This window comes from Ipomoea nil, unplaced genomic scaffold (assembly GCF_001879475.1).
Source record: "Ipomoea nil cultivar Tokyo-kokei standard unplaced genomic scaffold, Asagao_1.1 scaffold1043, whole genome shotgun sequence".
Lineage (NCBI taxonomy): Eukaryota > Viridiplantae > Streptophyta > Magnoliopsida > Solanales > Convolvulaceae > Ipomoea > Ipomoea nil.
Window position 1 is genome coordinate 3,932,657 of NW_017617471.1, and position 117,947 is coordinate 4,050,603.

The following is a 117,947-nucleotide window of genomic DNA, read 5'->3' on the forward strand; positions in this document are numbered from 1 at the left end:
GTTGCCTTAGCTTCCTCCTCAAAGAAAGCAACCAAAGGTACCGAAGGAATTACAACTTTTTAAAGTTCAATAGTCTAATTGACTTTTTGTGTATAATTTAGAAACATATTTGATATTTTTTAGTGTGGCCACCTTAAAACTCTTGAGATAGTGTTTTACCATCTTTTAAAGTCTTATCCTGTACGAATAAGTAAGTTTAAGTGTCTTAAATTCTTTTCCAAAAAAAAAAAGTGTTTTAAATTCTAATTAACCTTGTCTGAATAAACTTATAGTCACCAGAAAAAGAAAAAAAAAAAAAAAAGAGGTAAACATGGACATTCACTTAGAGCATTGCGTAAACGAGGTATTTTTTTTTTTTTTTTTTTTAATAAAAAAATTGCTAAACATGCATATTTCATATTCAGAAATCTCATATTTTATCAACTGGTGACGTAACTCGTAAGGCTAATATTGTTTAATGTTGATGGCATAAGTTGGATATTATATAAAATATGGTGTGGCGAGTACTGCACAGTATATGGATGTGATCTTTTGTAACGTTCAGAGACTCACGTTGTCTATATAACGTGGAAAACGATCATTATTGCTCTTTTAATTTTTTTTTTTAATTTTTTATTTGAAGACAGAATTTTACTATTCGTGAAAGAATCTTTACTGGTGCTCGGACATCACGGGATCCTCAGAATAGCTGCCCAACTACAGACTACGTACTACGACACTGCTACGTGCTTTGTCATTTTTCCTTTGTCATCCGAACATAAAGAAAATTTGTTTATTATATAAATGATCCCGGATACGCATAAATGCACCACAAAGTGTTTAAAAATGCACCATTAAGTGTAGTACATTGTATTTTATGATGCATTTGTGCATTTCCGAACACTATGTGATGCATTTATGCATACTAATAGTGCACTCCGAACCGACTGTACGAGAAATCCTGTCCGCATTTAAATCAGTATATATATATATATATATATATATATATATATATATATATATATATATATATATGAGAACACTTGCTTAGGTGAGAACGTGAGAACAAATCTTGTGCATCAATCTAATTAATTTTAATGATCTAGATTAAGTGTGTGCGAACGCAAATTAAATTTTTGCCAACACGATTAAGTGTGTGCAAATGCGATTAATCTAGGTGTCATTGTGAGATCGAATCTTATGCATTAATCTAATAAATTTAATGGTCTAGATTGATCTAGATTAAATGTATGCGAATGCGATTGAATATGTGCGAACGTGATTGATCTAAATCATTAAATAATATTAGATGGATGCACACGATTTGTTCTCATGTTATCACCTAATCAAGTGTTTTCATTGGAACCTCCTCTCTCTCTCTCTCTCTCTCTCTCTATATATATATATATATATACACCATTTTTTTATATTAATAATGAGATGTGTAATTTATAATGTATTTTGTATTCTAACTATTTTATCAAATTAATTATATTTTATATTTTGTTATGAATATTTTTATAAAGTTTTAATATATATATATTTTACTCATATCTAATACTCCGTAATATTTATGGCTATGTTTAAGTGTTTCATTTTTTTTTTCAAAATTTAGAAAAACAGTAAAATTTTCAATTTCATGAAATGAAGAAATTATAATTCTGCAATATTATAATTCCCTCCAAGCAAATAATTAATTTTATGTATTAAAGAATTTGGTAGAAAAAAAAAATTGCAATAATTCTTTTTTGTCAATAGTTTACGCTCGATAATGATTGAATGATAATAGAAGCATGCATATTTTCTCTGGGAAATGAAATTCATAAATCACTAATAATGACCCCATCGCCTTCCCACCCGCCCGCCATCTACACTCATGATTCATGTTCTTCTTCTGTGCATAAATTGGTGCCGCCATTGAGAGCTAGCACTAGCTAGCAGTGGTGTGCGTATCGAGCGAGCGAGCGAGCGAGCGAATCAATGGCGGAAGGGAACACAGAGCCGTTGTTGAAGCAGAGTGAGCAAAACGGAGGCCACCTGGAGGACGAGTACTTCTGCTACGACGAGAGTTGCGCCGGTTGCAGAGTGGAGCTGCTCAAACGCGCCGACGCCGGCGTTCCGATCAAGCACGTCTTCTTCATTTCCATGGTCACCCTGTGCGCCGGTTCGTAAGCCCTCCCTAACTCCCTTTCTTTCTTTCTTCTTTGTATTCAATTTAAATGAAATTTCAGTGAAATTGAAATGCAATACTCCCTGAATTTACGTCCAAACCCTATATGGTATTAACTCTTCTTCAGATACGAAATCCTAGAGCAGATGGTGTGTTAGGATAGGAACCTCTGATCAGCATGTAGCTATTTGAACCTCAATAAACCTCATTCATAAGTGTGATGAACATATACATCATCAAGTGCAGAAAACATTATATTATGTTTGTGCATCAACATTTCCTTAAGCACTGGACCTTATGATCATAACAGTTAGCTACACCCCCCCCCCCCCCCCCCCCACCCCCCCAACACACACATATAGATTTGTAATCAGGTATGAACTAGTCTTAACCTGTGAATCTGCGAACTATGGAAAGAACGGCTCCCAGGTGCAATCGTCCGATGCGGTGCAATTATGTAGTAGTTGTGGTGCAATCCTTCAGTAGTTCGCGGTTTAAGGCCAGTTCGCACTTGATTATGGACCTATATATATATATATAGCAAAAAGGACATTACAAATTACTGTAATGTTTACTTTTGCCGAATTCAAGAAATTATGTAACTTAATGTGTCTGCTCTCATGTAATTGCATCCTAATATACTTTTATCTTTGGTGTTATTTTGCAGCACTACCAATATCATCTCTCTTTCCTTTCCTATATTTTATGGTAAGAGCTAGATCTCTCTACTGGATAGTTTTATTGTATTCAGTACATGATGTGTTCCACTTCTTTCATGTTTTACTTTTTCTGTTAACTTTCCAAGTAGTTATGCCAGTGTTTCCATTTTGATTTTGACAGATTAGGGACTTTCACATTGCTGAAAGGGAGGAAGATATTAGTTATTATGCTGGATATGTAGGTTAGTATGTTTTGTCGATACTTCTAGCTTGCCGAACGACTTTGTAGGATCTTCAGCTTCTTAATTCTTAAGCATAGCTTTTAATATTTACTAAAGGGTCATCATTCATGTTGGGGAGAGCTTTGACATCTGTTCTTTGGGGAATCATTGCTGATCGATATGGCAGAAAGCCTGTGGTCATCATTGGCACAGTAACAGTGTTAGTAAAGCTTGTCCTTTTTGGATGAAACTAAGATATTCCACAAATATTGCTTTCTTTAATTGGAGTTCATTTTTTTTATTTGCCTTCAAATTGAACATGATTTACAGGGTTATATTCAATGCCGTTTTTGGCCTTAGTGTAAACTATTGGATGGCTATTATTACAAGATTTCTTCTAGGAGCTTTGTGTGGAATAATTGGTACAATGAGGGTATGTTTGTTCATGTTTAATATCTCTCTCTTAGAAAATTTTGTGGTATAATTAGTACAATTAACACATTTGTGTATATTATGGCCAACTTGATTACTGAAGTTCTTGTTAATAATTCTTGTATGAATTCAAACTTTCTAGGCATATGCTTCTGAAATTTGCCGTAGAGAATATCATGCTTTGGGCATATCTGCAGTAAGCTGCTCGTGTTTCGTTCTTTTCTTCTCTTTGTTTTGCTTCTTCTGTCTCTGTCCCAGAATATATTTTGATACAAAGATCTGGCCAATATTTTCTAGGTTAGCACAGCATGGGGAATAGGCTTGGTGATTGGTCCGGCTGTTGGAGGTTATTTTGCCCAGGTGCACTATCATTTCCCTTTTATTACTCTTGGGTTCTGCAATACTGATATGCTTTTTTAAACATATAATTCTAGCCTGCAGAAAAGTATCCCACCATATTTTCTGCAGAGTCCTTTTTTGGGAAGTAAGCAATGTTTCTCTGTTCTTTTATACATTTTCTTATTGATTTATCTGTTTTTTTTTTCACCTTAGCATTTTATCTTCCTCAATGAAAATCTGCAGATTCCCATACTTCCTGCCGTGTCTTATTATATCCATGTTTGCATTGGTTGCAACCGTCATGTCCTTTTGGCTTCCGGTATGATTGAAGCTTAGGCAAATAAGAATGAGTTGATTATTACACTATGTGATTGATTGAAGCTTAAATACAATCATTTACCAACTATATATGTAATATATTGGATTTAAACTAGGATAGTTTCATGATGTAAAAGGTTTTCTGATATTGCAGGAAACAATGCACACTCATAAGAAAGAACACAAAGAAGAACATGATGTTTCTCAGAATTCAAAGCAACCTGAACACGAGGTTCCGACTTCTCAGAAAAGCCTTCTGAAGAATTGGCCCTTAATCTCTTCTATTCTTGTCTATTGTGTTTTCCAACTTCATGATATAGCCTATTTGGAGGTAATTTATTCCTTGTTTCCCACAAAATTATGATAGTTCAACAAAAGTATCTATGCTAGCCTTTTCTAACTTGAGATATTGTTCAGATTTTTTCTCTATGGGCTGTCAGTCCAAGGAAGCTTGGGGGGTTGAGCTACACAACTGCAGATGTTGGTCAAGTTCTAGCCATTACAGGTACACAGGCATCATATCTCTACATATATATTGTTAAGAGTCTCACATTGAAAAAATAAGAGAGAATATATGGGTTTATAAGGTCATGGTTAGATTAGTTAATTTGTTGGATTCAATCTTTTAGTGTGGTTTGACTCATGTGCCAATCTTTTAGGCATTGGACTTCTACTCTTTCAGCTTTTCGCTTACCCCTTGGTGGAAAAGGTTCTTGGTCCTGTCATGATATCCCGCATTGGAGCAGTATGGCCTTACCTGGGTTTCAGTATCCTGCTCATTTTCGTATTGCATACCATCAAGTTCCATACTGGTTTCTTATCTTGTTTTCTGGTTTAAAATCCAGGCTCTTAGCATACCATTGCTGTCAACTTATCCATACATAGCTCTGCTATCTGGTCTCTGCCTCTCCGTGGTGCTTAATTGCGCCTCCATGTTAAAGAATGTGCTCTCTGTAAGTTTCATTTCCCAAAATTCCACCCCAAATATCACACTTTTGCGAGTCTTTATCTGAATATTTTCATCCTTGTCGTCAGGTATCTATCACTACAGGACTATTAATCCTTCAGAACAGGGCAGTTGTAAGTATCATACTTGAACAAAGAGTTTTTTCCACTTTTGATCCCACGACTATGGAACCATTTTCACATTTAGTCCTTGACTATTAATTTTTTTCACATTTGATTCCACAACTTTTAAATCCTTGTCACATTTGGTTCCTCTTACCAAATTTCTGGTCACGGGTGATTTATCTTAAAATGTCAAAATTGTGATATTTCATTACTTTTTTCTTTAACTTCTCAGTGAGGAGATTAAAAAATGACAATTTTGTCATTCAAAATAAGTCATTTGCCTGAAATTTAGTCGGAGGGACCAAATGTGGCAATGATTTAAAAGTCATGGGATGATTGGGATCAAATGTGGAAAGATTTATAGTCAGAGATCAAATGTGAAAATGATATTATAATCATGAGATCAAAAGTGAAAAAAACTCCTTAAAGAAGTTCTTTCAAGGGCTTCGTTGTATCGGTATAGAATGCTTACACCATGTGACTATGTTTTCAGAGCCAGGAGCAGAGAGGAGCTGCCAATGGCATTTCCATGTCTGCAATGTCTCTTTTTAAGACAATTGGCCCAGCAGCCGGGGGTTCATTGTGAGTTGTCTTTTTTTACGTGCCTCTCTGTCGTAGTTCAAAATGTTCTAAACTACCAAACAATTCTCCTAATTCTTAAGAGGTTCTATATGTTTGCAGATTATCATGGTCACAACTGCGTCAAGATGCAAAGTTTATGCCAGGTAAACTACCACTCAAGATACATATGCTAGTCCAACCATAAACTATAAGATATTAGCAACACGGATTAAAATTTGTAAATAAAATTAGTTATATGCATCAAAGATGGGGTAGTTAAACACTTAAACACTCGAATAAGAGAGCTACGGGCACGATTGTGGCCTTGGAGCAGAAGTCAATAAGAGTTATAACATATAGTCTTGAGATTGATGATAACTGTCTGTCTTTTAGTGATCTTGACTTGGAGTTTGGATCTGCGTAGTCTTAGGACTAGTGAATGACCTGAGATGATTCAACCCGTAAAGGGCCAATGACTAGGAGAGACCAAATGACGACTTACTTGAGCCTAAATAACTAAATGTACCAAAACTTATCGGATCAAACCTAAAACCGGTAAGGCGGTAACCAGTTGAAATGGGATTTTTCCTTATTGTAAATGATCAAGGTGATGTTATATATGATGCAGGCGATCAGCTGGTTTTCTTCGTCCTAAATGTGTTTGAGTTGCTGGGTCTGATTATGACATTCAAGCCCTTTCTCCAACTCCCCGAGGATGACATTTTAAAGTCAAAACAAGATGGGGCTGCTGAAGAGAACTGCATGCAACACAGAATTGCATTGCCTGAATTGCCATAGCCATGAAATACCAACTTCTTGTGGACTGCTTTAATATCCTGTATGACAAATTTAATTTTTTAGTACGAGAATCATGTTTTACCCACTAAATCATCCTTTTGAGTAAAATGTAGGTTACCATCTTGAACTTCCAAAAAAAAGTTGGTTTAAATAAAGAAAGTTTCCATGGTTGGAGCATATTGGTAAGGAAAGATGATACTCAAACTCCCTATTTTTCCGCATGATAAATTTGATGCACGTTTAGCCGTTCTAATTAATCTTGTGCCTAAAAATTCATTCATACCTAACTTTTTAATGCAAGGAGTACAATAAAGTATTTACCGATATAGGATTTTTCCCTTGATTTTTATAATTGTGTACCCAAAGAATACTATAAAAGTCAATACTTCATTTAGTTCTTGAGAAGTTTGACTTGCCCAAAGCCCCAAATGGACAAACTAATTTTATGAAAAAGAAAGAAGTGTTAAATAGTTCATTAAATTTGTGAAATTTACATAATTAGATTAATAAATACAAAAATTGTGCAATTAATTTACTTTGTCGATAATCATCTGAAACTTTTAACAACGGATGATTTAGTTATGGCATTTGGCATATAAAGTGTTTTTTGTTTTTGTTTTGGAATGACACTATCATGTCACACCATATAAAAAGTCTAATTTTAATTTTTAAAAAGATTAAAAAATGCATCCAAATTTAAAGAGTCGATCGTGACAACTTTCTTCCTTCTTTATAGACAAAGGAGGAAGCAGCCATCCTCCCCCTCCTTCGTCAATCTCAATGGAGGAGCCTCTCCCTATTTGGATGAGAAGACATCCATTGTCCCCTCTCTCGTTCATGTCATCGAAAAAAGAATTGATTGTGGATGCTTCATCTTCAAACATGGACAAAAATGCTATGTTTTCTTTTCTAATTGAATCTTATATAACTTAAAATCATTTCATAGCCAAGCAGCATACCAATCATCAATTATTATAAGACTTATATGTTTATCCACAATAGTCTATTTTAATTTGTACATTTTCCTTTGAAAAATTATAATATATCAGTACACTCTCTAACACTGTTGAACGTGTGTGCACACTCGTAAGTATATAGGATGACAAGAAAAATTCGCAATCATTATCCCTGTGTGTATTAATAAACTGACTAAACTCTAAACTTGCGTAATAGTTTAATGTTGACTTTTTAAAATGAGGCTTTGCAATAATAATAATGAATTTTTAAAATGAGATGATGGATTGTGATTTACCATTAATTTAGAAGATTTATACAATAAATTAGTAACAATATACGGAAAATATCAATTATTTTATTAAAAAAATATTTTCTTTTTCCTCTTTATAACAACAGCAAGGTAAATGATATTTTAATTTTAATTTTTTTTTTGGTGACGAAAAGAACTTGCAATAGTTACTCAAAAGTGTGCATTAGGTAAATCTCATTATTTTATAATAGTATGCAAATAATGTAAACCGCACTAGAAAGATTATATGTGACAGACTCTAGTACGAGAATCATAGTCCACCTACTCCACCATTGATACAATTTGTTATGTATTACTATTTATGTATATAACACTACAACCTTATACTATACCGAATTTGTTTTGGTAGGCATCGGGTTTGTTGCGGGTCCTGACAGCGTAGAAGAATATGAGAGCAGAGTTATAGAAAACAAATGGCCAACCCTAGGAGGACGTTATTTCCCGCATCCGGCACCCACCACCAACTGCCGGTTTCCACCGGCGGCGGCGACCAATCTCCGGCGACGGTAGTGAGCTCGCTGAAGTCATTCCTGAAGAAGCCCCATGCTTTCCCGTTCCTACTATCTTTCTTCCTTCTCCTGACATGGGTCACCTTCAGATTCCAACGCCCCTCGGAGCATTTTCCGAGCATGGGATTAGGATCCGGGATTATGAATATGGGACGCCGCCATTGGTCTTCCAACGAAGACAATTCCGCTAACCTTGTTCGATTCCCTGCTTCTTCTCCACTTGTTGCCAAGGATAAGCGCGGATGGCTGCTTAACCCCATTTCGCTTGCCCTCGATTCTTCTATTTCAGGTCTCTTCCTTCCCCGATTGCATATCCAGAAATTCAGGTTTTAATTTGTTTTGCGCCATTTTTCCCTGTGCCCTTATTATAGCTTTTCTCTGTCACTTCAATTGGGAATGAGCACTTTAGTTATTTGAATTCAACTGCCCGCGCCCGGGCCCTGGCAGCTCTGATTTAGAGTTACACCCAATGGGAAGGACACCAAGCGAATCACCGTAATTTACTCATCCACTATCCTGTCAAGTCAGGAGGTGTGAGGATGAGAAAATTTTGCCAAATTATTTGAATTCAAGTTTTCTGGGAATTCTGAAGTTGGTGCATGATTCATTCAACCAAGGAAAAATGTTGTGTATGCAGGTGGAACAATGAGCTGTGCATCCATTCATGTGGGTGAGATTAAACCTGGTGGTGTTAGGGGGAACCATAGGCATCATACATGCAATGAGACATTTGTGATTTGGGGAGCTCATACACTTTTCCGGGTATGCCAACTCTCTCTGTATAAATATAATGTTGGGAACCAGTAATTTCCTATAATGTTTTGGACTTTTGGCTGTGAAAACCAATCTCATGGTTTTTTATTTTTTAGTTTTTGGGTTGGGTGGGGTTGGTCCTAAGTAAAGAATTTGGCCTTCCTGCTTTCTCAAGTCCTTTTTGCACATAGTAACTGATTGTTGGGCTCCTTACAAATGCTGATATTAGGTTTCTTCTTTTCTCTGTTAGTACTACAATGCATCATGCATTCATGCCAATTATGTACTGTGATTTACTGGAGTTTATAAATTCTCCATGTACAGCTAGAAAATAATGCAATTCAAAAAGGCTATGCCGAGGTGAAGCTTGGTGCAGATGAGGTTGCTGTTGCAGTTAGCCCCAGCGGAACAGCTCATGCTCTAGTTAACATAGATACTTCCCAAAGTACATTCTTCATGGGGTGCCAAGATAGTGTTGTTAACTATACTGACTCTAAAACTGATTTTAATGTATGGAAAGATCTTTAGGTTCTATGTATGCTAAATTTACTTTGCACAGAATAATTCAAGGGTTTCAGACTCTGGAGGATTAGGTTTTGGGATGACAAAGAGAATCTATGTACATGAAGCATGCTTCCTGCTCTATAGTTTGTGTTCACTTTGCACATTGGTACATTGTGCTTATGATCTGAGGTGTTTTACTGTAAGTAATCAATGCTCTATGTGCAGCAGAAATAAATAAAAGTATGCCCAATTAAAAGTTAAAACTGATAACATTCACAAATTTCCAGTCTGTCATGATTCAGATAGTTTAATTGCAAGTATCATTCCAGATAAAATGTTCATGCATGATAGATAGCCAATTGACTACCAGCAAGGTTATTTATTTGTAGGGCATAAAGTGCATAAAACTACCCTTATTCTCTGGATGATTCTGCTGGGACATCTATCTTCAGGGTCTCTACAATTGCTCAAGTCCAATTAGCCAGGTGGCCAATTCAATTGACGTCCTCCAATGAGATGAAGGTGAATATGAAAAACAGTTTGGCCTGCCAAAGTGCAATATTCAGATCAAAAGATGAAGTTGAAATTCTATGTTAAAAGATATGGCAGGCAAGGAGAAAAATACTTACCTCCATCTTTTCCATCGTTGATCACAAGCCTGAACCCATTTTCATCGAGACCTTCTTGTTTGGCTACAAGCTTTGCAGTGTAAAGAAGGCGACCAAGAATCTCGCAATGTCTCTCCTCAGCCTTCGAAATAAAATACTGATATAGTTAGGAAAAATATAAAGACAAGCAATGAAAACAGTAAACACGTAATCATGAAGTTTGTTTTATTCCCATGGAGGCAAAATGAATCACTTCTTCTGCCTTATCGTGTTCCAGGTATCAAAGGGACTACAGTTCTTTTGCACACAATTAATTTGTTTGGGCGCAAAATATCATCATTATGTGCTTCTAATATACTCCCTCCGTTCTATTTTATATGTATGATTCATTTAACGAGGCTTGACTGAAATTATTTACTATTCAAAGTTGGACAAAGGGAATAACAGACCCTCAAATGTTCAGACCATAATCAGAGCATATGTCATCTAATAACCATAGTTGCACCTTACATGGATTGCAAACAGTGTTCTAGCTTCTTTCTTCTAGTGAAAAAGAACTTTACAAAAGCTTCGTATTTAGGATAAAAACTCACGCCTATCTAGATAAGGAGGGTCCACCAGAAACTACACGCTGGAAGGGAATTTTCTTTTCCTAGGATTGGGTAACCACAACTCTCAAGTCTCAACATGTTCAAGTTCATATTAGGAGAAAATTATAGGAAATACCTTGGAGAGCCCAGTTAAACCATCCTTCACCTTTGGAATAAGAAGAATGTGTGTAGGAGCTTTGGGATCTATATCCCTGAAAGCCAAAACCTGTCCAAAGTGAAGCAGAAGTCAAACATAGCGAAGTAGGAAATGACAAAGGACACTGTCCACTGCATCATAAACAATAATCCAGATGTTTTAATCAAAATAAACAAAAAATTCATAATAATGAACACAAAAATTTCACAAGGGCATGAGTGTGGAAAAGACTTCCACTAACATGTGATAGGAAAATATTCAATAGGTTGAGGACCCTTCAACAAAACCTTATATTCCTTAAATTGGTGTAGAAACCAAGACCGGAGACACAAATCACAACAATAACAATCTATTCCCACCAGAAGATGAGTTTACAAAAATCTCCCAGAAAACAAGAACCCCATATCTTCCTTTCATTTTTATTATAGCTTCAAACAGGAAAACAAGTTCCATTTAGCCTTTCCAAATGCATCCTAGAACTATAAAGCCGGAGTAGAATACAATCCCATTTGCTGAAGCAATACATACTAAACCCTAAACTTCAATAGTAAATGCAACCTATTCTCATAAATTTGTGTGCTCAGAAATTTGTTCACTCAACATAAACAGCTGTATGTATGCTCAGAAATTTGTATCAACCAAATCAATTATACACGTAACCTTCAAATCATTTTCCAGAATTTGGCTCAAAGACATAATTTACACTGGAGAAATTAGAACAAACCCTAAAAACAAATACTCCCTAAAGAATGAAGAGGAAGAGGGACGAATATCACCTGATCATCCTCGTAAACAATGTTGGCCGGAATTTCCTTGTTTATAATCTTGTCAAATCTGCAGATCAAAAGAACAAGTGAAACGAAAATTAAAGGGGAAAAAAAGATCGAAAATGGAGTTGAAAATGGAAAGATACAGAGAAAGAGTAAGAGCGTGCGTACATGGTGGGAGAATCGGAGGGAACGGCGTTTCCAGAAGCCATGGGAGTGTGAGGAGAGAGATGACTGGTCAGTCGTTGAAGTCGGCTGCTGCTACTACTACTACCCTCGAATACCATTTCACGCTACAACTAGTCCTTCATCTTTCTTTATTTACACTTTGCTACACCACTTATATTCTAGGGAAAATATTGGTATAATATCCACCTTGCAATTTTAAAGTTTGAATTGCACCTGTAACTTAGGATCATTGTGAGATCTTGACCAATCAAAGCAGATAAAAGAAAGTAAATAATTAATAGTTGATTAAGTTAGTTGATAGTTGATTGGATTAGTTAGTTTGACAAATATTCACTAGTAGTTGTAAATAACTATTTGATAAATTAGTTATTTACTTTTATTATATTTAAAATGATCTATAAAGGTATAAACATATTTTGTTAATTTATTAATTTTTAAATTATTTTTACAATATTTATTTATTTTATTATTGTTATTATTATTAATAGTGAAGTCAAAATGAAAGAAAAACATTATTATTGTTGTTACGAAAAAAAAAAAGAAAAAAAAAAGTAACACAGATGAACAACAACAAGAGATATATAAATGTTAGGGATGGAAAGGGTAAAATAGTCATTTCATAATTAAGGTCAATCAGCTAACAAAAAATTCTACTCTCCTTAATTTTTCAGATTTTAGCTTTTTTTTTTTTGGGGGGGGGGGGGGGGAAAGAAAGGGGGGTTACCTAGCTACCCTAGTTACTAGTAGTAATAGCAGCTAAAGAATAACTGTCATTTCTCAGAAAATCTCTGATTGCCACCGGTGGAGTGTGGTAGTCAATCCACTCGTAATGCCCTCTTGGTGCCTCCTTTGCAATCCAGTCTGCGGCTTTGTTCTCTTCACGAGGAATATGGTCAACAACAACCGTCCACTATTTTCCGATCCACTCTTTGCACCATTTTACTAATGTTCCACACTGACCCAAGAGATCAGGACTTCCATTGAGCCAGGCAACCGCTTGTTGCGAGTCTGTTGATAATCGCAGCTTTTTCTTCCCTTGGATCCATGCCCACTTGAGACTCAAGTAGATCGCCCAAAGCTCGGCTTTCGTTGCCGTAATTGTTTTCGTCATGCTACTGAAACCCCCGAGCCAGTTCCCTTTATAGTCTCGCATCACGGACCACATCCAGTAAGATGATTGTTCGGTTGGAAGGAAGCATCTGTAGTCAATGTAAAAGGTCATTTTACCAAACACTTGGGGGCGTTTGGTTCACAAAATATTAGATTACCTTAGGGAATGTTAGATTGCTGTGAATGTTAAATTCCTGTGTTTGGTTTAGAACAAAGATATATAAATAAGACAACGGTAATAAGATAAATTGATTAAAAAATACAAAGCCCAACATTAGTAATAAGACAAGGGAATGTGAGATTACCTAAGAAATTGGAGGGTATCTTACATTCCCTTCCAATAGCTAAAAACTTAATGCGGTGGTTATCTGACATTCCTTGAAAAAGTTACATAACCTGAACCAAACATGAGAATCTTATATTACCAAGTAAATATAACTTTGGTTATATAACATGAACCAAACGCCCCCTAAAGTAGTCTAGTATTAAGCCAAACTTAGTCAAACCAGCAAAATTTGGCTTATCAGTTATGTTACCAAACATGGCTAACCTTTTTGTGCATAGAGCGTACGAATATGGGTGAAAACTTGGGGACTAATGCGACAATTTATCACTTTCACCGACTCTTAAAATGTACTCTAAAAGCTTAGGATTAAATTTCTAGCGTACTAGGATACCTAATGAATAATAATAATAATAAATAAAAAAAACAAAAAAACACACACACACAATAATACTATATGAAAAGATTATCATATTTTAAAAATAAAAAAATTATGCAAATTTAATCGCTTGCATAGTTTACAATATGATATTGTGACATTTTATTTATTTTTGTGAAAAATATTTGACAATATAAACGTCCAACTCTAATAATGAAGCCAACTTACGTAGGTTGGCCAAATGTGTGAGGTAAGCTAACAATTGAACAAGGATAAGAGGTTAGTCAAGGTCACAACTCACAGGGTCAACCAAGGGTACTGTATGAAATTAGGGTGGGCCCAAGGCACATGGGATCAACCCGAGCATGAGCTCATAATCCCAATTTAGTTAAGGCTTAATTTTTTTTTTTTCCTAAGGAAGAGGAGGATATCCGGTAGTCAGTATTTGACTCTCACAGCATTCGTTTGGCCAAGTAAGCCGAGCTCATCTTCTCGCAGGGTTCTTTGGATTTTTCTCGGATGGCTCTCAAACAATGTGATGGTGTCGTCTTGATCATATGCTCGCCTACTCAGTATGTCAGCTACTTTATTTTGTTCCCGGGGAACATATTTTAGATGGATTTCCCACTGCCGATTTCTTATTTCCTTGCACCAGGATACTAGGTTGCTTGCAGGGCCCTTGTATTCTTCAGTGCTATTGATCAGGGAAACTACTCTCGTGTAGTCTGACTCTACGATCACCTTCCGGTACCCCAGCTCCCATGCCTTGTTTACGCCAATGTATATCCCTCATAGTTCAGCTTCCACCGCCCCACAAGTTCCTACCTTCTTGGAGAAAGCATCTACAAAATCAGTTTCTGCATTTCTTAGAAGATCGCCGCACACAGCATTATTATAGTGTTAAGACATCCTAAAAACTTGGAGAAAATGAAGTACTACGTGAGGGTTGTTAGCCGTTATTATTATTGTGAACTATATATAAATAGCAAATATTATGTAATATTGACACATTGAATCCTATAAATAACTTGAATACTTTTTTTTTTTGTTTGTTTGAAACAAACAAAATTCATTAACTTAGTAAATCAAAGCCTAAAGCTTCGTATACGACAAGGAAGATGAATCACTCCGTACAATCTATCTTAGGTGGCTCATTTACTACATCCACATTCAACTTTAGCAAATAGCAATGGCTTCATCCTACTACCAACCACCTTGGACCAAATCTTGTACAACACATTGCATAATGCACAAACCATTTTTAATTTGCTCAGCAATATTACTTTCCTTTTTGTCTATTTTATTCTCTAATTCAATAACTTCATTAATTATTTGGTGTTAATTCACAACAATATTGTCACCGTCATTATATAGTATCAGTACACCAAATATCACAAACTCATTAATATAAAAACTAACCTTTTGCCAAGCCTTTTCTTGCAAAAAATATATCATTTTAATAATAATATTTACTTTTCTAAAACAAACCTTAACTTAATATAAAAACATATATTATTATATGCATGATTTTTTTTTTTTAATTTTAGAAAAGGTATGCGAGATATGCCTCACAAAACAAGACCAAATTCATACCTTATGTTTTTGTTCTTAAAAGTGAGCATTTTGTATTTTGAAAACCCCATAAAACACTTCATAATTGGTTCCTTAATTTAAATTATGTTTCATATTCTATTTCCTGTTTTCTGTGCTACATAAATGAAAATTATCATATAAAATATGATAGATTCCTACCCAATATATTGTATTATCACAACTGATTGGTGGATACACATATTATGCCATAATCTATAGGAAGAATTAACTTAATATCTGGGGCTTGGAATATGTTCCATACATTTATCATGTGTTAACATATTGTAGCATCATTCCAAAAGGAAGAGAATCATATGATTACATCAAAATGTTTTCTTATGCATTAAGAAGAACACAGAACTGCCAAAGCTATGTGAGCATAATTTCAAGTTTTTAAACTATAAAATTGTACATACAAGAAAGAAACTCGAGGGTTGGAGGGGGGGCACTGGTTCTCCTAAACAAGGTTTGTCCAGCCAGTTTACAAAGGTGCAGCAAGAAACACCACTCTCTACAACAAGTTTTGGAGACATAACAGACTATGGATCGACAAGTTTTAGAGACATAACAGACTGTATGCATCATTTTCTTCGCGGGTGAGATGTCAGAAGGGGGCTGAGCTTGTTCTGCGCAGCTGATACTTTGGTTCGGGAGGTGGGACGGTGGGCATCGCCTTCTCTATCTCCTGCACATTACGCCATGTTAATCAACACGTTTGTGGATGTAATAATGACTGAAGAAGCATGGATTAGTCATGACGGTTGTTAATGTAGCAGCTAAGGAATGCAAATAAACCAACATGATATTCTCCCGAGTTTGTATTTACTTTGAAACTCTGTATGGAACAGAGCTTTAAAATTTAGATCTGTTCGTTTGTGCTTCAAGGCTCCAATTTCTGATGCCGAAACAAAGAATAATGTCTCAAGGTAGTAAAGCAACATTGCATTCGGGACTCATGTTTCTTATTTTCTCCTTTAGTTTTGACAAATTGGTTAATGTTTAACTGGGTGTAAAACTACTTAAGTTACAACCCGAAAAGGAGTGACCATTATTACTTCAGAACTTTTCCCATCTAGAACGGGGCTCACCCTAAGATTGGCAATTCCAGGATACATACAACTATTAGAAGACTATAAATGTTCTTTAAATCAAAACACAATATTCTTGCAAGAGTAAGAAATTCACACCATAAAAAGAGTCTTCAAAATGAAAGCGGGGACTTTTAGATAAAAATTGTGAGAATCGGAAAGGAGATATAAGGTAAACAAATAAAAGAAATATGAGCTAATTAGGAAAGACAACGAACACCATAGTGGATAATCTAGTTTCCCCATATCTGTAACAGATATAGACTGTGAATTAGGGATACAGGGGTACATTGACAGATCAAATGCGTTGGCTTAATGATGTATTGATGAATCCAAGTAATCAAGTATACACATCTCGTTAGAGTTGATACTATGCAGGTAGAGGTGTTTTACGATCAGGAGTAGGCGAGTAGCAACACAAAACAAAACGTTAAGTCATGCACCAAAAACACTAAAACAATGCACATATTCATTATACTGAAACCATTTTATTCTAAGAAAATAGCATCCGGGGATGAGGAGACAAAGCATACCTTCTCTCTCCTAAGCCTTGCATTCTCTTCTTCTAAACGGGAAATCTTATTCTCCAGTTCATTGGTGTAGGCCTGTCCATCAATAGAAAAACATTTCATGGCCATAACAGAAATTTAACAAGTATTCCTCTCCTTTCTTTCTTTTAGTTTTTTTTTTTTTTGGTTAATGAAAATGAAACTAGTTTTAAGAGCATCCAAACTCACCTGCTTCCTTGCTCGTGACCTGGCTGCTGATTCCCTATTTTTTATCATCCTTTTCTGCCTCCTTTCGACACTTTTCTCAATCACGACATTGTCTGGGGCAACTCTCTTTCTTCCAAGCGTTTGTGTGTCTGATAGCGTTCCCATCAGAGGATCCAGAGCTGCGGTCATCTGTGTTCCTGGATAAGTTGCGTCCATGATTGGGTTGGGACCAACCGGGATAGCCTGTTGAACTGGATGAGCTGCCATGAAACCAGGCATGGCACTCACCTGTTGCTGGTGACTCTGTGGTGGTCGTGGCTGCTGAATTGGCGGCACATGAAACAGTGCACCGTGAGCTTGCTGGGCAACATTCACCGTTGAATCGTCCCCTTGAACCGAACCCAAATCATTCTTTCCCTGGGATGACTCGGCCACTATCCTGGCCTGCACCAAGAAATCCTCCAACGTCATCTCGCCCAGGGTAGCTTTCCTCTCGAGATTGCTACTCTTCTGCCCCTGCTGGATATCCTGCCACACCTCATCAACTGTCTTCTTGCTCAGATCACCAGACAGCTCGAGGCTGGACTGGTGATGAAGCGAGGCCCCCGAAGGCAGTGGGGTGCCACTGTAATCAACCCGCTGCACCCCTTGGCTCGCCTCGGCTGTGCACACAGTCTTCAGAAGCTCATCCAGATTCATACTGCTCAAGGGTTTCCCTAAACCCCCAAATTGCTGATGAACCTCATCAAGAGTGAGACTATACAGAGACCCTTCCCTTTCCAATCCATTTGATTTCGGGTCTTGCATTAGGGTTCCACCACAACCCCCCTCAGATCCCATAAACTTCTAACCCTACCAACAACCTAGATCGATTCCACTCCCTCCAATACACAATCAATCAATCAATCCCCTCTCCCAGAACCCCCTTTAATCATTCCATGCATAAATTATAAACCACAACGATTCGCATCAAACAACAAGCTCGCTCTTGCAGACATTAATACAAACAGATTCAGGGATTGAAACGCAAACAGGATCAAACAACGCGAAACAAAGAAATCAAGAACAATAAACAGAGACTTACAGCTAGCAGAAGCACAAAAGAAGAGTCCCGTCTCAAAAAGACTGGATTCTTGTGCAGCTCCAGCGTTCCCTCCCAAGAGAACAAGAAAACCCAAACACCATTTCCCCTTGCTGTGTTAAACCTGAGTGCTGACTGGCTGTCTCTAAGTCATGGAAATTGCAGAAAGTCAGAAACTCCACTCCATCAAGTACAATTTTGTAGCACTACTCCACCAAATTTATTGTTTTTTTTTTAATACATTGCATGAGTATCGGATAAAGTAGCAGACCCGCATTCTATTCTTTATTGGAAAAGTGCTGGTTTTTATATTAGCTAAATAATTTTTTCTTTATATTATTTATATTTACATTTTAATTTTAATAACCTTGTAGTCTACTGGCAGAAAGTGACTCTCTCAAATAAAATGTTATGAGATTGTTTTCTGAGAATAATATTAAATCGTTGTGCTTTAATAGGTTGAGAAAAGACTTTTTTTGCTTCAATATGTTGAGAAACTACATTGTAACATAGTATAGTATTCAAAAAATTTAAAATTTAATAGTGATTAATGATTTATTTTAATGTATATTATATATCATAAGGAGGTTTTTTATTGACATAAAATGAATTTTATAAGGAATCTTAAATAATACTCAATAGATACTTTTCCTTTTTTTTTTTTTTTTTTTTTTTAATATTTTGTTAGTAATGATAATGATGTTAGACAAAGGTTGAGAGGGTCAAGTGTAATATACTATTATTAATAATAGATTCGAGGTGTGACACTAGTTGTTATGTATGTATAAAAAATTAAAAAATTTTAAATTTACTCATTATAACTTTGTAGGACGAGGCAGTCACTATTTGGCACCCTCGGGTAAACCCACTCCTTAAGAGGTAAACAACACTAGAAGTCCCTTTGTGACAAGCTCGACCGAAAATGTATTAGCAAGGATTGAATTCATGATCTTCTGGTATGAGAATCATGCTCCAGCAATTCAACCACCCCTTTAATTTCAAGACTCCTAATTATACATTTTGATGTAGTGAAAATGATTAATAATGACAAACGCAACATTCAATAGTTAATTTTGAGTCGAGTTGCTTTTGAACCCCATTTAAAATAATTAGGAGTGAGCAAAAAAACTGATATACCGAGTGACTGATGACCTATAATCAAACTTATGTTAAATTTTTTTATAATTTTTTTTTTGAATGCTACTAGCTCTATTACATTGTAGTATCTGTTCATATACTTTCTCAACCTATTGAAACACAAACCAGGACTATGTGGTCCAATGGTATCTGGGTTGGATTTCCACTTGGAAGGTTGTGAGTTCGAGCCTCAGTGGAGGTGTTATTATGGGCTTATAGCTATTTTAATACTTAAGAATTCAATATGCATTTAAATATAAAGAGGGGCAATAATCCGTTTTTAGTCGATTATAAAGTTAATGAATATTAATTATTTAGATTTTGCAATCAATTATTAGTCGATGATGACTTTTTTTTTTTTTTTTTTTTTTGTTGTTATTGTTATTTCAATTGATAACCAAAAATTGACAATTGTACATCTTAGAAATAACAATTTCAATGCATGCTATTATTATTCAAACTCGAAATATTAATTGCAAATTTAATAATTATTTTTCCATTTTAATCACATATTCTTGTTAGCAACTGACATTGGATAAGGATGAGTGCAAGACAGCAAACTTTTTAACCACCAACGCCTACCCTCTTGAGACTAAAAAAGGTTTATTCTTGCCCAAACAATAAATATCCGTCACGAGATATTAAATGAAGAGCAAAAAGTTGAACGATACAATAATATATATTACCTTATTTTTTGATATTCATTTTTTTTTTAGTACTACTGACTTTGTTATAAATTACAATACAGTATATGTTCTTAATATTTTTCCAACCTACTGAAGCACGAATTCACAATTTTTCATATGAGAGAGTAACTTAGTGTCACTAGACCATAAGATCCTTAACAATTTTTCGATATTCATTATTTGTGTGGTTTCAACATTTGTGATATTTTTCATTAGAATTCTATTGAATATTTGTGAGATTGATTTCTATTGACAATCGAAAAAAATATCGTAAATAGATCATATAATAATAGAAAGAGTTAATTATGGAAATAGTCCCTTGACTATAGCAAAATTATCAATTTGGTTCTTGACTATTTTTTTTAACCAATTAAGTCCCTCAATTTTAAAAATTTTAACCAATTTGGTCCTCCGTTTGTTTGACCATTAGTCAACCGTTAACTTGGGACCAAATTGCTAATTTTGCTATAGTCAAGGGACCATTTTGGTAATTAACTTTAGGGGTGGGCAATTCGATTTAGTTTTCTCGAACCGAACTAGTTTGGTTTGGTAATATACCGAACAACCAAACGGTTCGATAAAAAACCGATCCGAACTTATCCGAATTGTTCGGTAAAAAATTGAACTAAACCGAATACCGTTTGATTTTTTTAAACATAATAATAATAATAATAATAATAATAATAATAATAATAATAATAATAATAATAATAATAATAATAAAAATAAATAAATAAATAAATAAATAAAAAGTAAATCTAATTCCCTTGCTGCTTGCTCTACCGTTCAGCTCATATTCTCACGGGTATCTCTCGTAAATGTTTATTTGATTTCTTTATGGTTTGTTATCAAAAGTTCTATATTATGTGTTATTGTGTTTACATAGTCTATATCCAAAGTCTAATATATGACAAGATAGCAATTCAAAGTTCAAACGGTATTCGGTTCGGTTCGGTTTTTACCGAACAATTCAGTTCGGTTCGAGTTTTTACCGAACCGGTCAGTATACAAGAATCTATTACCATTCGGTTGTTTAGTATATTACCGAATCTAACTAGTGTGGTACGGTTCGGTTCGAGAAAACTGAACCGAATTGTCCACCCTTAAAGTGAATTACCAAAATGGTCCATTGACTATAGCGAATTACCAATTTGGTCCCAAGTTAACGGTTGAGTAACGGTCAAACAAACGGAAGACTAAACTGGTTAAGATTTTTAAAGTTGAGAGACTTAATTGGTCAAAAAAAAAATAGTCAAGAACCAAATTGGTAATTTCGTTATAGTCAATGGACCATTTCAGTAATTAACTCTAATAGAAATCATAGAATCAAATTTACCTTTACCAAATTTCACTATTCAACAAAAACATTTGTGATACTTCTTCTCTTTAATTTAGGATGATGTGAACACCCGCAACGAACTACTAGTTGGGGTTGTATTATAATTCGCAAAATCATTGCATTAAGAAGATTGCGTGCAACAGGCTCGATTAAAAGATTGTTAGTAATAATTGAACTCGTGGCGTTTTGATACAATGATTGTGCAATGGACTCGATCGACATATACATACATACACACACACAAATATTTACTTTGGACTTTTTTTTCAAGTTATTATGTATGGATATTTGGCATCTCAGTTAAGGATTTTTTTTTTTTTTTGAAAGAATTTTGGTTAACGACTTAACATTTGAATAATTTGAATCTTTAAGTATTGTTTAATATTTAAAATATTTTGTACTAGTTGTATTTTGAGATGATTGGATGTTAGGCTAATTGAATATTTAATTATATAAAGGTATGAATTATTTGTATAATTTTAATAAAATATTATTTTTATAGTGTACTAAAAATTGAGAAATGTATAATTTTTATTTTTATTTTTAAATCGAGTTGGGGAATCCCCATCCCTGAAAAATCTTTGCGGGTACGAAGATGGGGGCTAATTCTCCATCACCGTGGGAAACGAGGCAGGGTCAGGGAGCGGGGACCCCATTTCCCGTTGCCATCCTTCTATCCACATTAGAAATTAAACTGGACCAATGATAAATGTTAAATTTTAGTATATTAAATATTTATTTCAAAAAATATTTATTTTAAATATAATGAAGGTTCATTTTAGCCTTTTAGATAATACAACACATTAAAAAAGAACATTCAAAGAATGAGCATTCAATATACTACAAATTAATTTATATGTTAAAAAATGTTGACAAAATTTGAACTTATGATTTTTAATACAAGAATCATATTGCACTTACTCAACTACTCATTTCGAGACACATTTGCCATATTTCTTTTATCTTGAGGTAAGTGGCAACCACATGCGACAATCTATAACGGGGAACAAGTTTGTGAGTACTAGGTATTTAGGAAGTTATTTAAAAAACAACCTTAGATCTGGAAATCTCGTATGGTTATTTTTATTTTCCTATTTGTAGCAAACATGACAAAACGGGTAGAACTCACGTGCACAGATATATACACCCATTATAGAATATTTGTAATTTTCTATGATGTAAAAGTTATTGTGAAATTATAAAATAAAATTTTTTGAGTGTATGGTAAATAGATGTTAGCTTATTGAGTTAATGAGTTTGATTAGTTGATAGCATTAGCTGATTGTAGAAAAGTGTTTGATAAATTAGTTCTTTACATGTAAAATGACTTTCTCAAAAAACTAACTGAAAAAGTTATTTTGAACAGTTTTTTGAATTTTAGCATTTTGAAGCAATAAGTTGTTTCAATAAAATTAATTAATCAAACACTCATATTGATTGTTTAATCAAGTCAAACATCTAATAATGATCAAATAAGTCAAAATTGATTGATAAGAGAAAAAGTCAATACCCTACACTACCAGGGTTCGATTCTGTGACCTTTCTCGAGGAGAGCTACAAAAATACCAATTAAGCACAATGTGTTTGACTTTTTTTTATTATTATTTTATTTTAGAGAAACAAATCTTTTTAAATATTTTCTTATAATTTTAAAACTAATTCAATTTTTTGTTTAATAATTTTTTATGCAACTGCTAAATGTATAAATTTTATGTACTAACACTATTTGGTTTTAGGCTCTCTTTAGCAACACTAAGCTAGGAGCTTATAGCTTATTTTAAGCTACTAATAAGCTATAGCTCTGTTTGGTAATGTTCCCAAAATAAGCTCATAGCTTAAAATAAGAGCTTATTTTGGAACGCTACTTTAACAGCTAGCTTCCTAACTTAAACAAACTAAGTTTAACAGCTAGCTTAACAACTCCTCAATTTTCAGCTCCGAGCTTATAGCTTTTCAATTTTCAACTTCTTTTCAGCTATCAGCTCCTAGCTTATAGCTTTTCAGCTAGGTTTGCCAAACAGAGCCTTAGATCTAAGGGTGTTAAAGGTTGAGCAATAATTAATGAAGGTCTGTCTTGGTGAAGAAATCTTCCCTTGTCCTTGGCTTTCTTCCTCTTTTAAAGAGATAAATGTTCATTTTTAATATAGTGAAGCTTCATTCTTAATATATGATAGATTCATTTTAAGTAATATAATAAAAATAACTCTTCAAAAATAAATCTTTAGTACACTAGAAATAAACATGTATATTAGTGATCAACCTTACAATATAAATCATGACACAAAGTATAACTATCCAAAGTCTAGGCCAACAACCTCTTTTAACTACTAAGGGTGTGTTTGGTTCGCACATAGGAATCGGAATCGGGTATCAAATACTTGGTAATGGTAATGGGTTTTGGTAAAAGTATTTAACATGTTTGGTAGTAGGGTGGGATGAGAATGGTTACTATTAGTAGTGCTTGAAAATGAATAAGAGAATGAAACCCTTATTGTATTTGGGTATGGGTTTTTCAATTGATGGGGTATTTGAAACCCATAGTAGTGTTCTAAAAATCTATCAACCAAACAACAACAATCACTTTTATACCCATTCCTATGTGCAAAACCCACCAACCAAACACACCCTAAATTTGCTTGGACTCATCTCATTAGCAATGTTGCAAAATACTGCTTAGGCAACGCTTGGCGTTGGCCGGCTGATTAGGCCGCCTAGGTGCTGACCGCCTAGGCCTCCTAGGCACTAACTAAGTCGTCTAGTCGGTCGATTAACTATTGTTTCTTTCTTTTTAAAATAGGTTATTTCACTCAAAACGACATCGTTTTGAGAGAAATACCTTAAATTGTTCAAACTCTAGATTTTTTTTTTAGAAAAAACTTAATATTTTAGTATTAATTATTAAAGTATTAAATAGTTTATAATTATTAAATTTTAAAATATTTAAAAAAATTAAATAAATTTTTTAAAAAATAAAAAATAAAAGAAAAATACACGGACATCTAGGCGCCGATTAATCACCGCCTAGATGCCTCCGAAAGCTTAACGATTTTTTCAACCATGCTCATTAAACGGCAGAAGAATTAGGCTAGGCCGCTAGGGTATATAACCCCAACAAACACTAAACTAAACAATATAAATATTAAATTATAAATAACTTAAATCAAACTTTATTACTTGAACCATACACATAGACATGAAGAATAATATATACTGACAAATAATTGATTATATTGTTAAAAAAAAAAAAAAAAATCAAACTTCTCACAAAGTCTTAAGTTTAGCGGTGGTGAAAATAATGAGTGTGTAAACGTCAACGGTGGCAGTAATGGTAGTATTGATTGTGTGGTCCAGTAATGTTAATTAAGTTTGTATTAAAATAAGATTACTTTAGGTCTTTCCATGAACAGTTTTCACTCAAGTTCATTTAATTTTTTTTTTTTTTTTAAAAACATGGAAAAGGTTTTCCTCGCAGAACATTTTTCCCCAATTTTTTTGGAGATTTATTCATGCATTGAAACCAAAGAACTAATGAAAAAAAAATGAATAATATATTTTATTTCAACTAAAAAGTTAAACTATTAGTTAGATTATATATTATATATACTTTCATAAAAATCACTTTTCCTGAGAGAAGTAAGAACTAATCAGAGCAGTTTAAAAAAATCTAACATATTTGAAAAAAGTAAAGAAAAAAAATATAAAAGTTAAAGTGCAATTAATGATACATTATAAAATACAGAGTACTAGATTGCGAGTAGGCTATGTTCGACAATCTTAGCTGAAAAGGTAGCTGAAAGCTATAAGTTAGAAGCTGAAAACTGAAGAGCTGTTAAGCTAGTAGTTATGCTTAAAAGTGTTTGGTAAAATTAATTTTTTGATAAGCTGATAAATGTAAAAAGACTAAAAATGAAATCTTCATAAAATTTAAATTGGTTTGTTTACATATTAAAATTTAACATTTTAAAATGAAACTATTAGCACAATCATGATTTAGCATTCCATAATTAAGTAGCAATATTGTTGAGAATCTCTTTCATCTCAATAGAGACCTGACTTAAATTTTCGTTGATGAAGGGATTGATGGGTGGTGAAAGTTGAAGAGAAGAGAAAAAGGTTTTAATTGTGAGGTAAATGATGTCATTTATTTAAAATAATAAGGATAAAAAAAAAATTAGAAAGCTACTAGTTTATTTTTGAAACGCTACCTAAGGTAGCGTTTTATAATAAGCTCTTATTTTAAATTATTAACTTATTAGTAGCTTAAATAAAATTACATAGTACATTCATTAAAAAAACACGATGGCATTTACAGTCGTTAGATCTTCTAAGATCCATAGCTTTAATTAATTTTAAAATTTTCCTTCTGATAGTGTTTAGGTGTTGTAAAAGTCTGAATTTATCTAGACCTTCCATTTATGTTAATCTTGTAAACCATGTTCTTTAAGATTTTTTTTTTTTTAATTTTTAAAAATAACTAACAGTGATTAATTCTAAATTTAATAAATTACAATTCAATATGAAGAGTCTCAAGTCTAGCATGCCTCACGATGTCTTCAAAGAGTAAGGGTTGTTTGGTTCAAGTTATATAAGATAACTAATGTTATATTTGCTTGGGAATATAAGAATTTTATATTTGGTGCAAGTTATATAATTTTCCCATGAAATTCACATAACCTCCACATTGAATTTTTAGCTATTGAAAGGAAATGTGAAATACCCTCCAATTTCTCAGGTAATCTCACATTCCCTTGTCTTATAACTAATTTTGGGCTTTTGACATTTTAATCAATTTGTCTTATTACTATTGTCTTATCTACATATCTTAGTTTTAAACCAAACACGAGAATCTAACATTCCGTGAGGTAATCTAACATTCCGTGAACCAAACGCCTCTAAGGGTCTAATTAGTGTCCCATCGGGAGGGATAACAAAAAGAAAAATACTAAATGTACTCCAAATGAGTATTACTCCCGTGACGTGCACATATTCTATTGGAAAAGAAAAGTGAATGAATAAAAATGGTGGACCGCCCTATTTTTTTTAAAGCAATCATTGTAGGTGTACTCCCAAGGAGTATTACTCCTGCAAAATATACATATTCTATTGGACAAAGAAAAAGTGAATGAATAAAAAGAAAAATGATATGTGTATTCTCATTTTTTACTTCCACACAAAATAATGATATGAAAAATGCTACATGTACTCCCAAAAAAAATAACTTATCAGAATCTGTCACATCATGGAGTAAAATTTAGGGAGTACATGTAGTAGAACTCTATTGATATAGGCACTTGTATTGAGACACACATGAAAAAAGTAGCTTATCAGAGCCCGTCATATTATGGAGTAAAGTTGGGTGAGTAAGATTTGAAAATACATGTAATAAAACTTGAATAAAAATGGTGAACTGCTTAATTTTTTAAAGCAATCATTGTAGGACATCTCATTGAGAATAGAAAATGGAATATAAGATGGGAGTAGATGTAGTTTTGCTTTAAGAGCAACCGCATTTGTGATTATTTTATTTTATTTTATTTATTTGTGGGTCTTTGCAGATAAAAAAAAAATGAAACTTAGAAATGGATTTTTGAACAAATAGAAATAGATGTAGTTGGCATAATAAAAATCTCAAAAAAAATCATAACTAATGAGATTGCTCTAACAAAAATTCAGATACTTTTGTTAAGCGATGTGCGAATCGTGCCGCTCACTGTGTTGTTAGGGGGGCCTTTTCTTTGTCAGGTTGCGGGGAGTGGCTTGACTCCCCTCCATCTTTTCTTGTAAACGTTCTCCATTATGATTTAATGAATTAAGTTTACCTTCTCAAAATAATTCAGATACTTTTTCAATTATAAAAGTTGGCGAACTAGTCGGCACATCACCTTCATTTTGATATTGGGAATGGGTACACAATTAAATTTTTGGGGTGATTTTTGTTGTGGGGGACCTCCCCTCTTCAGCTCTCTTTCCCTCATCTATACTCTGTCTACCATGAGCAGACTCTTTATACCTCTCAGGTTCTCTGGATTATCACAATTAGAAGGCAGTAAAGCACTTTCAAGACTAGGATGGCAAATTAATAGTGTGGCACATTAATAAATATTCATTTTAGTATACTAAAAGTTCTTTTGATGCATTATATGTTTATTTTTTATATACTCTTTGAAAAATAAACATATAGTACATCGATTTTTTTTTTCCTTTTAAAAAAAGTTTTTTTCGATGTACTATATGTTTTCAAATAGTATATAAAAGATAAACATGCAGTACACACTACATATCTCTATTCTCTATATATAATATAGCAGAATTAAGGTAAAAAATTTTTTCCCTCCATTTTGTGCATTTAAGAGTTATGGAATATCAAAGGTTTAGGAACTTAATAATCATCATAAGTCTTTATATATATATATATATATATATATATATATATATATATATATATATATATATATATATATATATATATATGAAAGAGATTGTTGAGTTTATACAACACAAAGATGCAAGATAAAAAAAAATACGTACAAATTTATAAATTCATGTAATCATGAATTAATTTCTACGAGTATTATATATCAATTTTGATTATATAATATGTACTAACTTTTTAATAGTTTGTAATTTTGATTAGTTTTTTAATAATTTATTTACAAAGAAAGTTAGGTAAAGTAAAATTAAGTAGGGAAAAATTTTTTCCGCCTAACTGTGAATGCATATTAATAGATTTGTAAGATTATTTTTTTTTTTTGTAAACCACGAGGTGGTTTGTAAGATTTTTTTTTTTTTTTTGTAAACCACAAGGTGGTCCGGGTCTTTCTCTGTCCGTTTAACTTTGTAAGATCATTATTGCAAATGAGGTTAGCAATATGAATGCACTTTTTGTCATATATTGTCTTTAACATTTAAATATTACAATGTATAACTAAACTTACATTTTTAATAAAATTAATTCTACTATGTATCATAACATTAAAACAATACTTATAAATTTTTATCTGTGCATCGCACGGGGCAAATACTAGTGAACTTTTAAAAAATAATTTTTAGTGCGCTCAAAATAAATCATCAATACATTAAAAATGAACATGTATATTAGTGATAAGCAATATAAGGATCAACAATAGATGCAGAAGCAAATTACAAAGTACATTTTTAATATTAAAAGTATTTTTTTTTTTAAATAAGGACTAATTCATTAGTTATAAATAGGAATGATTACAAGAAAGTTCAATGGAATCTCTTTACAATCGGACACAAAAACAACTTCTCTAGCTAAGCTACAAAAAGTTTGAATCACAAACTATTCCATAAATTGGAAGCTAGAATCCTTGAAGGAGCCTAATATTAAAAATAAACTATTTGTATACTAAATGTACATTATTTAATAATATACAAAATAATATACTTTTTTTTAGAGAAAAGGAGAGACTTTCCATTAACTTAGAGCGTCCGAAGTAGTAACATCAAGCAAAGCTGAGAAAGGAGCATAACTCCACTTGGCACACGTTGTCCTAGAAATGGCATCCCTAACTAGCAAATGGACTGTCATATTCGCAGGTCGTTTAGCAAATACAAAGCTAATATCAACAAAACAACTTTGCTATTTCCTTAATATCCCTTAAAATGAGATCAAGAGTATAAATATATGATTCAAACTGCAATCCTTCAATAACCTGCCTGGCATCAGATTCCACTTGAATATGACTGACTTGAGCTTAAAGCTTCACGAACACCAATAGCCTCAGCCGCGGTAGAGGAGAAATTACCCCGCCATTGGAATTGTTTCGCTGCAACCAGGGTGCCCTCAGAGTTCCTAAGTATGCAGCCAAACCCCATTTTCATATTATCAATGTCGATTGCTGCATAATAATACAAAATAATGTACTTTTAGTACTCAGATAATGTCTTTTATGTACACAAATAATATAATTTTAGTATATTAAAAATATACTTTTTACTTATGGTCCATGGAATAATGATTGAGATGCAGAGGTAGAAAACAAAATAGTTTGGATGAAATCCACTACTAATCCAGTAGAAAGATCTCACCCAAATCTTTTAACAGGGTTTAAACCATTATAATCTCTGAAAATCTGAAAACATTCCCTTGGAAACAGATTTGCAGGGCTGGATTGCCCCTCCCCATTTCAAAGTTTATATTTTTGCTAGGGAAGGCTTGAGAGAGGAGTTTCTAGAGGAGATAATCTTAGAAGGTGGGAATTTTTCATATTAATTTCAACCCCCTTTGCCTTAATGCTGAAGAAGGAACAAATCATCTGCTGTTGCATTGTGTCTGGACTTCTTCTGGGAGGTATTCAATGGATAATGACATTCTCTGAAGTCTGATCAAGATTCAAGATGCTCTGCAAGGTTAGAATCTCAACGGGAATAATATGAGACACAGAGCATGGTCTCTATCTCCTCCGAGTTTGCTTTAGCTTGTTTAGAACAAAAGAAATTGATGCTGTTCTGAAGGGGCATCAGATGCCTTTGGATAAATTCAAAGACCATTTCTGAGAACCCTTTTCTTTCGGTCACAAGGAGAAACACACCTAACATTGCTCTATCTTTCTTTCATATTTTGGATAGGCTCAAACTTGTATAGCTTTTGGAGCTTTGTTCTTCTATTGTATAGAGCGAGCAGCCGAGCACTACTTCTTGGTCCCTTTAGTTGCTATAAACAACACATCTCCTGACCTGTACAGGGGAGATCACGCAAGTGAAGACCCCAACTCCCCAAGTTGGCCTTTTCACAGTTGGCACCCACACAACCAGAAAGAAAATAAATAACAACGGGGTAAGGTAGCAATGGTAGTTAATTTTTTTTTACATTAGATCTTAATATTGCAGGCTGATCAAGAAGGCAGCTAGTAAATCGAGTCTCTATATCATTAAAATTGGAAATTATTTATCCCCTATGAAGGTTTTAATCAGTTCTTGAAATTGAATTCCTATTTTCAATTCAATTTGGCTTTTCATAGTCTCTCAATAACTTTTGTTCTTATACATCATATAGTCATAGTATCTCAAGGCAACCAATTTAGCATTAAACATTTTGTAGTTTCCTCTTTGCATTATTCAATCACAAATTCACAACTAGCTTAAAGTTCAATGCAGATATCCCATACTCATTGAAATTAAACTTCGCATATGAAATTCAGATTAAATGTATATATATATTATGACAATCTGAAGGCACAAAACAAAGGGACAAGGCAAATAGAGAATTCCAAAACTCGTACCTAGTGGCCCATATATGGGGGGAAGGATGCCCCTGCAGATCCAAAGTCGGGCCGAGTGTTTGGAGGTGTGGATGCTGGCCTGGGCGTTGCAGTTTGGAAGGGCACCAAACCGTGCAGTGCCACATGTGAACCATAATTGCCTATCATACCGGGATTTAAGGTATTCAAACCATAGTTTCCTCCAAGTAGAGGATTTGCTGTCAATCCCATTCCAGGATTCTGTGCCATGAACAGGCTGCCATCTCCTAAGATTCCCGGGTTCATTCCAATGCCATAAGCCATTGAATCGCTTTGCTGCACGGGTTGATTTGCAGCAGCGTTGTTAGTGCTGTTATTGAAATTCTCTACATACTTTTTGCAATACAAGTTACAACCATCAAACACCCTGAAAGGCTCCTCGAGCGCTTTCCTGGCACCTTCCGCGGTTTTATACAGAAAAATGGCGAACCCCCTGGGCTTACGCGTCACCGGATCGAGACCGACTGGTCCTTCCTCGATCTCGCCGAATTTGGAAAAGAAAGTATGGAGATCCTCAACGTTTATGTTGGGGCCTACATTGGCGACATATATTTTCCGGCTTCCGGCATCGGGCGCGGCGGCAGCGGTGGGGCCCGCGGCAGCCAGGTGGCAATAGGCGGTGCGGTTGCCGATCTTCTTCTGCGGCTGCTTAAGGGCTTTCTGAGCGGCGGCCATGGTCTTGAACAGTACAAACGCGTAGCCTTTGCTCCGGCCTGTGGCCTTATCGGTGATGAGCTTGCACTCCTCGATTTCGCCGTAGGTCCGGAAAGCATCCAGCACCTGCTCCGTAGTAGCGTCCCAGCTCAGGCCGCGAACGAAGAGCTTGCGGTGTGTCGGGTCGGAGTCAGCTAACCGAGCGATCCGCGAAAGCAAAGACGGATCCTTCGAAGCTCCCTGCTTGAGCAGCTCGATTATCTGGTCTTTGCCGAATGGTTCGAGGAGTTTTCTGATGCTCTCTCGCTTCGAAGCCTCATCTTCCCCCTCATCATCTTCCGAACAACCAGATTCTTCTTCCTCGTCGTCTTCTTCTTCTTCTTCCGAAGGATCAGAATCTGGTTCGGATTCAGGCTCTTCATTGGGGTTGTGCTCTTCTTCTTCTACAGGTTGGGCATTCGTTGCTGAGGATGAAGCCTTTCGTTTCTTCGCCATTGCAGGAGGAGATGGGAACGGGAGTTTTCACTGTTTCTAGGGTTTATGCTTTGCTCTATGCCCCTGAGGATTCTGGAATCTGTAGAGCAGACTAACATAGATCCGCTGCAAAACACAATTTCGGACTAACCCGATTCCCTCGGCCCAAATCTATTATCAAAAGAATTAAGAAGCCCAACACTTATTAATGCAATCGTTATACCCTACACCACGGCGCACATAGCACTGTGTGCCGCGCACCTCCCAAAACGACGTCGTTTTGGGTCGTTTTGGGAGGCGCGGTAGGAAGTTGCTGGGATTATGTGTATTTATTCACACAGTTATGTATATTTGTTCATACAGTTATGTGTATTGGTTCATACAGTTATGTACATTTTTTATACAGTTATGTACATTTTTTATACAATTATGTACATCCGAATCAGAAAATTTGTGTGTATTATGTTAATAGTTGATATGTATTATGTTAAAAGTTTATGTTTATTATGTTAGATTATGTGTATTATCTTTTAAAAAGAGTATGTATATTTTGTTATATAATTATGTACATTCATGTATACAATTATGTGTATTCTAGTATAACATTATGTACATTCTTGAACAGCGGGTTTTTTTTAAAAGAAAAAACTACTGCCATTACTGGGACGGGAAATTTCAAAAAAAAAAAAAATTAAAACGACGTCGTTTTGCATCTGGGCGCATAGTGCAACGCGCGCCGTGGTGTAGGATATAAATTGCCTTATTAATGCAGCAATTATACGGTGGACATGGTCAAAAACGGCAGACGCTATAGTGTATCTAAATTGACACGGTCTCACGTATTATTTTTATTATATTATTATTAAATGAAACTGCAATTGAATTGAAATGAAACTGTAATTGTGTTTAAATGAAACTGCAATTGAATTGAAATAAAACTGTAGTTGTGTTTTAATAAAACTGCAGTGTATACAAAATGAAATTGAATAACAATTTCACATATTTGAGTGTATATTGTCCAGCAAAACTTTAGTTATATCAAAATGTATTATAGCTGTGTTGAAATGAAACTGCAGTATATTTGACGCCTGGACCATAATGCATTGTAGACCACGGTCGATAATATAATTTGCCTTATTAATGCTCATTATTATTTTTTTTTAAAATACTTCTGACAATGAATATTTCTTTCAATCAATATTCATTGTCTAAAATCGAGAAAATGACATATTTATTTTTTTAGTACGATAAAATGACATATTTAGTCATGAATTATATACTCAAATCATGTCTATTTTGTAGTCTTTTTTTTTTTTTTTTTTTGTGTGTGTGGGGGGGGGGTCCCAAAGTGATGGTTTTAACTTTTAACCATTTTGGTTAATATTCCACTAGATGTGGGGTGTATTTGGTTCGCACATGAGAATCATAATCTAAATGGAAATCAAATATGTGGTAATGACATGTTTGGTAGTAGGGTGAAATTTAATGATTACTAATATTAATATATTTGGTTGTGTATGACATCCAATGATCCAAAGCATCAATATGAGTAAAAAAATTAAAACAAAAATCTAAAAGTATTAATCTAAACTTAAAAATTAGATTACCAATAAGATTGAATAATACCTTTTTAAAATTGGGGAATGAGATTTTTAATTGAAGGAGTAATCAAATTTCATGGTTGTGTATTAAAAAGTTGTCAACCAAACACCAAGTATGATTCTGATTCTCATTCATAATGTGTAAATCTATGAACCAAACACACCCTTAGTTTGACGAATTTCAACCATTTTTGATTTACTTGTTAATGACATTAGAGTCTTAGCTAGGGGTTTCAATAACCTCAACCTTTCGAATAAGGCTGCCCATCTCTTAGCTCGGGAGGCCTTGTTCAAGTCTGGCTGTTGAAATTGTTTTTCTGCTCCTTTTGCGTCTTTATCTCGCGTTTTAGACTTAGACCTATCTTAATATATATTTCGCTTAAAGAATGAGTTATCACCCCATACAAACCAAATATGCTGTTTTCTCCCTAAAAGCATGCCCCAATGTAATATAAAGAAAAAAAATTAAAATAATATAAAAAGAAAAAAGGATCGGGCAACCAACCAACCACTCGAATTGTTCAACGAGTGCATGAACACACACCCACTAGGCACATGCACATTGCATGCTTGCCATATTCACTCTCTATTTCTCCTACCACTACCAAACAACCTAATGGGAATGTTCTAAAATATAGTAAAATAATGTACACCATCAATCTAGGTGTATAGTGTAACTCAATTTTCAGAGTCCAATGCAATTATAAGATATATAAAATTTATGAATCAAAAAACAAAATGAAACCAAAAGGAATAGTTGTCCAGAAAATAGCAGTTGAAATTTGAAGGCAAAATCTTCCAGTTACTTCATATATGTCTCTAAGGAGCAATCATACACAAAATTGACCCATACAAGAAAGAATGGCTCTAACAAATAGTAAACGAGAAAACGAAAAATATCTCTAGCTTCACTGACAACAAGTTCATTGTGCAATGCAAAGTGCAGTACTTGTAGAGAGGTTGCCCCTATGGCTTTCCCCAGCTTTTCAAGAAATAACAGCAGTCAGATGTAGTATGATCCAAATATTGGTTGGTTCACTTGACCTGAAAATAGTTGGAGAAGGGAGATCCAATCATCATGATGAAGAAATTAGCAGCAGAAATCCAGGAAAAACTTGATAATGGACACTCTATCTTAAGATATGACTTTCGGTCAAAAATCGTGTGATGTATTTGATTTATAACACCCATTTTAGAAACCTATCTTCTAAGCAAAAGAACATAATGTGTGAGGTGTTTAAATCTGCAGATTTTCAGATTCATGAAAAGGGCAAAATATAAAGCATGGTACCAAGTTTAGGATATTTCATCTACAGAATAATGTTTGCAAAGATGAAAGATTAAGGACTATTTTTTGGAAGAGAAGATGTTACCTGCAAAATATGTTCTTCTTGGGGACAATTCTAAGGGCTGCCATTTTCATGCTTACTCGCTACTTTATCCGATACACGATTACGGTAATAGAAGAACTGAATTAGTATCTGAACAAGCTGTTAAGGAGTTGCATATTTCATTAGTCTCGTGTACATGGACAGCCAAATAGGCCATGATGGCCATCCTGCACTAATGTTATGCAAAGAGTGAAACACAGAAGTGGAAATAAAATATCTTCAATTGAGTGTTCCATGCTTCAACTGCAAAATATGGGAGTGAAATATAAAGATTGCATGGCCTGTGCATATAGAAAACTAAAAGAGAGCTCTCTAATTGATATTGATCAGGAAAATCTCTAGATAGAAAGTAATCTAACTTGAATATTGTGAATATAGAAGGATACTAAGGTATCAAGGAGTACACATCCACTTGCATCAACCAGCCAGGGCATGTTTGGTCCAAGTTTTGACCAGTCCAGGCTGCTGACAAGAATGCTACAAAACACATTTACAAACGCTAATAAAATTAGTTCATTATTTTTAAAAGTATGAAATCCGAAAAGAAGGTTGGAGACATTACTCACCTTGCTACATATGTGACATTACCAAACAGAGCAAACATGAACATTAGTGGATTTAGCCCCTGCAAGTTATCATGCAATTGTTATCAAGATGGTTTACGCAACAGCATCAGTACTTTACACATAACAACATTATGCATTCCTAGTATTCAAAAATTTGCCCGCGATTCAGATATAAGATCTTCATGCACACATATAGATTACACATAAAAGCATTAACAGAAAACTGTAGACTAGTATTGAAATGTTAGTTTCAAAATATGATCTTCAGGCACGCATGGAGATTGTTTTATTGAGGCAGCTAATTTGTGGCCATTACTAGTAGGCGCAGATCAGAAGACAAAATTTGTGGGAGGCTTGCAGACTGGGCCCAACCTATATATAAATATATACACAAGCACACAACCATATTTAAGTGATGCATAGTTAGAAAAGTGGGAGGGATCAAAGACACACAGTGTTCAAGTAGGACAGGGTAAGTAAATAATGTTAAGTTGGACCAAAAAAAAACAGAGTTTAGACAGATATGCCTCAGTTATAATTTAGGGAGTGCAATGTGCACATCCAATATGCCAATTGCTGGAAAGAAAGGGTTTCGGCAGATTGAGGTATTCCTGAGTGTACTAGGCAAATCAGTTCATGTCATTTAAATATAAATGTCTGGAGTGTCCACTTTTATGAGACTTGGATATGGTACTAGCTCCAAATTGAAGCAAAATGTAGAGCATGCTTACTTCAACATTTCCCCTCCTGAACTGCAAAATTAGGACAAAAACATAGACAAACACAAAGTTAGTCTCACAATATGACATAGTAATTTAAATAATCCTGAACTCAAGCTAAAAAGCAGATCATGATTATGCAATAAACTCAGTAAATTGTAAGGAGAAAGGTTGCACTAGCAGAACTACAATGCATATGCTATGAGATGCAATTTTAGTATTGCAAACTTCTCCATTCAGTACATACATTTAAGCGAATTTGCGGCAGGCGTCCACCAATGTAAATAATTGCCATTCCCCAGCCAAAAAGTGCTGCAATCCCAATGGTCTGGTTGGATTGGCTATTCAGCAGAAAACCACCACTTTCCTGTAATCCCAGTCAAACACAAGGCCTTTCAGTCTATTATGAGCACGATATACAACTATGGAAGTTCAAACTCAAGGCCTTTCAGTCTATTATGAGCACAATACACAACTCTGGAAGTTCAAGCATGTGAATACTAGTAACATAAAAACACACAAGCAGAGCTTTAGATGATCATGCTCAAGGGAGAATTTAATTTGTGTTCCCAATCTGATATAAAGTACTAGGCAATTCACTATACAATTATAATCTAGTTTACAACTTTACATTCAGTTATTCCTCAGGTTTTTTATTTTTACCTGTAAAAGCTTTCTACCAAACAGCACAACTTCTCCAGCTTGTTTTTGAAGAATCAGTCCACTATTTGTGCTTTTTGTTTGATGGCGTTTCCAACCACCAAGGAAGCATGTTAATAAGGAAGCCTGAAAAAATAAATAATATAAATAAAATAAAGGCTAGATATATGAAAAGAACTAATTTGATTTATAGCAATTAGAAAATATTATTCCTAATAAAGCTCACCACACAAAGCATGCTTTTTGTTTTGGGCGCAGGTGGAGAATGAACTGGCTCCACTTCACCAAGCAATGGCGCAGTAACAGAATCCTGCTCAGCATCTGTGTAAAGTGTTCTGTGTGATGGAAAAGATCCAACTGGAGGAGTGTGACTCATTGACAGAGATCGGGCAGACCTGATAAATCAACAAAACAGAATTTCCTCACAGCACATTCAAACACAACAATATCTGCATTCTGCAGAAAGATAGTTGTGTTCAGATTTAAAAGAACACAACAATAAAGCACCACAATTATCTACAACTATAATTTTCCAATTCTTTGCTTTGTTATAATAAACAAATTTGGTTGTGTTAAATATTTTCATCTTCAAGTACTTTCTACGGTACTGGATATAATTGTGTTCAAAATTAGCTGTATGACTTTCTCAAGTAAATTCAAGTATGCATTAATCAGAGATTTAAGTGGAATTAAATTCATTAATTCCCACTGAAGATGTGAGGATGGGGACATTATTTCTTATTTATTATTAAAGTTAAATGATTGTACCGCAAAGCTAGGCTATTTTTGGGTGCTTAAGATGCGGTGGAGGGGTGCAAGTTGCTGTGAGCTATTAATAGAAACAATAAAGGATAGAAAATGAATAGACCTAGCATAGATGTGCTTTTCAGCATTCTAACTAAGCTGAGCTCTCCAAAGCAGCAAGACTAAGAAGGTTATGCACTGAAAAGCACAATGTTACCACAACCCCTGGAAAGTATCAATAGTTAAACAGATCATCAGCATTTTTTCACAAAAGTTACTTCTCAAAAAGACCCTACTTCCTGAGAATGTGAAGAGTCGCTAGCTATACTCAGTTGTGCAACAAAGATACCCTAGCTGTTCTATTACATGACGATCATAAGTCATACTTTCAATAATATTATTGTATATATTTGTGTTCAAACACACACATGCACATTTATAGATTCAAACACTCCAAAATAAGTATACAGAGTATAAAAGCTCAAAGGGGATCGCCACATACATGTAATATAAATCTCTTTCTGAGAATGCACTGGGAGAACAGTTTGGCAGGGGAATTGGTGAGCTAGGAAGGGCACCGTATGCAGAAAGGGATTTTCCATCTTTCAGTCCATTGACATGATTACTCTTTTTGTTCTCTGTACCATTATGCTCTGTTCCCTTTTCATATGCCCCATCCTCACTAACCTTGAGATCCATGTAGCAGTTTGGATGCACAGGGTATCAGAAGTGTACACAGATAAAACAATGATAAAGTGGATATATAATTTAAAAATGAAATATCCGTTAGTGAGAAGAAAAAAAAATCACCACTCTAAATTTGTGATGATAGTTTATGTATAGTTGACATGAGAGCACAAGCATGGAAGCATGTGAAACAACCAGGAAAAAAAATCACCAAAAGTACTTTTTCTATCATTATCTAAAGAGAATATGTGTGTGTGTGCATACTGTGTCCTAAACTATACTTCCAGTTGGTCTAATCTCTCTTATCCCTCCTTTATACATCTTCTAGTTGATTGTCTTAAATTGTACTGAGAACATAAAAATTAAAAACAGAGAGAGGGAGGGTGTGTAATGTTGCAATCCTATCCTACATATCAAGAAAGCACTAAGTTAAAATAAAATCCAACCACTTTAAAGTTCCTCTAATTCTCTAAATAATTTTTTTCTGACTGTAGTAGCATTGTGAATAGAACTAAAGAATATAATGAATAACCAGGAAAAGACGTATATAAATAAATAGTAAAAAATGAGTTAGAATGAAAGAACAATTTGCAACCTCATGCCACCTTCTATTGGACTTCAGCCTTGGATAGATATGACTATAGTATAATGCTTGCCCAGCAAGACCGAAAGTAGTCAATGTAAAGAACTGCAGAAAAAAATCAATACGAAACTGATAGATTAAAGAACAAAGTTACAGAAATTATATGGGAACACTGTTACAGAACTGCAATACTACAAGAAATTTTCATACCACTGCCATGTAGGTTTGCGTTGGAAGCTGAAAAAACAAGGGACCAGTTTAGCAAAATGCAATTAACAATAGAGTTTTAAAAAATAAAATAAAATAAAATGAGACAAGAGGAGGAATGCAAAGTTCACTTCCCTCCATTGACTCTATAACAGAGTGAAGATGAGGTCAGAAAATCAAATCTCAGTCTCAACTGTCCCTACATTATCCTTTTCTCTATGAATCGAGTATTTAATCAGCACTGTATAACGACAATGAATATTTCATCTTCATTTCACAATCTTGGTGAAGAATGAAGTAGCAAAAGTCCGTGGAGATGTTCCATGGAAGGCAGCACTACTGGTTCTGGAAGGGATACACTATAGTGGGTTTTATGGCTTTGCATTGGAGTAGAGGCTGTTGCAGTTTTGTAGATTTTTTGCAGATGCATGCTTGTGTTATTCTGCCTAGACTAACTTTTTTCCAATTAACATAAAACTTTAAAGTTGCCTGATCTTCATCATGTGAACTTGGTTCATTAAGATTTTCTTTCATCTCAAATTTCATCTTGAGCAAAAGAAAAGAAAATATCTACCAAACTTTGACATATTTGTTGAATATTATATGTAGTAAATAGAATCCTATTCAACATCTATATGAAGTGAAAATATTAACATACATACATTTTTAAATATTGAAACACATAGCACACATGCAAGTAAAATAAAAAGAAAAGTGAATGTAAGATGTTTACACAAAAGATCCAAAAATAAAATTACATACAGTAGCTGGTTCTAGAAGGCAGCCAAAGATGTTGCATAGATCCCTGCAAAGATGAGCAGAATATCATGTGTAAACATTGCAAATGGTCTAAACAGTAGCAATCACTACAAATCAGCTTTAACTTCATTTAGATGTTTAACTTTTTTTAAATGCATACAGATTTTAAAAGGAATCTGATCAACAAGAGCAAAAACCAACTGCACATTAGCACATAAATGAAATAGAGATCCAAAGAGAAGTTCCCCCAATATGAATTTATTGAGAATTAGGTCAGAACTTTAATGTAACAATAGAACCGAATCAAACCAATGCACTAATAAATTTAAAACATCCAAAGGTAATGTTAGGTGACAATTGTTTACTCTTGTTTGAAGGCAACAGAAAAGCTAATCTGCTAAAAGAGAACCCAAAAGAATAGCACTTTAACAAGTCCAATGAGAATCTTCATTAACTTTTGCAGTAGTACCCAAAAGAGGGTACCACATCCAACATTTTACTGAGTTATAGAACTAAAATTTGTCATTAACTTTGTCATTTTCTAACAAAGCCACAAAACTGCCGCCCTTCCTGCATTCACCAAACAAGCAAATACTAACCAAGATGAAACCATTAAATCCAGGTACGCAGACCTCTAAATCTATTGATCCAATCAACACATAAAGCATAAGTTAGTTGAAAAGAACCACACAAAAACCCAGACAGGACAAGCAGCAAGGTCAGAAATCAGAATAGCATTTACCCAATAATCCACGTTAACAGGAACCAACAGGAGAGCCCCTCCGTGGATTTCTCCCTGAAGTTAGTCATAATTTGGGGAACCTCAGCCACCGCCCAGCTCAGCACACTCAACGCCCCCAGCACCAGCGAAACTTCATCCTTACTGCTGCACAGGCAGTAGTCCATGTACTCCAGCGCCCACTGCGAGCACTTCTGCAGCTGCTCCTCCACTCCCATCCCGCACATCGCCATTCCGCCGCCGCCTAAAACCTTCCGCTCGTCCCTATCTACGCCTTTCTCTGCACGCACAACACACTTCCGTGCCCTATTCGTTCACAAGATACAACGCATCCGTCAGATATGAGCACGAAAACCGATGAATTAAACCTACAAACTCACAACTCGTACAATGAAGATGTGAAGTAATAATGAAGATCAAATGTTCGCTCTAATGCATATATATATATATATATATATATATATATATGGAAAGAAAATCATGCAAATTAATGGAGACAGAGAGATTTGGAAGGCATGTGCATACAGAGACAGAAAAAGGAAGAGAGGAAGTGACTTCCAACGAAAAGGAATGGCGAAAAAGAGACTTACGGAGTGGCAGAGTGCGCAGTGGGCGTTTATTAGGTGGCCAGAGGTTTGAGGTGGCGCGGCGCTTGATAACAGCGCCGGAGCCGTGGGCCTGAACACAGCATTTTTAAATGCGTTTCAAGCGGAAAATAGAAAATGAATTAGATTTTTCCTATTTTTGGTATCATTGTTTCCATAATTAATTTATAGGGGTAAATTATAATTGTGTGAGGATTTAAAATTGTATTAATTTTAATGCATATCTTTTGTTTGATTATAGGAATTTTAATTACGGTATAGTTAGAATTCGTCTAATATAATTTTGACTTTGCACACATGCATATAAACGGATAATAGTGTGCATTCGTCAGAGTCATCAAAATGAGCTAACCCATCCTGCACCACCAAAAAAGTGGGGCGAGCTTTGAATTTTATGTCCTATATTTTGGTGGGCTTTTTAGCCCACCCTGCCAAAATGACAAGCGGGACCGCCAAGCCCGAATACTATATATACATTATAAATATTAGTGTATATATATACATCATTGTATATAATTATATATATAAATATATGTTAATTTATTTATTTATATTGTAAAAATATATTAGTAAGATGTACATTATATAAATTATTTGATATTGCCTTATAGATTCACATATTATGTATTTGATTATTTAATATTTATTAGAACTTACTACTATATTAGTTATTATTGTATTCACCAAATTACGGATGCATTAATATGTGTTTAAACAATTCAAATTATTTTAATATACACTTATTAACGTTTACACTTATTAACGTTTTCATAATAATTTTTATTTAAATTTAAAACTTTTTAAATTTGGCGAGCTTTTTAGCCTGGCGGGCGCCGCATCGCCAACCCGTTTTGACAACTCTAGCATTCGTACGAAGCATACCAAATTGCACACTATAGAACAAAGTGCATACATTGACGCAATGATATACGGAATAAATCAAAGTTAACCATTGAAATAATTAATGAGGAAAAACCCTACAATATATATATATATATATATATATATATATATATATATATATATATATATATATATATATATATATGTGTGTGTGTGTGTGTGTGTGTGTGTGTGTGTCTGTGTGTGTGTGTGTGAGAGAGATAGAGAGAGATACAAGCATAATAAATAAAATGAAAGAATCTCATATTTCATACGTAGATGGACTTTCCATACACACAACTAATTTTCCCATAAATAATGATAATCATTTTATATTTTGAATGCTAATTATATAAGGTTAATGATGACCATTGATTTTTTATTTCATATAACTTAGATATGTTCTTATGTAGGAGATATTCTCATAGGGAGTCATAGGAACATGACCATATAATGTCTCTTAAGCAAAGTATAATAGGAATATAACCCGGCCCATTAAAAATATTAATTGCACAATATTTACAAATTTAATTGGTTCAATTAGATTTTTTATCATTTGATGGCTGTTTCCTTTAATATATCACAAGGGTTTATTTAACACTTATATATACCTTAGCTTAATTTTTTGTTCAAAACATTTCTTAAATTAAAGACTAAGATATAAAAAATACTATTTTCCATGAAGAAAAAATGAATTAATAATGCTTTCAAAATTTTATTTATGTTACTAAAAGTAACTTTATATTAAATTTTAAATGTAGAAATACGTACCCATTTTCCCCAATATACCTATTATATCCACAATTAACTTTTTTTAACTTTTTAAAACATTTTTTATATAATGAAAATTTTAATACAATTATATATATATATATATATATATATATATATATATATATATATATATATATATATATTTATTTATTTATTTATTTATTTATTTATTCATAGCGAAAGGATCGGAGAACTCGAAGAACATATGGTCTTATTGGCGGGTGGGCACCCTCCTAGGTTAGAACAATCTTTTGACAAAACATGATGAAGAGATAACATTTTACAATATAAACATATGTACAAACTTTCTACACTCTAAACACATGATACAATTCTGATCTCTATACTCTAAACACATTCATCAAAGTTGTATACCCTAAAAATACATGCACCGATGACTTTCTACACTCTAAACACATACTACGCCAACTTTCTTCACCCTAATACACATGCATGCCTCAACTTCCGACACTCTAAACACTTGTGTGCGCCTACTAGACACATTCCACCGTCTTTTTCATGACTTGTTTTGTCCCTCATTTTGACATTAAATAATATTTAAAAGATGTATATTGTAAATAATTTCTGTGTAGGAGTTTCATTTTGTTTGGAAGTGAAATTCTTAAGAAGAGGAAATTAATATATATTTCAAACAAAAAATCAAACTTATTTTGAAAAAATCAAAATTTGCTTAATGATGAACTAAATAACTCAGAATCAACCAGGACTATGTGGTCTAATGGTACTCGGGTTGGAGGCGTTATTGGTTCTTTGTGTATCAGTAGGTTGCGAAAGTATTGAACAGATACTACAATGTAATATTAGCAACCACATATGACCACTCTATTATATATGAAACTTTGATTAAGTTGGAAGAGACTCGCGTCATCTCATCCACACCTTATGAGTAATTTTTATTTTTATTTTGCTACAAATTGACTTATTGTTTTTAACGAGAAGCAAGTTTTTCTATAATGTGGGTTGTCACAACGAGCTAATGTGATAAAATGTTTTTATTTAAAAAATAAAATAAAATTTAAAAATAATTTTAAAAATACTAAAGAAAATAAGTAAAGAATAAAATAGTTGGGTTAACACATGAATAGTATGAACAGAACATATAAAATGAGACAGAAGGAGTTCATGTTTATTTTTAGTATACTGAAAGTTCATATATATATATATATATATATATATATATATATATATATATTATTTTTAGTGTAATAATGTTACTGGAGTATATTGAAAAAAAAAAAAAACAAAATTTCAAGAGTTGTATTGCATAGAGTTTGAGTATATATAATAATTTGAGACAATTAACTATAAGCAACATAAGCTTGTTTACCTTATTGTAATCTTTTATCAGCTAAGTTCATAAGACAACGTTTTCGAAATGCATACAGTCTCATATATAGTGACTACAAATTTTTCTCATCACACAAAATTTTATTTCGACATGAAATACGTACTACATTCGACCAATATAATAATAAAAAAATATATCACAAAACAAGAAAAGTGAGAGCTTAATAATAGATCAGAGTGAAAGAATTTTCAAAAGGTAAATAATTGCAAAAATAAATAAGATTGATGAACTTTATAGTGTGCGACATTTGGATAAGTAGTGGGTTACAACTCAATCATCTCAAGACTTCTGTGACCTAATCCAAACATATGGACATGGCATATCACGAGATTCGTGACAGCGTATTCCCATGAAGTGAAGGATACCTAATTTAATTTGTTAGTTGATCATATCATGCTTCAAGAATATTGTAGAAAAATGACTTCAACATGAGATTTTCGTTGCATTGCGTGTGAACAATAATATATAACTTATGTGGGATACATGTTGCGTGAATGAGCTTGCACAAGTCTCTTCTAACTTAATCAAATGTTTTGAGTTTGAATTATGGATATTGAATGTACTTACCTTAAAACTTATGAAGTAGTGATTTGAACCTTTGTCACTCTTAAGGTTCTATTAATTAGCACGAGCATGATTAGGTTATAAGGTTTAGGGCAAATTATTCTGTGAACCCGAGTCCAAAATACACAATTTACCTATTAAATGTTCATAATTTACATGTCTAGACACAAAGTGTATTATTCAATTTGATGTTATTTTACTTTCTCGTACTAACATTATGTTCTGACGTGTGCTAGATCAACATACCTTATTGTAATCCATGACTCAAAACAAGACTATTTTGTCTCTTCTTCTTGGACGACCTGGGCTTTAATCTCCCCATAGATGAGGTAAGTGTAAAAAATTAAAGATAGATGGAGTCTATAGTTAGGACTTTGGTCTAGTGGATAAGAAGCTCAATTTAAGACTTGCTTTTCGAGGCAAGGTGTCAAGGTGGGGTTTAATTATATTCTTGTCGCAAACATTGGAAAGTTTGGGTTTGTGTTGGGGTGGGGTTATTTGTATGTAAAAGTATACACTTTGGTGTTAAATTTTGAAACTAGATTAGATCAATTTACTTCTCCGATCATCATGAGCAGTGATATGTAATACCCCCAGGGTATAGTATACGATCCATATCGTACTGTACACTTGATCGGTATAAGGTATTGTCACCTAGGAAGATCATTACGATCTGGATCGACCATGAACCCGACCTTGCCGACCTAGCTAAGAGATAATAATCGAATTAATTAACATGCATGTGTGATAATGTTTCGCTCCCCAAAGGAGATCCTGATAATTTCAGGTCGGGAAGATATGATTTTCCCGAGCGAGATTGCTCGGTGCAAAACTTCGCATATATAGATTCACCCCGTCTTAGTGGGTGGTTAGATATCTAAGCCCACGTGACTAACTAGGCACCATTCCTAAGTGCGCCCTATAAACACGTGGCAGACATGCTGAAAACCCGGCATGTGTCCCCTTTCATTCCCTATAAATACCGCATTAATTGCGTTGAGTGGACTTTTGGACAGTAGCTTCTTACCGGCCTACAACTAAGTAGTTCAGGACTCTATGGCCTTACGTCATCATCCGAGCTTAAGACTTAAACCAACCAAGCGGACTAGGAAATGATCCGATCCGCTAACAATCTGACCTCACCACTTGTACGTATTTGTGAGAGTTATCTTATTTATCACATCAAGCAGGTTTATACTGTTCAAGATATAGTCCAACAAAATCGAAAAATTAGGGTATGATGAAAAAAAAAAAAAGGATGGATGCATGCATGGGACACAAGTGTAGCGAAAGTACATTCTGATAGATGCATGCCTGCAGCAGCTTGCAATTTCTTTGGTTGATCTAAAGGGAATCTGACCTGTATACATGAATTGGTTATTAATTATATATATATATATTTTGAAAGGATTATTAATTATATATGTTACTTAACGTCTCGCAAGAAAGCCAATTTTATTTATATATAAAATTGCATGGATTTGATAAGTTTCGTATAAATAGAGAATCTGCAGGTTAATTATAAAGTAATACGTATAGTACTGATTTTGTTAATACTACGATAAAGTATGAGCACGTGTTGAGGTGCAGCTTGCTATAAATAATGAACACAACAACAAAACAACGTTCATTTCTTCAGGGATCTCATCAGATCAGATCATCAGAAAATTAATAATGATAAATGATGTCGTCGTCGATCTTCTTTGGACTAATTAATTTATGCCCATTTTGTTATACATGGAAAATATATATAAGCTTATAGGGGTCGACAATTGACTTAATAATCACAACATTTCAAATTTGATTACCCCTCCCGTGAAAACAATTGATTTACCTTTTTATTGCCTTTTAATTACCAGCTTTAATTTGTTAATAATAAACTATATATTTGATGTGATTCCTTAGTGAAGTCAAATGTAATAATTTAAATGCCACGTACATAAATATGTTTTGATTCAGTCATGAAAAAAATACTTTAATTAAACTAAAAATGAAAATCCCATTGTGTAATTGTAGTGTGGAAGTTTGTAATGTGTGTTTAACATTATTATGTGGTTCAACCACGCACTTTGCATGGTTTGGTTTTCACAGTTACGTAGAGTGTGTTAAAACCATTTTTTTTTCGCACTATGCATGCATCTATTGCTCATGCATACCTGGACGGATATGATTTAATTTCCCACTTTTCGTTTTTCATGCACAATATAAGAAAAATGATATATAGAATGTATAATTTCAAACCCTAAACCCTATTTTTTCTAAATCATTCAAAATATGCTACAGTTATTAATTGAACCAACCACTTACTTTTAATTACCTGGTATAAAATGTTCATAGTGTATAATAAATTTAATTATTTTAAAAAAATATATTCTAATATTATTATATTTTAATTTGAATAATTAAAAAAAAAAAAAAACCTTAGTTTTAGTATCGTACTAAATAGAAACTAAAATGTTATGCTTGAGATTAAATTAGATGATAAAGTAACCTTCTATGATTATCAATATTATTGTTAAGTGTTTAGATAAATATTTGAGTACAATCCATATTCCATCATAATAACAATATAATTTAGAATGCTGAAATCCAGATCATTGTACAATGTATTGAGCTATTATTTATACATGTACTTTTCTTTGGAATAATAAGAGATCCAACAAAATAATTTGGTTACCGGACCTAAAATAACTTTATTTATATCGTGCACATACCGTTAGCTCTAATCTGATTTTTGAATGCAATAACTAATACTCACGGTTATTAGAAATGTGCACTAATGAACTTAATTCACTAGTTCAGTATGTAAAGTAGGCCGAATAATGAATCAAATTTTGTTTATAGCAAATGATAGGTCAAGTAAGACACAAATTTTATATACAAAACTCACATAAAATCCCATCAATATGTTTGCAAAAAAAAAAAATAATAATAAAAATAAAAAATCGCACCAATATAATATGCAAATAAAACAAAGAAAACAGGGAAATTAAAAGCGACATGAACGTTGCTGTGCTCTGCTCTTAATTCCCAGCCGACGATGCGGCACAGTAAGAGCATCTACATCAGAGGAGAAATAGGGGAGAATTCACTACTTTTGAGGAGAATTCACTACTTTTGAGGTCAAAATGCCATGGTGACAGAGAGAGAATCAAGAGAGAGAAGGGGTGGGGAGCATCTGCAAATGTTGGGATATTACTCTGCCCAAGAAAAATAATTAATGATGAAGGATAAAGAACCAATAGAGAAATGACATGCTTATTTTTTATATATTTTTTTTATAAAATCAGTTTTGATTTTTTTTCCCTCCCCTCCCACATTATTCTCTTTCCTACTCACTCTTACATTCTCCCCCTAATAACCCCAACTGATAAGGATGCTCTAAGTAACTTCATGACGTGGCATAGTATTATGCGCAAATTTTTATTTATTTATTTATTTATTAAGAACATCATGTGCAAATCTATTTGATAAATTATGCGGAACATTCATTATAGGAAAAATGGCACTTTTTCCCCCTAAGTTATATACTTATAGCACTTTTCTCCCCTGAATTATTTAAGTGGCTCTTTTTCCCCCTGAAATGTTAAATGGACATATTTACCCTTAAAATAAATATTTCATTTATTTTTCTTCTCTAACAAATTATTACTATAATTTGGTTCAAACCAAAGAGATACTATAGCAACCAAACCAAAATATTCCAATTACAATTTAGAATCAAACGCGATGTTTAGAGTTTATTAAAATCGCGAGCCGGAATGACCGGTTCATGTTCCGAACTGAAAAAATAAAATACATTTTTTGTTGAATTTAGACTATTTTAAAATTAAAAAAAAAAATAAAATAAAGACGGTTCAAAATCGCGAACCGGATCCGGAACCACCGGTTCACGGTTCAGGGTCCAGTTTTTTTTATTCATAAATTTAATAAATAGAAATCCAAATATTGGGTTTTAGATCTGAATCATAACCGAAAACTTTTAATTCGATTACTATAGTGTCCGGTTCAGTTCGAACCAAACTGTGGTCATCGCTACATATACACAATAATTTGTTGGAGAAGTAAAATAAATAAAATGTTTACTTTAAGGGTAGAAATGTCAATTTAATATATCAGGGGAAAAAATCACTACTTTTAAAATAATTGAGGGGGCTAATGTGCTTACATAAATAATTGAGGGGGATAAAGTGCTATAAGTATATAAATTAGGGGAAAAAAGTGCCATTTTCCCTTCATTATATTATTGACAAAATACATAATATAATTTCATTAAATGTATAATATTGCTATGTACACTATTACATAAATTCTCATTTATATTATACAAAAACACATAGATTGCTCCAACATGGGCGATTGAGTGGGTGGATTGTAATTTTTAAAGCTCCCCGAAAAACTAATAGAGAGTGCTAAACATAATTCTTTGGGAAAAGAATGTACGAATTTATTTTTTTCTCCATCTCTCTCCCTCTCTTTTTTTCAGAAGGAAAAACTACATCAATTTAGGCTATGCAACTAACACCAACTCTATTAGTAAGAAAAAATAAAATAAAATAAAATTCAGCCCTCTAAAACTTAGCATAGTGGTTCGTTGCCTGACTTTGATGTCACGATATAATGCGATAGTGTCGCAATGTACCTCTACAATAACTCTAGTGGTAAAGCCTTATGATGTAAAGATTAATCCGGCAAAATTAAAATCACCTAAGTATTCATAATAAGAGTGACCTAATAGATAGAACATGATTTTTTTAATCAAAAGATCATGCTCAATTTACCTTCTGTATCATACGATTTTACCATTTTACAGTTTTACCAGAGGATTTATATAGGCAAGAGTGCAACGGGACGGAAGCTTGTGCCTGTGTCATATTAATTGATTATTCTATACACTCATATTAAGTTAGTACCCGAACGGAAAAATTATCAGAGGCAGTCAGGTAGGTACCGAAATTTAATTAAATAATAAATAAAAATAAAGGAGCGTCGTTTTACCTTTTCTCTTTAAGTATGAGTGGAACCTTGACCCACTTCACCAACTCACTTTCGCCATTTTTTTTCTCTGTAAATTCCTCTCATACTCCACAGGAAATTGAAACGTTTTTCCTTCTTTCGTATACTCTTTGGTGGATTTTGAAATCGTAATGGCGGCAGCGGAGCAGATTCGCAGCAGAAAGCTGATTGTGGAGATATGCAATGCGAAGAATTTGATGCCTAAGGATGGGCAGGGCACCGCCAGTGCGTACGTTCTGGTGGATTTCGACGGCCAGCGGCGGCGGACGGCGACCAAGTTCCGGGATCTGAACCCGCAGTGGGACGAGCGGCTGGAGTTCTTGGTCCATGATTCGGAGACGATGGTTTCCGAGACTCTTGAGCTTAATCTGTATAATGACAAGAAGACTACGGGAAAGAGAACGACCTTTCTCGGGAGGGTTAAGATCGCCGGGAGTAGTTTTGTGCAGGCGGGATCGGAGGCGCTGGTTTACTATCCTTTAGAGAAGCGCAGCGTTTTCTCGCAGATTAAGGGCGAGATCGGGGTTAGAGTTTGGTACGTAGACGAGGAAGCGCCGCCGCCGCCTCCTGAGGAGAAGACGGAGGCGCCTGCGGAGGAGAAGCCGCCGGAAAAGGTGGAAGAGGGGAGTCCACCAGCCGCGGACGGGGATAAGAAAGAACAGGAGAAGCCGGAAGATCAGGAAAAGAAGCCGGAAAATCAGGAATCGGAGAAGAAGGAAGATAAGCCGCCTGAGGATCAGAAAAAGGACGAGGAAGCTACTCCTCCTCCTCCTCCACAGCCACCGGCTGCTCAAACCTCCGCTCCGACACCGGCGGAGCATCCGCCAGTAGCGCCGCAAAAACCGCTGATGAAAAAACCGCCACCGGAAAAGAGCAGCGAGCTGAAAGTCGTCCATAGCCTCTCCGGCCGGGCCATTGACCGGCGGAACAGCGCTTTTGATCTAGTGGATCAAATGCCGTTTCTATTCGTACGCGTCGTGAAGGTGAAACGAGTCAACCCGGAAGCCGATTCATCCGCCTATGCAAAACTCGTCATCGGAACTCACAGCATCAGAACCAAATCATCACCGGCCGCCGATCAAAACAAAGAATGGGATCAAGTTTTCGCCTTCGATAAAGACGGTTTGAATTCCACATCTCTGGAAGTCTCCGTTTGGGTTGAGAAGAAAGGGGCCGAAGATAAGACCGAGGAGAATTCCATCGGAACGGTGTCGTTTGATCTACTGGAAGTCCCCAAGAGGGTGCCGCCGGACAGTCCATTGGCTCCCCAATGGTACAGCTTAGAATGCGATCAGAACCAGAGCTCCCCGGGAAATGACGTCATGCTGTCGGTTTGGATCGGGACTCAGGCGGATGAAGCCTTCAACGAGGCTTGGCAGTCGGATTCCGGTGGCTTTGTGCCGGAAACCCGAGCCAAGGTCTACTTGTCTCCGAAGCTTTGGTATCTGAGGCTAACGGTCATCCAAACCCAAGACTTGAAACATGGTTCGGGCGGCGCCGAAGCTAAGGTTCGGAATCCGGAGCTATACGTAAAAGGTCAACTCGGCGCACAGCTGTTTAAGACAAGCCGGACCACAGTCAGCTCTTCCAGCTCAGCATCAAATCCCACGTGGAACGAGGATTTAATCTTCGTGGCATCCGAGCCATTTGAGCCGTTCCTGACAATCACGGTGGAGGACGTGTCTAACGGACATCCTGTGGGCCACGCTCAAATACAAGTGTCATCCATCGATAGGCTCATCGACGACAAGTCAGAGCCAAGATCCAGGTGGTTCAATTTAGTCAGCAGCGACAACACCTCATACGCCGGGCGAATCCACGTGAGAGTAAGCCTAGAGGGCGGGTATCACGTATTGGATGAGGCAGCGCACGTGACTAGCGACGTCAGAGCCACCGCAAAGCAACTATCAAAACCTCCCGTCGGGCTCCTCGAGCTGGGAATCCGAGGAGCGGCTAATCTTTTACCGGTGAAAACTAAAGACGGTACACGTGGGACCACCGATGCCTACGTGGTCGCAAAATACGGTCCCAAGTGGGTCCGCACGCGCACAATCATCGACCGGTTTAATCCACGTTGGAACGAGCAGTACACGTGGGACGTCTACGACCCCTGCACCGTACTAACCATAGGAGTGTTTGATAACGGGAGGTACAACAGCTCAAAGCAAGAATCCAACGAAGCCATTGGATTGAAAGATCTTCGGCTGGGGAAGCTACGTGTACGGCTGTCGACGCTGGACACGAATAAGGTGTACGTGGGTACATATTCCCTTATGGTGTTGCTGCCGAGTGGGGCGAAGAAGATGGGAGAGATTGAGATAGCGTTGCGGTTCACGTGTTCGTCGTGGTTGAGTGTGATTCAGGCGTACGGTAGCCCGGTGTTGCCTAGGATGCATTACGTGCGCCCGTTTGGACCGGCGCAACAGGATATTCTCCGGCACACGGCGATGAGGATCGTGACGGCGAGGATGGCGAGATCCGAACCGGCTTTAGGTCACGAAGTGGTTCAATACATGTTGGATTCGGATACGCATATCTGGAGCGTGCGGCGGAGCAAGGCGAATTGGTTTAGGGTCGTCGGATGTTTGTCGAGAGTGGCGTTACTGGCGCGGTGGCTCGACGGGATTCGGACGTGGACGCATCCGTCGACGACGGTTCTGGTCCACTTTCTCCTCGCCGCGGTGGTGCTATGTCCGCATCTGATCTTGCCGACGATCTGCATGTACGCGTTCCTGATAATTTCCTTGAGGTTCCGGTACCGGCAGCGCGTGGCGATCGCGATGGACGCGCGGGTGTCGTATGTGGACGCGGTGGGGCCGGACGAGTTGGATGAGGAATTCGACGGTTTTCCGACGACGCGATCGGCGGAGCAGATCCGGATCCGGTACGATCGTCTGAGGGCGTTGGCGGGGCGGGCGCAGACGCTGCTGGGTGACGTGGCGGCGCAGGGGGAGAGATTGGAAGCGCTGTTCAATTGGAGGGATCCGAGGGCGACCGGGATATTCGTGGTGGTGTGTTTGATGGCTTCGCTCATGTTCTACATGGTGCCGTTCAAGGCGTTTGTGTTGGGGGCGGGGCTGTATTACCTCCGACACCCAAGGTTTCGCGGTGACATGCCGTCCATTCCCGTCAACTTTTTCAAGAGACTCCCGCCGCTCTCCGATCAAATTCTTTAGATTTCAGCAATTAGTGTTCTGGAGATTTCGTTCAATCTGGGGAAATTCCTTAGAATTTTTGCTCAGCTAAGGAAACTGTGATGAATCGGCTATGCAAGTAGACTAGTGGTAGTAAGCTCAGTGATCTGAGGCTTTCATTCTGTAAACGTGGCAAATTTAATTGGTATTAATATTATTTCATTGATTTTTTTTTTAATACTACTGATTTTATTACAAATTACAATGCAGTATCTGTTTATAACTACTTTCTCAACCTATTGAAGCACAAAAAGTCAATATTGCCTCCATTAAGGGAGCAACTTGTAACTCCTAATTAATTGAATGTAAAACTATTAACCAACTCAAAATTCTTTATTCAATGGTGAAAGGAAGGGAGGAGTTAGATCCTTTTATAATTTATAAACACCAGTGCAGTAAGCTTTTAATTCTAACTCAGTATGAACTAAATTGATTCATGGGTGATAGAGACACTAAGACAGTGAACAAAGACACAAGATTGAACTTTGACAGTTCATACTGAGTTAGGAGTACAAAGACACAAGAAACGTGGATCAAACCTTAGTTACTACAATGTAAAAATTTCACTGTAGTTACTTAAACTGTATATGGTAGACTCTTTGTCGACACTAAATACAAATTCTCTTACCTAACGAGTCACTAAATCATACTAATTTACAAATTGACTATTTTATCAAGTTGAAGTTTGAAGATTCTAATAATCTAATAGCAGCCACAATAGTAGGATGTGAGAGCCTCGGCAAAGAATGACTATTGGTCTCTGAAATGGATCCCACCAAAATTGAAAAGCAGGCGTGCAATTGTTCTCTCCTAATTAGGACCTCAAAAACCACAAGAAAACCATTGCTATTAAGGCTTGCACTGAACACGAGCGAATATTTTGTTTTTGTGGGCAAGAAAAGTAATGGTGGGCTGGGCGGCAAAGTGACCGTTTCATGTCTGGGTGGCATTTTCCTTAATGGTGTGGTTGGTGGTGGGACATAGAGAACTATAAATAGATGTAATAAATTACTGCCACAAGCCCACAAGACATTCAGAATTTCATCATATATTACAAGAGGAGTCAGAGACCGTTAAATGAGTCAGACCGGTGGACCGCCGGGATGATTAAAAGGCAAATCCAGCTACTGTGTCCCTGTCCCTGTCTTTTAGTTGAGTAATAAAGAGTGTATTCAAACTTCAAATAGAAAGTCGAGTTTAATCGTGTAAGGAGGCAGCTACCACTCAAAAGAAAATGTTTCATTGATTACAACAAAAAAATTTGTATCCATACCATGTTCAATTGTATCATGAACTCATGGCACAAAAAAGTCCTGTGTTGAGAGATTTATGTAATCAGGGAATCATTGATGACCTCGGCCGCCACAGTCTGAGCACATTATGTTCCCAGTTCCCCCGCAACCTGCATTACATGAATAGTGGGGAATCAAAATCTCGTATCGTATTTCTGATTCTGAGTAAAGAGAGGGTACTGTCTATTTCTCAACGGGAGAGCGGTGACAAGAAATGATTTCTTGAACTTTCTGTGAATCTCAAGTGTAGAAAAGTTGGAGGGAAAATGACAAGAAGCAATTTACCTAAGCATCGAACTTTGACAATAATCCCTTGAGATTCCATAATAGAGTCAACATATAGGCCTGAACCAGAGCATGTCTTGCACAACACAGCACCTTTTGCTTCACAACCAGCACAAGGGGGGCTATTTCCAATATTCTTTGTAGTCATAGACAATCCAATAGGTTTCTCTATTATTTCTTCAGGTATGGGCTTGTCATAGCAAAAAAGAGATTCAAGACTGCTTCTTCGCTTATTCATGTCACCTACTTCATTTGAAACTGCCTGCATACATCAAATGCAGTCTATAAACCTGCTGCTTCATATTTGATTACAGCAACACAAAGCCTAGACATGTTTAGCAGTTTTATCATTTATGTCCTTTTACCTATAATTTCATTTACCTAGAGGTTTTCTCAGAAATTCCATAGTTGCTGCAGAGTCAAGTAGAATTGTAATTATGTTTTAGTTAGAACTTAGAAGCAGTAAAATGTTGGTTTTCAATTGCTCTTAGATTCATCATTCATTTAAGCCCTTCTAATCCAAGATGCTCTTTATTTGCTGGAGTGCAACTAATAAACCATAGAGGCAGCCTGAATGTTGCAAACTTGGATTTATGGTGAAAGGTGCCACTTTTGGATTGTAGCATCCATCCCGAAAGATGTGATCAGTGATCTCAAGGGTGGATAATAAATTTCATCTTTGTTCAAGGTATTTTTATCATTTTACAAACAGCTAATCTAGTTAGGCTTAAGGGTGCTCACTTGTCAGCATATTCAGTTGTTCTAGAAATTTTTATTGGCGTTGATATATGTAGTTGAACCTGTTTGCTGAATTTATCCACTTTGCATCCAATGAAAGAACATTACTAATGGAACTTCATTCTTCCTTTATTTCAGAACTTTAGCCATCAATTACAACCTTCATATAAAGCTTAAATCATCCCTAGTTCTTTAAGTTTATGTCTAAACTCTTCCTTGATCATCTTACTGTTCGAGCATCAAATGCTCTTAATCCAATAGTGTTCTACCCTGTAAAATTGAGCTCTAAATGCAATAATGTATCTCCACACTCATTGAACTTTTAACTACTACATCTGATCTCTATACGCAATTAGATATACTCATACAAGTTATAAACTGCTCAGATGCCATTCTCTTTCCCGCAAATTCACTCCACGACATTCTCACAAATGGATTGGAAGGAAAATGGATGGTACACACAGTACACGAACAACTCATAATCAAGTGAGTTATATACTTATATCTGTTTACTCAAGGAATTGGCACTCTCTTCATTCTTCAATATTTAAAATAGCATCAGAACGACCTAGTTTGAATAGTGACAACTCCTTCAGAAATGAGATTCAATAAAAAAAAAATGCATACCCAACAAAATAATGTTCAAAGGATGGCATCATCCATTCACATTTGGAAAATACAGATCAGAAGAAAAACCCTTTTGAGCTTTTGGCAAGAAGCTTAGATTAAATATGAAATTTTCTATAGTAACGCTCGACTTAATTGATTTCAATTTCAGTTAGTTCAAACAATAAGATACTGAGCTAACCTTCCAAGAAAACAGAAAACACTAAGATACTAGGATACCAATAACAAGCATGAAAACTCCATGGCTATCAAATCATTCATCCATCTTTGACATGATTTCTACAGTTAACATCATCAAGTCAGGATCTTTTAAAATAAGGAATGCAAGTAAGGATACACAGAGTTGAATCTATATAGTTCCTTATATACAGCAGAAATTGGAACAGAACTTTCAATTGAACTATAGCAAAACACATATGAATAACAAAACAAAAATTTGGTCAAATCCTTGTGATATAATAATGTTCATACCGCAATTCATTTAGAAAGATATGAGAGTGTTAACCATGATGTCCAATATCAATTTGGGAAAATTCTTTTGGAAGAATTTGGGAAAATGTTATTTGCATTCAATTCCATCATTCCCCATCATGAATTAATGCAATGAAGCTATTAGCCTATGTAAGAATCCACAACTACTTATGTGCTTTTAGCAGTATCCGTCAATTTGATACCTACGCCTCTTCATACAAAGAAACATAGTTTTACAGCGAATGCATAGATTAAGATGCAACATTTTACACAGTCCTACACTTGCAACCGTCTAAAATAATAGCGCAGAAGATTGTTGACACCATGAACACGAAAAGGAAGCAGAAAGTACTGGAAAAATAAAAAACCCTAGTAAATTACTTACACGCAGCTGAGAAGGAGATCTCCGTGTAGCGATATCAGTAGACTGATTCGTGGAGAGGGGTTTGGGAGGAAAGAAGAGTGAGGTCGTGTTGTTTCCAATGAAGTTGTTGTTGTATGCGGGAGTGAATTTGGGGAAGACGGTTGAGGACGACGAGAACCTCAGCGCGGAGGCGTAATCCATTGCGATGGATTTCGAGGAGCGAAATTCAAATTTACGGAAAGAGGATTTGTGCGGTTAGACGAGGGAGATAGAGAGAGAAGAAGAAGATGAAGAAAGCAATGATTTTGTGCGTGTCTTCCTTGTTTCTATCGCCTCCTTACCAGACTTTGTTCCATTAATTTAATGGCCAAGTTTTGCTCCCATTCTCGTCTCCTCGGTGTATACGAAGAAGTTCCAATCCTTTTATGTTGTGAGGTTTGTATTGTTATGAAATTTTGTACTTAAAAAATATGAATTATGTTAAGGTTAAAAGAAGTCAAAATTTATAATTTATATTGTGTATTTCTTCATTTTTCTTCGCAAGTTTTAATAAACAATAAAATTTACGTTTTTGAGTCCTTAGAAACACGGTTTCACAACATAAAGAAGTTGAATCGAGTAGTCAAAGCTCTGGTAAGTTTCTATTAGTTTTTCCTTTCCCTTCTCGATAGTTTGAATAGAATTGCTTTTCACTTTGAAATGTATGGTTTTTGTTTAATGTGATTAGTTGATGCTTGTGAAATTTATTGCTTATGTTTGGTTGTTATTGAGTAGGCAATTTTTTTTTATATGTATTAATAAAAGTGCATATAGTTTGAACACTGAGTTGGGTACTACTTGTTTCGTTAAATGCGAATAAATTTGTTATTGTTTCTGTTTATGGGTTTAAGTTGTCTCTTAAATGATAGGCAAACCCGTACACTTTGAACATAAATTATGAAGTTTGCATATTGTATATGCCTGGGATCAGTTATGGATTTATAAATGTTGGGACCACATGTGAATTTATATATTGTCCATACATTGTTTATTTTATTGTAATCTGTACCAGGTAGATTTGTGTTTTTCTTTAGAATCACTTGTGATACTTGTGATTTATTTTTTAATAGGTGTTATTCTTACTATTGATACTTTTACTCTTAACCTAAGGCATGGGAGAAGGATAAAGCAAAGTATTCCCCATGTTTATATTGGTGGATTTAGAAGTTCAGTTAACGATATGAACTATGATGAATGTGATTAATTTCTTTAAAGAATAATGTACATGAACTATGGTATAATATGGTAGAAACTTTAAGGTTCTTTGTGGTGACTGAAAAATGTTTGAATGAGATTGCATAGTGATTTAAATGTTTGGAGTTTAGTTAATAATGTTAGGCCTAAAAAACATTGAAACATGTGTTATAAAAGGTGAACATGATACTATCAACAAGGTTGGGTGAAGATGATCATGCCATAATGAAAGAAAATGATACAAATAAAGAGTATGTGCAATCTTGAATGAGGAGTCTATGTATTTAGTTGATGATTTAGAATTTGAGAAGTACATAGATGTTGATTTATAGTACGAAGGTGTTGATTTAAATGAAAAACTTGCCACTAAACACACGCAATATTCTTCCACGATTTTAGTTTGTTCATGAAGTTTGAATCTTCAATCTTTGGTCACAATGACAAAAGATTGGTCACAATGACAAAAGATTTGAACTCACTTCACAATGACACCCTTGGCAATTTGATGATGAAGAGTTACTCATCAATGAGCAAATAGGATTCACAACTACAACTCTTAAAAAAATATAACGAATTCACAAAAAGCCTTTGATAGAGATCTACAAATTTAGCGCGGGAAAATATACATAGACACCAACAGATTGAAAGGACGCCTTTACCCCTAGCTTCGAATAGTTAGGGGACAACTAAATCAAACAAAAATTTAAACAGAAAACCCCTACAAGTAAATCACAATAGTCAAGGGACCCCAATTGGATATTAACTCATACACAATACTAATATGAATCTAAGATTTTTTTTCTTTTGGGGACAAAAAAGGCCTCTGTGCATCCCTAAAACTAGACCTATCTTCCAACATGCTACAAAGATAATTACAAGTTCTACTTGGCTAACATAAGCTAGATCTGCCTCGGTTTATATCAGTCGCCACGCATCAGACTCGTGCTACCTGTTCCGCTGCCACTTGAACAAGCCGATCCGGCTGCAACTCTCTGCAGCGCTCTCGTCCGTGGAGTCCGACCCGCTCTCGACTGTTTCATCCGAACTCTCTTCCGGGAGCATCTGCACTCTGTTGGCATTTTGTATGATCCAATCACTGAATTCAGATGAAGCTGCTAGCTCCGCGATCGCCTGCTTAGTGGAGTCTTGAGTGAACTCCTCCCACTCTCTTTCCGAGAATTTCTTCCTGTTAGGCGTCTTGTGGAAGGTCGAGTAATACTCCTCCGGCTCATTTTTTCTCCCCCACATATTAGACTGGACTGCTCGACCTGAAAGGATTACAGAATGAAGTAACATTGTTAAATTAGAAAGAAACTATGTTTAGTGTGCAAGCTGTAGAGAAGGGATACACAACCAATTGAAATTATCAAAGCAACAGTTCCAAAGGAAAGATTTCACTCAGGATAATTTATGCATCCATTATAACAATGGCATTAAGGATAATACCTTTAACAGGATCAGACCAAGGAGACGAACTTTTTGGCCTGTTAGACATGCGTCCATAGGACCCTGGTCCCTGTGACTTCCTAAAGAACTCAGCACGCTTTGGTGTCATATTCATTTGCCTATTCATCCCCGTACTAGAAGACCTATTTCGTGAATAAGATGAACCCCTGCAAGCGAGAAGAATCAGATAATCAGCTAACCCTAAAGTTAATAACATGAGAAAGAACATAGTACAATGGATCGATAGAAAACACTACTGGAAATTATAAAATTTCCGACCACCTGAAAGTGATCTTAAATCAAGTTGAAAGCCTTGTTCCAACCACTTTTGGTATTCAGAAAAACCTTTGTTGCTATTTCCGACCACTTTTTGCTTTCGACTTGATTTAAGATTACTTTCAGGTGGTCAGAAATTCCATAATTTCCAGTGGTGAAAAAATTACCTTGCTCTACGTCCCATCATGGAAGTGATAGAAGAGCAAATCAAGAACCAGAAACCAAGAACAGCCATAGCAAGAGGAATATCCCATGTGCTCTGATATAAAGAAAGATGGAGGAGAGTTAGTACTCTATAACAATAGAAAATGCAACACAGGAACATGGATGCCATACATAGAGATATCTAGATGAGAAGAAAGCATGCTGAGGATTCCAAGGGCATCATACGAGATACAGTTACAGCAAGTAAGGTCTCTAACAAACTGAGATATCTAACATTTTAAAATTGAGAAGCTGGAATACTGGATGCTTTTGTATTTCTAGCTTCACAGTTTTCCTTGAAATATGTCCACTGCTCCTACTTCATTAGATGGTAATAAAATCCTAGGACTATATAGGCTAGGCACCATAAGATAATAGTAATATCTATTTGCCAATAAAATAAACAAATTATTTGTCTGACAACATATACATGAACAAATTAACAACAAAAGATTTCTTAATACCTGAAAGATGAAAGTGATGCCAACGACACGAATAGCCCATTTTACAAATTGAGCCACCCCAGCATCCACACCTCCATTATCTGAAACAACATACTTCCTCACAAGCCAATATCCCAAACCAGCTCCGGCAAGGATAATTCCAACGAGAAGGAATACAGAAACCTGCAAGGTTCTCATGTTATTAAGAATTAAGTGAAATAAGTAGATAACATCATCGAATAAATTAAATGTAACCTTAATCTTGCATGTAAAGCACTTACAGGGTTATGTAACTCTTCATCAAGCCCAAAATTTAAAAGAACAGAATTAACCATCATTGAGAAATGATGTAGCAAAAATGATCCAGCTCCAAGCTGCATTACAATGCAGATAAAATATATTGTTAGTAACGGGTGATCACTTGAATTATGAAATCTGGAAATCCATAAAACAAATATTCTGGAGTAAAGATGGACTAACCACTGATCCATATATAGTTAGATAGAACACATTCTTCCTGCCAGTTGGCAGTAATTTCATTCCCTAAACATTGAAGCAATAGTGATAATGAGCCACATTACCAAGATCATTAAAAGCTAATAAAAGAGAAGATATAAGAATACATGATAGATGCACCGAATAATCTATTTATATGACATTTGTAAACAGTCGAGAAAAACAAACTAAGATGGTGAAAGCCTAAGGAGAATGATCCAAACCAAATACGAGTGGAAACAGAAAATAATAGTACCTGAAAAAGAAGAATTATAATAACAAGACAAACTCCAATCATCATTGAACTGCTATAATAGAAGGGAACCCAACGGCTGACAGTTGGAGCCAATAGCAATAGAATCAAGCCCAGAGCAAGACAAAGCAGACACCACTTTTGTGAATCTGTAAAAAAACTAAAAATAATAAGTCATAACCAAGGAGAAACATCTCATGAACAAAGACATCAGGATGGCAACATCTTACCCTCTTCAACTGTAACAGTGACGGAACCAGAAAAATCGCCAAAGTATTTTACATCAATGTATCTGTTCTCGTATGGTGATATAACAGAGTTCCACGCCCCTTTTTGTAAGATTTTCCAGTCATCTTTATCACACTGACACGAACCAAGAGAAGAATTCCTGAAGAATACTTTATAATTAAAACCAAATCCTAAAATAATAATAATAATCATTTTTAAAATCAAATGTTGAATATATGACAAACATTGAACTTACTTGTGAGAGCAAATATGAATTTTTCCATGTAACCTCTCAGGAATAGCTGCAGATGGAAGCAATGTGACACGATATGCACTAGAATAGCTCCACAGTTTCAATCTTGATAAACCAGCAACTAAAACACGTTCACATGATATAATATCTCTAGATGATGAAAATCCAGCAAGGGGAACTGGAGTAAAATCCACAACTGGATTCTTCACATTGACCTCTGTAACAAAAAAAAAAAAAAAAAAGGAGGGGCTTAGATGAGATCTATAATACATAAACTTCATAATATCATACAAGATTTGTAAATTGTAATTTTAGACAATCCATTGATAACACTTAAATCATTTCTACTGCACTGTTATGGATATCAGTATGTCACTATGAAAGAATGCCAGCAAGAAAAAGTTAACCTAAGTATATGACCCAATACAATATGGGGTGTGTAAACAGTACTTCAAACTTTAAAATTAGAACTCTTTGCCTTCTTTACAAGTTACAATGCTATTAACAGGGAGAGATCAGGAGATGTTAACATTTGCAATCTGTCCATGTCAAGCAACATTTTTGTATTGTTTTTGACTTCTTTCCTTGTTCCCACTTCACTTGACAACAAAAGTTATAGGTAGATTAATTCTATTCCTAACTTTTACAAATTTCCAAATCAAACAGCTTCATCAATTCGAAACTAGTCAGATATGTCTGCATTACTCTCTTCTATTTTCCTTTTTGTAGAAAAGAAGTTTATATGCACAATAATACAACACATAATAAGAACTTCAATGTTATGCCACTAGGAAAAAAAATCAAAAAACAAAACAAAACCAACTACAACTACTGCTACAAAAAGAGCTTTTTCTCTCTAGGATTTATTAAACCACTAAAACTACTTCAAAATCTGTGAAATTTCAGTGATACTTGCAAAATCACTCAAGTATCTGTTTATCAGAGCATTTATAATTTTCACAAGTACACAACTTAACCAAAAAGAGACCAATCACGCCAAAACACAAATTTGTAATGACCTAACTTACATGCTAAGAAATCAGATCCGTTCAAAGACAATGTCACGAAAAAAACACAAATTGGATAGGTAAAGCGCAGATTGGAGCTCACCTTTCAGTGCAGACAGTTGAGGAGGGGCAGAAAGCAGCAACAAGCACAGCGGAAGAAGCAACAGACTGGTTACGACATTGGTACTCGCGCATTCGGACGAGAAAGGAGAAGCCCCCATCGGAAAACTAACCGTCCACCCAATCGATCGGCCGACCGGACTAGGTCTCCGGCGAAGAGGATTTCGGAACAGTGACGGAGAAAGGGCGCGCTTCCTTCTCTCTTAGCAGGATTTGATTTTCGTTTTCGATTATATATTCCTTTGCTCTGCATTCGATATTTTGATATATATATAGATGCGTTAAATGCATAAATCCGAGGCGGCAAAAGCAAACATAATCACATATACGCGTACTAATTGCGTAGAAGCTCCGCGCCTATCAATCCAAAATTTTGTTTAAGTTATTGCGTTTTTCAATTTTAAAATCAATCAAAAAATAATTTTTCAACTATTATTTTTGTCTCAAGTTAATATCAAATTTAGTCTATGATTTTAATGACATTTTAAAAATTAATCATTGATAAATAATTTTGTAATAAATTTCTATTTTGATAGTGTAATTTAAAGGCGCTATCATAAAAATAAATGATTGGCATTAGTTCTCATTCTTAGAGAGTAAGATAACACGATTTAAAGATAAAATATGGTTAATTTTAATTCTAATATAATGGGTATACATGATTAGTTATTGCTTTGTACAAGAGCAATATGTAATTTTATAAGAAAATAATGATTTATTAATTATTATGTAATTTTGTAAGGAAATGATGGTTTATTAATTATTATCTACACCAATAATAATAATTCGAATACTGATACGAGATTGCTCTTCAGGTGTACGTGACTTTTTTTTCGAGTTACCATATATCTATATAGAAAAAATATATATCTTCTATGTAAATAATTTCTATAATCGAGTTGCTAGACAACAAGCTAATTAGCCAATTAATATAAATCTTAAATATAAAATCTCTAAAGTTTCAGCACCGGAAGCGTATATCTACACCTTAACTATTAATTGGATAATTATTTATTCGAATGCAAGCAGTAATAACATCATAAAACATAATTGATCCAACTCAATTTTCTAATTAAATTATATAATATTCGATGTTATAACAAACTCATTTCGTGCAACGCATGGGTAAAAATACTAGTAATATTATAAAATAAAACAATATTGATTAAGGGTGAATATTCGCAAGGCAAAGTACAGTGAATATTAATTGCGCAAAAATTAATGTTGGTAGTTTGAAGATGGAGTAAATACGGTAACTTCGAAATCATTCCGTATTTGAAATTAATACGGTAAGATGGCTTACTGTATTGACTCAGTATTGTTTGGAAAAAAAATCCAAATCAAGAAACGGAATGCCCCAGACCTTTTGATTGGAAAGAAAGTCGGACTCCACAATATAGCTTTTCCTTGCATGGTATCCAAATCCCATGCCGACACTTCTTGATATCCTAAACTCCATGCAGTCCTCCTCGTGGAAAACACCCGCTCAACTGTAACTCTGTAATTCCCCAAGAACACAGAGAAGCTAAACGATCCATTACTATCAGTCTTTCCCGTGAGCGTGCTAGTGTGCCATTCTTCGAGGAACTTATCGACGACGTCGCCTGCGAGCGTGTTGTTGAAGTTCTTGTCAGTGAAGCACATCTGCCAGCAGGCGCCTTGGCGGTTTATAGCGGCCTAGATGACGATGCCGCCGATGCCGGGATGGGCGAACCCCTTCCCACAAGACTTTCTCCAGATACCACGCATGTTTCTCCAGCCCGTACTTGATGCTCACGTCGACTTCCGTGAGCCAAACGGGGACGCCGACGGTGGCGAATTTGTCCATCACCGCCCGACTGAAAACCGGGTTTACTCCAAATATCTATATACACGAGATCTAACACATTATTGCTAGAATATGATACCCTATCTAAAGGAAACTGAGACGACTTCCCAAGCTGACAGGAAGAACATACCCAATTTATTTAACTCGACCAGGCAATCTCTTAAGACACGCTGTAGAGTCCAACCGTGAGGGTGACCCAACCGTTAATGACAAACTACGGTGGACACAAGGGCGGTGACAAACGCAGAATGTGACCTCGGAACAGACAGAGCATAGAGCCCCCCCTAAGCTAGGTCCTTTAAGGAGCACAGCCTTGTTTTTGCAATCCTTCACAACAAAGAATGACGGGTGAAATTCAAAGTAACAATTATTATCATTAGCAAAACGGTTTACAGATAATAACAACACAGACAACTCGGGAACATGTAAAATATTAGATAAACGCAGAGACTTTGAAGCTGACGAAATTAAAGCATGACCTATACCATAAATTCCCAAACATATTAACATAAGTTCTCTACTTGGTTTATACTATAATTTAAGTAACTTCTCACTCTGCTGGTAACAGGTGGTGAAACATCTTTTGGCAGAACCATATATAAAATCGGCTGACAAGCTGCCTTTAGCTAACGAGGTGTTTGCTAGTCTTGCAAGGTTAGTAATGATATGGTTTATCAACGTCTTAATAGTTAGTTCATGGTTGTAGTCAATGTAATTGGTACTGTTTCCTAATTTGCAAATTTGCAGGCATTGTACTAGTATGCATGCTATGGAGCAACCGAGGCCCGAACTAAAAAGCGCTTTCGTTGCTTCATTTATAGCCGAACAAAACCGCAAAGTCAAAAGAATTGGGGAACCGGTAAAACTATTCTCCATCATTTTAAGGAGGAAAGAGCTGATAAGAAACGAGGACACTTCCACTATGTTAAAAAGGACCAAACTAATGAATGACAATAAAAAAATTAGGGCTGATAATACAGAAGGAGGAGTAAGAACATGAAGATAAAACAGGTCGAATCTCTACGTCACCCGATAAGCGACTATGGTCCACGTGTTGCTTGGAACCCACCGCACACGTGAGGTTTCATCTGGTATCAGGGCAGGTCTCATCTGGTATCAGAGCCAGGCCAAAGGTTATGAGTAAGCGACTAAGGTCCACGTGTTGCTTGGAACCCACCGCACACGTGAAGGGGCGTGTTGAACAAATGTGCAATCCAACTATTAGCTTAAGCTTTTAGTTTAGATGGAGCACATGCTTTAATTTGGTATCAGAGCAGCCTTAAGCTGGTAGTTGGATTGCACATTAATAGTTATTGCACATTGATAGTGTATTCCGTTCCATTTTTTTCTTTCTGAAATTTATTCTTTTTTTTTTTTCATTTTTCTTTTCTGAAATTTCATTTTTTTTTTTGCAGCTGGAACACCATACGAAAATGACACATCCCGAATAAAATTGATATTATCTGAGAATTTTCCAGATTCACCGCCTGAAGGTTCTCTCGAAGTTAAATTATACGGAGTAATAATTTTCTAGTTTCATTATTTAATTATTTTGACATATTATCATGTTGCATTGTTTTCTTAGGTTTTTTAATGACCCACATTTTGCATCCAGACATCACAAACAATGGTATTATTGTTAAAAATGCTCTTCAAAATGATTGGACTCCAAACCTTGGACAAAGGCACATATTAACATAAGTTCTCTACTTGTTTATACTATAATTTAAGTAACTTCTCACTCTGCTGGTAACAGGTGGTGAAACATCTTTTGGCAGAACCATATATAAAATCGGCTGACAAGCTGCCTTTAGCTAACGAGGTGTTTGCTAGTCTTGCAAGGTTAGTAATGATATGGTTTATCAACGTCTTAATAGTTAGTTCATGGTTGTAGTCAATGTAATTGGTACTGTTTCCTAATTTGCAAATTTGCAGGCATTGTACTAGTATGCATGCTATGGAGCAACCGAGGCCCGAACTAAAAAGCGCTTTCGTTGCTTCATTTATAGCCGAACAAAACCGCAAAGTCAAAATAATTGGGGAACCGGAAAAACTATTCTCCATCATTTTAAAAAGGAAAGAGCTGATAAGAAACGAGGACACTTCCACTATGTTAGAAAGGACCAAACTAATGAATGATAATAAAAAAAATTAGGGCTGATAATACAGAAGGATGAGTAAGAACATAAGATAAAACAAGTTGAAACTATTGAGTCAACACTATGCATATGATTAGTGAAGTGTAGGGCTGATAATACAGAAGGAGGAGCAAGAATATGAAGATCAAACAGGTTTGGAACTATTGAGTCAACACTATGCATCTGATTAGTGAAGTATAATACATACATTGTACTTACTAATTTTTTTTTCAGCTTAGACATTGATTAGTAAATTGTAATAGATACATTGGTACATGCTTTAAAGGTGACTCCTACAGTTAGAGTCTGCTCAGGTATTTGGTGTCCAAGCAACTAATATGATGGCTAATGTTAAGTCGGTTCGACATGGCACATTTTAATTGATGGAAAGAAGTCGTTAATTAACTTGTTCAACAAATCCTGTTAAGTGCATTAATCCTAACTTTAGGCTACTCTAACTTGTCAGTCATAAATTTATTTTGATTGATCATTCCACCGTATCAATTGATTAAGTCTTGATATATTGTGTCCTTAAAGTTTAGAGATATTTAGATTATATAGAAATATAGAAATAGAGATATTAGTGATAAATTATAATTATGATAATATTGTATAGGTCTTACTTAAAGGTGAATGAATATTATATTAAGCACACTGTGCTCAGATGATATATATAGTGATATTTTTTATATAAGAGGTCAAATCATAAAATACGGAGTAGTATTTTAGTTTCTCAACGGCTGATACCTGTCCGATTGGGTCCATATTTTTTTATTAGACTCGTGATTCACACTGAGGAATCGTGTTTATAACACATGCCCACGTAGTCACGAAATCTTAGGATCTATTCTTAGACTCGACGACTCGAAGTCTCGTATTCACACTATAAAACCCCGCTTTCATCTCTCATAGTCTCATTCCTCACTCCACAGTTCAAACTCCGTTAACCGCTCACCGTTGAAAGCTCAGATGGCGTCGCCCCATCACGGAACCGGAAACGTCCACCACGTGTCCCACGAATCCCACACAGCTTCTCACCACCATGGGAGCAGCAATAAGCCTACTTATAAGGTTTATTGCCGCGCCGAGACTAACCACTGCCTCTCCATTCGCAACGGCGAGGTCATTCTCGCCCGTGCTAATCCCTCCGATCAACATCAAGTACGCTCTTTTGACTCTTTTCCCCATTTCTAGGTTAACTTCACAAATTTAATTTTGAAGTAAAACTAAATATATACTAAGCGATAGATATGAAAGAAGTTTCATTCCTTGACGTATTGAAATCGAAAATCAAAATTCAGGAAAAAATGATCGATCGGTTAGCTTTGATCGATTGAAATTCTAAATAAATTTGTAATTTGGGAATTTTCAGCACTGGTACAAAGAAGAGGAATTCAGCACAAGAGTTAAGGATGCTGAGGGGTTACCCAGCTTTGCTCTGGTGAATAAAGCTACAGGGCAAGCCATCAAGCATGCAACTGGAAACACCCACCCGGTATGCTTAGTTTTCTTTATGAATTATAATTGTTCTGCTAGCTGTGTCTTTCTTAATCTTAGTATGCTACATAGAAATAATGTTTCTGAATCTATCTGCCAGTAACAAAGTTATGTGCCTTTAGTTGGGTTAAAATTTGAGGGACTATATCACTATACCTCAGGGTAGTGAAGGAATAAGTATGGTTTCTGCCAAATGCCAATTGATTGATTGTTACTTATGAGAAAAATGTGATATTTTTGATGAAAAATTATAATAATACTTTTAAATCAAACTATAATATTAGAGGTATGAGCTTGGTCACTTGATGATGGGCTGGCATATATTCCATCAGATCGAAGATAAAAACCTAAAACACAGCTAATGGGGATTGGGGAGCAATATAGGCGAAGTAACATTAGTGAAAATTGTTTTCAGGTTAGGCTGACTGAGTACAAGGCTAATCATCTTGATGAATCCATCTTATGGACTGAGAGCAAGGACACGGGTGAGAACTATAAAGCGCTAAGGATGGCGAACAACATTAGCCTGAACTTTGATGCCTTCCATGGTGACAAAGATCACGGTGGTGTCCATGATGGGACTACCGTTGTTAACTGGGAGTGGACAAAGGGCGACAACCAGCGCTGGAAGATTGTGCCCTATTGTAAGTCTTTCATCTCCGGCCTCCTTGAATGGAAGAAGAATTTGGTTCCTTTACTATTCTCCTCTCCCCCATTACTAATATAATGCTTCTATTTTAACCATTTATATATGCTGTGATGCAGGATCTGGGCTAGTGAGGGAGGAGGTGATGCTTTCAGGTTTTGTGTTTTGTGCTTATCTAATTGTATGCTTTGTGTGTGTGAAATATGACGGTGTTATGGCTAAGCTTGAGTTGTTAGCGCTATAGCCTGTGTAGTTTGAGCTCATGTCACCGTATATGTATATCACTGTAATAAATGGAGACAGTATTCCATCCTGTATTTTTGTAATGTGTGTATGTAAAACCCTAAAAGGAGGCCACCTCTGATCTTCTGTTGTTATGTACGTCATGCATGAATAAAGAATAATATGTTCTTCAGTTCTTGTTTCCGTCATGCTTACCTATTAGTCAAATTTTTTTTCGAATACTATTAACTCTACCACAATGTAGTATCTGTTCATAATTACTTTCTCAGCCAAATGAAAAGCACAAAGAGTCGATACTGCCCCTTCACTGGGGCTCGAATCTATAATCTCTCCTATAAGGGAACAACTTAGTGTTATTGGACCATAATGTAATAATAAACAATATATTATTTTTGAATATTTCTTTAAAAGCCCACGGTCTGCTCAGGCTAACTCGTGAGGCCCGCATTTTCATGGGCCAAAATTTTAACACCTTAATCCACTCACTATTGGGTGGTTTAAAATTGATCAGCAGGCTTTGGCCACTTTGATACCCCTAGCCTAACAATTGCTGCATGTTGTCATGGGTTTCTTGAATTCTTTCTATATGTCTGCATGACTATTTAAACATTTTTTTTTCATATATCAAAAGCCCAACAAAACAGCCAAGCCCAGCCCGCAGTCAGTAACATCCAAAACATATTTATTACCAAAGATTGTGTACTCCGAGGTAACAACGTGGTCTCTCCCGTTGCCATTCACGTGCACCCTCGACTACCATAAAAATTCAAAAACAAAAAAATCCAATTTTATCCATTTTATGATTTTATCTTTCCCATTTATCAACATCCGGATAAATGGATATATTCGGCTACCTAAACATCGCTTTCACACGACGTGGCATTGATTCAGTGATTTCCATTTCTCAACAAACTGTCGGGTAGAACCGTTAGATATTGCTCTTCATCCAGCTGTGTGGTATCTATCATTTTATAAAAATGTAATACGGATTTTATTTTTTTGAGGCATGAATATTTTATATAATTAAATATTTAATGGCAAACATTATTCACATTATATTTTTTAAAATAAATAAATTCTTTAAATTATTCACTTATTTTAAGAGCCTATCATACTTTCAATCTCAAAGTCCCAAAAAAGTGTTAAGACTTCTCCTTCATTTGTAAGGACTTGACTATGGCATTTGAATCCAATTTTATCTCCTATAGTCTATAACAATTATTGAATGTAAACGTAAATTCAAAGAAAAATGGTCAAAAGCTGATTAAGAGCAACATTATCAATTGGAGATATTATAAGCAAAATGTAAAAGTAATTAGGAAATAGAAGGTGTGAGGGGAGAGAAAAAATAAATAAAAAAATTGAATTAAAAAAAAAAAAAAAGTAAACAGGGAAGTCTGGCGCGCCACAGGGTTCTTTTTCTTTAAATTCTGACATTATTTTGTATTTTGCAAGAGAACTATTTACTGAAATAACCCCACCCAAAATATTTAATCTGACATTAACTCTAACTCCATATATTCTTCTCTAGTAGAGATACTGTATTTATTGTCCCCAAACTTCATTCATGTGACCAATTGAATTTTTTATGCTGACAATGTAATTTTATTCATTAAGTTATTATAGATTTGGTGTTGACTAAAATTACACATGCGTTATTATTTTGATGCAGAGATTACTTAGTATTGGTAGTGACTTAGCGTAATTTAAAAAAAAATTAAATTTTAAAAAATAAATAAAAAGGCATTACAAATTACACGAAAATAATTTTAAAATATTAAATGATCAATTGCACTATTGATCCATTAGAAAACTTATTTGGCCTTTTTTGAGTTTTTTCTAAATTCAAACATGTCGGATCATAAAAATTTGATAAAAAAAAAAAAAAGTATTTAAAGTTATAAGGACAGCGCGGCTTCTAGAAAACTTTTTGCCTTTTTTTTTTTAATTAAAAAAAAAAAACAAAAATACGAAATTGCAGTTGTCTTTTGACGAATTGTTTTCCCTATTCATCTATCTAAAAAGGGAGAAAAAATAGAAAAGGAAAGACGAACCTGAAGCCATCCCCTCTTTCTCTCTCTAATCTCTATCTATCTGTTCAATTTTCGGATTTTCTGACCGGTTTTTCGGAATCCAGATAAGCTAGGAAGAAGTCTATCAATGGCTGACGTGCTGAGCAAGACCGCCGGCGTTGTCTTTTCGCCGTCGAGTGTTGATTGCAAATCGGCGATTCATCATCATCATACACAGCACAGGGTTTGTGCTTTTCCAAATAGATCCGAGAATTTCTTCTCTGCTCTGAATCTTCGGTGTACTAATCGCAACCTGCCGAGCACCGATTTTTGTGGCGGTGGAGTTTCCCTCAGGCGTGAACGAGACACAACCGGCGTCGGAAGCCGCCAAGCAATACCTTCTAGTGCGCCGGTATACATAATTTGGATATAAATGCTTCGATTTTACTGGTTATTATATTTCAGTTGCAAAGTACTCTTAATTTGTATTTTTCTGACTTTTGAATTAAGTTACTTCAATTCGATGGTAAAATACTAAAAATCCGTGTTTTTTTTTTTTTTTTTTTTTTTTTTTTTTTTTTTTTTTGTAATTATTTGTGGTAAACGAGGGTTTTTGGGCAGGAAATAATTACGTTTGGTGTCGATTATCATATACAGTTGATTATGGAAATTTGTATTGTTAATAACTTGATTGAGATGACCTAGCAGCAGATTAGACTATTAGAGTACCTTTATGATTCATGATGTTTATATGCAGATGAGTATTGGACTGAGGAAAGCTCCAAAATGGTGGGAGAAGGGGCTTCAACCCAACATGAAGGAGGTGACTGGCGCTCAAGATCTTGTGGACTCCCTTTTGAACGCTGGTGATAAATTAGTGGTGGTTGATTTCTTCTCTCCTGGTTGTGGTGGCTGCAAAGCCCTCCATCCCAAGGTACTGGATGATGTTTTTTACAGTTTGATTTGATCCAGAAATGTGTGACAAGCTGATGTGTTTTACACTCTGACTGTCTTTATCTGCAGATATGCCAATTGGCAGAAATGAACCCAGATGTACAGTTTCTGCAGGTCAACTATGAGGAGCACAAATCCATGTGTTATAGTCTTAATGTACATGTTCTTCCCTTTTTCCGATTTTACAAAGGAGCTGAAGGTCGTGTTTGTAGCTTCAGCTGCACCAATGCCACGGTTAGTTTCTTTTGTTGTCTCGTTTTATACTGTCTTAGAAATCTATGAGATACATTGGGTGGTGAAGTCACAATCTATAGATCCCTTTGAATTGATGTCTGAAAATTAGCTGTGTGTGTTAGATATCTGATCAGTTTATGATGTTTCTGGCCATTAGTTGGCGTGTTTATGTTGGGAGATACTTCTTTTGTCAAGGTTCTTATCACTATTTGCAAATTTTGTAACAATGGTGATGATTCAATGAAACAGATCAAGAAATTCAAAGACGCGCTGGCCAAGTATGGCACAGATCGTTGCAGCCTGGGGCCTCCAAAAGGCCTCGAGGAGAAAGAACTACTTGCACTCGCAAGCAACAGGGATCTCTCCTTCGAATACACACCTAAAGGAGAACCCTTGCTTGCTCCCTCACGAGAAGAGATCACTATAGGGAAATCATCATCTAACCCTAACTCAGAATACCAGCTCCCGCTGCCCCTTCCTATTCCGCTAGCTACATCACAAAAGGTCAATCAAGACTCCGGGGACAAAGCCATGGTTTCCCCTTCCCCCCGTTAAACGACAAGAAGAGGAAGACACTACAGCGTGACTTGGCCATGTACAGTCCTTGTTTTCCTGTGTAAATTACATATTGTAGTTTGGTGTTCCCCTTGTGGTGTGTATATGTTGTAGCCTTGTAGGAGATATGCTGCTGGGTGTTTTGATATCCCAATATGAGGGCAAGAATGCGGTTTCTACCCCCTCCTGGCTTTCTCCATTTTGAACGGAGATTTGCCCATATGTGAGATGCTATTTGTAGTTTCTATGTATTCCTCCCTTATGCGGAGTATGTTATATCATAGGGTATACATAGCTTGTATGAACTATTGAGTAATACTCAAATTATATTCAGTCTTCACTTTTAGCTGGAATTTGTGATTGAGCCCAAGACATACTGAAACCAGATTCAATTTAGGTTATGTTTTGATTCATAAAGTTTTTGATTTTATTACTTTTATGAGATTAAAACAAATTACATTTGCAGATTTTACTATTGATCTAGATAATTTTTGATTTAGTGAAAGACATGTTTTACTTGAATGTGCACATTAGGTGGAATTTGTTTTGTGATCATAGCTGATAAAGAATTACAGTTAGATAATTAACATAATTGATAAAAAATCACAAGAAAAACAAATTATATATGAAAATATGATGAGTTACCTAGATATATGTATTAGGTGAAATCTGCTTTGTAATTATAACTGACAAAATTACAAAATAAATTAGGTAAATTTAAAATTTTATATTACTAAATTAATTGTCCGATCAGTTTGATAAGAATTACCTTTTATATAGATCTACTAGATGAGATGGAACTGACTTTACCCACTTGATAGCATTGCTTCTTATCCGCAATGCAAATGCCCATAAATTTACGTTAGGTTACAATACAAAGTGAGTGGAAGAAGCCTGATTTTGAGGGAGTTTCGTGAAGACAGAGCCTGGTTTAACGGGTAACGTATTATGGCGGTCCGCCTTATATGGTGCTAATGTCTTTTTCGAAAGGTCAGTCATACATTAGTTTGAGTGTTTAATACGGAGAAATCTCGTTAATGGCCGCCCATCTGTCCTTAACGTGTGCAGTCCGGAATAAAAGCAGCCTATGCGCTGGAATGTGAGTAGGGAATAGGGATGGCAACGTGAGGAGAATACTGTTTTCTGTTGGAAAAAATAACATAAATTGGCATAAAATGACATTTTGAGTAGTTATTTTGTGGTATAATTATTATTGGGGTACACTTTCGATATGAGTTGGATCAAAGTGGATTCGGGTTCTTCGTAGTGAGACGAAGAGATTGATATATTGTACGCTCAAAACGGATAATGTGTGAATGAGATATTGATTCTCAAAATATACCCATTTGAGTTGGAAAAATGAAGGGTAAAAGTGAAGCTTTTGTCCCATATTGGTTTTGCAAGTGGATTTACCCTACTATTTATACTAGAGCTCTTTTAAAATTTAATGAATTATATAACATAAATGATTTTTCTCGCATGTAAATGGTTGTTGGGTAGCAACTCGTACTAACCACTAACCAAATTATCTACATTTTACTTTCCAAGTATTAACCTATATTTTTAGGTTTTTCACCTCATTACCCAACATTTTCATTCCGCTCTCGAATTTATCCCTCATTCGCCCATCTGCTCCGTTCCTCGATGGAGATTTCCTGCACCATTTTTTTATTTTTTACTTTATACACTTCTTAAATTTTAGTACATTATAAAATAATATTTTATTTAAATTATATAATTAATTTATAACTTTAAATATACAATTAGCATAACATCCAATCATCTTAAAATACAACTTGTACAAATGTTCAGACAACGAGAAGTCTTGAGCAGACCCTAATTGTAGGAGGCACTTTTAAGCGGCAAATTATGCTGTGGAACCGTGTCCACCTTGCAATGTGGACACGGTTCCAAAACTGTTCATAATTGTGATATAGAGTTCAAAAATTATGAATCTATAATTATAAATATGAAGTTCAAATATTATGAACATATCGTTCAGTAATTATGAATATAAAGTTAAAAAATTATAGTCCAATTAAAGGGCTGCTGGCTAGATTGATTTTTCCATACGAGAGGGGGTTCAAACTTCTAACCTCTTTTAATTAAGGGGTAAGAGTGCACAACCACTCACGCCAACCAAGCTAGTTAAAATATTTAAAAGATTCAAATTATTCAAATCTTAATCCCTAACAAAAGTACCAAATATCCATACATAATGACTTTAAAAATAAAAAAGAACAAAAACCCATGCACATTAAGCACAAAACTCACGCACTTTAAGTATTAACTCACAGACCTTAAGTTTCAACAACTACTGACATTAATCGCTAACATCACACACATTAAGCACAAACCCTACGCACATTGAGCACAAACTCCACTCACATTAAGAACAAATCTCACGTAACTTAAATACAAAAGCCCACACTTTAAGTTTTAACAACTACTCACATTAAGCACAAAATTCACGCACCTTACGCACAAGACTCACGCATCTTATATACAAAACTCACGCACATTAATCACAGAACCGCTCACCTTAATTTTGACCTAAATGCAAAATTTACAAAATTACCACCGCATTTTTTAAAAAATTTTAATAATCCTAGACATTGATTTAAGCGAGATGAATGGCCCAGATTAAATCGCACAACCGCACCAAAACTTATATATATATATATATATATATATATATATATATATATATATATATATATATATATATATATATATATATATATATATATATATATAGGGAAGGGTTCAGGTGCGGGTATAGCTTCCCGTGCGGTTGTGCGGTTAGATTTGAGCTGTTGATCAAATTTAGATCAACGGCTCAAATCAATAAAAATTTAAAAAAAAAAAAAAAACGCGTGTCGGGAAGAAGATAGCGCCTACACAGCGTCTACACAAATGATAGCGTATGCACAACCTCACGCACATTAAGTACAAACCTCACACACATTAAGCATAGCCTCACGCACATTAAGCACAAACCCCACGCACTTTAAATATTAACTCACATATTTTAAGTTTCAACAACTATTGACATTAAGCACAACCTCACTCGCATTAAGTACAAACCCCACACACATTAAGCACAACCTCACGCACATTAAGCACAAACCTCACGCACATTAATCACAGATCCGTTCACCTTAATTTTGACCTACATGCAAAAATTACAAAATTGCCACCGTATTTTTTTTTTTTTAAATTTTGACAATTCTGAACGTTAATTTAAGCGAGATGAATGGTCCAGATTAAACCGCACAACCGCACCTAGACACTCTAACCGCACCAGAACCTATATATATATATATATATATATATATATATATATATATATATATATATATATATATATATATATATATATATATATATATATATCGGGAATTCAAGGTCGGTGTTGGGGTTGGGTTCGGGGCGGGGAACAACCATGTCCCCGTCCTCAATTTTGGACTTGGCCAAGGGCTAAGATTTTTATCAATCCAATGTCTAGGCCCATAAATCCTCAATTTCTCCCCAAACAAACATAGAGTAACGTTAGTGGTGAAATTTCAAGTTGTTTTTTTTTTTTTTTTGGTTAGGCTTGTGTGAGTTGTATAATGGAGAGAAAAAAAAAAAAAGTAAATAACAAATTTCAAGCTGGCCACTGGCCACTCGATGGCAGCCACCTTGACGCACTGAACAGGCTTGTTTTGTGCGTTAGACACAAAGCTTATTTTGTTTTTTTTTTTTTATTTTTATTTTTTATATTAAAAACGAACTTGTAATACAGTAAAAATGGACTTACAATATATTAAACATAAACATATATATTAAAGACGATTATCTTAGGGCATCCTTAATAGTAATGGTTTTTAAGGTGCCAATTAGGATAGAGAGGATGGAGAGAAAAAGGAATTTAAAAAAAAAAATTTGACGCATTGTAGAAAAAAAAAAAAAAAAAAAAAAAAAACCTCTTAACATCTTAGCCGGCGCGTGCACGGCAAGCGCTCGATTGGACAGTGTCTGTGCGCGAAATGTGCAAAAACTGAGTCTCTGATCTCTTCTTCATTTTCTCTCTCATGCGAGTCTTACAAAAAATCACCCCTTGTAAGACATCTCCAAATTTTCTCTCTTCGTAATATCGTTAATATTTACCTCAAAAACTGAACAAAATCCACTAATGTGAAATATGATTCAGGATTCCAAAGCATAATAATGATTGATTATATGTGTGAAGTGGGAACTAGTAATTGTCATCCACCTACCTAATTATTGTGATCCATTAACTGGTGCATGATCTTTAATTGGGCACAGCTCCATGCAACCACATATGATCAATCATAGGTACATGCATGCATGTTTAATGTTTTCAGGTTAAAATCAAATCCACCGCCAAATTGCCCAATGTATATATGTGGTTTGCATGGGGGCATCACTACTAATTAAATGCAGAACCACCCAAAAACGGAAAAGTGTAGTTATAGCAAGCTGAGGGTTGTCTTCACTCTTCACTCCTTATCTTCATAATCAATATTTATTATTAAATGTTTTGCTTACACAAAAAAAAAAAAATATATATATATATATATATATATATATATATATATATATATATATATATATATATTCATACTTCTTTGTGTTCCCGTTGAGATGGATTCAATGTTTACGAGTAAATATTCTAATCTTGTAATGTATAGTAGAGTATACTCAACATGATTGTAATTAGAGTGATATATATATATATATATATAAAATAATTTAATGTCTCAAAAATATGTACTTTAATCGACTGAATTTATGATTGTTGATACATTTAACAACATTAGTGTTTGATGCACTTAGCATGACGAAAATTATATGTTAAAGTTGTAACACTCTCATTTAGTGTTTCAAGAGCGGATGTTTTGGCAAAAAAATTTCTTGCGGACACTTTGAATATATAATCGTTGGTGTTAGGCTGAAATTACTCTAAAATGGGTCTCACTTTCATATCATAATTTTGCAAATTCTTTACTATTTATTTTACATCCCTGCAAATCTCTATTGCTTTTAAAAATTGATCTCACTTTCATATTATATTATAAATATAATAATAAAAATAGAAAAGAAATCAAAAGTTGTGCAGTGGCCATCCTTTTCAATAGTTTTACATGCTTTTTCTCATTTGCAAATTCTCTCTCCTATTGCTAATTTAGCAAACTCTATCTCCATTGTGAATACACATAAGCATAAAATAAATAAAAAATGATTTTCTCTCTCTTGTCATGTCACAATGCTAATGTGAGATTTGCAGGGATGTGTTCAGCCTTAGGGGAGATTTTAGTAAATATTTTAATTTTGGTGCACTTGACATGACGAAATATACACACTGTAACGCTCTCAAGACGAAATATACATACTGTAACGCTCTCATTCAATGTTTTAAGAGCGAGCGTTTCAACAAAATTTCTGCATCGACTTTGAATAACCATTGGTGGTTGGGGATGTTTAGTCAATTTTGTAATTTGATTGTAGTTGACATGAAGAAACATACAAGCTATAACTCTCATTCAATGTTTCAAGATCGGGCCTTTTCGCAGGATTTTTGCTTGTCAACACTTTGAAGTTTGAACATTAGGGAACTTTTAGTAAATATTACTATAATTTTAATTTTAATGCACTTGACATGATAGTTGTAATACTCTCATTCAATGTTTTAAAAGTGGGCGTTTCAGCAGAATTTCTGCATGCTAAACTTTAAATAACTATTGGTGTTTGAAATTTTTTAATAAATATTTTAATGTTGTAACACTTTATCGACACAAGGTACAAGCGATAATATAATGCTCTCATTCAATGTCACAAGAGCGCGCAAGCGCATCAACTTTCAGACGCACTAAATAACCATAGTGTTAGTGGAACTTTATTAAATATTCTAATTTCAATTCACTTGATACAATGAAATTGAGGCATGTGGTACAAGCTTTTACTCTCTCATTATAAATAATAGTACTCCGTAATACATATTGGGTTTACAATATTGTTGTTGGAAAAATATCAAATTGATCCCTTAAATTATTCGGATAGCAATTAAATCTCCTAAGTAAAACGGCTATATTAAGATTTTTTAAATCTGTAAAATTGTTCAATTAAGTTTAAATCAACCTGTAATAGGGCCAGTAACATTCAAAAAAAAAAAAGTTTAAATCAACCTGTATAGCAGGTTAATTCTTCCACGTTTAAATACAAAGTTTTTTATAGAATAAAAATAAAAAAATATTTTAAAAGTGACACGTGTCAAGCTTGAGAAGAATTAATAATCTACTATACAGGTTGATTTGGACTCAATGGAATAATTTTACAGATTTAGGGGATTTGAATAGAGTTTTTTTTAGGAGATCTAATTACACTATCCGAATGACTTAGGGGGCCAATTTGACTATTTTCCCTATTGTTGTTTGTTGACACATCAAACAATTATTAATTATCCGGTCCACACATTCTCATGTCTCACAGTCCCAGGTTGTGAGTAATGACATATGATCGAGTCTTAATGGTCACACTATGGTAGTTACATTAAATGTGATAATCAGGTTCTTTGTTGGCATCACACTGGTCCTTATATTTAATGGACTGTTGAGTTATCGTGATTTACTCCTCCACTATCCTGTTAGGTTAGAGTAGAGCCGTGGGGAGATCTTAGGATAGAGAGAAATATGGATAAGATATATTTGAACAAAAAATGACACACCCAAAGGTCACACCGACACCAAGGAAAGAAGAAACAAAAGAACAATGATATCGATCACTTACTTACAAGTTAGGTACTAGGAAATACAAGAACAACGTTTGAATTGGTCGCACATTTTTTTTCTTTTCCATGGGGGCATGATTGAGGATAGAAGTGAGTGTACTACACTCATATTTTAATGAACAATTTGAGACAGTTGAGACTCTTCATGTTGATGGGTCCTTCACTCCTTTGTGACCAAACGCATCACTTTCCAATATTTATTCTCCCTTCAATTTCTGTGATAACTAATAAGTATACAAATGGCAAATTGGAAAGTGATGAAATTTCAACAACAAAAAAAAAAAGTATACAAATGGCAAATTGGAACTGACCCATTCTCATAAAATTAATGAAAATTTAAAGAAATTTAATGTTTAAAATATTAACAAAATTGAGTTATTTTGTAGTATAAATATTTGTGGGTCCATTTTTAATTTAAGTCGGGCTAATATAGATTCAGTTATACTTTAAATAAGAAAGAAGAATACCAAGACTATGTGGTTTAATGGTACTCTGGTTGAACTTTCATTTGTGAGGTTGTGGGCTATATCTATTTTAGTTGAAAAAATATAAATGAAAATACACATATATGATTTACCTGAAGGGAATTGTGGGTTAGTTGGGGTTGAATCTGTTAAGAAAGGCTAGAATCTCCCAACCACTGCATTGACTCATCAATCCGTTGTCCAATGTTCATCAGTAGATACCTGGCTATTCATTCTTAATTAGTCGATCCAATCTTCTGGAAAAAGATGAGAGTAGAGGAACAAGAAAAGGAAAAGAATGAGAACAAGACAACCGTTTTTGCAGGTAACGATGTTCTTAGTACTTGTCAATCCGTTTGTTTTGGGAAAACGACACTTTTGTTTCCCTCACTCACACTACAAACTGGAACCTGTTTTTTTTCTCACCAACCCCCTTTACAATACACTTATATATATATATATATATATATGCATGGAATGGGACGTTGTCTGTCATATATTCTTTTGTTCATTTAGAGAGAGAGAGAGAGAGAGAAGTGAAGTGAATTGAAATGGGTTTCCTGAGAGCTAAAGGCGTGATTTACAAGGCTGTGGAGGAGGTTGATCTTAGCCATGGCAGCAAGGAATTTTATCTCAGAGCCAATGTTAAAGGTTGTTCTTTTTTTTTCTGGTTTTTTTGTTTTGATGTTTTGATTTTTAGTGTGGGTTATGTGCGTATTAGTGGTTCTTGGGTAGAATTAAGGAGAAATCTGCAGAAAAATGATTGATTGTGGTACATTTCTGGGCAGCACCTCGGATGGCTGGAGTTCTGGTTAAGGTTTTTGTGTGGTTCTTGGAATTCCCAATCTTTGGCCAAATTCTGCTGTTCTTTCTGAAGAGGAACAATCTGATTCACAAGGTTTGTTTTTGGGTGCTGTCTCTCTTTGCTGATTTCTTGTTTGTTCGATCAGACTAAGTTGTTCTTAGAGATAATGGGATTGTTTTGCAGTTGGTTTCATATGCTGAGTTGCAGGAGTCACCCCTCTATGTTCCTCTGCACCCTTATGAAGGTTAGTCTTTTTTTTTTTTTTTTTTTTTTTTTGGTGACGAAACCCGCAGTCACTACCCAAGCGTGTGCACAGGGTAAACCTGCTTTGCGATCCTAGTCAGCAACGAACCACAACTAGGTAAACCAGCTCAGGTTGCCCGACCGGCTCAAACCAAGAAGGCCACTAGGCCGCTCCCATTGGGAGTTGAATTTAGAACATTGTGGTTACCAAGTCAACAGCCTAACCAACGTGAGTGGGGTTGCCCCATGGTTAGTCTCTTTTTTATCGAGTAGGGTGAAGGTTCGGACCCATTGAAAAGATGTGTTTCGTTTCAACTTTTCATGTTTATTAAGTCTGTTTTAATGAATTATTCCTTGTTCTGTGTACACTGAGGGTGGATGAAGAGGAACATGTTTTACTTGGGAAGCATATAACCTTTGACAAATGACAATATTTGGACCTGTTTTTGGTGAAATTAATGAAAATGTGATGACAGAGAACGAGGAGAAAGAAGTGAAGTACATGAAACCCGAACTATCTCCCCCAGAACAAGTTCATCAGGTTGTAGAATGCCTTCAGGCTTCCCCGAACACACTGCATAACACTACAAAACTCGGTTTCCAACGGTGGACTATAATGGACTATTCGAGAGCTTATCAACAAGGAGAAGTGACACCATGCGTGGTGAGACATTCCCATTCATAAACACGAGATGGGGAATCAAAAGCTAGTTTCAATTCCGTGTTGTATCATATCAGACATAATCGTCATTGCAACTTTGCTGTAGGTTGCAGAAAGATTGATAAAAGCGATCAATGAGTCGTCCAGCTCTAAACTGCAAATGTCGTTTTTCATTAACTTTGACGCTGAAGACATATTGAGGCAAGCTGCAGAATCGACTGTTCGTTATGAACGAGGTACATTGAATTATGAGAGCCAAGATTTTTGTTTCATTAACCTTAGTTAAGTGTGCTTCTGTTCCTTAAAATCGTTTCGATAATACGCTTCTCAGGAGAACCAATATCGGTGTTGGATGGAGTTCCAATTGCCATAAAGGATGAAATAGACTGCCTACCTTATCCGACCACAGGTCTTCTCTTTTCGTTTTTGATCAAACTATGTTATGTTCTTGGACTAAACTAGGTATTAGACGAAACGTCTTACCTTAGTACTCGCTAAATTGTGAAAAAAATTGTAGGAGGTACCAAGTGGTTGCATAAAGTACGACAATGTGAGGATGACGCGTGTTGTGTGAAGCGCCTGAGACAATGCGGGGCAGTACTGATTGGGAAGACAAATATGCATGAACTCGGGGCTGGAACCAGCGGGATAAACCCCCACTATGGGTAAATTTATGCTTCCGTTCCCCAAAAACTAAGCCTATATGCATACATTCTTAGATTTCAATTCATCGTGTTCGTCATTGATACCTTAGGGCAACAAGAAATCCGTATAATTCTCAGAGGATTACTGGTGGCTCTTCTAGCGGTTCCGCTGCTGTTGTTTCTGCGGGGTTATGCCCCGCTGCACTTGGTGTCGACGGGGGAGGTGGATAATCTTGGTTTTGCAGAAGATTGTTAAGTTTCTCGTAGTTTTTCTGCCATAACTTAAGAGTTGGCTTACTTTTCTCTTCTGCTTAGGATCTGTACGAATGCCCGCTGCTCTTTGTGGAGTTGTTGGCTTGAAACCATCTTTTGGACGTGTACCACACTCCGGGTATGCTCTAATTTTCGTCCTTAAAGTGATAGTGAAATTGCACGTTTATATTTATATATTATATGCTCGATCCACAATGTGAAAGTAGTTTATTACCACTTCTCCCTTCAGTGTTCTTCCTCTGAACTGGACAGTTGGAATGGTCGGGATTCTATCGGGTACAGTAGAAGATGCACTCATTGTGTCAGTATTCTCGAACTGCATTTCTTCTTTCGTTTTTTATCTCCCGATTTAAAAAAATAAAAATAAAAATTAGATAAACCATTTTTTTGCCTACCAGCTATGCAGCTATCAGTAATCCCTCAGCTACTGATCTATCCCCATCTGCACTGGTAAGATAACATATTTTTTGCTTGTGATTGAATGTTTCGTGTCAGAAACACGATTGTTTTAATGTAGTTTTGATCATTTGCCAGCCAAAGTTATGTTTCCCTCTTTTGAAATCGCCAAACCCGATATCGGATATCAGATTAGCCAAATATGGAGAGGTATGGGATTTGTCATTCGTTTCTCTCTTGCGTATCTGCTAAACAAACTGATGTCTAATGTTAATGTTGTCGGTCTTTCTCAGTGGTTTAATGACAGCACCGATGAGATAAGAGTCTGTTGTTCTCGAGCCTTGGCCAACTTATGTGAACATTTCTGCTGGAAGGTTTACCAACGTTTTCCCTTACTTTTAGTACAGAGTTTCTATAATGGTTGAGGAAGTTGAGATTCCAAAACGAAACCCAAAAAAAAAAAAAAAGAATCTGATTGTTGTACAGTGTTGTGTATGTAACTGTTTGTAACCCGCAACTTCTTCTGAAAAGACCATAGATGTTACTGTGCCCGAGATCGAGGTGATGCGCCTGGCGCATTATGTGACGATGGGATCGGAATGCAGTACTTCAATCGCCCGTCAACTGGAAAAGCTGTATGTAGTTTAGTTTATTTACCATATGCGTGCTATAAAAAATTACGTTTTGTTGAAGAATACACAAGAGACGTTATTATTGATTGTGATTGGAACAGGAAAAAGACCGAACTAGGGTGGGATGCTCGGGTTGCACTTCCGGTTTATGGCTCCTTTAGCAGCCTGGAATACCTGAATGCCCAGAGGATCAGGTAAGTGACATATATAGCTTCAGATACCGGTTTAACTGTTACGGGAGTTGTTGGGGGCGGCTTCGAGAGCCGAGTCCAGTATCCTGTCATCGAAACGTAGTGCTAGCTGCTATGCAAGTATAAGGAAATAAAGTTGCGAGATTCGCTAGTAGCTATAGCTTTTGGCGTAGTAGTAAGCACTTGATCCTGACAATTGATATCAGATCTGGTCACGGGAACCGAGTCCAGTATCCTGTCATCGAAACGTGACGCTTCTTTGTTTAGTAATTAGTACCATAATACTTTTCTGTCTGTTTTGGCTATGTTTGTCTAGAAACCGGCAGTTGCAGTTCCACAGAAGAATATTTTCGGAGGCAGATGTCATTGTCACACCAACCACTGGGTATTTTTTCTTTCATTTCCATTCCAATTGTCGGAAAAGTTTTACGCTTACATCATTACCATATGCATATATCTGTGACTTGTTGCAGAGTAACGGCGTATGAAATAAAGAACGATGCTCTCAAAACCGGGGAGCTAGACTACATAAATGGAGGTAAGAAATCAGATCCGATCCCCGGCTCTGATACCAAATTGAATGATGTGTTATGTCTTAACGAGGCTTACCAATGTGCTGTATGTATTCCAGCTGCACTAGTTCGCTACCAGATTGCGGGGAACTTCTTAGGACTCCCAGCAGTGACTGTCCCCGTAATGCTTTCTACCTGTCAATAGTTCATCTCTTCTGTTTAGCTCGTTTTGGGTATGTTTATGGACTGAGAAATGTTTCGGTATAGGTTGGATATGATCAATCCGGGTTGCCTATAGGCCTTCAGTTCATCGGGAAGCCATGGACCGAGTCGTTGTTAATCCACATTGCCTTTTCAATGCAAGTATGTACTGTCACTTCTCTAAACTCCTTTTTCAGAATGGTCTGTGAAACATGTCTGCAGTGGTGAATAGTGTGGTTTGGTGAATTGGATTTCAGGGACTTTGCAGCTCAGAGTACAAGAAACCAGAGGTTTTCTTTGACATGTTGGCTAAGGATTGAATGTTTTTGTGTTTCTCCAAGTGGAAAGCAAGATTATTGAACTGGGATTTGGTGTTTCACAGCAGCTATGAGAAAATAAGTGTTTCTTTTAGATGATTTAACTCTTGTTTTTAATCTACATCTTTTCTATTATTTTCCATAAAAGGAAAATTATTTAAACGTGTTGTACCTTATCTTGTTTGTATTCTTATCATGTCAACTCGTTAACCAATCATTTATATAAATTGTCATGATTAGTACTCGACCGGATATCACATTTGCGGTAGGAAAATTGAGCAGGTATACTAGTAATCCTAGTATGACTCATTGGCAAGAGTACTAAAGTACTTGAAGAAAACCATGAATTATGGTTTGGTATATTCAAGTGAGTCTTCTATCTTAGAAGTGTATTCGGATGCAAGTTGGATTTTCAACCAAGAAGGTTGTTCTTCTACAAGTGGTTGTGTATTTTTATTAAGTTGTGTAATCTCCTGGGCTTCTAAGAAGCAAACTTGTATCACGGATTTAACAATGGCTTTGGAATTTATTGCACTTTGGATCAACATGTAAAGAAGTCGAGTGGTTAAGGGATTTATTATTAAAAATCCCGGTATGGCCTAGACCGATGACTCCTATATTGGTACATTGTGAGAGTCCTACTACTTGGGCTAAGGTTTATTGCCAAGTGTATAATGGTAAGTCAAGCACATTGGTGTGAGACACAATTATGTGCGGGGACGTATCAAACATGGTACTGTAGCACTTGACTTTGTAAGGTCCCCCAACTTAATTTGGCGGGTCCATTTACTAAATTGATGCCAAGGGACATGGTATATAGGAAATCACAATGGATAGGACTTAAGCCCATTGAGTAAATAATAAATAAAAGAAATCTCAGCTCTTGTCTAAAGAGACATTAGGCCTAGAGTTCAATGTAGACTAGCATTTCATCTATTATTGGCAAACATTGACAATTAATCTATCCCAAGGTAAGTGCTTGGTCCGGCATGAAAAGAGGTTGATTTATTTCTTCATAGATCTTTTGACAAAGTGTTGTATGCAAGAGCATCAATGAAAAGATCTACCTATGTAAACACGACGTCTTACCGCTTCAATTAAGTTTGAGCTTGGCTTGAGAAGTGTAAAGTTTGTCAAGTTTTCAAGGGCTTTAAGTTTGAGCTTGGCTTGAGATGTGTAAAGTGTGTAAGTTTTCAAGGATAATATCGTAACTTATAAACTTGTGTGTGGAGTACCTTCAATTTTTTCAAGTGATTATTCGGTTCAAAGCTTGTATACTATTGTAATTTGAATTATTGTAAAGTGTACAACACCAATTTTTGTCTTGTGGAAATGTCAACAATATTTACTATATAAATGGATGAGGAATGTTGGACATTTATATAATAAATGATTGAATATATGTATTTAGACATGTCTATCGGAAGCATAAATAATATTTTGGTGTTGTGGAGTTAAAAATATTATTTAGAATTAATTATCGTTTTGGTCACTCAACTATGCCGTAATTATCAAATTGGTCATCGACTATCAATTTTGACCAATTAAATCCTCAACTATTGATTTCGTAATCGATTTGGTCATCCGTCAAGCAGACCGATGGCCAATTTGGTAATTACGGTGGACTGAATCGATTACGAAATTAATAGTTGATGGTTTAATTGGTAACCCCCCCCACATTCTATGACAACATGGAGACAAAGGTCTCTATCTCTAGGCTAGAGATGAAGAAGTCTATTCATTTCTATGTTTTTTTTCGGTGTGTTATTCATTTCTATGTTTTTTTTCGGTGTAAATCACACATTGTGGTCCGGGTCAAGAGGCACAGAAGTTGGCCTAAAGAGGATCGTCACTTGTGGAAATCGAACCCAGATTATCCCAAAATTCTCCCCCACAAAGAGAACTCATTTGCTACTTGAGCTACCATGTTGGGTTCTATTCATTTCTATGTTGAATATGGAAAACCTTTCTCCGTTTCCCGTCAGAGACGAAGAGGTCCCTTCATTTCCATATCAGAGATGAAGAGTGGTTATTTGTCTCCGACACCCAGAAGACGAAGGCTAATTGGCTAGGGGATGATGTGTTTTTTTGTTTTAATTATTAAATAAAATTAAACAAATTATTTTAAATTCAATAATTATCACATCAATAATCAACCGATAAACATATTACTTTTGATTTAATTAAATCAATTTGATTGACGTAAATAGTTATACACTCTCTTTCCTTAAATGTTCGAAGTTAAAATATAGTCTAGTATAAAAAATCAATTAATATAACCAAATATTTTGCTCCTTAATTACACCAACCTGGTACAAACAGAAATTAATTTATGATACAATTTTAAAGGTGCCACGCCTCTCTGGCATTTCCATTAACCTTTCCCTCTTCTCCATCCCTCCCTCATCTTGTTCAAACTCTATAGCACAGTCCCCACGCGGCCACGCCCTTCCTCTCTCTCTCTCCGCCTATCGATCGCCGAAAGGTATTCTGTTTCTCTCTACTACATTTCTTCATTCTCTGAAGCCATATCCTATACCTATTATAATCTTATGTCTGTATAGATTTCAGTTCACATTTCAAAAATCTCGTTAAACCCTAGTTGCACTTCGTTCTAAGCTTCTAAAAAAATGGAGTGGAATGCCGAAACTCTACAATTCCTTTCCCAATGCTTCCTCAATACTCTTTCTCCGATGCCCCAGCCTCGCCGCCAAGCCGAGTCGGCCCTGGCTGATGCCTCTGAGAAACCTAATTATGCGCTCGCCGTGCTCCGCCTCGTTGCCGAGCCTTCCGTTGATGAACAGATCCGCCAAGCTGCTTCTGTGAACTTCAAGAACCAGCTCAAGTCGCGGTGGTCGCCGTCTACGCCTTCCGACCCCAATGTTCCTACCCTAACTCCGATTCCGGACTTTGAGAAGGAGCAAATTAAGAGTTTGATTGTTTCCTTGATGATCAATTCGTCTCCCAAAATACAATCTCAGCTCAGTGAAGCCTTGACGGTGATTGGGAAGCATGATTTCCCCAAAGCGTGGCCTGCCTTGTTGCCGGAGCTTGTTTCCAGTCTTGATAAGCTGAGCCAAGCAAATGATTATGTGTCTGTAAATGGCTTGTTAACCACCTTGAATTCCTTGTTTAAGAAGTTCCGATACCAGTTTAAGACCAATGAGTTGCTCCTTGATCTGAAATACTGTCTGGATAATTTTGCAAAGCCATTGTTAGAAGTCTTTAAGCGTACTGCGAGTTTGATTGATCAGGTAGTGGCTTCTGGGTCTGCCTCTGCTGCAACGCTAAAGCCCTATATAGAGTCTCAAAGGCTGTGCTGTAGAATATTCTATTCCTTGAATTTCCAAGAATTACCTGAATTTTTTGAGGACCATATGAACGAGTGGATGGTTGAGTTTAAGAAATATCTGACTATGAAGTACCCTGCTCTTGAGGATAGTAGCAATGAGGGGCTAGCAGTTGTTGATGGTCTACGATCTGCAGTATGTGAAAATATTAGCCTTTATATGGAGAAAGAGGAAGAATTGTTTCAAGTGTACTTAAGTGGGTTCGTGGAGGCTGTGTGGAGTCTTCTTGTAGCCTCATCTGCATCTTCTAGTCGGGAACAGCTGACTGTGACTGCAATCAAGTTCTTAACTATTGTCAGTACAAGTGTACATCATACACTATTTGCAAGAGATGATATTTTAGAACAAATATGTCAGAGCATTGTTATCCCTAATGTGATGCTACGTGATGAAGATGAGGAGTTGTTTGAAATGAACTATGTTGAGTTTATAAGGAGGGATATGGAAGGAAGTGATCTCGACACTAGGAGGAGGATTGCATGTGAACTTCTCAAAGGAATTGCTATGCATTACAAGGATAAGGTGACTGAGAAGGTTTCACTTCAGATTAAGAATTGCTTGGCCATGTTTGCTCAGAATCCTGCAGCAAACTGGAAATTCAAAGATTGTGCCATCTATTTGGTTGTCACCCTTGCCACAAAAAAAGCTGGTGGCACTTCAGTGTCAACTGATCTGGTTGATGTGGAGAGCTTTTTCGGATCTGTTATTGTGCCTGAGCTGCAGAGTCAGGATGTGAATGCTTTTCCAATGTTGAAAGCGGGTGCATTGAAGTTCTTTACCATGTTTAGAAATCAGTTATCAAAACCCATTGCAATAGCACTGCTTCCTGATGTTGTTCGGTTCCTTGGTTCAGACTCTAATGTGGTTCATTCATATGCTGCGAGTTGCATTGAGAAGCTGTTGCTGGTCAAAGATGATGGTGCCAGAGCAAGGTATACAGCTGTAGATATTAGTCCATTTTTGTTAGTGTTGATGACCAACCTTTTTCAAGCCATGGAGAAACCAGAATCTGAGGAGAATCAGTACATAATGAAGTGCATCATGCGAGTGCTTGGAGTTTCTGAAATTTCTCGTGAGGTTGCTTTACCTTGCATAACTGGTCTGGCTAATGTCCTGAACAGAGTCTGCCAAAATCCAAAAAATCCAGTTTTCAACCACTATCTCTTTGAATCAGTGGCTGTTCTTGTCAGGCGGGCTTGTGAAAAGGATCCATCTCTTGTGTCTGGTTTTGAAGGAGGCTTGTTCCCAAGCCTCCAGATGATATTGGAGAGAGATGTGAGTGAATTCTTCCCTTATGCATTCCAGTTACTGGCTCAGCTTGTAGAGCTGAATAGACCGCCACTGCCACAGCACTATATGCAGATATTTGAGATTCTTCTTTTACCTGATTCATGGAAAAAGTCTGGAAATGTTCCAGCACTTGTCCGGTTGCTCCAGGCGTTTCTTCGTAAAGCACCTCATGAGCTTAATCAACAGGGTAGGTTGTCAAATGTTCTTGGGATATTTAACACACTGGTATCATCTCCAAACACAGATGAACAGGGATTTTATGTGATTAATACAGTCATTGAAAATCTTGGGTTTGATGTTATCTCACCCTATATAGGCCATATTTGGGCTGCCCTTTTCAAACGGCTTCAAGAAAGAAGAACAGTGAAGTTTGTCAAGAATCTTGTGATATTTATGTCTCTTTTCTTGGTCAGGCATGGCTCTCAAAATCTTGTGGCTTCAATAAATGCTGTCCAAGTGAATTTATTTAACACAATCGTAGAACAATTTTGGATACCTAACCTCAAGTTGATCACCGGATCCATTGAGCTCAAGTTAACTGCTGTTGCTTCAACTAAACTCATCTGTGAATCCCCATCACTATTGGATTCTAAGCTTTGGGGCAAAATGCTGGATAGTATAATCACTCTTCTCTCTAGGCCAGAGGAAGAGAGAGTAGAGGAGGAGCCAGAAGTTCCAGACTTTGGGGAGAGTGTTGGTTATAATGCTGCTTTTGTTCGTCTATACAATGCTGGTAAGAAGGATGAGGACCCATTGCAGGACATAAGGGATCCAAAACAGTACTTGGTTGCATCTGTTGCTACTCTTTCTGCTCAGTCCCCTGGTCAGTACACTCAGGTTATAAGGGAAAATCTCGAGCCGGGAAATCAGGCAGCATTACTTCAGCTTTGCAGTTCCTATAATGTATCAATAGTTTGAAACCGAATCCATTTAATGGTATGCTTTATCTTCATGACGCATGTTCTTTGAGTGCAATGAGTAAGTTATACTATGTTATTGTGCTTTGTGTATGCATTAAATGGTGATTAGATATTGGTAACTATTTATTTTTTTGTTTTTGCCGCTTGCTAAATGAATTATTCCTGAAGAATTTTAATTTGTTGCCTAATGTCAGGTGTTATGCAACTTTTTTCTCTTACCATGTTATTTTTGAAACCAAAAATGCAGAACTGACATTTATTTCACTGTAGATTGGTGGATGATGGTCTCTTGTTCTCGTTAATAGCAGAACATCTGCAAAGTAACTTGTACTTTTGATGTCTGCTTATGTCAGACATATAAATGTTTTTTTTTTTGCCTAAAAAAAAGGATTGTTTTTATGGATTTAGGGGTCTTAAACTCTTAGTTGAACTCTGTGCTTCTCTTTGTGAAGTTTGCTTTGTGGTTGTTAGGTAGCACTTGGCTTACGAATGTTTTGGAATTATGATATTCTATCACCTTCCTAATTGTGAAGCTGATAATTCTAATTGTTTAGCATGCTATTCAAAATTTGATATACAACCTGCAGGCTACAGCTAAGGCACCCTAGATAAGTAAGGTTTAACTTCAAAATAAGTAAATTTAGATGCGTCTTAGGTAGTTTTCAGTCTCTGGTTGATTGTTCTTCTAATTTGTCTACTAATCTAAAGGATTAATTTCTCATTGCCCACTTGTAATTAATGTGTAGTTTCATTCACCAACCCAATGACACGTCCAGTTTGACTATTGATCAAACATAGCTGTTAATTGTACTAAACACTAATTATAGGAGGGAAAATGAAATAATCCTACTATATGTATAATATATAAGAAGAAGAAAAAAGAGAGAGAGAATGAGTCAAGGGATCAAGAATACAAATAAGAACTTGATATAACAATAGGAAACAGGATAAGAAAAATAAGAACATGAACTTGGAGCAGTGCAGGAATAATGATTATGTTTTGGAAGCAACTGTGAAGTGTTATTAAGAACAAGAGCCTATGCCTATCCTTCGTTGCCTTTCACTTTGTCTTCCTCTTACTTCCTTTTATATTCTGCCATGTTATTATGGTTAAGGATTACTGATTGGTTCTATATGTAATGTGTTGGATTCTTTTGTTTTAGTCCAACTATTTTGCTTCCCCCCTTGAAACATTGAGTCACAAGTCTTTAGATGTTAGGAAGTTGTGTCTTGACTGATGATTTTATTGATAAAAACAAGTAACTGGATGGAAATGTTGTTGAAAATGATAAAAAATAAACTTATCTTTATACATAAATACAATTTAGGTATGAGCAAGGCAATGATAATCTATGGCAGAGAATTCTAGTTGACCGTTTTATTTATGTACCATATTTGATTGTTCATGCCCATAACTATCCTAACTATCCATCTTTTGATCTTTCAGGGCGTGATGTTGCAATTTTGGACTAGGCTTGATATCCTGTCACAGATGAGATACGGTTCTCTTTTGCATGCATTTGTTGTTGATGGCTCACAATAGATCAGCAAGGTCATTCTTGTAGAGTCTCCTAATGTGCTGGAGTTAGTCTATGTGCGTGTTCATGAGGGTTCCTGTGCGACTTGCCCTCACCCGACTTTTGGATTTTGGATTGGGAACGGTCCCGAGTTTGAATCTCTTGCTTCCCTGATCCAAGTGTTTGTTCTTCAATCTGAACCATTGCTTAGGTTTGAGCTTTCTGTGTCTTCTTATAGGATTGTCAGTATGAGTAGAAGCAATAGGGACATTTTGTGTCATCTAGTCAATGAAATGGAACAAACCTGCTTTCTGTAAATGACTTTGTTTCCAGCTAGTTTTTACTGGTTTGTTTCTACTGAACTTATAATTAGATTAATGATACTTTTTTCTTTTTCTTATTTTTTGGGGTCAAGATTTCACCTTCAAATGATTTCATATAGGGGTGCAAACAAGCTCAGGCAAGTTCGAGCTTGCACTTAAAATAGTTTTAGTAAGCTCGAGTTTGGTTAGATTGACTCGAATTGAACTTTAATTCAAATTGTAGCTTTATATATATATATATATATATATATATATATATATATATATATATATATACCCTGCCAGTGGTTCGACGAGCCATGAGTGCTCAACAAGCAGGTTAGAGTTTGAATTTGTCTGAACTCAAATCAAGTTTTGACCAAAGAGTTCATTTGAGGTTCTAATTTCATAGCATGAAAGTTGATGTTTTTACTAAGAGGTGATTGAGTGGTGGAGCATAATTTTCATATTAAAAGGTCATGGATTCGATTTTTGATTTTTATAACTCTCTTGATTTATCGCACCGGAAGTAGAGTTTATTCTGTACACACTCTTGCAATTGTTATACCATGGATTATGGTTCATATTGCATAATAAATTTTGATACAAAAATTTTGTATCTTCAGTAAAGATATTATGTACTTACAGTTAACTGTACATATAAACAAATAACTTGACAATTGTTGACACATAATATAATAGCTACATGTACAGAAACTATCAACTGCATGTACATAATGTGTCAACTATAGATACGGAATCTGAATTGATAATTGTTGACACATAATATGATAGTTATAAGTACAAAAATTATCAACTGCAGGTACAGAATGTGTCAACTATAGATACAGAATCTGAAGGTTATTTTTGGATCAGGGTCTACAATGCAAGGTAGATAGTGGTCCATGGTATATAATTAGTAGTGGTTATAGGTTTATCTATGTCATAGAGGGTTGAACATTTATTACAGCACAATACAGTAACACTAGCAAAAATTTACAACAACTAGCACAAAACAATGTTCAAAATTACTACTGGGATATGGGAAGTTTCTGCACAAAATAATTTATTTTTTTCTATAATAATAACAAAAATGTAAAGCCTGTTAAAAGTGCCATAATCCCTGGCAATAACCTGGGAGACAAAGCCACTATCTGAATGGTGAAGTTGCAGTTTCCCTGAGATAAGTTCTGGTCAGTCACCATTGCCAGACCCTGGAAATTACAGCTCAAGTCTTCTTGATTCTTCACCTGAAAATACATTTTGAACGCATATGACGCGTTCCCATTCGTGTCCAAACCATTGCACGAAGAACCATACCCGAGAGCGGTGCAATCTGAAAACGAACAAGCGAAGTTTATATTATCCCCGAGTCGGCTCAAATCCCTTGCGTCTGGCCTCAACATACACCATCTCTTCGGAAGGTATTGCACGCCTTTGGCGCCCACGAGGTACTTGTCTTGTCCCTGGCCCGAGAGGTCCATGGGGAACTTTGGCTGTCCATCGTACCTAAAAATCCCCCAATGGCGCTCAAAGTTACCAGGTTCTATACTCTTGGCATCCTCGTCGAGAAGCCCAAAGAGGTACACCTCGATGTACCCGGGCCTCAGGGGCGTCCCTCTATTAGCTGCCAGTCTTGGCAAGAGTCCCCTGTAGAACCTATAGGCCAAGTTCACATTGGCGTTTCTGTCTCCCTCGGTTGGCCATCCCACTTCTCCAACCAAAACCGGGGTGTCACCATACCCAGCCGCGGTTAGGGCTGAAACCAGAGTATCAAAGTTGGCATCAAACACGTTCGTGTAAGGGATCCCATTATCAACTACTGGATTGGCTGTACCATCAAAGAAGGCATAGTCGACAGGGAAGTTTTCATTCAAATAGAGACTCAAGAAGGGGTATATGTTTACCGTGAAAGGTGCATTGTTCTGGTGCAGGAACTGCACGATCTGGACCATTTCTTCACTGATATCTGCCCGAAACCTACCAGCAGAAGGCACCGGATTGCTCTCGGGCGAGTTGTAGACATCAGCATTTAGGGGCACAGTCGCCTTTATATTGCTCCCGAGTCCAGCCTCGTTTAGGGCATTTTGGATGTTCTGAAGCGCTGGAAAGGTCGTGTGTATAAAAGAGTTGTTATATGATGCAAGAAATGGCTCGTTACCAACTGCAACATATCTGCAGGCCAGATTAAGATGCAAATGCAAGAAAGATTAGAGATTTACACAGCCATTATCTGTACTTCGTCAAGAAGCTATGGTTTTACATCAAAGAGTAAAGGAAGTTAGGGGATTGCAATTTGCATCCAACACACAATGAAATAGTAATCACAAATACTGGGAATCAATGATCCCTGCAGAGATCCAGACATTGATATCCACATTAAGAATTGTTCCATTGTAACTTGTAATGGCGCGAAACTGCTATAAAAGCCAAACCCCAATTTAATCTCGGACTTCATATCGAGAAAAGAGTTACCAACAAGTTGAATTCACTCAAGCAATTATGTTACTATGGAGGCAAACAAAAGTATAAAACTTTGATTCACATGGGAAAGCTTGCCGCCGCTACCTAAATGTGCACTCTGGGTGATGTCTGCCTTGTGACCCTAGCCAGCAAGGGACCTAAACTAGTGTAAGTTGCTATAGTTGATTAACTCAAATCAAGAAGGCAAACAAAAGTATAAAACTTGACCATAGGTACCATGAAACTCCACAACCATGAATATAGAGGTCCATGAAGCTTCAAACTATGTAGTGTTTAAAACTCAACATTCTAACACCACAACTTGGGGTAATCGGTAAGCAGATTGGTAACATAACCGCAAAGTCGGAAGATTGACTGTTGTATGTGTATGCTAACTATCTAAGACAAATCTTGTCAAAGGATGCAAATAGACTAAAATTGTTTCTTTCTTTGCAATGAAGCCAAACACCTGACATTGAACTCTCAATTAACCAGACTAAATCATCAAAACAACATGATATACTCAAAGATGAAAAAAACAACTAAACCAAGCACAAATTCCTACTCAAATTCAACTCCACATATCCAAACAAGAATGAATAATAGTAACAGTATCACAAGACAGGGTTTACCCCGTGCACAACTTCAAACAGTGGCTGCAATTAACCATCATCATTAAAAATAAAAAAATAAATAAAAAATAAATAAAAAAAGCATACTTAATGTTGACACCTCCTCTGAAGTTATAGCGAGTGACATTGCGCTTCACCCAATCCTTAGCTCTGCCATAGTCATTCATAGCAAGCAGCTGATCATTGGGAATGGCCACCATTACTTCAATGTTAGTCCCTGCAAGAGCTCCCATGGTGGACTGATCTGCATCAAACAGCTTCACCTTCTGAATCCCATTATCCTTCAGCATCTGCACCACAACTTTGGGTGACAGCTGGTGGGTTGCCATGGTTCCCCAGTTCACCCCCACCCCCACCACATGCATACTACTAGTACACAATAATATTGGTATATATACAAAAACCCAGATTTTAAACATTCTTTGCTTGCCCATAAACTGGGAAAAAACAAATCTTGATTGGATGATTTATATGTAAAAAAGATGGAATCTTTTTCACTGGAAGAGGTGAAATTGCAATGGAAGTGGCATCTTTTTTTAGCAAAATTTTGTGGGATTGTTAAGTGATTCTTGAGAAAACAAAATGGAATAGAAATATGTAGAAAAGTAAATAGGAAAAGGGAAAACCCAGGGATTTGGATAAGATGAACAAAAAGGGTGAAGAAAGAGAGAATCATTTTTTGGAGTGTGGGGATATAAATATAAATATATAGAGAGAGAGAGAATAGAATAGAATACGATAGTGAGAGGGACATGGATGTGGAACCAGCCACTGCTCTAAAAATTCCACCCAATCAATCAATCTACCTTTCAACACTGAATAGTAACAGCCAAAACGTCCTTGTATTGCATGCGTTTACACTACTATTTACATTAACAGAGCTGCAAGAACCTGTGGAAAAAGACAAATAGTAGTCGCTGGAATCTCCATAGGAGTTCAGAGATAAACATAACACCTATTCAGCTAATCAAGAATGTGAGATTGGGTAGCTTAACAGGTCACACAATAAAATTTGATATTAAAGATTGAATCTCATTGATGGATATTAAAGATTGAATCTCATTGATGATAAAGTGTGAGAGTAATCTCTCAAAATGAAAAATCTATTTATTAAATTAAGCAAAAAATTAAGATAAATTGTTGATTTGATAACTATAAAATTTTATTTTAATCGATTAACTATAAATAACTTAAAATGATTAATATCACCAGTCTTTTGTTTCAGTTAGCTCACCTGTTATATAGATACATAAAAGACAACTTACTGAAAGTGGGTTTCAATCTAGTGACGATTAGTGTGTTTCATCACAATAATGGCAACGAATCATAGACTTTATCATAATTTTGTGGCATTCATATACACGACGGAGATGAGGGCCCCGACCTGGTGACTGGTCGGTTAGCAAGCTGAATTTAGACTGTTATTTGTCCCATCTTAGACTAAAGATAATATTAGAATCTAATTAACAAAGGAAAATAGTCAAAATACTACATAGATTTTCACTTTTTACTTTCAATTTTTATTCTCTCACAAATTTTTAATATAGACATTTTATTTTAAAACTCACATGATGAGATATCTTATCATTGCTCACATCATAGAGTAAAGATAAGAGAGTAAAATTTGAAAGTACATATAGTAAAACTCTTAAAACTATTAGACTCAAATGCACAAATGTCATACATTCAAATATTGAAGTAAACTATTACACTTAGTTGCTTGTACCACAATCATTATAGTATTATACCATGAATTTCCTTTCAAAAAATAAAAAATAAAAAATAAAAAAATACCATGAATTATGATCTACATTCAATAGACTATTGTCATACATGTTTATTTTTCATATACTAAATACTTATTTAAATATACCATCGAAACTAAATCTTTAGTACAAGAACATTCAATATACTAAACATTATTAATAATCCACACTCCATAGTATAATTTGCCCACATTAGACTATTTCGAATCAAATTGAAACTTAAACATCTTAGATTTTATTTTAAAAGGTCAAAATTTTGTTTCACTTTTTGCACATCAAATATAGGTTAGGTTAATTTAATATTTAATATTTATTCTTAGTGTGATAGTAAAATTCTTAATATTTCATTAATTATAACTAACTAAACTAAGTATTGAAGCTCAAGTTTTACAATTAATTTAATTTAGAGAAAATCTGAAAGTAGAAATTCAGCAGAAGCTAATGAAGAATTGTATAGATATGTTAAAAGGTTCTAAACAATGAGATCATCTTCAAGATAATTATACTCAAATGTGAAGTCCGTCTTGATCCTCTGGCACCTGTTTTTGGATAAACGAAACAAATCATTTTTAGTCATCTATCTATCACAGATAAGATAGATGCCATGAATTCATGAACTGAAGTAGGTAAAAGAATAATGGATCATACCAGCCATGTTGTTCGTCATTGGCTATATGGAAATCAAAATAAACGTATGTCCCTTGTTCGAAATCATCTGTGGCAACTTTGGGCTCCTCGTGCCGCTGAAACCAAGTGTTATACTTTCTGTGGTATCTCCAAGATTGCTTCTTCAGCTCCTTTGCAGCCAGGAATTGTTGGTATGTATTCTGCAAATGTTATATGGGAGGGAACATGATGAGTTTTGACCCCTATTCTTAAACATCATAACGTAACTGACTCATAAAAATGCCAAAGCACCTGTTGGTAGTAAAACGCAAAGAATAAGGTGTCGGTGCCATAGTTATCAGCCCCGAGTCGTTCCCAAAATGCAGGATTATTAACAATAGGGGCCTGTACTTGCGGATAGCTTGGAGGGGTCACGGCAGGATGTCTCTGTCAAAGTACACCATGAAATATGACAAGAATTGAATTTTTTCCAAGTAATGCAACAGTTTGGATGATAAGTCGCCTACCGGTGTATAGCTCTTAGCACGCTCTGAATCTTTTGGCTGAGGAAGTTTGTAAAAAGCAGCCTCGAGCATTTGCAAGTTGTATGACTGGTCATGCACTCCTCCAGGGTTGGCAGGTGGTGTACTCAACCCATCACCAATTGCACCAAGATCGGCTACACTTCTTCGACCAATAACTCCAAGGCTTCCTGACAGTTGATTTGATTGTAATGGTTGGCCTGGAGATAGATCAGTATCCCGTGGAAGTTGGGATTGCTCTGCAAGAGTGCTGCCAACTCCACCCTGCTGTTGCATATGCCAAGAAACCAATAAATGCGTGAACTTGTAAAACACAACTTATATGCATCAGCAATTTCGGCTATTGACATACAGAAGAATAAAAGTAGTTTTTTCGATCAGCTTTTTGAGAAAGTCATTTTATATGTAATCAGCTAACAGCTAATTTACCAAACACTTTTCTACAATCAGCTAATGCTATCAACTAGTTAAACCCACTAACTCAATCAGCTAACAGCCATTTACCAAACACCTCCATTGTCAAGTTGAATCTTGAACTATTTTACATCTAGTTTAATAGAACAAGGGGAGTTTGCCTCTCTTCTATCATCTACTAAATTCTTCTCAAGACATAAATTCTCCAAATAAATAGAACCATAAAAAAGTGTGTTTTTTCGCAATAATAGATTCAGGAGAAAAGGGACTATATATCACCACATCATCCATTAGAAACTTTTCAGAAAGTAGATCGAATTAATCAGAGCTCTAACAGTTTCTTTGTTAATTATGGATATAATATAACATATTTCACTTACAGGTGCATCTAATGCATAAGCCTTCATATCATCCTCATTCATAAGGTTTTTCGCAAGGCTGGGGGCTGGAGCAGAATCTGCAGAAACATCTTCGGATAGGACCTGTTGCTGCAACTCTTCAACCTTTGAGTGGCCCACGTCTGCAACACCGTATAAAAATATTAGTTGAATTAGGGAGTAGGCTTTCTATATATTATATGATTCAATGTTCCACAACTGCCATATTTTTTTGTGCAACAATTTAAAATAACTTATTCTGCTGATTTTGCAAGGGTAAATTAATCACATGGAGAAAAAAATATTACAAAACATGATCAGGATCTCTAGATCCTGTTAATATCAATGTTTCCCGATTAGATGGTTGGTAGGACACACCTGGCTGTTGTTGCAACAATGAAGATGAAGAAACACTATTAAGGGCAGCAGCTTGGACTCCAACTCCCAATCCAAGTTGAGGTGTCACAGAGGAGCCTTGAGAATTGAACTGAAACATAATGAAAAGAAAGTGTACATTACCATTCAGGAAAAAATTCATTACATAAGACCCAGAAAAGCATTGTTTCAAACATCTGAGAAAATCATGAAAAATATGAAGATGTGGTATGCGTTGACTAAAACTATTAAAACATAGAATTACTTTCAGCCCTTTCACTTTCTTGTTTCTTTTATATTCACATCTCATTGACAATAGACAAAAGATTTGCAGTAGCACCAAAATATTTTATGGATGCAAAATTTCAATAATAAATATGAAAATATGTGCAGAAACAGTGATAACAATTAGTCAATAGCCCAAACGAGTCGCAATGAGCTATATTATAAGGCCAGTAGGTCATATGGGATTCTCATTTGATGGCTTGCCCATTTCCACGTTGTTGTTGTATCTGTCCTACAAATATAAGCTCACAATGACCATATCTTTCTTTTAATTTCAACTTGCACTTCATAAAAGGAAATCTAATGAGAGTAAAAAGAGAATGCCAAACATAGATTTTAATGCTGAGGAAAATAAATAAATAAATATAAATATAAATATATATATATATATATATATATATATATATATATATATATATAGATTTTGGTTCCTGTGAGGTCAGGTCTTCCCGTGCGGTCAGTGCGACATACACCATTAGGTATGCATAAATGCACCATACAGTGTTCGATAATACACCAGAATGAAATGCCAAAAAATACACCACACAAAAAAATATACACCACACATAATGGTGTATTTTCGAACACTGTGTGGTGCATTTATACATACCTAATGGTGTATGCCGCACTGACCGCACGGGAAGACCTGACCTCACAGGAACCTGACCCTATATATATATATATATATATATATCTCAACAAATCTAAAAACAATACCTGTGGCAATAGTGGATTCTGATGCTGTGCAGAAAACTGTTTGTTGTTTTGTTGTACTTGCTGAAATCGTTGTAAATATTTCTCCCTCTGGTCAGGAACAATTTCAGTTCTTCCACGGAACTGCCCCTGAGAAGGTAGAAACAGAAATTATGCTACACTATAATTCTACCCATATATTAACAAGGTAAGATGAATACCTAAAACTACAGACTAGTACAATTTAAACAAGCCTAGACAGAGTTTCGTACACAACTCATAACAAAGAACAGGGCATATCTAGAACCTCCAGTGGCCATATTGGCTATGGAAAGGGAAGAAATAACATACTTCAAGAGCAAAAATTGATCATTTCAAAATTTTCACTTTGCAGTCATTACTGACCATATCCCTAAAGTGTAAAGTTGACAATAAGAAAAAGTTCAGTTAATGTAACTCAAAATGAAATTAAAGCCACACACCACTTCATTCTGATTCTGAAAGGAACTTCCAGGCCTCCACTGCATACCAGGCACAACCGAAGGAGAGAAAACCCTACCAACCATAACATTCGACTCACCAACATTACCACTATCATTAGTGCCAATTCCATCACTAGACTTAGCAGTTTGTGACATGATAGTTCTGTTAGCCAGAGGGGAAACCAGTGGCTGTCCCATACCAGTACTCCCAAGTCTTTCATCATATCCCAAAACATTTCTCTTTGTCACTTCTGGAACTGAAGGAATAGCACCCAGAGCTCCATTGTTAGAAAGTGAACTAATAGAACCAAGTGAAATACTAGCTGCAGGTTGGCTAGAGAGGCCATGTCTATCGATACCCCTTAATCCAGCTTCAGTAAGCGTTGGGGGTGCTTTTTGGCTTGGGAAGCCTGCAATCTCCTCATCTTTTACAGCACTCAGCACATTCATAGAAGATGAAGTAACTGCGGCAACTGCAGGTTCCAACAGATCACAACACGAATCAAGAAATGGAAAGAGAGTCCAAAGCAGTTGATGTTATGAAGTTTTGAGAAGACCAGTACCAGGACTTGCATGGCTGCCAACAGGTGTTGTTGGAGCAGAAGAAGCAACTGCGCCACTTTTAGGAGGTGGGGTCCTCGGAACTGCATCAGAGGCACTCTCTTGGGAACCTACTTCATCTGCTTGCTCTTGGGAAGAACCAGTTTGTTGTACAGGAGATGTTACCGTTACCTGGAGAGAGTAATCAATCAAGTATAAACAAAGTAACAAACAACTGTTTTCAAAAAAAAAAAAAAAAGTAACAAACAACCAATAATTGAAAGAGAGAGGTCTTGAATCAAGTAAACCATATGAATGAAAATTTTCTTTCTAGAATTGGAAAAGTTTGTATCACACTTAGACCAACTTAGCAACCCCCACCCCCAAGAAAAAGAAAAATAAGCTGGATGGAAATGCATTTGTATACACCATTCAATGATCATTCCAGTGATGAGGAAAGCTAAAACATACTGATACCTGAGCAGGTGTCATGGCAATAGAACTTTTTGTGCTTACTACGCCACTAACACCCTGCAAAACAAAAGAGAAAACAATTGAAGCAAAAGATATTTTACTGTGTGCATGTGCACATTAGATATTCTTGATATGTTTGCAATCAAATAACTAGGACAAGGAACAGGATAATGCACATGAAACACCAGTGAAGACACTAAAACATAACAGACAATTGCATACAAGCCTTTTACAGGTGTATTAAGGCAAAAAGAAAAGCAGCCTTCTCCCCCACAAGGCAACAAATCAGCTTATTATAGTCCTTTCTAGGTAAGGCCTCATTCCAAAAGATCAAGAAGTTGAAACCATATAGCATAGAAGAAAAGAGTTATGCAAAATTCACAGGTCCATGATGCATGGGTACAAAACCATCAGAGGAAATATGAGTACAGCCTTGTGAGGCAGTGTGATCAGAAATTTAATAGGTTGAGGGTGGTAGGTGTTAGAGGGTAGCATGAAAGTGGTAAATGTATGTGATTCACAGAGGCAGTGGTTGAAGATATTGAGAAATAGCTAATGGAGAGAAGAGCACATGATGGTCCTTGAAATATCTTGAAAAATAAATATAGTATTTTATTTGGACAGCAACCCAAGAGGTCGCACTTCATTGACGCATTTGTTTCATATTTCCAATGATTTGAATTTTTTCAAGGAACTAGAAAGAACATGGGAGAGAACCTAATATGCATTGTATAAGGGAGGCAAAATAGCATGAAAGAGAAGTGGGTGATACATTTTCTAATGAAGCATAAGAATAGCTAATCAGGCAAAGAAGTTAGCAAAACACACATTGACAATAAGAGGAATACATTACCTTGGCAAGAGGGGCACCAATAGTGACTAGATCTTCAAGAGCCTCCACCTTATCTAATGGTAGAGAGCTATAAAGCTCGTCAACATCACTAAACTCGTCAAAGTCCTCCTAAAATTAGGAAACAAAAAAAAAAAAAAAAAAAAGGAACTAAATAAATTTCATAATGCATATATCAGAAAGACCTACCTCAACTGAAAGGTTACACATGTGTCTCTATGATTTTATTTCATGGGGGCTAACGAATACTGACTTGGACTAATTTTGAGATTTTAATTATAAAGCTAAGTAGTAGTTTAATGTAGTTTCTTAATATATCATTCTTACTTTTGACAATTGGAGTGGTCAGTGTCATACGTTGAACTTTGGTCAAATTCAAAATACAGCAGAAGTGATAAAGTAAATGGACTGGAGGGAATAATAATAAGAATCAAAATTCTGAATTATGTTTTCTTGTTAAATCTCATTAGAGCTTTTATATTGATTTTTTCAGTTATGTCAAGTGCACTGTATTAATTAAACAGACCATATAACAGCTGATTCAAATTATTAGCTGTATTCGTTGAATAATGTGTGACTATAAGCATAAAAGGAAAACTATTTTAAACACAATAATCTAGATTGGCAAAGCCAACCTGATTGCGTTCCACATAATCATCCAGGAAATCTTTAACATCGTTGACTTGCTCTGGACTCAATTCATCATTATCCAGTAACCTTAAAATCAACTCTAACTTCATTATATGCGCTTTGTGCCGAGTAATTGATGTCTCCAGATGCGTCTGTAAAAGAGATCTTTTATCAATTATGAGAATGTATATAGCACATCATCTCCTCAATGTTAAGATGTTTCTCTTTACCAATCTCGGTGGCTTTGCTTTCCCTTTCTTAACAGTAAGTCCCTCCAGTTCAGCCTCAAAGCTATCAATTTGGTTTTCAAGCTCACTAACCTATGCAGGAGAAAGCATCTTAAATCAATTACTCAATAAAATCAACTTCAAAAATCATGGGTGACCACCAGAAGACAAATATCACAACAGAATACCTACTAAAAAACAAAATATGTAAATATGTTCAATCAAAGATAGGTATATAATGCACATAGAATCAGAGTATATTTATAACCCCAAACTAGACAATGAAGAAAAAAAAAACACTATAAATAGCATGAAGCAGACAATCAGCTCCATACCACATTGTTCAACCAATCCCTAGTCTCCGATTTAGCCTTTTCCCTTGGGTCCTGACAAAGTAGAAAAATCACAATAATATTAACTTAAATTTCTGATAAGCATAGTCTGAAACAAAATTCAGATTTCCAAAATCAATTACTAGGACTTTCAGAATCCAAAGTGCTTAAGCACTAATTCAAATGAGATTTCCAAAACTCAACTCCCAAAGGTAAGAATGCAAAACATAAATTTCAACAGCCCAACTGAAAATTATCTAGTGTCATTCCCAAGAATTAAACCATAACCAACCAACACAAAAGGATAAAATTGATGCGGTACAAATTACATTATATAGATCCTTAAGGTTAATATCCAAAATTGAGATGTCTATCCAAATCACAAATTAAACCCAAGGCTTTCCATCATTGTTGTCAAGGCAGACTTTCTGGGCGAGATGTCACCGATCGCCTAGTCGACTAGGCAATGAGTATATATATATATATATATATATATATATATATATATATATAATCCGGTTCATATGAGAACCTGTGGACAAATACAAACCATCGATCTGCAAAATATGATGGAGAGGAAATCAAAGTAAAAATGACGCAGGGTCATTTTCATAAATATTACAAACTTATGAACCTTGTAATATTTATGAAAACGACCACATCTTTTTTTTTTCAACCGTTAGATCTACAAGATCTATGGTTTGAATTTGTCCACATGTTCTCACCTGGGGCATGGTTCTCATGGGAGTCGAACCCTCTATATATATATTGAAAATATCTTGTCTTGGGCAGCCCTATTTACTCTAAGTTGCCTTAAGGAGAGGAGTAGTTTTTCCTAGAGTAGTGAGTAGTCTAGTATTTATTGTGCATCTTTCCAATGTCTTCTTTAGCCCTATATATAAGATATATGGTGTATAATGTGGAAGAAGGAAGAAAGAAGGCGCAGTCAGCTGCGATGGCGGTGGGAGGGCGAGGCTGGGTCAGCTGCAAGTCTGTGACGGTGATTCGGCAGTAGAAGGGTGAGGCCCAATCTCGTTAGGCGTCCGGACTCCACTGACCGGATGCCTTGACAACCCTGCTTTCCATATTTATGATGGAAACAAGGGAGAGTTAAAGATGTCAAAAAAGACATATGCCTTCATTTTCCCTTCATTCCCTACCAAACACTTGCAAGAACCCCAAATTTCAAACAAAAAGGGTAAAACTAGAACAAACTTTAAATACAAATATTCTCCAAGCACATATATGTAGATATTAATTAAATCAATTTTAATTAATTCAAATTACAAAACTTCTTTACAATCATGACATCATGTATGCCAAGCTTGCCAATGCATACCGTCTTTGGTTGTTGACCCAAGCCTTCTTTGGAAAATGCTTTAGTCTTTGTTTCTTTCTCACATATTTTAAATCTTTCCATTTCACGCTCAATAAGCTTACGAGCATCCATCAGTGCCTGCTCATAAGAAGCACTAACCTATGTCAACAAATATCAAAGAAAATTCACATCAGCACTTGGGTTATACATTTTAAAGACATAGCAGAAACATGTTGAAGAAAGTATCTAATGATAAAAAGAAGCAATAGAAACAGAAAAGTGTATGCAGGTCAAGCTAGATCACAGATGATAGCATATAGACAATATCAAAGGGTCACAATATACAAAATGCAGTGGGTGATCACTCTAGAATCGCATCTTCAATTATCTATCAATTCACAACCAGCAAAGGAGTGCACTTGAGCTAGAAGGCCAATCCATAACTTAAAATCCGGAACGTTCAGCCACATTCAAATGCACCCTTCCGAATATTAAGAATAATCTTTAAAAAGAAAAAAAAAAAAAAAAAAAAAAAAAAAAAAAAAAACTCTTAACTGAACCAACATAGTGAAATTAATTGTGCACTAGGCTTAGATTATTTAGATAACTGTTAATGTAAAGCATAAACAACTTACATGACTTACAAACTTTATAATTAGCTTATAAGTTACTATGTATTTACTAACCCATGAGTTGGGGCACTTTACAATATCTTACAATTTGTGAGCTTATTTAAGTTGTAAGTTACTTTAACAGATTTTTTTAACAAAACAGTGGTCCATGTTTGTGTTTGGATTGTTTCCCATCTCATTATTGACAAAATGCAATAATGCTTACTACAATAATTTATAGACATTTTGTTGGAATCAATCTAGTGAGCTATTTTAAATGCCTTTACATTTAGACTGAAATCACTGTCATTCTGGTTGTTAGCTGAGGGAGGGCAGCAAAGCAAACAAAATAGAAGCAGCCTTTGATAGGCCTATAACTTTCAACACCAAACCAAAAAGGAAAAATAACAAATAAAAATTTATAGTAGAATCTCCCTGCTTTGAATCTCAGACATAATCATGGAAGGTGTGAAGAATGCAGAAGGCAATCTATGCTTTAATGAGATCTTCTCAAGCAATAGCAGAGCAAAGAACCTAATGTCAGGAATGAGTACCTATCCCGAATTGGAACCAAAGCCCTGTCTTCAACATGAACAAGATGGTGTCCTACCCACCAGACAAAAGGACCAAAATGCATTCTTCGTATGCCTCAGCTTCCATAATAGAAATAGTGTGCTTTGTTTCTATACACAATTCTAGATTTCATTTGTATTCATGTTTTGGTAAGTTGGTCCTCACTTTTTATGGGTTCTCCAACCATCCAACCATATAGCATAAATTGATAAGTAAGTTTATTTTAATAATCCTCAAATGTGCACCACATCTCAGGCATGTATCAAACATTTGACAAAATGAATAACCACTAAACAAATACAAAAGGACATGACTATAAAATGAAAAAGCAAAATGGCAGCACAAAGGGACCTTCTTATCCTTGATTTCGCTGGACTGAATCCATGTCTTAATCTGGTCTCTGTACCTCTGAAGCTTCTTAATCTCCTTCTTCAAATCCGCCTCAAACTTCTCCTTCTGATTGGCATTATCAGTGTCGTAAACCTAAACAATAAAATTCAGAGAAGAGAATAGAAGAGAAAATTCAATCAATCCTCATTACTCTTTGATACACAAAGGGAGACGAACGAATCAGGTTTAGAAAGGAATTGAGAGAAATAGAAAAACAAAAAACTCTAAAGAAATCAAACAAGGATGACCTTGTTCCAAATGCTGTCGAATACATCGACGCCCTCTTGAACCTTCTTCAACACTCGATCAATTTCGCCCTGAAGCTTTCGACTGGCTCCCATTGCAAAGAAGACACAATGAACGACCTATACAAATTATTGTGGACTTCTGATACGTATGGCGATTTTGTTTTCCCGATTATTCGCTAACAATTTTGCAGAAATTGCAGGCTCAATATGTAATAATATGTGTATAGATGGATAGCAATCCACACTTGGGAGACACTTTTTAATATTTTTTAAACGACATCGTATAGCAGCTCATTGTTCCCTCATCAAACGACGTCGTGCCCATTATTATGAATGGGGGCCAAACGGGATCGGGGTCGAATTTTAGGGAATGCAAAATGCCCAAGAGCACAGACCCCGCAAATTATGCTGTGGAAACGTGTTCATCATGTGTATGGTGAACACATTGATAGATTTATAATTTCTATACTGTAGATTCATAATTATTGTTTTTTTTGAAAACGTTGATTCATAATTTGTTTTTCATTTGTTGTTATAGAAATTATGAATCTACATTACAGAAATTATGAATCTAAAGTATAGAAATTATGAATCTACAGTATAGATGTTATGAATCTACAGCTTAGAAATTATGGATCTATCTCGTTAACAGCAAATAAAAAACAAAATTATGAATTTATGTTTTAAAAAAATAAAAAAAATATGGATCTACCCATGTGTTCATCATGCACATGGTGATCACGTTTCCACAAAATATTTATTTTTGACTGCTCTATTCAATCGTTATGCTGTGGAACTGTGTCCACCTTGCAAGGTGGACACGATTCTGTGTACATAATTACTGAACAACATGTTCATAATTATAAAGTTATATATTCATAATTTTTGAACTTCATATTTACAATTATTGAATATCTATATTCATAATTATAGAACTATATGTTCATAATTATGTAACTATATGTTCATAATTTTTGAACTATATATTCATAATTATGAACAGTGTTGGAACCGTGTCCACCTTGCAAGGTTGATACGGTTCCACAGCATAATTTATCTGCTTTGTTCGATAGAGCTTATTTAATATTTTATATCTTCTTTAGGAATTAAGAATTTATAACTTATTTTAAGCTACTAATAAGCTACAAAGTTTGTTTTGTAATGTTCAAAAAATAACTAATAGTTTAAAATAATATTTATTTTGAAATGTTCCTATTGGTAGTGTTTTAAAAATAAGATAATAATAATAATAATAATAATAATAATAATAATAATAATAATAATAATAATAATAATAATAATAATAATAATAATAATAATAATAATAATAATAATAATAATAATAATAATAATGTTGAATAGAGTTTTTATTTAAAAAAAAAAAAAATCTTTAGTTTATAGATTTATTTTTAAATTTTGACAAAATGACCTCTTATAACAATAATAGTGGTAAATTAAGTTTTTTCAAATTTTGATTTTTTTTTAAATATTTAGTTTATAAAATTTTATTTTTAAAATTTTGACCAAATTACCCCTTATAATAATAATAATAGTGGTGAATAAAGTTCTTTTACCTTTTTTATAATTCTTTAGTTTATAAATTTCTTTTTTATTTTTACCAAATTACACATTATAATAATAATAGTGGTGAATAAAGTTTTTATTTTAAAAAAATCATTTAGTTTATAAATTTTTTGTAACAAAAATTGACCAAAATAATAATAATAATAATAATAATAATAATAATAATAATAATAGTGCTGAATAAAGTTTTTTGGCATTTTGTAAAAAAATATATATATATATCATATTTATCCTTATTATTTTAAATAAATAACATCATTTTACTCATTTTAATTAAAACCTTAATAGGTAATATATCTCGTTTTTTACTTTTCTATACGTCTGTGCTCTCATTTTGTAGCGGGTGGATGTCGAAAGATCCCGGCCATGATGATCAAGGTCAACATGTCAAATTTCATAGGTAAGTACCTATATAAAAAGGCATTAGCCCTTCATTTTAGGGCATCTCTTTTTCCACTAGACTCTATTTGGACTTACGATTCATCTCAACTCTCTCTACATATTTAATAAAAGTCTCCCAAACAAAAATCCTTCATCCTCCATTGGTTTTCATACAATTTCTATACATATTATAAATCGTTTATACCGTTTTAACACTTTATCTTCTTCTATTTTTTATATTCATCTTCGTTCCGCGACTCCTTCACCATCAAGCATCCTCATTCATATTCATTCGAACAACTGGGACTATTCGAATGGTTACAAAATGAGCCCCATGAGCCTTTTTATATTTATTTTACCTCTTCAAAGAATGTGGATATTTAATTGATCAAATGACTATGATTATATCTCTAAAATCTTCCATACAATTCTATACAGTCATATGAGTTCTATAATGTTATATAAAATTCTATAAATAGCTAAACTTCTAATCTAATCTAAATAAAAACACCATGAGCCTTTTTATATTTATTTTACCTCTTTAACGAATGGAGGATATTTAATTGATCAAATGACTATGATTATATCTCTAAAATCTTCTATACAATTCTATACAGTCATATGAGTTCTATAATGTTTTATAAAATTCTATAAATATCTAAACTTTTAATCTAATCTAAATAAAAACATAATAAGTGTGAATGAGGTTATACCCTTCATTTATGTCCGTTTTTTTTTTTCCGTTAAGTTTTTTCATACATTATGATATAAAAATTATATTTTACAATATTTTGGACAAACATACCCCTACCGTTATAACTTACGTTATCTTTTCCACTATTATTATCATGCATATGCATCCACCATATATTTTTTTTTATCTTTTTCAATAATAATAAGAATAATAATATATACACATTATATATTCGAGTTATATGTTGGTTATTTCCTAAAATATAAATATCAAATTTATAAAAATGTTTTGCATTATTATTATTATTATTATTATTATTATTATTATTATTATTATTATTATTATTATTTACAATAATTTAAATATCTAAAATCTAAAATAAATTTAAAATATTATATAAAATACTAATATTGGGCACTTAATTTTTGTGCATCGCACATAAAAAAATACTAGTGTGTATGTATGTATGTATGTATGTATGTATGTATGTATGTATGTATGTATGTATGTATGTATATATATATATATATATATATATATATATATATATATATATATATATACTAGCATTTTGTACGCGCGATGCGCGAAAACTTATGCCCAATATTAAAATATTTGTAAGTAACAAAATTTAAAAAATTAATTAAAATTATGTTTTGCAATTTCTTAAGTGATGATACTTTTGAATTATCATATATATATTTAAATAATATAGTGATCAAAACAAAAAATAATAAAAAATTATATTTTTAGATAATAATATTTACAAATAATACTAAGCTAACACCCACATATATGATATATTGATATGTATACACAAATAATATACATACATATTATATATATATATATATATATATATATATATATATATATATATATATATATATATATATATATGATACACATATATAATTTTAACATTCATATAAATATTTAATTAAAATATAATTTATAATTAAATTAATTATTATATGATAATTTTAATAAAACGATAATTAAAAATAAGAAAAAGATATGATAGATGGAGGTGTATGGTAAGATTGGTAGATATATTAAAAACTAACGGTGTTATAACGGTGTAAGGGTGATTTTGTCAAATGCAAATGAATGTACAACAATTAAAGCAAAATGTATATATTTATTAGCATATAAAAAAGTGACAAAAATCAATGACATAACTTGTATTGACACTTATTATGTTTTTAGATATATATATATATATATATATATATATATATATATATATATATATATATATATATATATATATATATGCTTCAATCGTGCACACTCTTCTATTCTGAGTTGCATTGAGAGATCGTTTGGAGTATCGAAGAAGATATGGAAGATACTTGCTAATATGCCACAGTTTAATGTGAATACGCAAATTGATGTTATTATGGCCACATTTGCACTACATAATTATATTTGGAAGAATTCGCAATATGACATGATATTTAATGTGTTTGAGCAACATCAAAATTACATACCGTCTGATGAACTTCAAGATTCAAGTAGTAATATCTTCATCAATGAAAATTTAAGTAAGAACTCTATTGAGATGAAAGAGATTCGCAACAATATCACTACTTGATTATGTGATCCTAGATCGTGATTATGCTAATAGCTTCATTTCAAAATGTTAAATTTTAATGTATAACAAACCTATTTAAATTTGAAAGCATTTAAATTTTACGAAGATATATCATTTTTAGTTTTTTTTTTTTTTAATACATATATCAACTTATCAAAATGTTAATTTTACCAAACAATTGCATAAGCAGTTAGCTTAACAACTCTTTAGTTTTTAGCTTATAGCTTATAACTTAACAACTCTTCAGTTTTTAGTTTATAACTTTTTAGCTTTCGACTAAGTTTGCCAATCATAGTTTTAGCTACTAATTTTATTTTATTTTTTTAAATGTAATTAATACTGAAAATCATCATTTTTTTTTTATCAAAATCACTTCTCTCTCATAATAATTATGACTAATTAATTGAGTATGTCACATGGCAAAACTGTTCTGTATCCCCCAACAATCTGTAGAGATATCTTGAAACATGTATCATTCCAACAGATTGCTCTACTTGCATTCCAAATGATAGCAGTAGCCCAGCAAGTAGCTACTAGCAGGTAGTTTCAAGATGTTTTTATTTTATTTTACTACTAGCAGGTAGTTTCAAGATGTTTTTATTTTATTTTATTTTTATGTTTGGTTGGACTTTGTAGATAGTAGGTTAGTAGAATTTTTATGATTTGATTTTAAAGTTTTTTTTTTTTTTTTTGGATACAGGAGAGGGTTGAGCCCGTGAAATTATCTACCAGCGGCATTATTGCCAGCTCTACTGTTTCGTCTAGTGCAGAAGTTTCTTGCTCCCACACTATCTTCCCAAAACACATCCTCGAGGATACGAGGCACTTCCAGTTGTTCCTGTACCCCCAACGCATGTGAGAGCGAAACCGCAGCCATGCGGTCCGCGGCATAGTTCTGATTCCGGGACACATGTTTAACAGCTAAGTCTTGGAAGGCCAAACATTCGCGGGCACATAGGTGGAGAATATTACAGTCCGTCTCCTCCCCTCTGGTTGCTGTGGAAAAGCTCTGAACAGTCCCCAGAGAATCGCTCTCAATGATGAGCTTACACACACCCCATTTTGGCGCCGTTCGCAACCCTAAAAGGAGAGCCCACCGTTCCCCCTGGTCCGCCGAGCATGATCCTAAGTGGCACGTAAAACTTCGTAGCCAAATCCCGTGGTGGTCGCGTAACACTCCTCCACAGCCTGCTCTTTTTCCCGCACCTTTAAAGATTAAGCTTATACTTTGGTAGGATTGCATTTATTTTTTTAAAAAAGGGACCACAAAAATCTAAAAAATTGTTTCTGGTGAAACCATATCGGAATGAGCGATGCCATGGATGCCGGAATTGAGATTGATTACTCACTCACCGCCGCTAGTGAGTCGGGTTTTCCGACACTACAGTCGGTTTTGGGTTCATCCTTCATCCCGAACCCTGCCTGAAAGTTCGAATCGCAGAGGAAATGGATACGGTGGTCTGGGATGGCCGCACCATGAATGCGAGCTTAGGTGGGGAAAGGAGGAGCAGGTTTACTTACAACAACATATAGGACGATTACACATTACCAGTCCATAATTCCTGTGATATTTATCAATTACATATATGTTATTACAGGATTTCAAGTTTACAGCAAGGCATCTAAGCACCAATTGGCAATTGCTATACAGGCAAAAAACTTTTACATATAAGTTCTCTAATCAAGAAACATGGTCTAATGCATATCAATAATACCTTAAGAACCTTCATTAGCTTCATAACAGCACAATCAATAACCTACTAGAATGGCATTGTTTCTGAAGAGCTGAAACTGGGTAGGGTGGATGGATGTTGAACATCATAATGGAAAACTCAGGGAAACGCAATACTCAGCATTAAAGAAAAGGAAGAAGTCTGTCATATTATTAGAAACCAAAAATTTTGGACTGCATTAGCCAGGCATGCAGAATCGTCATACAATGGGCGAACCAATGGCAAAGTATGCCAGTTAGCCATCATCATACATTGCTTACAGTTCAAGGCTCGGGGATCGGGGGCTACAATCCAACACTGGAGGTTCAAGGTGCTAAAACTAAGGAGACAAAGGCCAATATAAACAAATTAGAAGATTATTTGAAGGTGCCAAAGGACAAGCAGAGCTGCACATGACACACTATCAGATATTCACATTTTGTCGTGCCAGTAGAGGAAGCAACTCCATTTCAATTTTACGCCGCGATGAAGGTTCCAATAGATCTGTGTAGGAAAACAAAATAAGTTATGGACACGGTATACAGGGAGGGATATTGAAGCTATCAAACAAAATGCACATACCACTGCTGGTTCTTCCTGAACTCTGTAAGGACTGGGTAAATATTCTCGAAAGCAGTGTATGTCTCCTCGCGCACCTGAAAAGGGAGTAGAGTGAGCATTTTAGGAAGAAACGCTAAGACTACTTGTGAACTAGTCATAAACTTCGTATAAAGGAAATGAATATTTCACCTTTGCTCCTGTGAGGACTATCTTTCCAGACACAAAGATAAGAAGCACAATCTTTGGCTGCTTCATACGATATATTAACCCTGGAAATAGTTCTGGTTCATACTGAATCAATAGAAAACAAGTGAGGTCACAACAGTAATCGACTACAATTTGATACACTACAGTGTGCAATAGTTGAATTACAAAAAAAACTTAGAAATATATACTTACACTTGAAAATGCACCATGAGAATAAGCCAAACCCTCAAGTCTGATGGGAAATTTCACATCACAGGAGCCGACTATATTCTGAATCTTAAAATCCTGCAGTCAAATTTAACACAAATTAAGCTATGCATGCATGTGCAGTGAACCATTTGAGACAGCAGTTGACTACATAATGTTGAGCATAAGTGAGATGTACCCTAAATTTGGCAGGGAAACCAAGCTTCTGGATGATTCGGGCATACTGTAAGACAATAGGCAATGTCAATCACAAAGGTCTGTGACAGACCAAAAACTTGGATAACATTGGTTAAAAAAAGAAAAAGAATTTCATGGGTAGACAGCATCTATGATATTCCACACACACAGGCCAAACAATATGCTAAGGAGAAACAGATTTTCATATTCATAGTAAAAGTGAGGCAGATAAAGTAAGAGCTGAGAAAACCACTACTGTTCACACTCAGCTTAAGCAAATGAGAGATCAAGCCTATATTAGAACTTGAATTTCACTGACAGAAAGGCAAATACTAATGCACAGCAGGCAAGGGTCAACTTGGCAACCATTTGTTTAATAGAACAAATATTCCATACATGGAGCTACTGGCACTTGTAAAGCAAGCACCTATTTAGGATCTGAATAATCTGATGTTAAGTATTAAGTAACCATATTACAATAGTGACAAGATTTTCAATCTCATTTCTATATATTCACAAAACAATACAAACAAGGTATTTGTGGAAAACAATCCCACTTTAGTTTTGGCCTCATCCTGTCATAACCATGATATGATGGAGATACAAAGTGTGAAGTTTGGGTTTGGTAGATATCTTTAAAAAGACTAGGCTACAGGCATGCTGAGCTGAAAACTTAGGCTACAAGCAGCTCACTTGCCTCCTGTGTTCTTCCCCACCCCCTAACTACCAATAGCATCCCAGCTCCTAACCAAAGTACCAAACACATCTGACATTGGATGCTTCTAGAGAACCGTCTTTTTGGTTTAGATAGGGTTTAGACTTCAGATAGGGCCTTTGTAAAGGAGTCCTTGACTTTAGATTCCATAGATGGGAAGATGTACAAGGGAGGAGTACTCCCTATTTATTGCTTTCCTTGTACTTTGCAATGGGTGGGCAATTCACCCAACCTAGGTAAGGAGGAAAGGTTTACACCCCTTATTTTTTGTATTTTCTGTTTTAGTATTAATAAAATAAAAAGAGGAGCCAGTGCCCCTCACTAACCACTATGCTGGTTTAAAAAATATAGAATTAACAAGTTCTAGGATTCTTTTGAGACTATCCTTTATATCTACTAAATTATATAAAAAGTTGTAGGATTCCTTCAATTTACTATTATTGACTTATTACAAAATATTTTCTAACGTTTTAATAATAATGGGCAATTTGTTTTTATATTATTATTATAACAATTAAATTAGATTACACAAAACAAACTCATGTCATTCACAAACCTTCCTTGCTGCAAGCCTAGATTGTTCTTCGCTCTTTGCTCCAGTGCAAACCTGATTCCAAAACATATAGTCAGCAAAAAAAAGAATAGGAAAAGTGAAATTTAATACTTGAGTTTGAAGTATGAAACAACTATACAGCTTCATAGAAAAAACTAATGTGTAGGTATTTTTACCATTTTCCCAGATGCAAAAATCAAAGCTGTAGTTTTTGGATCCCTTATCCTCATAATAACAGCAGCAAAACGCTACAAGGATCACATAATTAAAAAGAATATCACCAATAAGTCCATAACTCAGTAAAGATAGAATACACAACTTCTGTTTAATCTAGGCATCCAGCTGACAAACCACCCATCCACACACACAAGATGTGAAGTTTACAGTATAATATTGAAACAATAAAAGTAGCACATATCCATAGAATACCTTAGGATTGTATTCAGCATTACGAGCTTGCAATGCAATAGATTTAAGATCCAATTTGCAGTCCAAATTGACAGTTGATACAATGTTCCTGAAACAGTGAAACAGGAAGCAGCACACAGTTAGCATCAAATGCAAATACGGAGTAATACTTATTTCCAGCACACAGTTATCACCTCATGTAAGATTCTTACAACAAAAAATTAATTAACTAATTAATTATGCCTTAAGCAATTGAGTTCCCAACATATTTCTAATTCATATAAATCCGAACAAACACTAGTAGTAAATATGTAGGCCTTCAAATCTAAGAGCATCAGATGCTAAGACATGACAGAAATTCTTTGCCAGATAAAATAGAGGAATTTTAAGCCACCAGAAAATGTCTTTAATGAGGGGACAGCCAACATCTTTATTTCCATTTATAACAATAATAATCCAAAAATTCAATTTCAATTTGTGTGGTTCTGGTTCACGCATCAGTAAAGATTGTTCATTCTTCAGCAGTAAAATCTTCACAAAGCTCCCAAACAATGCAGTCAACGCGCTTCAAGAAACCCGTTGATGACAAGGATAAGAGACTTACTGGAGGGTGGGCACAATTCCAGACGGGTGTTTGGAAAGATCCACCGGCTGGCTCCCCTCCATTCCTGGCTGCTGATCTGCCATTCTTCCCTCCCTTATGTTTACTCCAAATCACCCAATTCTTAACAAATCAATTCAATTATTTCCCAAAACTATGTTCGAAAACCTTAACCGACTTGATCAATTTATGTTCAGACTGAATTAGGGTTTCGGGTCAAACCATCAAAATCAAAACTCAAGATCCAGACACACGCACCAAGTTCCGAAAAAATTGAGAATATAAGATGTTCTAGAAAACCCACGAGTTTTTTTACAGAAAACACAACATCACAATTGGAGTTTTCAGCTTATTATACGATTCAATGAAAGAAAAAAACAGAAAAATCCAATTCTTGAGCGCCAAAGATTTGAAATACAAGGCTTTTATATAAAAATATATGGATATATATAACGATTATGATAGAGAGAGAGAGAGAGGATTTATGGAGAGAAGGATCGGAACAGAGATTTGAGGGCAGACAGAGGGGTGAGATGAAGAGATAGCGAAGGCGGTGGCTGGAGCTTTTCTACCCCAAGCTTGCAATTTATAGTCGATAACCGGTTAGGGTATGCCGTAGCCGGTCAGACGCGCCTTCTTACCGGCTATTGGCAGTTTCAACGTGGACTGGGCTGCCGTGTTCCTTCGAACATGGGCTGACCCGACTGGTTGCTGGAAACTTTTGGGCTGCATTATTTCTTTGTCCAAAAATTTTCGATATTTTTCTTGGAAAAAGTATTTGATGAGATTCGACCATCAAAGATCATTATTGCGTTGATCATAAATAAGTACATTATTTGTGTATATGAAATATATTATTTGAGTACTGAAAATATATTTTTTGTATATAATCAAATAATATATATTCAATACACAAATAAAGTATAAGTTTTTTTACAATGTTTATCACTGCATTCTTTAAAGCATCATTGGTGAAATGAACAATAATGTCCAATAAGGAGTTCATTTGATAGGTAAAATCATTATAGTGACCCACTCACAAAGTCTAAGTTCAAACAATTAAAACAACTCTTCATTAGTTATGTTTATTGAATTAAAGGAAACTATATTCCACTATACATAATTGAAGATTGCATCATTAAGATACTTAAAGTTACATCATGATTTTTTTTATAAGTCTTTGAGGTTTCAGAATTAAAGATTTCACGCGAGGTCTAATGTATCTAGATTTATCTCTATCACTGCATGAGAGTTATCTTAAAATAGTACTCTATTTTATTTTAACCTATAACTAGGTTCATATCACCTTATAAATATGGAAAATGTTTCTTTGTATAATTGTATGAAATGGTTCCACCAGGACTATGTGGTCTAATGGTATCCGGGGTGGACTTCTAGGTGGAAGGTTGTGATTTCGAGCCTCAATGGAGGCGTTATTGGCTCTTTGTGTTTCAGTAGGTTGAGAAAGTATATGAACAGATACTACAATGTAATAGAGCTAGTAGCATTCAAAAAAAAAGTATGAAATGGTTCCCATTATCTTTTCAAAGAATTTTATTTTTTATTTGATGAATACTGAATTTCAAATAGAAAAGGGAAAATTGCATTTTTTAG

The 117,947-nt window shown here is 35.2% G+C and overlaps 16 protein-coding genes and 2 long non-coding RNA genes across 32 annotated transcripts; 8 read left to right on the forward strand and 10 right to left on the reverse strand.

Annotated features, from left to right (window-relative positions):
* Window positions 1-1,787: 1,787 nt before the first annotated feature.
* Window positions 1,788-6,776, forward strand: LOC109181469 (protein ZINC INDUCED FACILITATOR-LIKE 1-like). Its single transcript, XM_019331247.1, has 17 exons — window positions 1,788-2,143; window positions 2,817-2,857; window positions 2,990-3,050; window positions 3,147-3,249; window positions 3,360-3,462; window positions 3,604-3,657; window positions 3,759-3,821; window positions 3,896-3,945; window positions 4,044-4,119; window positions 4,273-4,449; window positions 4,536-4,623; window positions 4,778-4,863; window positions 4,964-5,071; window positions 5,154-5,198; window positions 5,683-5,771; window positions 5,871-5,914; window positions 6,379-6,776. Exons 1-17 carry the CDS (start codon window positions 1,960-1,962, stop codon window positions 6,546-6,548), a joined length of 1,542 nt encoding a protein of 513 aa, XP_019186792.1. The 5' UTR covers window positions 1,788-1,959; the 3' UTR covers window positions 6,549-6,776.
* A 1,431-nt stretch (window positions 6,777-8,207) lies between these two features.
* Window positions 8,208-9,682, forward strand: LOC109181580. Its single transcript, XM_019331417.1, has 3 exons — window positions 8,208-8,613; window positions 8,962-9,086; window positions 9,402-9,682. Exons 1-3 carry the CDS (start codon window positions 8,229-8,231, stop codon window positions 9,603-9,605), a joined length of 714 nt encoding a protein of 237 aa, XP_019186962.1. The 5' UTR covers window positions 8,208-8,228; the 3' UTR covers window positions 9,606-9,682.
* Window positions 9,683-9,812: 130 nt separating this feature from the next.
* On the reverse strand, window positions 9,813-12,011 carry LOC109181582 (14 kDa zinc-binding protein). The gene is made up of 5 exons (XM_019331419.1): window positions 11,875-12,011; window positions 11,713-11,770; window positions 10,916-11,005; window positions 10,211-10,331; window positions 9,813-10,126 (listed from the first exon to the last, which is right to left on the reverse strand). Exons 1-5 carry the CDS (start codon window positions 11,988-11,990, stop codon window positions 10,059-10,061), a joined length of 453 nt encoding a protein of 150 aa, XP_019186964.1. The 5' UTR covers window positions 11,991-12,011; the 3' UTR covers window positions 9,813-10,058.
* A 729-nt stretch (window positions 12,012-12,740) lies between these two features.
* On the forward strand, window positions 12,741-35,066 carry LOC109181583. Its single transcript, XR_002054230.1, has 3 exons — window positions 12,741-12,751; window positions 16,073-16,075; window positions 34,959-35,066. It is a non-coding gene; the product is annotated as an uncharacterized LOC109181583 (long non-coding RNA).
* Window positions 15,496-18,424, reverse strand: LOC109181578 (ABSCISIC ACID-INSENSITIVE 5-like protein 2). Of its 3 annotated transcripts, XM_019331412.1 has the most exons (4): window positions 18,146-18,424; window positions 17,083-18,048; window positions 16,879-16,950; window positions 15,496-15,935 (listed from the first exon to the last, which is right to left on the reverse strand). In XM_019331412.1, exons 2-4 carry the CDS (start codon window positions 17,899-17,901, stop codon window positions 15,651-15,653), a joined length of 1,176 nt encoding a protein of 391 aa, XP_019186957.1. In that variant the 5' UTR covers window positions 17,902-18,048; window positions 18,146-18,424; the 3' UTR covers window positions 15,496-15,650. The 3 variants fall into 3 exon arrangements, with proteins under 3 accessions (XP_019186957.1, XP_019186956.1, XP_019186958.1); XM_019331411.1 differs by having other exon boundaries at window positions 17,083-18,424; XM_019331413.1 differs by having other exon boundaries at window positions 15,688-15,942; window positions 17,083-18,421.
* Window positions 28,832-31,827, reverse strand: LOC109181579 (UBP1-associated protein 2A-like). Of its 2 annotated transcripts, none has more exons than XM_019331416.1 (2): window positions 30,550-31,827; window positions 28,832-29,120 (listed from the first exon to the last, which is right to left on the reverse strand). In XM_019331416.1, exon 1 carries the CDS (start codon window positions 31,714-31,716, stop codon window positions 30,550-30,552), a length of 1,167 nt encoding a protein of 388 aa, XP_019186961.1. In that variant the 5' UTR covers window positions 31,717-31,827; the 3' UTR covers window positions 28,832-29,120. The 2 variants fall into 2 exon arrangements, with proteins under 2 accessions (XP_019186961.1, XP_019186960.1); XM_019331415.1 differs by having other exon boundaries at window positions 28,832-29,166.
* LOC109181576 (lysosomal amino acid transporter 1 homolog) lies at window positions 34,036-41,051 on the reverse strand. 2 transcript variants are annotated; one of them, XM_019331409.1, is made up of 14 exons: window positions 40,877-40,926; window positions 40,355-40,657; window positions 39,616-39,658; window positions 38,857-38,883; window positions 38,659-38,751; window positions 37,879-38,063; window positions 36,859-37,027; window positions 36,636-36,758; window positions 36,220-36,339; window positions 35,985-36,005; window positions 35,254-35,312; window positions 35,074-35,164; window positions 34,670-34,777; window positions 34,036-34,340 (listed from the first exon to the last, which is right to left on the reverse strand). In XM_019331409.1, exons 2-13 carry the CDS (start codon window positions 40,582-40,584, stop codon window positions 34,700-34,702), a joined length of 1,239 nt encoding a protein of 412 aa, XP_019186954.1. In that variant the 5' UTR covers window positions 40,585-40,657; window positions 40,877-40,926; the 3' UTR covers window positions 34,036-34,340; window positions 34,670-34,699. The 2 variants fall into 2 exon arrangements, with proteins under 2 accessions (XP_019186954.1, XP_019186955.1); XM_019331410.1 differs by lacking the exon at window positions 40,877-40,926 and adding an exon at window positions 40,942-41,051 and having other exon boundaries at window positions 34,056-34,340.
* An 8,039-nt stretch (window positions 41,052-49,090) lies between these two features.
* On the forward strand, window positions 49,091-52,930 carry LOC109181575 (protein QUIRKY). Of its 2 annotated transcripts, XM_019331408.1 has the most exons (2): window positions 49,091-49,681; window positions 50,083-52,930. In XM_019331408.1, the coding sequence occupies exons 1-2, from the start codon at window positions 49,559-49,561 to the stop codon at window positions 52,735-52,737; spliced, it is 2,778 nt and encodes a 925-aa protein (XP_019186953.1). In that variant the 5' UTR covers window positions 49,091-49,558; the 3' UTR covers window positions 52,738-52,930. The 2 variants fall into 2 exon arrangements, with proteins under 2 accessions (XP_019186953.1, XP_019186952.1); XM_019331407.1 differs by having other exon boundaries at window positions 49,581-52,930.
* Window positions 52,931-53,901: 971 nt separating this feature from the next.
* Window positions 53,902-56,945, reverse strand: LOC109181581. The gene is made up of 4 exons (XM_019331418.1): window positions 56,875-56,945; window positions 56,554-56,768; window positions 54,333-54,594; window positions 53,902-54,157 (listed from the first exon to the last, which is right to left on the reverse strand). Exons 2-4 carry the CDS (start codon window positions 56,731-56,733, stop codon window positions 54,099-54,101), a joined length of 501 nt encoding a protein of 166 aa, XP_019186963.1. The 5' UTR covers window positions 56,734-56,768; window positions 56,875-56,945; the 3' UTR covers window positions 53,902-54,098.
* A 1,522-nt stretch (window positions 56,946-58,467) lies between these two features.
* Window positions 58,468-62,729, reverse strand: LOC109181913. 2 transcript variants are annotated; one of them, XM_019331882.1, is made up of 11 exons: window positions 62,474-62,729; window positions 61,367-61,580; window positions 61,113-61,270; window positions 60,886-61,031; window positions 60,615-60,677; window positions 60,416-60,508; window positions 60,156-60,317; window positions 59,655-59,746; window positions 59,212-59,378; window positions 58,710-59,033; window positions 58,468-58,661 (listed from the first exon to the last, which is right to left on the reverse strand). In XM_019331882.1, exons 1-10 carry the CDS (start codon window positions 62,589-62,591, stop codon window positions 58,711-58,713), a joined length of 1,536 nt encoding a protein of 511 aa, XP_019187427.1. In that variant the 5' UTR covers window positions 62,592-62,729; the 3' UTR covers window positions 58,468-58,661; window position 58,710. The 2 variants fall into 2 exon arrangements, with proteins under 2 accessions (XP_019187427.1, XP_019187428.1); XM_019331883.1 differs by lacking the exon at window positions 58,468-58,661 and having other exon boundaries at window positions 59,020-59,103; window positions 59,156-59,378.
* A 4,660-nt stretch (window positions 62,730-67,389) lies between these two features.
* On the forward strand, window positions 67,390-69,020 carry LOC109181915. Its single transcript, XM_019331885.1, has 4 exons — window positions 67,390-67,617; window positions 67,829-67,951; window positions 68,369-68,597; window positions 68,719-69,020. Coding segments are annotated over exons 1-4 (546 nt in total). The 5' UTR covers window positions 67,390-67,425; the 3' UTR covers window positions 68,721-69,020.
* Window positions 69,021-70,845: 1,825 nt separating this feature from the next.
* On the forward strand, window positions 70,846-72,937 carry LOC109181914 (thioredoxin-like 1-1, chloroplastic). Its single transcript, XM_019331884.1, has 4 exons — window positions 70,846-71,266; window positions 71,612-71,788; window positions 71,878-72,042; window positions 72,292-72,937. Exons 1-4 carry the CDS (start codon window positions 71,003-71,005, stop codon window positions 72,595-72,597), a joined length of 912 nt encoding a protein of 303 aa, XP_019187429.1. The 5' UTR covers window positions 70,846-71,002; the 3' UTR covers window positions 72,598-72,937.
* Window positions 72,732-73,028, reverse strand: LOC109181916. The gene is made up of 2 exons (XR_002054294.1): window positions 72,889-73,028; window positions 72,732-72,851 (listed from the first exon to the last, which is right to left on the reverse strand). It is a non-coding gene; the product is annotated as an uncharacterized LOC109181916 (long non-coding RNA).
* A 6,982-nt stretch (window positions 73,029-80,010) lies between these two features.
* Window positions 80,011-84,905, forward strand: LOC109180997 (fatty acid amide hydrolase-like). Of its 3 annotated transcripts, none has more exons than XM_019330738.1 (21): window positions 80,011-80,179; window positions 80,371-80,505; window positions 80,643-80,752; window positions 80,843-80,903; window positions 81,379-81,566; window positions 81,670-81,799; window positions 81,895-81,972; window positions 82,081-82,228; window positions 82,318-82,430; window positions 82,523-82,598; window positions 82,710-82,781; window positions 82,879-82,930; window positions 83,015-83,086; window positions 83,170-83,250; window positions 83,408-83,511; window positions 83,610-83,702; window positions 84,016-84,084; window positions 84,173-84,237; window positions 84,331-84,392; window positions 84,479-84,574; window positions 84,670-84,905. In XM_019330738.1, the coding sequence occupies exons 2-21, from the start codon at window positions 80,406-80,408 to the stop codon at window positions 84,730-84,732; spliced, it is 1,833 nt and encodes a 610-aa protein (XP_019186283.1). In that variant the 5' UTR covers window positions 80,011-80,179; window positions 80,371-80,405; the 3' UTR covers window positions 84,733-84,905. The 3 variants fall into 3 exon arrangements, with proteins under 3 accessions (XP_019186283.1, XP_019186284.1, XP_019186282.1); XM_019330739.1 differs by having other exon boundaries at window positions 80,375-80,505; XM_019330737.1 differs by lacking the exon at window positions 80,011-80,179 and having other exon boundaries at window positions 80,342-80,505.
* Window positions 84,906-87,096: 2,191 nt separating this feature from the next.
* On the forward strand, window positions 87,097-92,206 carry LOC109182130 (exportin-2-like). Of its 3 annotated transcripts, none has more exons than XM_019332196.1 (3): window positions 87,099-87,214; window positions 87,294-90,305; window positions 91,737-92,206. In XM_019332196.1, the coding sequence occupies exon 2, from the start codon at window positions 87,360-87,362 to the stop codon at window positions 90,285-90,287; it is 2,928 nt and encodes a 975-aa protein (XP_019187741.1). In that variant the 5' UTR covers window positions 87,099-87,214; window positions 87,294-87,359; the 3' UTR covers window positions 90,288-90,305; window positions 91,737-92,206. The 3 variants fall into 3 exon arrangements, with proteins under 3 accessions (XP_019187740.1, XP_019187741.1, XP_019187742.1); XM_019332197.1 differs by having other exon boundaries at window positions 87,306-90,305; XM_019332195.1 differs by having other exon boundaries at window positions 87,097-90,305.
* An 842-nt stretch (window positions 92,207-93,048) lies between these two features.
* On the reverse strand, window positions 93,049-96,139 carry LOC109182384 (glucan endo-1,3-beta-glucosidase 8-like). Its single transcript, XM_019332558.1, has 2 exons — window positions 95,291-96,139; window positions 93,049-94,283 (listed from the first exon to the last, which is right to left on the reverse strand). The coding sequence occupies exons 1-2, from the start codon at window positions 95,635-95,637 to the stop codon at window positions 93,185-93,187; spliced, it is 1,446 nt and encodes a 481-aa protein (XP_019188103.1). The 5' UTR covers window positions 95,638-96,139; the 3' UTR covers window positions 93,049-93,184.
* Window positions 96,140-97,358: 1,219 nt separating this feature from the next.
* Window positions 97,359-107,174, reverse strand: LOC109182238 (general negative regulator of transcription subunit 3). 4 transcript variants are annotated; one of them, XM_019332355.1, is made up of 18 exons: window positions 106,937-107,174; window positions 106,650-106,781; window positions 105,136-105,252; window positions 103,800-103,850; window positions 103,468-103,557; window positions 103,243-103,389; window positions 102,611-102,718; window positions 101,761-101,814; window positions 101,307-101,475; window positions 100,744-101,216; window positions 100,286-100,411; window positions 99,287-99,395; window positions 98,912-99,051; window positions 98,103-98,384; window positions 97,888-98,022; window positions 97,618-97,796; window positions 97,447-97,508; window positions 97,359-97,415 (listed from the first exon to the last, which is right to left on the reverse strand). In XM_019332355.1, exons 1-18 carry the CDS (start codon window positions 107,027-107,029, stop codon window positions 97,408-97,410), a joined length of 2,475 nt encoding a protein of 824 aa, XP_019187900.1. In that variant the 5' UTR covers window positions 107,030-107,174; the 3' UTR covers window positions 97,359-97,407. The 4 variants fall into 4 exon arrangements, with proteins under 4 accessions (XP_019187900.1, XP_019187897.1, XP_019187898.1 ...); XM_019332352.1 differs by having other exon boundaries at window positions 97,360-97,415; window positions 105,136-105,273; XM_019332353.1 differs by having other exon boundaries at window positions 97,361-97,415; window positions 98,103-98,381; window positions 105,136-105,273; window positions 106,937-107,173.
* Window positions 107,175-113,047: 5,873 nt separating this feature from the next.
* Window positions 113,048-116,887, reverse strand: LOC109181589 (TATA-box-binding protein-like). Of its 2 annotated transcripts, none has more exons than XM_019331431.1 (9): window positions 116,337-116,887; window positions 115,754-115,841; window positions 115,501-115,572; window positions 115,328-115,378; window positions 114,058-114,102; window positions 113,865-113,957; window positions 113,655-113,756; window positions 113,487-113,560; window positions 113,048-113,408 (listed from the first exon to the last, which is right to left on the reverse strand). In XM_019331431.1, coding segments are annotated over exons 1-9 (609 nt in total). In that variant the 5' UTR covers window positions 116,420-116,887; the 3' UTR covers window positions 113,048-113,407. The 2 variants fall into 2 exon arrangements, with proteins under 2 accessions (XP_019186976.1, XP_019186975.1); XM_019331430.1 differs by having other exon boundaries at window positions 113,048-113,407; window positions 113,483-113,560.
* Between the last annotated feature and the right edge of the window lie 1,060 nt (window positions 116,888-117,947).

What these genes read in the sequence shown, in the direction of transcription:
- LOC109180997 (XM_019330738.1), top strand. Translation starts at nt 80,406, where the DNA reads ATGGGTTTCCTGAGAGCTAAAGGCGTGATTTACAAGGCTGTGGAGGAG. An exon ending in GACTGTTCGTTATGAACGAG is followed by an intron (nt 81,800 to 81,894) that starts GTACATTGAATT and finishes TACGCTTCTCAG; the next exon opens with GAGAACCAATATCGGTGTTG. An exon ending in GCCCGTCAACTGGAAAAGCT is followed by an intron (nt 83,512 to 83,609) that starts GTATGTAGTTTA and finishes TGATTGGAACAG; the next exon opens with GAAAAAGACCGAACTAGGGT.
- LOC109182130 (XM_019332195.1), top strand. Translation starts at nt 87,360, where the DNA reads ATGGAGTGGAATGCCGAAACTCTACAATTCCTTTCCCAATGCTTCCTC.
- LOC109181913 (XM_019331882.1), bottom strand. Translation starts at nt 62,591, where the DNA reads ATGGGGGCTTCTCCTTTCTCGTCCGAATGCGCGAGTACCAATGTCGTA. An exon ending in CACTGTTACAGTTGAAGAGG is followed by an intron (nt 61,032 to 61,112) that starts GTAAGATGTTGC and finishes GTTTTTTTACAG; the next exon opens with ATTCACAAAAGTGGTGTCTG. An exon ending in TTATAATTCTTCTTTTTCAG is followed by an intron (nt 60,678 to 60,885) that starts GTACTATTATTT and finishes TTCAATGTTTAG; the next exon opens with GGAATGAAATTACTGCCAAC.
- LOC109181578 (XM_019331412.1), bottom strand. Translation starts at nt 17,901, where the DNA reads ATGGGATCTGAGGGGGGTTGTGGTGGAACCCTAATGCAAGACCCGAAA. An exon ending in GGTCACGAGCAAGGAAGCAG is followed by an intron (nt 16,951 to 17,082) that starts GTGAGTTTGGAT and finishes ATTGATGGACAG; the next exon opens with GCCTACACCAATGAACTGGA. An exon ending in CAAGGCTTAGGAGAGAGAAG is followed by an intron (nt 15,936 to 16,878) that starts GTATGCTTTGTC and finishes TGCAGGAGATAG; the next exon opens with AGAAGGCGATGCCCACCGTC.
- LOC109181582 (XM_019331419.1), bottom strand. Translation starts at nt 11,990, where the DNA reads ATGGTATTCGAGGGTAGTAGTAGTAGCAGCAGCCGACTTCAACGACTG. An exon ending in CCCTCCGATTCTCCCACCAT is followed by an intron (nt 11,771 to 11,874) that starts GTACGCACGCTC and finishes TTTGATCTGCAG; the next exon opens with ATTTGACAAGATTATAAACA. An exon ending in CAACGATGGAAAAGATGGAG is followed by an intron (nt 10,127 to 10,210) that starts GTAAGTATTTTT and finishes GCACTTTGGCAG; the next exon opens with GCCAAACTGTTTTTCATATT.
- LOC109181575 (XM_019331407.1), top strand. Translation starts at nt 49,693, where the DNA reads ATGGCGGCAGCGGAGCAGATTCGCAGCAGAAAGCTGATTGTGGAGATA.
- LOC109181469 (XM_019331247.1), top strand. Translation starts at nt 1,960, where the DNA reads ATGGCGGAAGGGAACACAGAGCCGTTGTTGAAGCAGAGTGAGCAAAAC. An exon ending in TTGGAGGTTATTTTGCCCAG is followed by an intron (nt 3,822 to 3,895) that starts GTGCACTATCAT and finishes ATATAATTCTAG; the next exon opens with CCTGCAGAAAAGTATCCCAC. An exon ending in TCAAGTTCTAGCCATTACAG is followed by an intron (nt 4,624 to 4,777) that starts GTACACAGGCAT and finishes CCAATCTTTTAG; the next exon opens with GCATTGGACTTCTACTCTTT.
- LOC109181580 (XM_019331417.1), top strand. Translation starts at nt 8,229, where the DNA reads ATGGCCAACCCTAGGAGGACGTTATTTCCCGCATCCGGCACCCACCAC. An exon ending in CCTCGATTCTTCTATTTCAG is followed by an intron (nt 8,614 to 8,961) that starts GTCTCTTCCTTC and finishes TTGTGTATGCAG; the next exon opens with GTGGAACAATGAGCTGTGCA. An exon ending in GAGCTCATACACTTTTCCGG is followed by an intron (nt 9,087 to 9,401) that starts GTATGCCAACTC and finishes CTCCATGTACAG; the next exon opens with CTAGAAAATAATGCAATTCA.
- LOC109182384 (XM_019332558.1), bottom strand. Translation starts at nt 95,637, where the DNA reads ATGGGCAAGCAAAGAATGTTTAAAATCTGGGTTTTTGTATATATACCA. An exon ending in AGAGGAGGTGTCAACATTAA is followed by an intron (nt 94,284 to 95,290) that starts GTATGCTTTTTT and finishes TCTGGCCTGCAG; the next exon opens with ATATGTTGCAGTTGGTAACG.
- LOC109181915 (XM_019331885.1), top strand. Translation starts at nt 67,426, where the DNA reads ATGGCGTCGCCCCATCACGGAACCGGAAACGTCCACCACGTGTCCCAC. An exon ending in ATCCCTCCGATCAACATCAA is followed by an intron (nt 67,618 to 67,828) that starts GTACGCTCTTTT and finishes GGGAATTTTCAG; the next exon opens with CACTGGTACAAAGAAGAGGA. An exon ending in CAACTGGAAACACCCACCCG is followed by an intron (nt 67,952 to 68,368) that starts GTATGCTTAGTT and finishes AATTGTTTTCAG; the next exon opens with GTTAGGCTGACTGAGTACAA.
- LOC109181576 (XM_019331409.1), bottom strand. Translation starts at nt 40,584, where the DNA reads ATGGCGATGTGCGGGATGGGAGTGGAGGAGCAGCTGCAGAAGTGCTCG. An exon ending in CGCAAACCTACATGGCAGTG is followed by an intron (nt 38,752 to 38,856) that starts GTATGAAAATTT and finishes TTTTTTCTGCAG; the next exon opens with TTCTTTACATTGACTACTTT. An exon ending in CAAAAAGCATGCTTTGTGTG is followed by an intron (nt 36,759 to 36,858) that starts GTGAGCTTTATT and finishes TTATTTTTTCAG; the next exon opens with GCTTCCTTATTAACATGCTT.
- LOC109181581 (XM_019331418.1), bottom strand. Translation starts at nt 56,733, where the DNA reads ATGGATTACGCCTCCGCGCTGAGGTTCTCGTCGTCCTCAACCGTCTTC. An exon ending in GATCTCCTTCTCAGCTGCGT is followed by an intron (nt 54,595 to 56,553) that starts GTAAGTAATTTA and finishes TGATGTATGCAG; the next exon opens with GCAGTTTCAAATGAAGTAGG. An exon ending in TGTCAAAGTTCGATGCTTAG is followed by an intron (nt 54,158 to 54,332) that starts GTAAATTGCTTC and finishes CATGTAATGCAG; the next exon opens with GTTGCGGGGGAACTGGGAAC.
- LOC109181589 (XM_019331430.1), bottom strand. Translation starts at nt 116,419, where the DNA reads ATGGCAGATCAGCAGCCAGGAATGGAGGGGAGCCAGCCGGTGGATCTT. An exon ending in GGAATTGTGCCCACCCTCCA is followed by an intron (nt 115,842 to 116,336) that starts GTAAGTCTCTTA and finishes TCACTGTTTCAG; the next exon opens with GAACATTGTATCAACTGTCA. An exon ending in TTTTTGCATCTGGGAAAATG is followed by an intron (nt 115,379 to 115,500) that starts GTAAAAATACCT and finishes TTTTGGAATCAG; the next exon opens with GTTTGCACTGGAGCAAAGAG.
- LOC109181914 (XM_019331884.1), top strand. Translation starts at nt 71,003, where the DNA reads ATGGCTGACGTGCTGAGCAAGACCGCCGGCGTTGTCTTTTCGCCGTCG. An exon ending in GCAAAGCCCTCCATCCCAAG is followed by an intron (nt 71,789 to 71,877) that starts GTACTGGATGAT and finishes CTTTATCTGCAG; the next exon opens with ATATGCCAATTGGCAGAAAT. An exon ending in TCAGCTGCACCAATGCCACG is followed by an intron (nt 72,043 to 72,291) that starts GTTAGTTTCTTT and finishes TCAATGAAACAG; the next exon opens with ATCAAGAAATTCAAAGACGC.
- LOC109181579 (XM_019331416.1), bottom strand. Translation starts at nt 31,716, where the DNA reads ATGGCGAAGAAACGAAAGGCTTCATCCTCAGCAACGAATGCCCAACCT.
- LOC109182238 (XM_019332352.1), bottom strand. Translation starts at nt 107,029, where the DNA reads ATGGGAGCCAGTCGAAAGCTTCAGGGCGAAATTGATCGAGTGTTGAAG. An exon ending in GCGAAATCAAGGATAAGAAG is followed by an intron (nt 105,274 to 106,649) that starts GTCCCTTTGTGC and finishes TTGTTGACATAG; the next exon opens with GTTAGTGCTTCTTATGAGCA. An exon ending in GGGATTGGTTGAACAATGTG is followed by an intron (nt 103,558 to 103,799) that starts GTATGGAGCTGA and finishes TCTCCTGCATAG; the next exon opens with GTTAGTGAGCTTGAAAACCA.